Here is a 144179-nt window from a genome sequence, read left to right on the forward strand (position 1 = left end):
GGGAAGGGGGGAAGAGGGGGGAGGTGGTGGGAAGGAGGGGGAGGTGGTGGGAAGGGGGGAGGAGGGGGGTGGTGGGAAGGGGGGAGGTGAGAAGGGGGGGGAGGTGGTGGGAAGGTGGGAAGGGGGGGGAGGTGGTGGAAAGGGGGGGAGGTGGTGGGAAGAGGGGGGAGGTGGTGGGAAGGGGGGGAGGTGGTGGGAAGGGGGGGAGGTGGTGGGAAGGGGGGGAGGTGGTGGGAGATTGTAAGGGAGAGTGAAGGGAAGGTGAAGGTGGGGTGGAGGGGAGGTGAAGGGGGGGGAGGTGAAGGGGGGGGGGGAGGTGAAGGGGGGGGGTGGAGGGGAGGTGAAGGGGGGGGGTGGAGGGGAGGTGAAGGGGGGGGGGGTGGAGGGGAGGTGAAGGGGGGGGTGGAGTGGAGGTGAAGGGGGGGTGGAGGGGAGGTGAAGGGGGGGGGGGTGGAGGGGAGGTTAAGGGGGGGTGGAGGGGAGGTGAAGGGGGGTGGAGGGGAGGTGAAGGGGGGGTGGAGGGGAGGGGATGTGGAAGGGAGGGGAAGTGTAGTGAGGGGTGGGTGAGGGGAGGTGGAGGGGGTGGGTGAGGGGAGGTGGAGGGGATGTGGAAGGGAGGGGAAGTGTAGTGAGGGGTGGGTGAGGGGAGGGGAAGGCCGCTCACTCACCCGTCCGGCAGCTCCCATGTGGATCTGAGGCGGGAGGCAGCGTGTTGTGGCCGCTCCCCCGCTGACTGTAGCGGCGCCGGGGGAGGGGGGGTGGAGGGGAAGTGAGTGAGGGGAGGTGATCACTCCGCTCCCCCGCTGAGTGTAGCGGCGCCGGGGGGGGTGGAGGGGAAGTGAGTGAGGGGAAGTGAGTGAGGGGGGTGATCACTCCGCTCCCCCGCTGAGTGTAGCGGCGCCGGGGGGGGTGGAGGGGAAGTGAGTGAGGGGAGGTGATCACTCCGCTCCCCCGCTGACTGTAGCGGCGTCGGGGGGGGTGGAGGGGAAGTGAGTGAGGGGAGGTGATCACTCCGCTCCCCCGCTGAGTGTAGCGGCAACGGGGGGGTGGAGGGGAAGTGAGTGAGGGGAGGTGATCACTCCGCTCCCCCGCTGAGTGTAGCGGCGCCGGGGGGGGTGGAGGGGAAGTGAGTGAGGGGAGGTGATCACTCCGCTCCCCCGCTGACTGTAGCGGCGCCGGGGGGGGGGGGGTGGAGGGGAAGTGAGTGAGGGGAGGTGATCACTCCGCTCCCCCGCTGACTGTAGCGTGCCGGGGGGGTGGAGGGGAAGTGAGTGGGGGGAGGTGAAGGGGGGTGAGGGGACGTGAAGACCGCTCAGTCACCCGTCCGGCCGCTCCCACGTGGAGGGGGGGGGTGAAAGCGCGGGAAACAGGGAGAGACGGAGGAAGAGGCGGAGCCTCCGGGACCGGTGGGGAAGAGAGCGGGAGATGTGCTGCTAACACTGTGAGCCCCGCTAATGTATGTAACAGTGTGTGTGTGTGTGTGTGTGTGTGTGTGTGTGTGTGTATATATTTTTTTTTGGACCTTTGGCCCGTCACTCCGCCTCAGGCCAATGAGAGGTGTGGGGGGCGGGCCAAGGGGGTGGTGTGAGTGTGTGAGCCCAATGAGAGGTGTGTGGGGGCGGGCGGCCCAAGGGACCAATGAGATTGCCGCTAGGGACACCGGACATCCAGGCAGGCAAACATACAGTGCTTTCACTAATATAGTATAAGATAACAAATTATTTCTGTGCTATTTACAGATTGTTTAGGTTTTAGACCAAATTCAATTTGGTGGATGATTTTGACACTGGTTAAAATATCTTTTGGGGAGTGCAGATATAAATTTGTTTAGTACATAAATATCTGTGTGTATAGCGCATCCCATGTCTGTGTGCCAAAATATTTCACAAAAAAGATTTCTGATGCTTAAGGCATTAAGAACAAAAATGGGTTAGTACATAGACACAAGTGGTGTACAGATGACAAATCAGTGAAACAATGTTTATTATCAAAGATGTAGAGTAGTGATTAGAAGATGGATGGCTTTTGTTCAGTACAATATGGTTAAGGTGTTTAAAGGTTATATTAGGGGTTTGTTATGCATTGGCTTTTTATATTAACAGGTTAATCAGTGGGCTTTTGTCCCCCCTGCAGGCTCCTCTGTGATGGACAGAGGTGAGGTGGTGACTCATGGCCTGGGTATGCCTATCAGTATAGGTCTAGACCCTGAGCCCGCCCCTACTGAGCCCTGATCAGCGGAGTATCCCAAATTTAGTTCAGTCTTGCTCTTGAGAGAAAGGAGGGAGCATGTGCTGTTAGTCTCTCCCATTGCGAGGATGAGCTGGCCCACCCCAGGCGCAGGCCTGGGGAATATCAAGACTCATTACCCCTACTACCGGGGTAGGCACCCTCTAGAAGTTTGGGACTTCAGAGACCTTACAGCACTGTAGGAGGAATTGCAGTGGCTGTCTATCATGATGCATAATAAAGATCCATGTTCACTTTTCACCTGCCTGAGTGTCAGTTCCTGGTCACTGGAATAAGTATGCAGTGGTGGGAGCTGATCTCCGGAATACCCTGGAGCCCACTACTGGAGGCGCTGAGTATCATGAAAAGAGCTGCAATAACAGAACCCAAAAGCCTGTCCTGTTCTCCCTATAACAACGTGGCAGCTCAAGATCTCCTGCTCCATACAGGTATTGCACCACACTAATAGGTAGACTGTAGAATCTCCCAGAGAAGGGGGGGGGGAAACAGGGCTACATTTGGAGGTGCTGCTGAGATGATCAGGACAGGTTTTTAAGGATAGTGCAGCTAACAACCCATGAGAGGAAGGGGCCAGGCCTCTGAGGCTTCACCAGGGACCCTGGGCATCCATTCGAGGTAAGGAAGGAGGGAGCCTCTCCCTGAGGCGACACTAGGGAGGAGGCTAGCCTGGACCCTTACCAGAAAAAGAACTATGTTGGGGCGTACTCTGAGGGCATGTTACCAGGGAGCGTGGATACCCTTCATTAGCAGATACAGAGTCAGTTGCAGCGTATCCAGAGGGCATGTTACCAGGGAGCGTGAACCCTTCACGTTGCTTTAATATGGAGTCTGAAATGGCATCCACCGTGCAGTGGATATGTGTGTGCTGAAGTCCAAGATGGCGCTCCCGCCAAGAAACGCGACTGCATGGGCTGCCGTTCACTATTTGCAAAAGTTTGCAAGATAAGTTGCAAGCTTTTAGCGTCAAATGAAGGATGCCGCCCCTTATACTGATTGGCTCAGACGGAGTCAAGTCATGCAATGTTATTAGCCCCACCTCCGAGATTCACCCAGGAGAGGAGCTGAGTGACCAACAGCCAATCGGAGCTAATGTCCAGGATGGGAGGAGTCGTCAAAGAGAGAGGAGTTGCTGCATTACTGAGAAAAAACACCTCAACTATGGCTGCCTCTAATGACGTGCTCGACCTAGAAGTCTCCAACTACTCCCTTCCAGGTGGTAACCTGATGGTGAGGATTGGAGGCCAAGTTCATCTGCGATGCCTGTGCGCGCACTGTTGCCTGCTTGGTGGCCCTGTTGGCCTGGATTTGCGGTGCCTGCACTGTGAAAACTTCTACCTGTGACCTGCCAGCCCAGTGCCTTCAGAAGTGTGTGTGTGCCTACTTCAAGATCCGTGACCCCAACTGGTACGGTCTCTTTCAGTTTCCCTGCTGCTACAGATGCTGTGGGCCCGTGTGCCCTTATTAATGTGGCCGGAGGCTCAAGTGGTCCGGTGCCTCCTCTTGCTACCTCAGCTGCTGCTGCGGACCACGCTGTGGGCCCGTGTGCCCTACAAAGACTGGTCCTGTATATGAAGAAGGTACCGACGGTCCCAGGTTTGGGATCAGTACCTATCCACGCCAAAGAGGGTGTGGACTGCCCCAGGGGTGTCTGGTGTGAGTCCCCAGGTGACCGCAGAGCAAGATAGCTCTATAAACATGGTCGCCCGGGCGACTGACTCAGCCAGGCATCGCGTCCTGGCGGAGGTGTCCACCCTTGATGAAGAAGAAGATCTCTACCAGGTGGGACCTGCGGAGAAGAGACCATCGTTTACCTGCCCGTTCCTGTCGAGTTCCGGTCCAGATGCGTCTCTCCCAGAGGCTGGGTATATTGGAGCGGATATTGTATTTTGTGTGGGGGGGGGGATATTGTATTTTGTTTTGGGGGGTCTTGTATTTTGTGTGTGGGGGTATTGTTTTTTGTGTGTGTGTGTGGGGTATAGTATTTTGTGTGTGGTGGGGTATTGTATTTTGTCTGTGGGGGTATTGTATTTTGTGTCTGTGTGGAGTATTGTATTTTATATGTGTGTGGGGTATTATATTTTATATGTGTGGGGGGTATGGTATTTTATATGTGTGGGGGGTATGGTATTTTGTGTGGGTGGGGGGTTATTGTGTGTGTTGGGAGGAAGTGTGTGTGTGTGTGTGGGGGGGGGGATTGAGGGAGAGGGGGATAATTAAGTGATAGCAGAGGGGGGAGAGTGTAAGGAGAGAGGGGGTGGAAGAGGTAGGTGAGGGAGTGAGAGGTGGAGAGGGAGTGAAGAAGAGAGGGGGGAAGATTGAGAGACAGATTGGGGCTACCGAAGAGGTGTAAAAGGGGGGGGGGGGGCTTGCAAGGCCGCCGACATGGGGGGCGGGGCAGTCTAAACTCTGACTCAAACAAATCCGTCTGCGGCACTGAATACCCCTATAAACTCAACTCTGCCTTCTGACTTCAATCTGCTTGCCTTAAAACTCGTTGTAGCATGAAAGTGGTGCCATCTTGTGGACAGTATATCCTACCTTCATGTGCATGCTGCTACTGTACATCAGTACAGGCTGTCCTCGGTTATCCGACACAATGCGTTACTCAAAATGGCGTTGGATAGCGAAACGTCTTAAAGTAAACACGGTTTCCCATGGGAACACTGTTTAAATGAAAGGTTCCGTTCCTGAAGGCATTTTTAACACTAAAATACACCAAATATTTTACGCTGGCAATAAGATATGCAGCACACACATAAATTATATAGTGTATATACGGTATTATATATATAATATAACATAATAAATAATATAATATAATAATATAATATATTATATAGTATAATATAGTACAGTATTATATAATATATATATATAATATACAAATGAACAACTTTGTAAAGCGTCGTAGGAGTGTTGGATAAGCCGTTTTGGCGTTGTAAAAATGAATATAGGTATGCATTGCCAGTATAGACCCTGTGAAGTATTTTTGTGTTCTGCATGAAGCATACATATTGTGCAATGTATCACATGTATGTACTTTTTAAGCATATGTTTCAAATTCACTCAACGTTGGTACCAATTGTGGTGTTTTTTTTTCAATCATGTTAGGTACAATGGATTTGGCATTTATCAACATTTGTGAATGAATATGAAAGAAATAAAATGAAAAGCGTCAGTTCCAATAAACTCAATCCAGATAATGCAAATGTGTCTACTTTAACTGCATTGTCTCCTTTGTGCTGTGATCACAAGCTATCTGTCATTGTGTGTTTTTTATTTTTATGTAGAGGTTACATTGATAGAAATGTAATTCTGTAATAACAGTTAACCACAACAGTGTTGTGTGATTTAATGTTATATGTTGTGTTATGTGTGTCCAAACAGGCTGCCCGGCTCTTAAGAATTTTACTTCAGATAGACAGGGGGTCTGAATTCCAGTCCTCAAGCCCCCCCCCCCCCACCCAACTGGTCAGGTGTTCCAGATATCCCAGCAGCAGGGACTGATTGAGCCACCTGTGTTGAATCAGGGATATCCTGAAAACCTGACCTGTTGGAGGGGCTTGAAGACTGGAGTTAAGCCCCCTGAGACTGACTACTTACATGTCTATGCTCAGGGTCCCAAACCTTTTCAGGGTGCAGGCTGGGTGTGGATAGGCAGAAAAAATAAGATGGCGTCAGAAACTTTTACAGAAACAAAGAGCTTTATTCACAATCATACCTACCTGATCAGGACGTACTAGGGACCCTTCAGTGGGCCCAATCCAACTATGCTCCGGAGTTTCTACTCTGGGGACTCCTTGCTGGGCACTTGCCTGCTCCTATTCTGGTCAGAGAACAATCTATGCCCATTACTATCTATAAAGGGCAAGTTCCTTAACTAAGAATAAAAAAGGTGACAGGACATCCTTACTACACAGAACTAAACCTTAAACATATTGACTTACAGTCATGTGAAAAAGAGAGTACACCTTCTTTGAATTCCATGGTTTTACATATCAAGACATAATAACAATCATCTGTTCCTTAGCAGGTCTAAAAATTAGGTTAATACAACCTCAGATGAACAACAACACGTGACATATGATTTATTTAACAAAAATGTTTACGTGTCATGATTTATTTAACAACAATAAAGCCAAAATGGAGAAGCTATGTGTGAAAAACTATATAAATTTACTTTGAAGGATATAAATATTGCTGTTACCCCATATGAACTATTGTCACTGAAGAAGCTATTTTGCGAAATGCGTCTGACGAACTTTGGGCATCACAGGCCACCGTATTGAGAAGTTAGAGCCTCATCCAGCTTGGAGGCAGCACTACGACTGACGCGTAAGCGAGAGGTAGAGGCGGGAGCTGCGGCAGGGAGATTAGCAAACGGGAGGAACCTGGCCTGTGCACGAGCACCAGGAACCCCCCCTACTGCTGATATATCTCTGCAAAACCATCTCACCAGCTGGAGCAGAACCCACACCGATAGCCAGGAGCTCCGGAGGAGGGACTGTGGAGTCTGGACGCACTTCTTCTCATTGCCATAACTTTTTGGCCGTTTGTGAGTTTCCAATCTCTTTTAAGTTTATTTGTTTATAAAACGGTGTTATACTATGTTTCCCTTCTCTTCCCTAATTTAAGGTATCACCAAGAAGTCTCCCCTATCCCTATTGGAGAACTAGTGTTTAATGTAAGTGTGTTTCTTTTGGAAATATACTTATATGGTTCATTGTTCAACTACCCCTGATTGTGGTCCCTCTTTTCTGTTTATTATTGCATGTGTCCTGGAGCCACAAGTGGAACCACGCGCCGGAGGATCCCTTTGCCTTTTGTGACTGTTACCTATAGAGGTTGGTGAATCACCTCTAAGAAACTCTGGCAGCAGGACTCCATTTTGTGTTGGACTGAATTTCACCACCTACCTAATACGGTTGGTGGAACTATTCCCTTTTCTTTTATCCTGCATCACATGATGGGAAAGGAGTAACTCTGTGTGACAGGGGTGAGAGCTAGCTCTTATGCCCAGTAACATTGTATTACTGTATTATACTGTCTGTAATAAAACCATTTTTTATGTTTTCCCCTTTCTGGGCATGCAATCAAGAAGGAATTGCTAGGGCATGAGTTTCAAGGGGGGGTTTGGGGAGGAACCGTTGACAGAATCTGCCTAGGAGGTTGGGGTCCAAAGTTACCGGTTCCCCAATAAATGTACCCGGGAATCGTGCCTGATTCTCGGGCCCATGTAGGCACATTATCCCGGCAATACCTCCTCTTGAAAACGTAAGCGCGACTCACCACTAGGGGACCCTGCTTCAGCACAGCCCAGAAAGGAGAAACAGGCACAGGGATGAATATGTGTTCCTGTAGCTGAGGGAATCCCTAGGTTAAGGGGCGTACCCCAGCTAGTGCCAAGGTGACCCACAACCAGTATAGGGTTTGTGGGTGCACCAACCGTATATAAGGTGGGGGGGGGGTGACTCTGAGAGTCCAAACTGAGTCACAGGGAAAGTGTGTGGGGAATAAGGTAGGTAGAAATAAAGAGACAACATTTTTCCTTTTCTGTTGCCTGTACCCCAAGACTCAGAGTGTATTAAAGTATACTTTAATATAGTTGTAATGTGGTTAAACATTCGGAACCGATGTCCAAACAGGCAGCCCGTGCAAACCCATAGGCGCTGGCATGTCTTCTGGACATCGGAGTGCAAATCGGCCAAAGGATGCCCAGAGGTGTGAATAGCATTTGTTCAGCGGGGAAAGGTGAAGTACTAGGTCCGGAGATTAATTTAATCCCTTAATTAAAGGGATTTCTCGTTGTTTCCATAGAGCTGCGATCGCACTCCTCGTTGCAATTGCAAAGTGAGCAATAAGTTTCAGGTCTGATTTTGAGAGACCTCCAAGGGCTCTGCCCAATAAGAAGAGCCCCGGGTCAAAAGGAATTTTGAGGCCCAAAATCCTCTCAAGCCAATCTCTGATTGAGTACCATAGTGGAACGATTCGAGGGCAAGACCACAGCATATGGAACAGATCCGCCGGTTCCCCACACTGTCGCGGGCACAGTGGGGAGATTCCTTTGGAAAATTTAGATAATTTGAGTGGGGTCAGATACCACCTCATCAGGACTTTATATGCGTTCTCCTTTAATGTTGTACAAATTGAGCTTTTGGCAGCTGATGTTGCAATCTGTGTCCATGAGTCTGCATCTATAGTCTCACCAAGATCTGCTTCCCATTTCAACATGTATCCCAATTTATTTATGACCTTAGGTGCTGAACCGACCACTTCTCTATACATCTGCGATGTGAGTCCTTTAGTTGGTGTCTCTCTAAGACAGAGCTGTTCGAATATTGTCAATGGGGGGTGTGGGCTAGTTTTGTTATAAAATGCTCTGATCTGGAGGTATCTAAAGAATTCGGAGTGCGGGATTTTTGTCTCTAGTCTAATTTGATCAAAAGTTCTAATTTTGCTGTCGCTTCCCTCCAGATCTTTAAGTCTTAAGATATGATTATGTTTCCAAGTTATAAAGTTTGCACCCTCAAGGCCTGGAGCAAAGTGTGGGTTCCCCCAAAGGGGTGTCATCAGTGTATTTTTGGTGGTGAGGCCACATTTGATTTTTACCCCTTCCCAAACTGCTAGTGAATTGGTCATTGAGGATAGCGGCTGAGGTATAGCTTTTAATCTTGCTATTTTTGGGGTCCACATCAGTTTGCTCAACTCCAGTGGGGAGCAGGCCAAGTTCTCAATAGCTACCCATCTTTTCGAATCGGGGTTTGTGTGCCATTGAGAGATTTGACATAATTGGGCCGCTTTGTAGTACGAAACCAAGCAAGGTACTGCCAAGCCACCTTCTGATGGTTGTTTCAATAATGTTAGTTTATTAATTCGAGCTTTTTTACCTCCCCAAATAAATTTGGATAAGGTGGCTTGTAACTTGTTAATTTCTGGCAGATGTAGGGGAACTGGGAGTGTTTGGAATAAATATAGGATACGTGGGAGTAAATTCATCTTTGTGCTGTATATTTTGCCTATCCAGGAAATATTAAATTTTGCCCAGCACCTTAGATCTTCTGTCAGGGTACGAATGAGTTTGGGGTAGTTAGCTTTGTAAAGTTCTCTATATGTTCGGGTAATAAAGACCCCTAGGTATTTGATCGTGTTAATTTGCCAACGAAAGTTAAAGTTAAGTGATATAAGCTTTTCTTCAACTTTCGGGATCGTGATGTTTAAGGCCTCAGATTTCGTTTGGTTGATCTTAAACCCTGATATTTTATTGAATGAGTCCAGCAAGCTGAAGAGGTTGGGGAGAGAGGTGAGGGGTTTAGATACCATCATAAGGACATCGTCCGCGTATAGTGCCAATTTGTGAGTTTGGATGCCAATTGAGATTCCCGTTATATCCGGGTTAGCTCTAACTTGGGCCGCAAGAGGCTCCATGCACAGGGCAAAGAGCAAGGGGGAGAGGGGGCAACCCTGTCTCGTGCCACTTCTAATCTTGAAGGGGTCCGAGGGGAACCCTTGGTGAGTCACTCTGGCTGTTGGGCCGGCGTATAGAGCCATAATGGCAGTGATTAATTGACTGTCGAACCCAAATGCTCCAAGCGTGTCCCTCAAATATGCCCAGTCGATCCTATCAAACGCCTTTTCGGCATCTAGACTTAACACCATAACTTTTACTTTGTTAAAATTAGCTATTTCAATCAGATCAATGATTCGCCGGATGTTATCGGCCGCTTGTCTATCTTTAACAAAGCCGACTTGATATGGGTGTATTAGTCTAGGTAGGATCTGACTTAAACGGTTGGCAATTAATTTGGCGTAGATTTTAATGTCTGTATTGATAAGTGAGATGGGCCTATAACTCTTACAGTCTAGGGGGTCTTTCCCCGGTTTATGGATTATTGATATCGACGCTTGGAGCATGCGTTCGGGGAAGGGGCTTCCTGCTAAAACTGAGTTAAACACCTTGAGCAGGTAGGGGGCTAGTATTTCGTTATATTTTTTATAATATAGGCCTGAGAAGCCATCTGGCCCTGGAGCCTTCGATGGTTTCAGATTATTAATTACTAGGGATACTTCTTCTAGAGTAAACTCTTTGCCCAGGACCTCTCTCTCCTCTGTCGTCAGCTGCGTTAGGTTCGAGTTGCTGAGGAAATTACCTCTTGCTTTATCTGTTTGGGTATTATGCGTAATTTTATCACCATTATAGAGGTTTTCGTAATATTGTTTGAATTCCTCCACGATAACTATAGGGTTACCTGAGATGGTACCTGAATTATTTCTAATGGCCTGGATGTTATAATTCGGAGTTTTGGGTCGTAATTTATTTGCAAGCATGGTATCTGGCTTGTTTGCTTTATCAAAAAACTTCCTCTTTGACCAATTCAGCGAAGCGTCTGCCTGGGCGGTTAACAGCAGATTTAGCTCGATTTGAACATCTTTCAGTTGTTTGAGGGTACTGGGGTCGTGATTTTGTTTATGTTCATCTGAGAGTTGTTTTAGTTTAGACTGTAATAATCTAGTTTTGGCGGTTTTTATTTTTTTCGTTTTGGAGGCTAGTCCAATTAGAACCCCTCTCAGGGTTGCTTTGTGGGCCTCCCATAAGGAAAGCTGAGTGTCGACTGATCCTATGTTGTTTTCAAAATAATGTTTTATTTCGTCAGCTATAAATTGAGAGAATCCCGGGTCTTTCAGGAGAGACTCGTTCACTTTCCAGTTTGCTCCTGGCCTATCTAAGGTTAACTGTGTGCATCTCAGCTCTATAGATGCGTGATCCGACCATGAAATATCATGGATCCCGGTATGGGAGATCTTCGGAACCAGTCTGCTAGAGATAAAGAAGTAGTCAATTCTGCTATATGTTGAATGCGGATAGGAGAAGAAGGTGTAATCCCTGTCGTGGGGGTGATGTTCCCGCCATATGTCTAACAATTGGTTTTTAGCCAAACCCCTACGTAGGGCCTTTGGGATAGCCTTTGGGTAACGCTGTGTTTGGTTTGATCTATCGAGTTTGGGGTTTAGAGCTAGATTAAAGTCTCCTGCCACGATTATGGGGCCTTGGGCAATTGTGTGCAATTTGTTGAAAAACGTCGTAAAGAATTGCGGATCTAGGTTATTGGGGGCATATAGTGTTGCCAATGTAAGTGGTTGATCATTGAGCGTGCCAACTAAGATTAGGTATCTGCCTTCCTTATCCTTGAGGGTTTTCTCTAGGTGGAAAGGGCATTTATTGTGGAAGATGATGGCTACTCCTTGTTTTTTTGTAGTGGAAGAGGAGGTATAAAATTGTCGGTAATGTTTGTCCAGGTATTTTGGTGTGTTCTTAGAGTTGAAGTGTGTTTCCTGGATTAGGATAATGTCCGCCTGCCTTCTTTGATAGTCATTGCATGCTATCTTTCTCTTGTTTGGGCTGTTGAGGCCTTTTACATTGTGAGATAATATAATCAACCCCATGGCAAGGTGTTTTGGAGGGCTAGTGTAAGTGGGAACTGTGGGTTATGCAGAGTGGTGGTGTGTTGTACCTGTACCTCCAGTGTCTTTGAATTGAGGGCGTCGCTGAGACGGTCAATGACTTCGGTCAGATGTCGCGGCAATCCGGTGGGGAGGGGAGGGAGAGGGAAGGAGACAAAAAACATTAACAACATAAACAACAATGGAGAACCACTGAGGGTCAAGGACCCCTGTGGATCTCTTGCCTTTGGGAGGGCAAATTGCCAGCAATTATCTGCACAGCCTGTGCAGTTGCCCCTGGTGTTTGGGGCATACTCCTCCCAGAGGACTTTGTGGCGTGTCCTAGAATAAGATAGGACATGCCATGTCGGCTTCATGACGATAGCCAGGGAAGGGAGAAGACAGGAAAGTCTCGTTTTTGACCCCAGTCCCAAAGTAAGTGTGTCTTTTTGTCTGTATTTTGTGTTCCATTGTTTGTAAGCAAATTTATGCTGAATAAATTACAATTTATTTAATTACCTTGACTTGCTCAATGAATGATCCCGGTAAAAAGGTGTAAATAGCCTGGTCTCCCATGACATGGGTATTGGTAGGAATTGTGTGTGTGGCCAGGGGGGAGTGGGGAATGAGTGTGAGGAGGGGGGATTAAAGGAGCAGGATTGATTGAGAGGGAGGTAATTGAAAGATAGCAGAGGAGGAAAGAGTGAGAGTAGAGAGGGGTGTAAGAGCGGGAAGGAGGATGATAAATAGGGATGAGAGGGGGAGAATGAGTGAGTAAGGAAGAGAGGGGGGAAGAGTGAGAGACCAGAGGGGTGGTGGTGCGGAGTAGAGAAATACAGGTGTGAAAGGGGGGTGGGGGCTCACTAGGATGCCAACACAAGGGGGGGGGAAGGGAGGGCCAGGTCAAAACTCTAATTCTGGACCCCGGGAAATATGATGGTGGCCCTGCACACAGTTAATCCTCTACTGCTCTTAACCCTTATACTACATAGTAGACCTCACAAGGGGGATAATTGTTACATAGTTACACAGTAGATGAGGTTGAAAAAAGACATACTGTACATCCATCAAGTTCAACCTATGCTAAATTTAGACAACAGATACTTTATCCTATATCTATACTTACTTATTGATCCAGAGGAAGGCAAACAAAAAACCCCAGTGTCATATCATCCAATGATATCTCATAAGGGGAAAATAAATTCCTTCCTGACTCCAAGAATTGGCAATCGGATTAATCCCTGGATCAACATCCTTCCCATGTATACAGTACTTATTTGGTATATCCCTGTGTAGACGGACGTTCACAGAGGTACACAATTGGAGGCTTTTATAAGGTGAAATTATAATAGGCTTTATTGTGCCTTTTCCATTTCATCAGGAAATCATCCAAACACAGGGGGAGGGGGGGGGGGGGAACAAAGCTTCTATTCACTTGGGAGTATCTCTAGTGAAAATACCATGCAATTAATTCACAACTCCCTAAGTCAAGCATGTCTCGCAGCCCCAAACATATTTATTTATTTATTTATAAAATATTTTACCAAGAAGTAATACATTGAGAGTTACCTCTCGTTTTCAAGTATGTCCTGGGCACAGAGTAAAACAAATAATACATGGTTACAAGTACAGTACATAAATGAACAGGGTATACATTATATACAAGACATTGCATGCACAGTTAAAGAAAATATATATTATTATATATAATAATAATACAAACATATAGCATGAAATAAGCAGATATAAGCAGTCTCTTAATAATGAAAGTCTTATCTGTTTCTTGCTATAGAGTAAGCTTCTCTGCTCTCCTGGAACCGCACCCGTGCGTGCATAGAAAATATCAGCATCCAGGTTTAGAAGTCTTATTTGGTGTCTTGCAATCAGCTATGCTGGGCAGAGCTCAAGACAGGTCAGCTCCAGAGATGTGTGTTCTCTTGGTCCGTCTCTCCTGGGAGTCTCAAGAACACTCCTCTGTCTCTCCAAAGGTCAGCTCTCAGTCAGAGCTAAGGAGTCACTTCCTGTCTCAACAGACAGGCTTTTGTAAGCAAACTAGATCAGGCAGGTGGTGTTTATTAATTGACTACCAGCAGTTAACCACCACACTGCTAGATTAAAGGCACATTACTTGAACAGGGATTACTCCCCTGTTACATACCTCCCCTGTTTGTGGGAAGCTCGGGCTTGCCATGGCCAAAGCCCATCCTTCCACTCTCATTCTAGATATCTCAGTGACTTGAATGAGAGTGGATGGGGGAAGAGAATTCTCAGTCCTGTTGGGATTGGAGCCCTTTCTCCAGTTTATTCGTGTCTCCTCCTGAAGGTGTTTGAGATCAGCACCCCTCAGTCGCTCGAGGAGGACTTTCTCCAAGTATAATCTTTTTTCTACGTGCGTGGTCATGAGATTTCCCTCGCATCGGGTGCTCGTCTTATTGTAGGCATACTGTATGGCAGCAGTTGCAGAGCGTTTAAAAACCGCCCTTTGAGTTTTCCGCTCTTGAAGCTGTCGCTCTGCCCTTTTCCCACTCAATGGGGTTGCTAGTTCAGCCCCTTTTAGATTAAGTTGCAATTCCACACCTACTTCCAGAGAATGTCCCATCTTTTCAGCTTCATCAGCTAAGGATTCTTCTGGTTTTAATTCAGCACGTGTACCTTCTTTTGTTGCCTGCTGGGTGGCTGAAGGTTTTGCTAGTGCTTGTTTAGATGGTTCAAATTTTGCAGCCTTGTCTTTCAGATGAGCGGTATTCCCAGCTCTCACCCTTGTCTTCATGGGTTTTTGAGGCTGTGGGATACTGACGCTTAGTCAGGGTCAATACTTGTCCTTGTAGGACTGTAATCTCATCCGCGAGAGATCCCTGTTTTTTGAGTGCGTCTTGCAAGTCTCTTCTCAGGGAATTTATCTGCATGCTTTACTTTCTATGAGCTTGCCTCCACATTGTTATTGCATTGTGAAGCACTATGAACTTCTTTGCTTGGGCCACAGTTACTTGTTTCAGTTTCTGGACCTTCTTGTTCTCCCTTTTGTGCCGCGTCACCTGGGTTCTAAGCTTGGCTTTTAGCGTTGCTTTAGTGATGCTCAGGGTAGCCTTCAGTTTCTCATGCTGCTTTGCGGGGACATACTGGGTCATCAGACGTTCCTGCAGCACTTGAATTTCTTTAGCAGCCTGCAGCTTTTCTTCCTGTAGCGTTTGCTGTTTCTCCTCAGCATACTGGAGGTGTGTACACAGACCTTGCAGTTGGTTCTGCAGTCGGTGCTCTGCTTCAAACTTTTCCTTGACTTCTTCTGTCAACTGAAAATTTTCTTCTTTCAGTTTTAAGTTTTCTCTTTTTAATCTTGAATTTTCTCTTTTTTCAGTCTCTGTATTCTTCAGGGCTTCTTTGCAGTCCTCCTTCCATTTACACACATCTGCTTTGAGAATGACACTCTCCTGGCTTGAGACTTCCTTCTCTAGGTTGAAGGTCTGAAGCTCCTTCTGAGAGACTTTGAGATCTGTATCAAGATTACCAATAGTTTCTTTAGCAATATCCAGCTCCTCAGTGAGCCTGTGTAGTTCCTTTCTGGAAACTTCCAGGTCTGTGCGGCAGCTGTTGGTCTCATGATGTGAGGCATCAAGCTCTATACGAAGAGTGAGAACCTCTTGCTGGAAGACTGCCATCTGCTTCAGTGCCTCCTCATACTTCCGCTTTAGCGTAGCCACCATTTTATCCGATTGGCTCTGCTTTTCATCCATGGCGGAAATAGTAGCCTTTGCAGTATCTAGCTCAGTCTTGAGATCCTCCAATCCGGTTTTGGCCGCAGAGTAAATTGCGAGCACAGTCTTCTGTAGATCAGCATTATTTTCTCTCTCCCTTTCCAATTCTTCACAGAGCAGATTACAGTCATGCTTGGCATTTTTCAGGGCATCTTCAGGGTAGGTCAAGGGATCGTCACTCACTGGTTCCGGCTCCACTTCCCTGGGATGGTTGGTTGAGGGTTCCTCACTGTTGGCACCGGACAGACACTTCTTTGGGGCACACGACTTTTGCCTTGGGCCCTCTGGATATTCGGTTACCCGCGGGACAAATTCTCCATTTTCTCTAGGCTGCAGGGCAACTCGGTCCCCCTTTTCCTCCACAGGATCTGCGGACGTGTCTGTTCCTTCCACGGTAAGTGAAGAACTGCTTTTCTTTTTCTTTTTCCGCCTTTTTGATTTGGATGACACCGTCCCTTCAGGGATATTGGGGTCTCCATCTTCCTTTGAAATTTTAGCAGCTTCATTATATACGCCAGGCTTTTCTTGCAGTTGCTTTAGCTGACAGAAATATTGGGTGATTCGCTGCTCCCGCTCTGTCTCCTGTTGATCATATTCGTCATCAAAGGGAGCGGTCTTTTCTGTTCGTGCCGAGTTCAGGCACCCCACCATTCTTGGGGTGTTTTGTGAGTGTGACTCAGTTCGGGTTCCCCATAAGAGATGTCTTCCTCTTTATTGGACTGGAAGGGCCACTCTTCCATGGGGTAGGGTTCATTACAGGAACGCTGCATCTTGTCCTCCATTTTTAGGCTATCAGGTGTAATTTTCTTCCTGACCTCAGGAGGCGCTATTGCAGCTGTTGCCACTGTGTTTACTAGAACCCCCAATTATGGTAGTCCTACAGGTGGGCATATTTTGCTTGTAGAGGTCGTAGCTCTCACAGGCATCCCTGTAGAATTTTCTTTCTTGGATAAGTTTTACAATATCAGCAGTACTGTGCATGCATTTTCTCTCATCAGGTATACAAGATGTGCAGTTGCTAGGTAAAAAAAAGTCTATTTGCTTTACACCACTTACTTGCTAGGTATAAACTCTCATTAGGTATGCTGAATGTGTAGTTGCTAGGAAAAAACTTCTGTTTGCTTTACACCATTTATTTGCTAGGTACAATCTCTCCGCTTCAGCAACAGAATTTGGTTTTCTGCCTGAGTTCAGTAATTTTCAGTCTCATCTTTGGGTATTATGGCATTCACACTTCACACTTTGGGTGTCTGTTTTTGCTCCCAAGATATATATAGGCAGACTTTTTTTACTTGCAGAAAAAAAAACATTCTTTGCAGTGGACTATTTCTTTCATTCCCGGCAGGGTGACTCAACATTCAGCAATTGGTTTTGAAAAACCTTTTACACAGTTCTAAAATCACTTTTTCCCCTATAGGGCAATTTTACACTCAGCATGTGTTTGCTAAAAATTCCCCTGCTTCAGCAAAGTCTTGTATCAATTTTCACACTTTTCTGCATATACTCCATTCACAGCTGGTAGCCCTATGCAGTGTGGCAACCTTTATTTGCAAAATCAGTACCACTCGTGGGTCACCATCTGTATTCACTGCTTCAGCGAAACTTTTGAAAACAACAAACACCTATCCCTTTTTAAGGGCTGACTCACTTCTTGAACCCTGACTATGGCTGAAAGGCAAATCCCCTATTTCAATTACCATATTACACTTTGTGATAGGCAAATTAAGGTTTAGCTACTTCAGCAGTCTCTTCTGAGTTTTTGTAAGTTTCAGTGCAGTGTGGTTTCAGTGGTGTGTATCCCTTTAATTCCGATCTCTGCTGCATGAGGTTTTTTTTTTTTTTTTCTCTCTAAGTTTCTCAGATTGTTTGTAGGCAAAAAGCATAAAAAAAATTTCACATAAAAATCTCCGGTCCCTTTTAACTACAAAGACACCTCTTATCCCACTTCTGACACCATATGTAGACGGACGTTGACAGAGGTACACAATTGGAGGCTTTTATAAGGTGAAATTATAATAGGCTTTATTTTGCCTTTTCCTTTTCATCAGGAAATCATCCAAACACAGGGGGGGGGGGGGGGAACAAAGCTTCTATTCAATAAACAAACAAACAGGGAAGCGCTATATGAGTTAGGATCAGGCCCAGCAGCCACTTTATGTTGAAAACCACATATGAAATGAGCATATAATTGCATGAATAAATACACAAAAATATATAAAATAAATAGCACAAGTCTCTGCCAGAGAGAAATTGTCCAGGTGGTGTGAATACAAGTTAATGCCCCTGTCTGATATGACAGACTCGGGCTAGAGTGGCCTTTGAGAGGTTGAAATCCAGAGTGGTAGCTAGGATGGAAAGCGCTACCAACTGTGCAGGTATTGAAGTGTGTAGAAATGGGAAGGTGCCGTAGGCATCAAATGTGGAAAGCGCTCATCCAGACTTCATACACTTCGCGCTGGTGGCTCCTTTTGTTTCCTCCTTCCCAGCACTCGCTGCAGAAACACCGCTCCACAGCTCTCCTGGGCTCGCACACCAGTGATGGAACTGCTCACAGGGCGCCGGGTTTCCGGGTATGACGTCACGGCCGGACGTGACGCACCAACCCTTCCCGGCCGTTGCCTGGAACTACCGGAGCGCTCCGGTAGTTCCAGGCAACGGTCGGGAAGGGTTGGTGCGTCACGTCCGGCCGTGACGTCATACCCGGAAACCCGGCGCCCTGTGAGCAGTTCCATCACTGGTGTGCGAGCCCAGGAGAGCTGTGGAGCGGTGTTTCTGCAGCGAGTGCTGGGAAGGAGGAAACAAAATGAGCCACCAGCGCGAAGTGTATGAAGTCTGGATGAGCGCTTTCCACATTTGATGCCTACGGCACCTTCCCATTTCTACACACTTCAATACCTGCACAGTTGGTAGCGCTTTCCATCCTAGCTACCACTCTGGATTTCAACCTCTCAAAGGCCACTCTAGCCCGAGTCTGTCATATCAGACAGGGGCATTAACTTGTATTCACACCACCTGGACAATTTCTCTCTGGCAGAGACTTGTGCTATTTATTTTATATATTTTTGTGTATTTATTCATGCAATTATATGCTCATTTCATATGTGGTTTTCAACATAAAGTGGCTGCTGGGCCTGATCCTAACTCATATAGCGCTTCCCTGTTTGTTTGTTTATTGTCCTTATGTAGCAAGGTTTGGGTACCTTGCATTGGAAGCTGCTTATCTGTTTGGGTCAATTTGGTTCCGTTCGCCATTTTTTGTTTTATAGCCACAATCAACCCCTCTCACTCCTAATGGTTCATGTCACACAACCTATCAATGGTTTAAAGTATATATATTTATAGGATTCAATTTTATTCACATCATTAAGGTGTATTTCGTTTCAATTTATTTTATTTTATTCACACCTGGATTTATTTGTCAATCCCTTGTACGGTGAGTGGTTTCACGAATTGATCACCAGGCGCACGAATTTTTCTTTTGTTTGCTTGTTCAAAGCTTCTATTCACTTGGGAGTATCTCTAGTGAAAATACCATGCAATTAATTCACAACTTCCTAAGTCAAGCATGTCTCGCAGCCCCAAACATATAGCATGAAATAAGCAGATATAGTAAGCAGTCTCTTAATAATGAAAGTCTTATCTGTTTCTTGCTGTAGAGTAAGCTTCTCTGCTCTCCTGGAACCGCACCCGTGCGTGCACAGAAAATATCAGCATCCAGGTTTAGAAGTCTTATTTGGTGTCTTGCAATCAACTATGCTGGGCAGAGCTCAAGACCGGTCAGCTCCAGAGATGTGTATTCTCTTGGTCAGTCTCTCCTGGGAGTCTCAAGGACACTCCTCTGTCTCTCCAAAGGTCAGCTCTCAGTCAGAGCTAAGGAGTCACTTCGTGTCTCAAAAGACAGGCTTTTGTAAGAAAACTAGATCAGGCAGGTGGTGTTTATTAATTGACTACCAGCAGTTAACCACCACACTGCTAGATTAAAGGCACATTACTTGAACAGGGATTACTCCCCTGTTACACCCTGTATACCTTTTTTTTAAACAAATCTATTATATCTGCCATCACAGTCTCCATGGGTAATGAATTCCACATTTTAACTGCCCTTACTGTAAAGAACCCTTTCCTTTGTTGCTGGTGAAATCTCCTTTCCTCCAACCTTAAAGGATGCCCCCGAGTCCTTTGTACTGCCTGTGGGATGAATAGTTCTTTTGAAAGCTCTTTGTATTGTTCCCGAATATATTTGTATATAGTTATAATATCCCCTCTTAGACGACTCTTTTCTAATGTAAATAAATCTAATTTAGCTAGCCTCTCCTCATAAGTTAGATTGTCCATCCCATTTATTAATTTGGTGGCTCTTCTCTGCCCTCTCTCTAGTTCCATAATGTATTTTCTAAGGAGTGGTGCCCAAAATTGTACTCCATATTCAAGGTGTCGTGTTACTAATGCTTTGTAAAGGAGCATAATTATGTTTACATCCCTTCCACCCATTGCCCATTTAATGCAAGATAAGATCTTGTTTGCCTTTGCAGCTACTGCATGACTTTGGGCACTATTGCTAAGCCTGCTGGGGATATGTAGTGTGTACTATGGTAGAAGACAAGAGCACACCATAGCGCAGACTGTATATGGATGTAGCCGGGTCCCCCTCTGCTCGGCAACCCCCCCTCATTACCTCCGTGCCAGGAGCAATGGCGAGTGCTGCCGGCGCCAAGCGGCAGACCCGCCGGAGGTTCTGGAGGGTGGGGGCCGAGCAGGGAGAGCTCTGGTGCGCCGGAGACTCTGCGGCGGCCCGACAAGGCAGGGTGCCGCCATATTGTCCCTCGCGCATGCGCAGTGCGGCAGGTAGCGGCGGCGGCCCCTAGAGTGCTCGCGCATGCGCAGTGATCGCGCGAACAGCACGGCAGATGAGCAGAGGGCTCACAGCAGGGACTACATGTCCCATGAGCCCTAGGGGACCCCACGTGACGCCAGGGAGCCAATAGGGCTGTAGCCTCTCCCTGCTGAAGGAATTTAGATATATTTCGCAGGGTTTTGAGGAGCACGTTAGTCGGCGTCAGGAGCAGCTAGGGGAAGGAGGTAGGGTGCAGGAGTCAGTGACTCCCTGTACTAGGCCAGCAGCCCCCCTAGGCCCCAGACAGCCCTGAGCCACTGTGTTGCTTGTTGTGCTATAGGGACAGGCCCTAGATAGGGACACTGCCCCCTTAGCTATTTGGATAGTCAGGGACACAGCGCTGAAGCCGTGCAGCCCTGCGATGTGGGTTCTGGGCTCAGAACGCCACCAAAGACACTGAGACTAAGGTGATATTATCCACGCCGGAATTCACCCAACGCGGTGTGGAGGACGACGTTGGATCAGGCAGAATCCCGGTCGTAGTCTGCGGACCCCGGGGTAGGAGCCCCGGGCAGGTATCAGTCTTCAAGTGCACCAACGATCCTACATTATACTCACACGGTACCAGTGGCTGCGCAGTCACACATATCATCTCACTTAAAGAGTGCGGGACATAATGTGTGGGGTTATTGGACACGGGGTGGGATCACCCGGTGTAGGTGGGAGCGTCCTGCGAGACGCAGTAGTTAGTGTCTCCTCCAGAGAGGGACACCTGTTATATATGAATAAGTATTGCTACACTAAAGTCATTGGTTATTTTACATGCGGTGTGTGGAGTGATATATATATATTTGTCCTGCGAGGAACCACTCCTCTGGCGGGAGCCATCGCAGGTGGAGGCGTTGCACCACGAGATTGTGTTATATGTATGTACCCCAGGCTCCCCGAGCGGAGGCTTAGGCTCCTGAGAGCCACACAGGTATACACAGCAAGTAGTAGCGTCTGTATTCACAGGGACTACCCGTTACATGTAGAAAATGTAATAAAATGTAACCTCACAAATGCGCACCCACATGTTGTGCAATAAAAACAAGCATTTAACTGTTAAACCGGAGCGAGGACGATCTCACCACTCGTATATTTTCACATATGGTGTGTCCCGCTCCCATTCGCTGTCTGTTCCATGTTCTTAAGGAAAAAGAAGACTTTTCCCCATACGTAGGTCGAGTGGGACTTCCTTTGTTGTGATTATTTGGTGTCACTGTTGGTTTATGAGTGCCACTTTTGAGTCTGTTCCAAATTTTCTCACTGGTGGTGTCGTGTTCACATTTCACCACTAGAGGTCATTTGTTCACTACTCTGAGATGTTCCCTATCTCACTGTATCTCTGCCTTTCTATTACAATCACCACCTGTAGCGCCATTCCTGTGTTTGTGTTTGCTGATCACATGGTATATCTACCAATAGAATTGGAAGATGTACAATGTGACTGCCTGACTGTATGTGACGTCACAGACCGTATATAAGGCCTGGCAGTCTCATCTGACAGGAAGAAGAGCTGCATCCAACATATGTAAGAAGACAAGAAAGAAGAAAAGAAGAAAATTAATACTCACCAGAGACTGATCTTCTATTAACGGAGGATACATTGCTTTGGATCAAGCTGAGGATCCATCACCCTTCATCCAGGATGGCATTGGATTAGAAGAAGGCCATTGGGTCTTGATCTAATTTTACATGGGTTTTTTTTGTGCCAGGGGGCAAGGATTATTTTGTTTGTGTTTTGGGGGGTTTCACTGTTCTTGGCAATCGGACATGGATTGTTCTGTGTTTTTTTTATGTTTGAGCATCGGCACTCTATTGCAGGGGTGCGCAAACTTTTTGGGGGGGGCGCGTTTGTTACAGAGGCCCCGCGTTGAAAGCGAGAGGCCTACAGCGGCGGCCGCCTTTATTCTCCTGCGGCCGCCACCGCAATGTGCGGGCAGACGCGGCTGGTTTGTTTTTTTTCTGACGCGTGCCGCGCGTCACTGGTGCGCCGGTCACGTGTGCCAGGGTGCGTGCCAGGGGTTCCGCCGGCATCCCCGCAGGTTGAAGGGGTAAGCGGGGTAAGGGGAAGATGCGCGAAGCAGAGGCGGAGCAGTCAGGGGGTCGCGAGGGGAGGGGAAGATGCGCACGAGGGGAGGGGAAGATGCGCACGAGGGGAGGGGAAGATGCGCACGAGGGGAGGGGAAGATGCGCACGAGGGGAGGGGAAGATGCGGCCAAGTTCGGCGCCAGCCGAAAAAAGCCACGGGCAACCACGGGCCTTGTATTTGGCCTGCAGTGGGTGTTTAAGCCTCGCAGGGGGATTGCAGGAGGAGTTAACCCTTTCATTACCTTAGCGGTTACTACCACTAAGGTAATGAAGAGGTTAACCCCTCCTACTAGCCACCCGGTAGGCATAAACACCCACCGCGGGCCAAATACCACCGTCAACCAACCCCGCTACCCACAATAAACATTAAAACACAATATTAGCCAATACACCCATTGATTGCCAGTGTGGTTACCTATGCACTCAATTGGAGCAAAGATAACCCCAATAGAATGAATGGGCAGCCTACTACTCTCCCACTCTACCCTCAAACAACCCCTTCCCCAACACATACAGGACAATAATGGGCAAAATATCATTTGCCCATTCAAAATAAAACATTGTCCAGCCTGCATAAAGTAAATTAAAGTTCTACTTTCCCCTGCCATGATGAAGGCCATCCTCATCACTGTTCTCCACATTCATGTCCTCCGTGGGCAGCAAGAGTACAATAAAAAAACAAACTAATGGCCACTAACCCCTAAATCATAATATGGCCATGGATTGCCACTATAGCAATGAATGGGCAATCTACAAATAAAAAAACAAGCATCAAATAAAATTTCATTACATTACATTTCATTAAAAATATAAAAAATGGCAATAAATCAATTGATTGGCACCGTGTACACCATGGCCATATAATAAAATGTACACCCCCAATTTGATTGGCTGTAGTACCATGTAACATTTTTTTAACGATGTGACATCATCTTAAAGGGAGGGACGTCACATCCGTAAAAAAATGGCTGCCATCACATGGTGCTACAACCAATCAGATTGGGGGTGTACCATGTGATGCCTCACATGGTATATCTCCCAATCCGATTGGTTGGATTACCATGTGATGGCAGCCATTTTTTTCTGCGGACCTCACTTTAAAGGGAGAGAAGCATAGCCTGCATAGCCTGCATAGCCTGCCTGATTGGCTGGCTTCCATCCCTTTAAGATGATGTCACATCTTTTAAAAAAAAAAAACCCTATCACATGGTACACCAGCCAATCGGATTGTAAATCTTGGCAACCACAGACATCAAACGGGTTAATGTTATTCCTATGATATGCTTGTTTACAGAAGCCTATGATAGAAATATGATCGCGATGTGGGGGTCATTAACACATTATTAACGCAATTTTGTCCGAATATCGCACCTGCTAAATTATGACTGCAATGTTGATGTATCCCAACTTAAAATTGCGGTAATAATGCGGGGTTTTTTTGTGGGTGCGATATTCACTCCACTTTAACAGAGTTTCATGTATCCGACCCATAGACCCTAAAGAGTCCAGTCCCCTAGAGAGGGTGAATTAGGGAAACATATCAGTTTTCTGCAAGCTCTTTGGATTTCTCAGCAGCTCAATAAAATCAAACAAAATAAAGGGTCAACTAATACAGCGCATGTCTCCTCCTGATGTAACGAGTATAGTTTTATTGTGACTTAATAGGCCTCCAGGAAAACAATAACAGCAATTGCAAAAAGCATTAAAGTGCAGCTAAATTCAATACCCCGTACTGAAGTCAGAATCTTCACACGGGAATTTGGATATAAGAAAATGTAAAAAAATACGTTATTATCTGGAACTCTGTTAGGCCGGGGAGATGATAATGTACATGCATAATAAACTATCCTGACGAAGCCGATAACAGTTCCTGCTAGCTGGGCGAAACGCGTTGAGTGGATCTATTTTGATCTTGGAGGCGATCCATAGCCCACCATCCCTGCAGCCGTGACATCACATTCTCCGACGGGCGCAAGGAGGGAAGCTCTGACTCCGGATATCGAGCAGTGGAAGCCAGCTGAACCTAAGGGAGGCTTACAATCAGGTGGCTGTTAACCATTTTGAGGCTAAATGTGACGTCAAAAGCCATATTTAAGGCCGTGAAGCCTCATTTGAGCCCAAGAAGCCGACGAGACAGCATCGGCTGGGATTTAACATGGGGTATTTTGGATTGACAGATGAAGAAAAAAGATAAAGAAGAACAAGAAATGGTTACAGATGAAGATAGAAGAAGGTGATTAAAGAAAGAAAAAAGACGATTGGGGTACCTGATCCGGATCTTCATGGCGGATGGCATCGGATGCTGTTGGAGGCTTTCAAGGTACGTGAGCTTCCCTTTTCCCCGGGAGTCAGAGGGCCACCGCTTCTAATGGTAAGTAATATATAGAATGTTTGTAAATGTCTTTTTTTACAGGTTTGTTCATTGGATGTGATTGTTGATTTTTTGGGGGAGGCACATTGACTGATAATATATTAATCTGTACCACTTTAGGGTACAGATTAATACATTCTTATTACAATATTTGGGGGGCATTTCTGGCTTGGTATTGCTGTTGGTTTTTTTAATGTCAGTTTCTTATGTGGATGTAATTGTTTGTATTTTTCCTGCTTAATGTAATAAAATGTTTGCGATTGGTGTTCGTTTGTAGTTAATGTTGTATTATGTTGGCTAATGTGTTTTATGATTCTTTCAGAGATTGTTTGAATGTATTTCTTTGTCTTTTAATGTTTACATTCATTAATGTTGTTGTAATTAATTTGTTTGATTGGTTAGTGTTACTATTCATTTTGAGTTGGTTTAGGAATTAATTGGTTTCATTGGTTAATGGTTTCATTAATTCATTGTTGATGTTGTTACTGCTTGTATTCATTGGATTAGCTGGCTACTGTTGTTATTGACTTTATTTAGATATGCTAATGCAGTGTTTAATAATGGGCAAATAATCTATTATTAAGAGTGATGCATTTAAAGTGATCATTTTAAGTGACAATATAGTTAGACTATAGTTATATATTTACTTTCTTCATGCAAGACCAATAACCTCTGCAGATATGACATGGATCTAATTGCATTCTCTTCACAGGTATGTTCCTGATGTGCAAGTCCTGTTTAAAAGATTTACTCAGTGGCCTTAAGCAGTGATAAGTTTGGTATGTTCCTGATGTGCAAGTCCTGTTTAAAAGCTTTACTCAGTGGCCTTAAGCAGTGATAAGTTTGGTGTGTTTTATCAAAAGGTGGTTTCCCCCCCCCCCCCCCTCTTAATTCTGTGCTGTTAATTGACCAACTGGAACAAGCTGATTTATTGGGGTGGGGGAAGGGTCATGTGACTGCTTTAGATGTATAAAACACATATTCCCCTTGCATTGGCAAGGAAGCATTGGCATCTTAAGAGTGATCATTTTAAGTGACAATATAGTTAGACTATAGTTTGACTAGAGGTGACTGGGGACTGCATCCTTTCTGCAAACTCTTACTCAAGGCAACAAACGGTGAGCTTATATGACCCCACTTTGATCCCATGCTTGTTAACCTGCATATTTTAACCCCACACCCCTTTACAACTTATTTCACTGCAGCCTCTCCCAAAACTGACTGCACAAAAATACCTCCCACACCAACTCAGCCGACTGAAATCCAGATCTGACTCTAGCATTGCAATGCAGCAAAACATTTGACAAGGAACAGGCACACTGCTGTTTAGTCTGCACACACTCACAACAGCTCCATGCAGCACTGCCTACCTCTGGCATCATGAATCTGCTATGTATTTTAACATTTTTCTTTCTCCTTGTCTCATGTAGATGTTACTCCCTCTATACACTACAAACGCCTCCCCCCTGGCCGACACCCAACATCACCAAACACCCTGGACTACTCAAAAGCCTTTCACTATCTATGGAATGTTGGTGGAGAACTCTAAAAACCAGCACACCAACCACTGCTCACTCTAATGGCAAACACCACAAATTTACAACTTGCAAACAATTGCCCAAATTTCTGCTCATATTATTACTCTCTTTAGCAGGTGATATTGAACCTAACCCAGGTCCTCCCATTTCAAATCTGTCCCATGCCCCTGAGAATTCCAACTTTAAATTCCAAAAAGGGCTATCTGTCACCCATATAAATATTCGGAGCTGCTGCCCAAACTGGACGAACTAAGGGCATGGTGCCTTATGTATAAACCCAAAGCCATCGTTCTTACAGAAACATGGCTAACCCATAAAACCCCTGATGCAAATATCGCCATTCAGGGATACTCCATTTTTAGGAGAGATAGGTCAAAGAGAGGAGGAGGGGTGTTATTTTATATTACAGACACATTACAATTTACATTGTTAAATTGCCCCCCCTAAGCCCACGCTCTTTTGAAATTCTAGTTGGCAAAATCTGCCTCCCCTTTTCTAAGCCCATCTTGCTCGCTGGCATCTACCGCCCCTCTACAATCCCTGGCTGATATCACCCAGTTTCTTGGCTCCATTTCCTCTCTGAACGAGAACAGTGAGCTGCTAGTTCTTGGGGATTTCAACTTCAACTGGCTTGACCCTAAAAACCATCAAATCCAGATACAACTCAAGTCACTTAACCTATCACAACTCATTTCCCAACCCACACGGACAAACCTGAAATCGCATAACCATTCCTTGCTAGACAGGATTCTCTCCTCAAACCCCAGCAGAATCCAATCCTCTGGCATCCTTCCGGACATTTGCAGTGACCATGCAATAGTGTACTGTGTAAGGAAAATTAAAACGCCCCATTCAAGCTCTAACGTTCTCCTCACTAGAACATTTAAAAACTTTAACCCACAACAGTTTCTGGATGACCTTACCAACTGCCCATGGCACAGAATCGATTTAATTCCCGACCCTGATTCTGCGCTCGACTATTTCCAATCCGAGTTCTTAAAACTCTGCGATACCCATGCTCCACTACGCAAAATAAGGGAACGGGGGGCCCATCTTCCATGGGTTACAACTGACCTTATTGCACTCTACCAGCTAAGGGATACCTTGTGGCACTACCAAGGATCTCAATAACTACAGATGCCTGCGGAACATGTGCACAAGGCAAACAAGGCACCCAAAAGCTCAATATTACTCTGACAATCTCCACCAAAATACATCAAACCCAGCTAACTTCTGGAAGGTTATCAACAATATATTCCAGCCTCCTAACCATCAACAACCAAATAATATCACTAAGGGGGATATTACTCTGACAAACCCCACTGACATTGCAAATGCATTCAATGATTACTTTGTGGGGTGTGCCACTAACTTATTAGCGAAACGCAGCCCAAATCACAAACCTGAAACTCATCCTGGGAGTGCCCACATTGCCCCACCCCTTCCCAACACTGCCCATAATTTTCAATTTGGCCCAGTATCTGAAGAGGAGATTACACAAGCGCTCCTCAAACTAAAACTAAGCAGCCAATGCAGACCTGACTTGCTACAATCTAGGTTCCTACGACTTGGTGCCCTAGCCATTGCCAAACCAATTGCTTCCATAGTCAACTCTATCCTGTCTGCAGGCCATATCCCTAAGACCTGGAAAACTGCCAGAGTTGTCCCAATCTTCAAAATTGGGGATAAAAACACTGTCTCAAACTACAGACCAATCTCACTTCTCCCAATTCTATCCAAAGTCATGGAAAAATGTGTCCACTCCCAATTAAGCGATTACTATACCAAGACAAATTTCCCTAGCCAATTCCAATATGGCTTTCGCCCCAAACACTCCACCGTAACTACCCTGCTAAAAGTTTGCAACGAAATCCAGTGTGGAATGGAACGGGGACAACTCACTGGTGCAGTATTCCTAGATTTTGCAAAGGCTTTTGATACAGTTGATCATGCTATCCTGCTTAACAAACTCCAGAGCTCTGGAATAGGGAAGCCTGCTTTAAACTTGTTTCAGTCCTACATATCAGGAAGATCCCAACATGTGTTCATCTCAGGCTCTAACTCCAACCCCCTGGATATCACCTGTGTTGTCCCGCAAGGCTCTGTTCTGGGGCCCCTACTCTTCTCAGTGTTCATTAATGATCTTCCCACAGCTTGTAAGGAAGCCTCAATACACATGTATGCAGATGACACAATCCTATATGCACACAGCCATAGCCTCTCTGACCTTCAACACATACTTCAGTCTGAATTTTTGAGACTCGAAAACTGGATTTCCCAAAACAAACTGTTTTTAAACACTGACAAGACTGTAACAATGGTATTTGGGACCAAGACGAAATTCTTAAAGCTTCCAGCGACTGAGCTCCATATTAGAACCAACACTAACACCACCCTAACCCCTGTCACTAGTTTTAAATATATGGGCTTATGGTTTGACTCCCACTTAACATTCGGAATGCACATTGATACCCTGACAACCAAGACCTATGCCAAACTAGGGGTACTTTACAGGAACAAATCCTCCCTAAGTCTCCTGGTCAGAAAGCGTATCGCACAGCAGATGCTAATGCCAATTATTGACTATGGAGACATAGTATATGGCACGGCACCTCAAACCCACCTTAGAAAACTTGACACCCTCTACAATTCAATTTGTCGTTTTGTTCTCCAATGCAACTACAACACACATAACTGCGAAATGCTCAAAGAACTAGATTGGTCATCACTAGAGTCTAGGCGCAAAGTTCACCTTTCCTGTCTTGCCTTTAAATTCTCTATGGGCAAGCTACCCAGCTACCTGAACAAGCTCCTCACCTCTACCATATGCAGCACCTATCACCTGAGATCTGACTCCAAAAGACTGTTCATGGTCCCAAGGCCCAACAAAGTATCCGGCCGTTCCTCCTTCTCTTACCGTGCACCCCAAAACTGGAGCAACCTACCAGAGACTCTCACATCCACCACTTCTTCTTTCAAATCTAAGGCTGTCTCACATTTTAATCTGGTCTGTAACTGTTACATACGCCTATAACATATATTTTCTTTAACTGTGCATGCAATGTCTTGTATATAATGTATACCCTGTTCATTTATGTAACTGTATTTGTAACCATATGGACAGGGAATAGTTCCGTGGGCGCCTATAAAATTTTACCACTATAAAGGATATACGAAAACCAAGCCTGTTGGTTGTGAAGATTGTTGATCCTCACCGTGGGCTTGAAAACAAAGAGAAAGCACAACACATAGCGTAATACTGTTGAAACATTAAACAAACAACATATAAGACAACATATAACAGCTGAATACTGAAATGGTACTGTATTTTTAGGACAATAAAATCATTTAATAACAATTAATATTTACTATAATGCACAATTTGCATGGACTAATGAACTGTCCTTTAGGGATGTTTTTGACCCATGTGGGGTTGTGGTGACTCTGTGCATGTAAATAATTATTTGATTGAACCGGTTTAAAATATGTGCTGGTGTGTATGTGATTATTAACTATAGTGATTTCTAAATCTAAAAATTCTATTTTATTAGTATTAGTGACAAACGTGAATTTTAAATTATTAGTGTTGTTATTCATATATAACTGAAACTGTGTTAACTGTGCTAAAGTGCCTGACCAGATAAAAATAATATCATCTATGTAGCGCCGCCACAGCACCAAGCTTGCACCATAGGGACAATTGGACCATATTGGACCATATATGTTGTTTCTCCCAATATCCCATAAATATATTAGTTATATTAGACTGAAAAGAAACAGCTCACATCCAGATACATTTAAAATTCAAGCCGAGGATTTAAAACAAAAATTTGTGGAGAGGAAGTACTCCCCACTAGAGTTGGATAGAACTATCTCTGAAGTTGCAGCGATGGACAGAACCAGTCTCTTACAATATAAAAATAAAAATAAAAATATTAACTCATCAGGCAATTTGTCATTTGTCACTCAATATAACCAAATGGCACCCAACATACGCAAAACTTTAAGAAAATACTGGCCAATATTGAAAAAGGATAAAGAACTAGAGGGAATTCTACCTGAATATCCACATATTATATTCACAAAAGCTCCTAATATAGGACAGAGACTGGCACCCAGCTGTCCATCGCTGCAGCCAGTTCAAAGAGACACAACACTCTGTGGGGGATACTTCCTCTGTAACAAATGCACGGCATGCAAATACAGTAACAAAAAAATAAATTTTATATCAAATAAAACACATAAACAGTATAAAATTAAACAACATATTACATATACTTTGTTATATATTTACTTGAATGTCCGTGTGGTCTGCAGTATGTGGGTATGACAACGCGAGCTATAAAAAGACGTTTGTATGAACATATAAACAATATTAAAACTGGTTTAGTCACACACAATGTGTCTAATCATTTTCTTCAGATGCACAATAAAGACCCAAAAGGTTTGAGGTGCGTAGGAATAGAGCGCATTGTACCACACTGGACAGGAGGTAACACATTGAGCCTATTGGGGAGAAGAGAGTCCTATTGGATTTATGAGTTATGTACTCTGTCCCCAATGGGCTTAAATGTAGAATTCGATTTGAAATCCTTTTTGGTGGACATAAGGTGACATGTCATATACATTAGTGTTTAAATTCGCTTATAGCAGTAGGTTCCTCCTACATAAATAAGCACACTATCACTGGTTTAATACATTTTATCTAATCATAATTCGCATATTATATTAAATAATAATTTTTTTTTTTTTTTTTTTTATGTCCTACCTTAAAATTATGCATTTTTTTTTTTTTTTATTCATTTATTTTTTGTTTATATACATAAATATATATATGTTGTTAGTAGTATATGTTCATTGTTTATTGTGTCATGTTTAAATATATATGTTGTTAGTAGTATATGTTCATTGTATATTGTGTTATGTTTAATGTTGTCATTATGTATAACAGCTGTACAAAATAGTAAGTAGCTTTTTTGTTCAAAGACATTCTCACTGTGCAGTGTCTGATTGCAAACACACTAAGAGCAACTTTATTACAAGCACAGCACATGTGCAATTAGCTACAGGTGGAACTATTTACCCAAATGGTGAAGTCAGTATTTAAAGGACATTTTGGACTTTTTTATTCATATACCCCTGAGGAAGAGAGCAGATCGCTCTTGAAACGCGTAGGGTGGAGGTTCAAGCCCCGCACACATTGGTGTAGTACCCCCCGTACATCGGTGAATCAACGTGAGCTGCCAGCTAACCATCTCTTATAGCCGCCGACGAGTTGAACCAGCTGTTGCGGTTTCCCATTATTCAAACGCCCTGCTTGGCGCCCTGCAGGAGTACCTGCTGACAAGTTGCGTCCACGAGCGGATAGAGACGCCAGCTAGCAGTGAGCAGCAGATAGACGAGCTCACGGTGGTCCGTGGCTGACATCGTGCTGAATCAGCTGCAGCTGAGTTCCATCTGCTCAGACGTGCTTCCTGGAGCTGCAGGAGTCCCTGCTGATGAGCTGCACCCACGAGCCGACAGAGACGCCAGCTAAGCAGAGAGCAGCACACAGATGAGAGGGGATACTCTCTAAAATATCCACTGCCTGCAAACCTATTCCATCTGGTGAGTAGGCATTGCTATCATCAACATTGGTGCTACGGAGCAGTTGAACCACCTATTCAGATTTTTAATTGCTTAAATCTATATGTCCATGCAAATTGTGCATTATAGTAAATATTAATTGTTATTAAATGATTTTATTGTCCTAAAAATACCATTTCAGTATTCAGCTGTTATATGTTGTCTTACAGTATATGTTGTTTGTTTAATGTTTCAACAGTATTACGCTATGTGTTGTGCTTTCTCTTTGTTTTCAAGCCCACCGTGAGGATCAACAATCTTCACAACCAACAGGCTTGGTTTTCGTATATCCTTTATAGTGGTAAAATTTTATAGGCGCCCACGGAACTATTCCCTGTCCATACTGTTTTCCTGACCAGGGGGTCAGGCTTTGTGTCCTAGGCAGCCCCTTATGTATAGTTTTAATTAATATATAAGGTAATAGTTACTACACCACACACATTGCGGTTAGCGCTACCTGTTTTGTTGTTTATGTGTATTTGTAACCATGTATTATTTGTCTTAACTCTGTGCCCAGGACATACTTGAAAACAAGAGGTAACTCTCAATGTATTACTTCCTGGTAAAATATTTTATAAATAAATTATCCATATCTGGATAATAGTAATTTTGCACATTATTGTACTGTATGTGTTAGGGGGGGTGTATTTAGTTAGAAATATTGTTTAGTATTTTTGTTGGCACAACATTGGTAGCGCAGGCCAGCGGGTACCCCGGGATGGCCGCGGGGTCAGCCGGGGACACCCGCGCGACACCCGGCCTCCCTCGGGGACCCCTGCGAGGTCAGCCGGGGACACCCGCCGGCCTGTTGTATTGGTTTTGAGAACGATCAGCTCTTCTCTCTGGAGAGTACCCCTGAGGAAGAAGTTCAGAGAGGGTATAGGGTACTACCCGAAATGAGGGAGTGGACGACTAAAATCCCTGTACGAACTTACGTATATGTGCAGAACATCTCCCCATTCCCGATGGAACTTGATGCCGGACAGACTCTGGGTTGCATATATCCGGTCAGCCCCGTGGAAACAACGCCCCAGGTGAATGTGGCGGCAGCGGTTGAGCGGTTAGTCGATCTGGACTTCAACTTCGGCGAGTCGACATTGCCCACTGAGTGGAAAGAGCGACTGACAACTCAGTTGAATAAACGACGGACTGTGTTCTCCATGAGTGAGATGGAAGTGGGGTGCAGTCGCAGCGCTCAACATGCCATTAGACTGAGTGATGCCACTCAGTTCCGTGAACGCTCTCGTCGCATTGCCCCTAGGGATGTGGACGATGTGAGGAAAGTCTTGCAAGAAATGGAGACCGCTGGGATTTTGACGGAGTCTCGGAGCCCTTACGCCTCTCCCATAGTGGTGGTGAGGAAAAAGAACGGATCCGTACGACTGTGTGTCGACTATCGAACCCTGAACAATCATACGATACCGTACCAGTACAACCTTCCTCGCATTGAAGAGATCCTGAATGCTCTGAACGGAAGCCAATGGTTCAGCGTTCTCAATCTAAGATCTGAGTACTATCTTGTACCCATGAATGCAGAGGATCAGGAGAGAACAGCCTTTTTCTGCCCCCTGGGGTTCTACCAATTTACACGTATGCCCCAAGGTATATGTGGGGCCCCCGCTACCTTCCAAAGTCTGATGGAGAAGACTATCAGGGACATGAACCCTCTGGAGTGTCTCGTCTACCTGGACGACATCATTGTCTTCGGAAGGACCCTGGAAGAGCACGAAGAGAGACTGCTTAAAGTGATAGACCGTCTTGGGAAAGAAGGATTGAAATTGTCCCTCGACAAGTGTCGGTTTTGTCACACCTCAGTGACCTACGTGGGACACATCGTGTCTGCTCAAGGAATCGCCACCGACCCAGCCAAAGTAGAAGCGGTCGTGAACTGGCCATGTCCCGAGAATGTCGCGGAATCACGATCCTTCCTGGGGTTCTGTGGGTATTACCGTCGCTTCGTGGAAGGGTACTCTACTCGAGCTAAACCCCTGAACAATCTGTTGAAGATATACCCTGACGATACAGGAAGGAAGGCCACATCGGCCCGTCAACCGTTTGGCGATAAATGGACGCCTGAGTGTGAACAAGCCTTCCTGAAGTTGAAGAAAAGCCTGACCGAAGCGCGGGTGCTTGCGTGTACTGATCCCGAACAACCATACGTTCTGCATGTGGATGCCAGTCTCAATGGACTGGGTGCCGTCCTGCACCAGAAGCACCCCGAGGGCCTTCAGCCTGTAGCCTACATCAGCCGCAGTCTGACACCCAGTGAACAGAAATGCCCCGTCCACAAGTTGGAGTTCCTGGCTCTCAAGTGGGCGATTACCGAGAAGCTCCACCATTACCTTTACGGTGTTACGTTTGAGGTAAGGACGGATAACAATTCCCTCACGTACATCAATACCTCGACCAAAATGGATACAGCAGGACACCAATGGCTGGCAGCTCTGAACAATTACCACTTCTCCCTGAAGTATAAGCCGGGACCCTTGAATGTTGGGGCTGACGCCCTCTCCCAACGGCCAGGGCTAAGTGCCACTCAAGATGATGAGGAATGGGAAGAACTTCCAGGACCAGGGGTGCGAGCTATGTGTAGCACCACCGCCATCATCAACGATCAAGTGTCCTTCTCAGAATTATGGGTTGCGGATTCCTTGGGATGCCAGTTGCAGGCTGTCCCAGCCGCCTACTGCGATCCAAAGGGGATGAACATAACTCATGACAAAGTGCTACGGTGGAAAGATTTGGTAGACTACCAAATACGAGATCCTGTCATTAGTATCATTAGGCAAGCCATTGAAAAGAAGAATCGAGCCCTTCTGAAGCGTGCTCCCAACGACTTGGTTGCCTCACTCATGCAGGAAGTGGACAAATTAGAAATCGATAACTGTTTACTCTATCGGGTGGTGCAATATCACAACCATCCGGACAGACGACAACTAGTCCTCCCTAGGAATTTACAGTACATGGTGTTAAAGTCCCTGCATGATGAGCACGGTCATCTCGGTGTAGAGAAGACATTTGGGTTGGTCCGAGACCGCTTTTTCTGGCCCAAGATGCGAGAGGCCGTAGAACGCCATTGTCACCGTTGCTCGCGGTGCATCTAACGCAAGACTCTGCCTACCCGAGCAGCTCCCATGGGCCATCTGAAAAGTTCTGGTCTAATGGACCTTGTGTGTATGGACTTTCTGTGCATTGAGTCTGATAGCCGAGGAATATGCAACGTGCTGGTCATCACGGACCATTACACTCGGTATGCCCAGGCCTTCCCCACTAAAGACCAGAAAGCTATCACAGTGGTGAAGATATTATGGGAGAAGTACTTCGTTCATTACGGTCTTCCAAATCGCCTCCACTCAGACCAAGGTCGGGATTTTGAGAGCACTCTGATCCGAGAATTGCTCAAAATGCTGAACATTGCCAAATCACGAACGACCCCATACCACCCCGAAGGAGACGCTTTGCCAGAAGGATTTAATTGGACCTTACTGGACATGCTTGGAACTCTAAAGGGAGCTCAGAAGACTGAATGGAGTCGACACGCGGAGGCCCTGGTGCATGCATACAATTGTACCCGATTGTCAACTGGATTCTCCCCATACTTCCTCATGTTCAGACGAGAGGCGAGACTGCCAGTGGATGTACGTCTTAGAGTCTCGACGGATGGGATACACAATGCTACCCATTTCAAATACGTGCAAAGACTTAAAGACGGCTTGCAGCAGGCCTATCAACAGGCTGAGAAGTCTACAGCTAAGCTGAATGCTGATAATAAAAGGCGATACGATCATAAGGTCAAATATCGGGAGCTTCGTCCTGGAGACGCAGTGTTGCTTCGAAATCTGGGAGTCCCAGGAAAACACAAATTGGCCGACCGATGGAGAGACGGCGTATATGAAGTAGAATCGCAGATGCCTGGCCTCACGGTCTATCGCATCAAAGACACTGAAGGCCGGGTAAAGGTATGGCACCGTAACCATCTTCTCCCCATTCCACAAGTGGGAGAGGAGGAAGCGGAAATACTGGCCACACCGCTCAACGGTGAGTCCGACTTATCAGAGATGGGTCAAGAGACTGTAAATAACGAAACCCACTCTGAAACTTCTGAAGACCCTATGGAAGGACCCTCTCAAAGGGACTACTCTACAGAAGGGGCATCTCCCAGAGGAGCTACGGGTAAAGGGCCCCGTAGGCCAACGCCTACTAAGGTGGCACCAACAGGCCAGCCTTTGGATCCACAGAGCCAGTGCTTTGCTCCAAACAGAGACTGTTCAGAGACATTTCTCCCCTCAAGGGAAGAGGCTGAGCCTCAGGACTGTGTTTATTACTCCCCCGAGGGAGTTGCAGAAGAACAGCTCCGAAGGAGCCAAAGAGTCAGGTACCCTCCAAATCGGGTAACCTATGATCAAATTGGGGCACCCCATTATGAGGCTCAGCAGTGGTCTCGGAGCAAAATCCAATCTGTGATTGTGATGCTCACAGAATTGTGCATCATCGTATAAAGTCAATGCGAATGTGCTAGTTATATAATTGAACTGCATTTTTATTATATAAATTCTGTACATGGTTGAGTTGTGTCCCAAGCAAGGTCGTTTGGGTTTTTTACCAGGGGGAGGATGTAGCCAGGTCCCCTCTGTCCCGTGATCCCCCCCTCGTTACCTGAACTGCCGGGGGTCACTCGACAGACCCGCCGGCACTTCTGGAGGGTGGGGGCCAGTGCAGGGAGCGCTTTCGGTGTCTCCGAGTTCCTGGTGGCTCCCGAGTAGGGCACTGCCATCTTTGTTTAGTTCGCGCATGCGCAGTGAGTCCCCGCATGCGGCGGCTAACCAGGGACATTGCGCATGCGCAGTGATAGCGCGCGAGAGGCAGCCAACCAGCAGAGAGCTCTAGAGAGGGACTACATATCCCATGAGCCTAAGGAGCGCCCCACATGACCCCAGGGAGCCAATAGGGCTACAGCATCTCCCTGCAGAGGAGATTAGATACATTTTGCGGGCTCTGAGCACGTTAGTCAGTCGGCGTCAGGAACAGCTAGGGGAAGGAGGTAGGGTGCAGGAGTCAGTGACTCCCTGCACTAGGCCAGCAGCCCCCTAGGCCCCAGATAGCCCTGAGCCACCAGTAGCATTGTGTTGTTTCAGGGACAGGCCCCAGGTTAGGGACCCTGCCCCCTTATTATCCAGAGTCAGTTAGGGACACAGCGGATGCTGCGCGTCCATCCAGAGATCTGGGCTCAGACCTTCGCTGTCGCTGCAGCAGCCATCTGGGTGGGATCACCCCGGACGGTAGTTCCTGTGGTCAGATGTCATCGGATCCTTTGTGAAGCTCCTTGGCAGGCCCGGGCACTGGAGTGCTCGGCAGGTAACCATCACCAAGTGCACCAACTATACTATATTATACTTACACGGGACTAGTGGCTGCGCAGTCACACATACAGTATCTATCTCACTTGAAGGGACAAAGTGTGTGGGGTTACTGGACACGGGGTGGTATCACCCGGTGAAAGGGGGTAGCGTCCTGCGAGACGCAGTAGTAGTGTCTCCTCTAGAGAGGGACACCTGTTGATATATATGAATGAGTACGTTTGCATTAGTAAAGTCATTGGTTGTTTACATGCTGTGTGTGGAATATATATATAAAACCAAAATAAAACTAAATATACAGCTCACTAGAGTGATTGAATGATTGTATTAATTAATGTGCCCATAAACGCCTAGTGTGACGTGGGTGCAAATGATGAGCTGATATCAGTGGACTAACAAAAATTAGAGGGTGGGAGCATATTAGTGCCTCAACTCTCCAACTAGTAGCTCATTTGTCAAAAGCACTCCTGGGCAGTTAAAACTTAGCATTTAATAGATATCTAACTAAAATAAATTCTACACACAGATAAATGATTATAAACACACAATGTAATTAAAAAGGAAGGGTGATGGGGAGGCAGGGTTAAACTCAGGGTGTGTAGCACAGATGAAAATTGCCTCAAATTTATAAAGGCAGAAATAGGCTAATAAACACCTTGAGTCACCTATTAATATAGGCCATAGAATCTCATGATTGCCAACAATGATAAAGCTTCATTAATAGTTGTAGACATACATATGCTGTGCGGCATTTGGCGTAGCATACCGATCAAGCCAACCTGAAATTGTAACATGTAGCACCAAATAAAAAGGAAAGCGATACCGGTGCCTAATATGTCCAATTAGGTAATAGTCCTGGATATCCAGATGAATGAAGTTCAAGTCCCAATGATGTAATCTTATAATCAAGGGATGACCAGATGTGATGTCCTCCGTTAGATAAGGAACATGGAATGACGAAAAGCAGAATTTAGTGCAACACAGCTAACAAAAAATCACAGACATATACTCACAGACCTACACAGACAAGACACACAAACGCAAAGCTGAAAATAAAAAATTGTTTAATACAACTATAAAATAATAAAATGTGGGACGATGCAACACTGATCGAGCCAATCCGGGAGAGTTAAACTGAAAAGCTACTCACAAGACGGCTCTAGGACACAGGCAATGAGCGCCGATTAGATAGAAAAGATTCTATTCGCCTACTCTAAATACCCTTTGTGGAATAATCATCTTGTGGCTGGTTAGTAAAGTAAGAGTACAGGTGCTGTGCTCTAGTATGAATGAGTTATTAATGGACACTTAATTTGTGTCACGTGTGTGAAGGGTTAATCCTTTTTAGGATTCTTTGCAAACTCGGGTGATTCTGCAATATATCCACCACTTGGTAAAATGTACGGAACATCTACGTTAGAGGGCAGCACTCAATTGCAATAGACACATATTAATAGAGACTGCTGTAAAGGGCTATGTACAAGGATGGCACAATACTGTACAAATAAAGATAAAATACATACACACATACATACATACATACACACACATACACACACACACACACATACATACACACACACATACATACATATGTAGCCCCCTGTAAACAGCACAGGCTATACATATCTTTCTCCTACTGTGGTAAGTCCTGTTAAGGGCAGGCGCCAGTAGTAATCATGGGTTTTCCCCCTTCACGCCCTGACCTGAGTGATAGATGCAGGCCCCTGACTCTGCTGCAGGCAAGAGACAGAGGGGAGGTCCTGCTGACATCATGAGGGGTGAGGCTGACTCTATTTAGCAGCCAGCTCCTGTGAGTGACAGTTAGTTCTCATCCGAGTCTAATCTAGGAAGTCTGTCCTGGGAGTTGGAGGAGAGGAGTAGGTCAAGCTCTCTCCTGGGAGCAGGAGAGATACTAAGAGAACTCTGGCCTATGATAGTTGGCGAGCCAGCAGAGCTCTGGTGGGACCAATGCCTCTCACCCTGATGAGGGGGTGATGGGGAGGATCTACCCCCGCCCAGAGGGGACCCTCTGAGGTGGGTACTGGGGTATTGCGGCCCCTCACAGACCATCCTGTGGAGTACCTCTTGGAGGAAAGGAGAGGAGAGGAGAAAGGCTGTAAACCTTGGGATCTCTGTGTGTGCTGCTGTTATTGCTGTTGTTGTTGCAGCTGTATGCTGCAAGGCTGCTGTGTGCGATCTAGAGACAATAAAGAGAGACATTGCTGATCTTACTAAAGACTGTTGTGTGATTCTGGAGCATCCACCTGGGACCGGGGTATATTCTTCTATACGGTTCCTACCCCATACCCTGGGAAGGTATAGAGGATGGAGGCGCTGCACCACCACTAAGAGAATGAGGCAACTACCCCAGAAGCCTGGTCCTGTGTCCCCAACAACATCACGGGAAGCTCAGGCCCTCCTGTTACCGGCAGGTATGCACCACTCAAACACGTGTAGCCAGCCCTCATACACCCTAGATATAGTATCTGTGTCTGGGGGGTGGGGGGGCGGAACATGGGTTACACATACATACATACATACATACATACATACATACTGGTCAAATGAGATACAAGAATAACTTAGCAAGTTTTGTGAATATCTAAAAAATATGCACTTTCTGTCTTATAGTTAACCTTTATTTGTTTGTGTTACAATAAAGGGACAGAACCTATAGAGAAATAGAAAACTGACAGCAGTGTAATACACGGCAATTTTTACATTACCATTTACATGATAAATAAAGAATTAGCTTCTTTTGGAGATGAAGAGAGATTACTGATGCTCTATTGCTGCAGATCTGGACTGTCTGCTAGGAATATTCTGTAGCTGGACGGCAATACAGGCAAGTAAGAAGCACTTCTGGCTTCAGTTTGGCTGACAGATAAAAGAATTTCAGTTCAATCTTATGTGAATATTTCTACAAAGACTGGCAGCTCGTGGGTTTCAGAACAGGATCATTCATAATCTGAAATCAGTCACAATCAGCGGCGGATTCCCAAATCTGCCGCCCTTAGCCACTTGCCTGTGTCGGCCGCCTCCTTTCTGTCACCCTCCTGCTCCTTTGGAATCCCAGCGTCAAATGACGCCAAGGACATCACCGACGTGACGTCGCACGGCGGCACGTTGAGATGGAAACGCGATGTCATTACGTCTTTTGATGTTGCAACATCATTTTGCCATGGTAATGAGACGCCGTGTGACATCGCACTGCGTCATTTGACGCTGGGATTCCAAATGAGCAGGAGGGCGGCATAAAGGAGGTGGCCGACACAGGCACGTGCCTTCCCATTAGGCCCGATAGGCCTGAGAGCGCGGCAAAAGCATACGGGGCGGAATTTTTTTCTGCCCCCAAATTTGGCCGCCCTAGGACCGGGCCCAGTTTGGTAGCCAACTTCAGTCCTCATGAGCTACCAACAAGTCAGGTTTTCAGGATATCCCTGCTTCAGCACAGGTGGCTCAATCAGCTTGGCTGAGCCACTGATTGAGCCACCTGTGCTGGAGCAGAGATATCCTTGAAAACCTGACCTGTTAGTAGCTCTTGAGGAATGGAGTTGGTTAGCACTGATCTACCCCATGTCCTAATTCTCTTATGTCTGGATCACTGCAACCCTTTTGTAACTGGGCGTCCTGCCTCCTAGCCCTCTACCTTACAAGCGATTAAAAATCTACTACTACTAGTAACCTCTCTCTCTGCTTATCTATTTCTTAAATCCCTTTTGTGCATAAAACCTAAAAACGTCACTCCTCTGCCCAACATTATATCTCTGCTCTCATCTCTCGCTATGGACTTCTCACCTATTGCTCCCTTCTCAAGGCTGCAATTTCTCTGTCGCTAGTGTCTCTACCGCTTCCCACACCCCGCATCAAACCTTTATCTTACTTGTCACAGCCTGTGCCTGAAATTCCCTTCCCTTAACTACCAGCCAGGCTGCTTCTCTCCCTATCTCTGGTGCTGGAGCTGTGCGAATGTCTTCTAATGCGCTTCGAGACGTTTCTATCGCAATTCTCTTACATTTCATGCCTTTGCGAAATTTAACAAAACATTACACTTGCTCATAAACGGGTGAGAATGTGTGAAAATGCGCACAAATGGCAGCAGAACGGGTCAGGCGAGGCTATGCCACGGAAACCCAGTTGTGCGAATTTCTTCCAATGTGCTTGGTAAGATTGTGTTGCAAAAAAGAGGCCCATGTGCGGACATTGCGTGCATCTCTGTTTAACGCTCACCTGAAAGTGGGCTTATAATGAAGCATTTCCGTATCTTTACAATGTGGCTAAATGATCTCTTGCAGATTCTCGCACAACCCCACTTACTTCTTCTCCAACGCCAACTCCATCAAATAACAAGCAGCTATCCGAGACACACCAACCTTCTCATTCCCCTGTACCCTATACTTCCACTTACCCTTCAATATAGATTGTAAGTACTGTAACGTTGGATGTTAATATTTGATATTTGATTATTTTAGTCCTCCAACCCTGTTGTACTGGGCTATTGAATATGTTGGCGCGTTATAAATAAATGATAATAATAATAAACTCTGGAGGGGAACGCACAGCCGGGAGCAGAGGGGACGGATCATCGTGAGTAGCTACTCCATTCGTGGGCTGTTGCATCTGCAGCCGCTCGCCATACACTCGGAATGGGTCTGTACACAGCTCTTACCCAATACCTCCACGAGGCTTTTTTCCTGCTCCACTTACCTAATTATTCAGGCTACACAGCCACGGGGTGTTATCCTGGAGTCATCAGACGGTTCCTCTTGGTAACTGTCTTAACCATGCACCAGATACTATGCACTTTATGTACTCCTTCCAAGCCGCAGTGCCTCTTCTGACATGTTACAGCTCGACCCCCTTATAACACTGTGCTTGGGGTCCAAGGAATCACAACGTGGTATAAGCAGATCGCGTTAGAAATAATGTACAATTGTATGCATTGTACAATAAACTATTTAAGATACCAATAATTGTGTTGTAAAGTATTCATAAATACGAAAATTGGGAGCCACGCTTGCATCGTGCTGTAACGATCGTGATTGGATCGTGTTATAACGGGGTTGAGCGGTATTTAGACTGTAAACTCGGTGGGTCTGACACTCCTTTATGCTACTGCTTATTTTAGATTTGATGTGTTAATCTGTATTTGTATTATTTTTCTCTCAATTATATTTCTTCTATGATCTTGGCGTTAACACAGGACATAGAACGGTGTTTCTTGTTTTAGGTAACGTCATATTATTTTCCATTATTAAACAGAGTTTAGTGAATCCCCATCTTAGAGGAAGCCATAGAAAATATACATATTTGACAAGCACACACTTTATATAACAGCAAAAATGCACTTCTTTATAGGAATGGAATGTTGGGAATGGATTTAATTATTATCTTAATGTTCCTTCTTTAAATATAGAGTCTCTAAGCCTGAAATGAAGCAGGAGCTGTTAGAAAAGCAGAATTGCCTTAGTGATACAGTTTGTCATTACAGCCAGCTGGGTAGATTATTGAAGCATATAAATGATGTATGAACAAAGGATTGTAATGCTGCTTGTTTGCACATTGGCTCACGATAGACAAGCAATTGGTGATCAGACTTGTGTCACATGGGGGAGCTGTGTTTAAATTATCCAGCGTGCCATTACTGGACACAATTAACAAACTGCTCAAAAGGTGTCCCCTTTCTTACAACAGTCTGATCATTCATTATCTTTCAATCAAGTTTATAGTCATGATTTTTCTTTTAACCCCTTCAAGTACAAGGATGTTTTTACAACCAATTTTCTAGAGACAGCAATTATGTGACTTGGTACAGCCAGAATCACATCATAAAACATTATCTACAGCGCTGTCCTTCTGGTGAAATTCAGAGAGCTAACCGAATAAAAAGGCCAAACATTTATGGCTGAGGTTCATAGTGTTTTTCTGTTGCTGTGTTAAAATCCTCCATAACAAACTGCAGATACTCAAATGTGGGTCTGTCCTCTAGCTTGTCCCTCCAGCATTTGAGCATGATCTCATAAAGTTCTGCAGAACAGTTCTCAGGGCAAGGCATACGATATCCTTGGTCTAGATTGCGCACAACCTCAGGGTTGGTCATACCTGGAAAAAAGAAATGAGGAAAAGCTGAGCTGGACGTTTCAATCCTGGCAGCCACATCGGCAAGAGCTTTTTACACAAGCTTTGAGGTGAACCCAAGAAGTCTTTATGGCATCATATTTTTAGGGTCTTAGGGTAAGAAATTGGAAATGCTGCTACCATCAAACAATCCTCCCCGTAGTACCAGATAACATCAGAAGAGTGATTATTTGATGTCAAATTTCATGTTGAGGTTAGTAGTTGAAGTGATTAGCACACCTCAAAAAAGACTTTAAGGTAAGTCTAGTACACGGTCTATCACTTATAGGGGTGTGTATGAAAAATTGCAAGCTACAAAACTATGGCAAAAGTAGAGTCAGATTTATCATAGAATTGGGCCATTAGTCTTGAGTGTGCCATAAGTGGTTTTCCGGCACCAGAAGATGTCTTTTATGGAATAGCGCCTTTTAGTATATATGGACCAAGATGCCATATGGTTTTGTGCCATTTACCAAATCTGGGTCTTAGTTTCTGTAATACAGTATGTATGAATGCACTGCACCGTGCACACTCATGGTCCAATAGAATAACTTAATCAGTAAAATCTAATTTCTCAAAATATCAATCATACTGCACCTAAACTGAGCGATAGAACCAGAGCCTGGTAAAATGTAAATGAAGATTACCTGGGTAAGGAATGCGACCGTATGTAACAATTTCAGTTAGAAGGACTCCAAATGACCATACATCTGATTTAATGGTGAAAACTCCAAAATTGATTGCTTCTGGTGCAGTCCATTTGATGGGGAATTTGGAACCTGTAATTCGTAAAATACATACACATAAGTACTTATCTAAACATGTCATGGAATAGTATGCCTTATTATGTACTGTACATGGAAAACAAGTTGAAAAATTATAACTGTGCAAACCTATGCTTGTGGAAAACACTTTGGGCATTATTTACTAAACAGTGCTGTTCTGTCTCCTCTTTCAGTCTACTTCCAAGTTCATCCTGTTGCCCTGGCAACTCCCCCTTTTCTCCTCTCTGGCTTGTGCCACTCCTCCTTCCCTTGTATCTTGGTTCAGTCCTACCCCTTTCCTTCTCTGTCTGGGTATGTTTCCTGCCTTTTCAGAGCTTGCTTCTATGCTGCACTGTTCCCTGTGAGAAGTTTTTGTTATGTACCTATTCCTATTTCCATTACTATCCCTATTTCTATCACATGTTCCCCTCCCCTAGTGTTGTATTACCTCAGTACTTTGTCCCCTTTTATTTCTGTTTCCCCCCACCCCAATAAAACATTTCAGAGAATAGAAGCCTCCCTTTGTATGGAATAGGGATTGAGTTGAGCTGTCTGCCTCTACTCACTAGTCACAGTGTACATTAATCAGAACATGTGCTATTCCATCAGACACCTAGTCCTTCACTTGAATTGGCCTAAGGTGTCTTATGGAAAATCCCTGCTTAGTAAATATGGGCCTTTATGTGCTTTCTTGATGTATACAGAATGACATTGCAAATTGCTCAATACGTGATGCAGATACCAGAAACCATACATAATAGAAATCATAAATGACCTTGGAGGTAAAATTGAAGAATGTATATAATTAAAATAAACAATATCAAAGGAAGATTATAGGTTCAACGTTAGGAATAACCAGCAATACAGGTCTCCACAATCATTCCATTGTTAATTGTAAATGTAGCCAACTGCCCCTGGCTATAACCTTCTACTGGCCTCAACACTATAAGTCCTGATAGGAACAGGCAGTGGTGGGGTTAAACTCCTGTGCAGGGCCTAGCCTGCAGTTGCAGCCTGGATGGGTACTATGTTGCCAGGCCTAAACCGGCAGTTGGGGTGTCATACCTGGGGAGGGTTCTGACTGGGTCACATGTATATTGTGTGATGGCTGACATTACCTGAATCTGGAGATAAACGTAGGATGGGCTGGACAAAGAGACTGTGCAAAAAACTATGCAAAAGCACTCAGCAACTCACCAGGTGGATGAAAAATAAAATAAATTTATTAAACTACATAAAACAAAAATACATAACATAACAGGGGGAAAGAACTCCCACTAGTTTCACGCTTCTACAGCGCTTTCTCAAGGAGTACATGAATCTGCCCTGTTATGGGAAAGGGTTACAAGCCCTTCCCCCGGGTATAAAAGCTGACACTCCACCAAATTGAGGTGAATAATTATGGGACAGTGTGATACCCATTTCCCTACAAGATGGTTAAGGAGATTGGGAGGGGCTCTTGGGGCCTCAAGCCCCCGGGGTCTGCTCCAGGGCTGGAGATGTATCATGCTGTTACGCAATAAAGCTGCCGTTGGACCAACTATGGTGTGTGGTTATTGGAGAGGAGTATTGCCTGTGGGGACCATCCTCTGCGTTCAGCAGGATCCTCATGGGATGGAGGCGCTGCACAGTAAAGAGATAGAGAAATCCTGCACTGTTACTGCTCCCAAACTACAACTGTGGAGCCACTCAGACCTCCGGAACCAGCAGGTGAACTACAGCACCGAGGACAATACCCATGTAGTGGCCGGATCTTCCGTGGCAGGGGGGGAACAGGTGCTACATAAAGATATTGTTCATTGAACATATTCAAGAGTCCTACTGTGGCTGAGGTAAGAGACCTCGGAGCATGTATTTCCAAACTCTCGATATACTTAACATTGAACCATAATGTTAAATAGAAAGACTGTGAAAATGGTCTGAAATGTCAAAACCGTTTGAAATAAAAATCGTTGGTCCTCAACGTTTTAATGAACATCTGTACTTGAGCTCTGTTGTCCTATTTCTTAGGGTACTTACCACTCTGATGATTGATTTAAAGGAGCACTCCTGGGGGCACATTTTGTTTTCAAATAGGATTGAAGCTGGGGGCCTCCAGACCTGAACTGCATTTATTTCAGCTTCCCGAGATACTTACTTCAGAAGTGGGTGACAGTATCTCTGCGTAGTTTAAATATTCCGCGTCACATTGGCCAATAGGAAGCCACAAGGGATGACATTTTGATAACGCAGACTAGTCATGTCTGGGCTGCTGTAACGAGTGCTCACCATGAACTGGACAGAAACTCAGGGCTGAGGTGGGGATGTTAGGATACAGCGACCAACAACCATGCAACCGCGTCCGGATTGTAGATTTCTGATAGTTTGAGGGCATTGGGTATGCCCTTGAGGGGAATAAAATGGGCCTGATTAGAGTATCGGTCGACAATCACCAGGATGGTATTCCTACCTTTGGATATGGGTAGTTCTACGATGAAATCCATGGAAAGATGAGTCCATGGACGATCCCGAATCGGGAGGGGTTGTAGCAACCCTGGAGGTCTGTTACGGGGAGTTTGGTTCTGGGCACAAGTGGTACATGCAGTGACAAATTGGTTTATGTCCTTGCGCATCCCTGGCCACCACAAGTTCCTTTCCAGAAGATCAATAGTTCTCCTTGTACCTGGATGACCGGAGCTTTTAGATGAATGACCCCATTCCAAAACCTTTCGACGATAGGCTGGTGCGGTAAAGAGACATCCCTCTGGAACTTCGAGACCCTCCAAAATATCAGACTGACCTCTCATGATGGTCATAGCATCAAATGTGTTGGCAGAGATGATACGTGATGGGGGAATTATGGTTTCCTGTCGGTCCTCAGCCCTGTCTTCTACAAGAAATTGGTGGGAGAGGGCGTCTGACCATGTTTTTAGAACCTGGTAAATAGCAAATGATGAAATTGAAGCAAGAGAAGAAAGGGGACCATCGAGCTTGTCGCGACCCAAAGTGACGAGCGCCTTCGATGTATAAGAGGTTTTTATGATCTGTCAGTATAGTTACAGGGTTTTCAGTGCCCTCAAGCAAATGCCTCCATTCCTCCAAGGCCATCTTGATGGCCAACAGTTCACGATTGCCCATGTCGTAATTCTGTTCGGCAGGCGAGAAATTTTTCTTTTGGGACAAGATTGCCCCGGCCCCAACATCTGAAGTGTCCACCTCGAGCATGAAGGGTAGTCCTGGATCAGGAAGTACAAGCATGGGGGCCGACACAAAGGCTGTTTTTAGCTTCTCGAATGCTTGAAGAGCTGCAGGAGACCAGAGTGCCAGGTCAGCTCCTTTCAGTGTCAACCCCGTAATGGGTGCTACTACGGATGAAAAGTTTTGTATTAACCTTCAGTAGTAGTTTGCGAAGCCTAAGAACCGTTGTACAGCCTTCAGGGTTGTAGGACGAGGCCAATCCAAAACTGCTTTCACTTTGGCTGAATCCATGGCAAGGACAATGTGGCGGATATGATGTAGCCCAGAAAGGAAGTCGAAGTCTGATTAAAGTGACACCTCCAGTTTCGCGAATAAGTGATTCTCCCGTAGTCATTTGACATGACCATGGTGTTCACGTGCGGTTTTGGAAAAGATTAAAATGAAATCTAGATAGACAATGACGTATTGGTCCAGGAGATCCCTGCAAACCTTGTTGACAAAGTCCTGGAATACATCTGGAGCATTATAAAGGCCAAAAGGCATGACAAGTTATTCGTAATGCCCATCCCGGGTGTTAAACGCTGTTTTCCACTCATCCCCCTGTCGGATTCTTACAAGATTGTAGGCTCCTCGTAAGTCCAGTTTGGTAAAGATGGTGGAACCCTGTAGTCTGTCAAAGAGTTCAGTGATGAGAGGTAAGGGGTAGCGGTTCTTGATTGTGATTTTATTAAGTTCCCGATAATCAATACATGGTCTGAGGGATCCATCCCTTTTCTTCACAAACAAGAACCCCGCACCTGCAGGGGACGAAGACTTCCAGATGAAGCCCCTGAGCAGTTTCTCTTGGATGTAGTCCTTCATGGCCTTGGCCTCTGGAGGTGACAGTGGGTAAGAACATTCTCACTGAGGCACTGAACTGGGTAGAAGGTCGATGGGGAAGTCAAATGATCGGTGGGGTGGAAGCTCCTCGGATTGACCTTAACTGAATACGTCCTGAAATGCAGAGTAGATTTGAGCAAGAAGTTACTTGCTCTGGTCCTGAAACCCCACATAGACCTTTGGACAGCACAGAGCAGTTCTGTATGCAGTATGAACTCCATTGAAAAGGCTGATCTTCTGTCCAGTCGATCCGAGGGTTATGTAGTTGAAGCCACGGGAGGCCCAGGATGACGTAGACGTAGGAGAATAAATGACCTAAAATTGGATCCTTTCAATATGAACCGCTCCTGTCTGCAACTCGAAAGGGATAGTTTGAAGACAAATAAAGGCGGGTTGCAAGGGTCGACCATCTATCACCTCAAGATCTACCAGGTGAGTTTTACGTGCCAAAGGGATTTTGTTTCTTTCCGCGTACCCCTGGTCCATGAAATTTCCCCCTGACCCAGAGTCCAGAAAGGCCAGAGTCGTGGTCTTGAAGGTGTCAACGGTTAGGGTGATAGGTATCAAAAGCCTGGTCGGCATCTTGGGAGGAGAAGTAGCTAATGTTCCCAATGTGATCCTTCCAGCACTCGCTGGGGACTTGGCGTTTCCCGACTTCTGGGGGCAAGCAATTACTTGGTGTACAGCATTACCACAATAAAGGCAGAGACATACAAGAGAGAATTCCACTCACAATGTGCATAGTGATATTTGTATTGGGAGAAGGCGGCATCCGGAAGCTCAAGCGGATATAACGCCCCCCCCCCGATGGCTCTGCTTGTTCCTGTGCGCACATGCGGTGCACCTCTGCTGTCACATGAAGGCGTCAGATGTGGCCTCTGTTGAATAGTGGTGTCTTGTGCCTCTTCCACAAGTTAGTTTCTCCCACACTTCTTCAAGGGTAATAGGGCAATGTTCAAGAGCGCTATTTAAGCTACTTAACACCATCAAGTACCAAGTTCTTTTAAAAATATATATTATTGTTGTTGTAGTACATATAATTGGACACAAGAGGGTGTACATTACATTTAAAATATCACATGGATCTGTGACAATGATCTGTATACTATATTGCAGGGGTGCACAAAGTTTTAACTTGCGCCCCCCCCCCACCCGCCTCCTTACCTTCTGCCTCGTGCCCCCTCTCCTCCTCGGCTCCGGCGTCAAATGACATCACGGGGTCATGTGACGTCACGTTACCATGGTAATGTGACGTAACGTGACCCTGCAGCGTCATTTGACCGTTTGACTGGTCTTTCTCGCATTTTACCTTGAAAATACGTTTCGCGGTGTTAAATCCGCAAACAAATTTGGTCGGTTTTAATCCGTGTGCAATCATCAAAATTCGCGATACAATCCGTTGGTGGATTTTTAATAATCCGCGGATTGGATTCTACAAACCCGCCAACTGATTGCGTTTCATACGATATTTTTGTTCAACCCCTTGAATTGAAGCTGAAAGTCTGCACTTCTATTGCATCTCGGTTGTTTAATTTCAAATCCATTGTGGTGACGTACAGAGCCAAAATTATGAAAATTGTGTCAGTGTACAATTATTTCCGGACCTAACTGTAGATAGAAGATTGGTTCAATCCTACTCCCCCGCCTTTATAGCAGTTACTTTGGTCCTTAGACCCTTCCTGCTTGTCACAGGAACATGTGCTTTAAATCTAACTAGCTAGCTTAGTGAGTACATGCTTCCTCCATTACACCCCTGCAAGGTCATCCTTTTTTACCGTCCCACCATAACAGACCACCTTCACATAAAGAAGCCCTCTCTCACCACACATTACCATCTGCACGTACCCTTTATATTTGTTTTTGACTCCGCCATTAAAGTTGAAGAAAATAAAAGGACTCTGTGTGCTCTCAAAAGGGAATGAGTTAAACCACTGGACTCACTCACATCCCACATGTGATCCTGGTTCCAGAAGAGAGACTATTTAACAATTTATTCTAAATAACTTGCCAGATGTTTTTTTTTAGCACCATCTCACCTTTTCTGTCATATAGTTAGACTAGGGCTTGTTATTGCTCAGTGCATCCCTCGGTGGGTTCTTCCTGGGGTAAAGCCTGCATCATTACCGGAGCCCGTGCTCAGCCACAGGACAGGGGATTGATTGCATGTACTGTACTTTCATAGGAAATATGCAATAAAAGTTGTTGCAGTCATTGTGTAACAGTGGCTGATATCTATTTAATAGACCCACAGAAGATAAGGGAATTACAAATAGTATTGAGACTTCATTGGGGTACGGCATCGCATGCCAGTGGTGTTCAACTAATTCTTTATTTGCTACCCACAGGGCTCAAGCTACAAAGCTGCATTAAATCGTGGCTCATAAACACAACTTTACCATTAAACAGGAATGGATGTTCCCTGAGTTTAACGCATATCCTCATAGCTAATTACATGCAAAAACAATGACTGTTATTGAGCTTATTAGCATATGCTTAAGTATACATTATTGAGGCACAACATTGCGATAGTAACATCATGTTAAGTTTGTCTTGCTCACATCTAGGCGCACCCATTCTCTCCCCTCTCTTCCCCACACTGTCTACACCCACTTTTTTTCTCTCTTTCCCACTCCCTCCCTCACATTTTCCCTTCACGCCCTCTCCCTGTCACTCTCTCTCCCTTCACGCTCTCTACCCCTTTCAATTTCTCTCTCTCGCCCCCTCACCCCTCATTCTCTCCTTTCAATTTCTCTCTCTCTCCCCCTCACCCCTCATTCTCTCCTCCTTTCAATTTCTCTCTCTCTCCCCTCACTTTCTCTCTCCCCCCTTACTTTCTCTCTCCCCCCCTCACACTCTCGCTCCCTGTCACTAATTCCCCCTCTCTCTCCTCTTCTCTCCCTCTCACGCTCTCTCGCTCATTCTCTCTCCGTCACTCTCTCCCTCCCCAGACTTTAGGTGTATGGGGTATATGGAATATTGGGGAAAATAGTAGAGCTCTACTCACAAGTTCATAATGCAATTCTTCATGTATTGTGACAGCCATGAACAGAGGAGAAACAACGTTCCAGGTCCCAATATGGACCTCTGAGGAGACCTGCATTTTGAGGAATTAGTTTGTCTATGTTGTGTTGGCTGCACATGCAGGATTCTCCGCGCCTGAGACTGTTTCCCTGCACTTTGGAACTGTACTATGTTAGGGTAAATGCCTCTTTGAAGGCAACACAATGGTGTTAACAGGGGAAAACATGACCTAACGTTCTGTTATTGACCTTTGCAGATAAACTGTGATGTTTCACATCATGTTAAGTCACTTAACAGATCTTTGTGAATCTGGGCTCAGGAGGATTGTTATTTATTTGACACGTTTTTATCAGACATTCTCTGGATACGATTTTTCACATGATATTAATAGTTCATATTGTTTAGTCTGTGTCTCACACGGGCAGTTGTTGTCCCAGTTACTGTTAAAACACCTGGAACGGTTGAGCTGCGGCAGAATCGCAACATGTTTTGGTTCTGTGCATAATCTGTGAATGTGGAAGTTAATGTTACATGGCTGGTCTCATTATGACCAGACGAATTCCCTAGTTCTGCTTTTGCTCTTATTATTTATGTGGCCTGGGTTCCCCTCTCAGTCCCCTACCTCCGCTGCAGTTTGGGAGAGGGTGGATGCCGAAGGGGGCGGGGGGTTTGCGCCAGGTGAGCGCATCGCCAGAAACTACCGGCGGCTCCTGGCCAGGAAACCGCCATCTTTGACTGCGTGGCACATGCGCGAGATGCCGTGCATGCGCAGTACAGGTGTGCGAACTGCCATAGTATAGGAGAGGCTCCGTGGGGAACTACAAGCCCCATGATGCTTAGGGGCATGGACCACATGATGCTAGGGAGCCAATTGCGCGGCCAGGTTCCCCTGCACCAGGAAGGATACATTTCGCGTGCTGGGCCACGCTAGCCAATCGGTGCTGGGACAAGGTTCGGGGAGGTTGTGTGTGCAGGGGTCTGTGACCCTCTGCACTAGGCCAGATATACCCCTAGTCTCCGACTCACTTGTAAAGATTGTGGCTGCTTTAGGGACAGGCCCTTAGGTAGGGACTCTGCCGCATTAGCCATTTGGTAGTCAGGGGCACAGCTGCCACATTGCGCAGCCCTTCAAGGTGGGTTCTGGGACCAGAGGCCCAAAGGACACAGAGACTATTCTGAAGGTGATATTATTCACGCTGGAATTCACCACATGTGTGGCGCACGATAACGTTGGAACACACAGATCCCCTTTTGTTACTCTGCTATACTCGGGTGCAGGAGCCCTGGGCAGGTGCAGTGCACTAACACTCCACGGGATAGCGCTATCTCCAACACATCTTGGGGTGGGCCTTGACATTGTGACACGGACGTCAGGGAATTGGTGCCTGGCACTCATGGTACTTTGGGACACTCACTGTGATTCAGGTGGGGAATATATATCTAGCGTACTGAGGTTATTGTTGTGTTATGTTCTAATCTGCATGTAGTAAACAGTTTAAACATAACCTGGTGTATGTGGTTACTATATGTGGGTTCTGTGTCAGGGGTCCTTCTACACACTAGAATCCTGATCAAGTGGAGGCGCTGTAAATGTGATTATCGCTCTTGGATACACCCCAGGCTCTCAACGGGCGGAGGTTCAGGCCACCTGTGAGCCTAACAGGTAAAGCACCACACCTGGTAGTACAGAGAGATTCCCACACATGTCCCTATCTGCGATTGGGGGGGGGGGGGGGGAACTGTGTTACATTTATTTGCAAGAACATATATTAAAAGAAAGTGCCCAAAAAACGATTTGTACATTTAAAGAATCAGAGTTGGAACATGCAGTACATATCAATACCTCAGGGTTCAGACTGGGCAAATAGTTTGTCAATACAAATTCCAAACCCTGTTCCAGAAGCACCAATGATACGCTGACCTTGCAATTCATGACATGATGTATCAGGGAAGGTTCCGTCTATTGAGGGATATTGTAATCCCCTGATCTTGTGCTTCTTTGGGGACACCTCAAACCTGTCCCCTTGCTCCTTTCCTCTTTACATTGCATCACTGAGGCAGAGAATAGGTTTATACTATTACAGCAGTAGAAGTCAAAGGGATTTGTGAGTTATCTGAATAAACTAAAGTCTGATGTCTGCAGTCTGCGTGATGACATCCCAAAGGCAGCACTGTTACTGTACGTTCTGATAAAGTAGGAGAGACTATATGATACTAAGTTTGATTTAGATTTTATGTATACATGTGCTTCAATATCCTGGGGCAACATTGCAGATGTGTACTCTGCTTCTCCCTTTTAACTACTGAACGTCCTACCACCCCATGTACTGGACAGTACGTTAATCCTCAATACAACTCTACTGCCAAATTAAGAGGAAAGTGCTTGAGGTTACGTGTCAATGTGAAATCCAAAAATAGAGGTATCGTGTAACAATGTGAAATAGCAGGTTCCTGTTTATAAGGAGGGGAACAAGAAAAACTTTTTGAGGAACTCAAACACTAGGTGGTAGCGGCAATAAATAACACGGTAACCATCAAACACACACTTTTTTTTTTTTTGCAACCCACAAGGACAAGTGGATTGAAGATAGAATGATTGCAAATGTCCTTAGCCAAGAGAAAGGCCTTATAATCACCCTGGGACCTTATCCATTCAACTACGAGAAAGAACTCTGAGTGATAAAGGATGATATTGGTCTGAAACAGATCTCAGTGGATGTATTAAACACTTCTTGCATGTCTGAACCATGTCCTATGGGTATTTTTGGTAGTGATTTCTTTGGGTTATGACATGTAAACTTGTATAGGGCGTACACTTTAATTTGTATTTTCCTAAAAAAATTATTTATGTTTTGATTTTTAAAAACCTATAATAAAAAAAACTGTAATTAATCAGGACCTATTTTGAACCCGCAAAACTGCCTATTCTTAATCTAAAAGAGCAAATGGATATATACAATGGGGAAATATTGCACAGTAGTGATTAAAGGTGTAGTCTCAATCAATTAATTTAACAAATGTCAGTAATATGTTTAATATATTAAAGATATGGTGATTGATGATTCAGTTAAATCATTTTTGACATTTAAACACATGCTTCTCTTTTAATTCACACTGGAAGCTATAATAGTTACATTTAATCCAGAATTAATTTGCATTAATTTATCATTTTCTTTAACATTTACAGGTTGAACTACGAAAAATCCATCTTAAAATGATAACCCAAATCTGTTTTTCTTTATTTTTTTAACCATCAATCATGTAGGTATAATGTAACCTTTTCAACATAAATCTGTTATTAGTTATTATGGTGATCCAGCACCTTTCAGAATGACTTCCTCAGGCCTGAATAAAAAATGTAAAGCAGACAGCACTATACAAATAAACTCTAAGAGAAAATATATTCTAGGAAGGCGGTGCAGTGGAAACAAAGAAGGACTCCAATTTCCACAATAATATAACCAAAATAAACAAATGATTCTTGCACTCAGAAAAAGTTTCAAAACAAGAGTAGTGTAGAAAGCACAATGTGTTTTATTCGTGTAGTAAATGAAACAGAGTAACATAGTCTTGGTTACTCTGCTAAATGCTAAACAGTAACACTAAACACTAAACTACTGTATATATGTTAACAGTAACACAGATACTGTATATCAAAGGATAGTAATACAGTCACACAGGCTAATAGTGTGAGTGCAATAGACAACAGCATATACAGGAGAGCAAACCATGAATATAAAAACCAATACTGCTCAAAAAAGTTAATCAAAGGATACTTATCTGGAGGCAGAGTGGGGAAAAACAGGAGAGCAGGAAAATAAGACAAAAAAGGGGAAACTATGAACATATGGGGATGAGAAAACAAACTATGGCAGAATACAATTCAAAAAGACACAAAAAAAGGGGGAAACAACAAATTTAATAAGCGGGCAACGTTTCAGTTCAGGAACCCCTTCCTCAAGCCCATTCCCACAGGACAAATGCCTGTGGTAATTCCCTATGTACTTCTCAAATGTATTAACGTGCTCTCAATAATGAAAAAAAAACATCCAGTAATGTTCCACCAGTGCGGCACATACAGTGAAGCACAGACAGGTCTCCACGCAGGTTTGCTCAGTGTAGCTGTGGTCAGTGGAATGGAAGATTGCCTGAATGTTTCAAATCATGTCATATCTCAGAGTCCACTGGGGACGATTTAGCGGTGACTGATGACAGTGGAGTCGTAGCACAGACTCATTGCACAGGCACTAAATGGCAGTTTGCACCTCGTAAAAAAATAAGACCTTGATTTAGAGATGGCAAAAATGACGCTGTTCCTAAAGTGTTTTCCGCCTACACCGATGTATGATTGCCGAACATCTGACGCTTTTTATCAGAACGCTGTAGTGTCTACATCGAGGTGGATGGTGTGTGAAGCAAGTCGAGGAAGCTGAGATGTTGATATTGGAAATGCAGCCCAACACCAAGTGATGAAAGTTTTGAAAAAGGAACCATAAAGAGTGTCCAACTTCCAGATGGAGTGGCAGAGTACATCTCTCCGGGAGTACAACCCAACGCTCCTAAAGGAGGAAACACCCCTAAGCATGGATAGACGTCTGAACGTCAGATAAGTGATATAGTATTAATCAAGTGATTGATTCTATATCAAGTCCCAAAGGCCAGAGTAAGAACATTTGCTTTAACGTACGTATTTATTTACAAAATACAAAGTCCTTCACCAGCACACTCCTTGTTTCTATAATCCAGATTCAATCAGCACAAAAAGAGGAAGTAGAATCCCATGGGGGAAAGAATGAGGGGTCCAGGGCTGAAATAAAGCGATGGGGGCTGGATCGCTCAAAAATGGTTACAAATATTTATTGGGCCATCATCATATTTATTATGCCATTGATAACAATAAAAAGAACAAGCATAGAGAACCTCTGATGCGTTTCGCTCATGTGTGCGCTTTGTCAAAGCACAAAAAAGAGACCTACTTTATATGGGACTTTTTACATTTACAGATGTAGCCTCATTTTTCCTGCCATGGGATGCAAAGCATGAGGCTGAGGATTCAGGGAGAGTTGAAGATATTGCTGCCCATGGTGAGCGGTCCGTTCTTCCGACTACATCAGTATGTAGCATAAGACATATTTGTAATCTGCATTGTGCTTAAACAATATCCAATGGTATTCTGTTGTTTTTTTTTTGTTTTTTTCTGAGTGTTATATTTTTATTGTCTGTCGTGTTTTTTTTAATACTCAAAGAAATTTTTTGATGACATTAATAAAATATTTTTGTATTTTTAATAAAATGGAGATAGTTCTTCAATATATAACTGACCCAATAATAATATCATTGGTAGTGTAAGAGTACATATTTTTCTTATTTCTCCTTAGTGGTAAACGCAAAACACTGAGCTTGGGGCTAGTTAACTGAACGACTTGAGAGGCGGCGTTGAGGCGTGCCTATTCCTAATTTATTTTAAAAAAAAGAGATCAACGTGGGCATCCACACATTAAATTTCCCCCGTCTTATATTAACGTCCATTTTAGTGTTTGAATAATGGTTGTTCCTAATTTAAGACTACACTACTAGCATTTGCAACATACATTTTCTAGAGCCACGGCTGTAATTGCCCCTTTATGAATGCCCAGATGTTCCATCTGGCAATGCTTACTGTTCTTGAGAATAGACTGGAGAAGAAAGAATTTATAGAGCTAGAATTATTGTGCTTTGCATGCCTGATGATAAGGTACTCCAGAGGTACCGCCTAAAACCACACATCATTATGGACATTTTCTTAGATTATTAAAGCTGATCCAGTGAAGAAATTGGTGAAATTCGAGCCGCAAATTCTTTGCAGGTGTGCAGACAAATGTGCATTTTACAGACCGAGCCGTGGATATTCGCAGCTGATAGGAGTTCCCACATCCGCAGTGAACCTAGAACCTGAAATGACCTTTAGAACTGCTATCCATAATGATCAATCTACTAGCTGAGAACTTCTTTCTGCTAAGCTCAGTCATTGCAAACTGAAGGGTGATCTCCAAAAATAAGTATTATGGGCACGTGCTGATGCAATAAAGGGAAACAACATGCAGACGTAATTACAACTCAACCCCCTTATAACGCTGTGCTTGGAGTCCAAAGAATCACATTGCGCAATAAGCGGATCGCGTTTGAAATAATGTACAACTGTATGCATTGTACAATAAAGTATTTAAAATACCAATAATTGTGTTGTAAAGTATTCATAAATACAAAAATTGGGAGCCACGCTTGCATCGCGTTATAAGCGGATTCGCGTTATATCGAGGTTGAGCTGCATTATGCAGATGGTATGATTCAGCAAGATGTAAAAATTATATATAGCCAATGGCTCTAATTTAAGACTTCATTGTAATAATTTAAAAACAGTTGTTTGTGTCTCTGTTGAGCCCAACTCTAAATCAAAGAGTTATTTGAGAAATAGTGATGGTGCTCCGCTATCTGCTTTAAGGCAACAGTATTTATGTCCAAACTCGAAATAAGACCATATGTTACATAGTTACATATGTAGTAGATGAGATTGAAAAAAAGATGTGTCCATCAGGTATCCGACAGATACTTATCCTATATTTGTACTTACAGTATAGTTATCCAGAGGAAGGCAAACAAAAAATCCAGGTGAAATATCATCCAATGATTTCTCATAAGGGGAAGGATAAATTCCTTCCGGACTCCAATAATGGAAATCAGATGTCAGATTTTTGTTGTTGTGATGAAACTTTTATGCAGATTATATTTTTACACAACAGCGTTTTTGCATGTACCGATGTGTATCACTACTAATGCCGAAATTAACTAAACTCTGATAAGGACTATCACAGCTTAACCCAGTGTTAACCACTAATATCAGATAACTCTGGAGCTCCAAAAACCCTGCCGGGGCATAGTCAATCACCCCCTAACAATCTTCCTTTTATCATACAATGTACTCTTCTCGCAGTTTCATTAATAGGCCCCAATGTCTGCCCTTGTCCTTTTAATTTCTTTAAAATCTAAGGCCCTTTTAGTTTTAAGCTTTTATTCCACATTCTTACCCCTTAATGATCCCTTGTGTCCTCCCCAAGTGTTTAATTAATTAATTTTGCTACAAATATAGCATCTTCTACCTATCAGCAGCCGACGCAGGACGTGTGCTGGGGAACCGTGGACTAAGAGTCGATTTCACAGCACAGTGCTTGGCAGGGGGGAATGGTCCATCAGGATTGACATGCACCACCTCTGCTTGGTATCTGTTTCATGTAAGCAATACCATTACCATCCCTCACATTTCTCCTGACTACGACCTACCAGTAGATTACTCTGGGATAAACATTTGGTGGTGGTAATGGTCATATCCACTAGATTCCTTGACTCGTTATACAATACAAGTGATTTCAGACTTACCTTCCTGTGCTGTATATTCGTTATCAATGACTCTAGCGAGTCCAAAATCAGCTATTTTACAGCAAAGTATATCGGACACTAATATGTTGGCTGCTCTGAGGTCCCTGTGGATATAATTTTTCTTTTCAATGTACGCCATACCCTCTGCCACCTGCAAGTATAGAGAAACAAAAATTCAACTAAAAATTACTGGGAAAATATATACCCTGTGAAAACTAATATGAAAGTGTGGACCAAGGAGAGGTTGTATTGTATTGTATTGTATGTCTTTATTTATATAGCGCCATAAATATACATAGCGCTTCACAGTAGTAATAAATTTTGTAATTATATAAATAACAAATAATATAAATAACAGGTCATGGGAATAAGTGCTTCAGACATAAGAGTAACATTAAGGAAGAGGAGTCCCTGCTCCGAGGAGCTTACAATCTAATTAGTAGGTAGGAGAACGTATAGAGACAGTAGGAGGGAATTCAAGTAAGTGCGTCTGCAGGGGGCCAAGCTTTATGTATCATGTGTCCAGGATTATCCCCAGTGCTATTCATATGCTTTTTTAAGCAAATGTGTCTTAAGGTGGGTCTTAAAGGTGGATAGAGAGGGTGCTAGTCGGGTATTGAGGGGAAGGGCATTCCAGAGGTGCGGGGCAGTCAGTGAGAAAGGTTTAAAGAGGGAGAGGGCGTTAGATACAAAGGGGGTAGAAAGAAGACATCCTTGAGAAGACCGCAAGAGTCGGGATGGTGCATAGCGAGAAATTAGGGCTGAGATGTAAGGAGGGGCAGAGGAGTGTAAATCTTTAAAGTGAGGAGGAGAATTGAGTGTGAGATGCGGGATTTGATTGGAAGCCAGGAGAGGGATTTCAGGAGGGGAGATGCGGAGACAGATTTAGAAAAGAGTAGGGTAATTCTGGCAGCAGCGTTTATTATAGATTGTAGGGGAGACAGGTGAGAGGCAGGGAGGCCAGACAGCAGGAGGTTGCAGTAATCGAGACGGGAGAGAATGAGAGCCTGAGTCAGAGTTTTAGCAGACGAGTAACAGAGGAAAGGGCATATCTTTGTGATATTGCGGATGAAAAATGACAAGTTTTAGAAACGTTTTGAATGTGAGAGGAGAATGTGAGAGAGGAATCGAGTGTGACCCCTAGGCAGCGTGCTTGGGCTACTGGGTGAATGATCGTATTTCCAACAGTAATGTGGAAGGAGGTAGTAGGGCCAGGTTTGGAAGGAAGTATAAGGAGCTCTGTCTTTGCCATGTTAAGTTTCAGTTGGCGAATGGCCATCCAGGATGATATTCCAGAGAGACATTCAGAAACTTTGGTCTGTATAGCAGGTGTAAGGTCAGGGGTTTAAAGGTAAATGTGTGTGTCGTCAGCATAGAGGTGATTAGGTCACATTAGATGTGATGTGATTAGAGAGAATAGAAGGGGTCCCAGGACAGAGCCTTGGGGTACCCCCACAGAGAGATCGATAGAGGAGGAAGAGGTGTTAGCAAAAGAGACACTGAAAGTACAATGGGAGATATAAGAGGAGATCCAGGATAGAGCTTTGTTCCGAATACCAAGAGTATGGAGAATGTGGAGGAGAAGAGGGTGGTCCACAGTGTCAAATGCTGTAGAGAGGTCGAGTAATATGAGCAGAGTGTAATGACCTCTGTCTTTGGCAGCATGAAGGTCGTCGGTTATTTTAGCGAGGGCTGTTTCAGTAGAGTGAGCAGTGCGGAAGCCAGATTGTAGAGGATCTAGAAGAGAATAGGTGTTGAGAAAATGTAGCAATCGAGAGAATGCAAGACGTTCAAGGAGTTTGGAGGCAAAAGGCAGGAGGGAGACAGGTCGATAGTTAGAAGGACAGGTAGGGTCAAGCTTGCTGTTTTTGAGCAATGGTATCACAGTTGCATGTTTGAAGGAGGATGGAAAAGTACCAGAGTAGAGGGAAGAGTTTAAGATCTGTGTGAGCATAGGGATTATAGAAGGAGCAAGAGGTTTTAGGCGATGGGAAGGAATGGGATCAAGAGGGCAGGTGGTAGATGGAGAAGAGGAGATCAGCAGTGACACATCCTCCTCCGAGATAGCAGAAAAAGAGTCCAGAAAGGCAGGAGGAGAGTTAGGAAGCGGTGTGGGATGAGAGGAGGCAACAGATGGGATGTTCTGACGTATGGATTCCACCTTTTCCTTAAAAAAGTCAGCAAAGTCCTGAGGTGAGATGGAGGAAGAAGAGGAGGCAGCCAAGGGTGGTCTGAGTAGAGAGTCAAAGACAGAAAAGAGTCGATGTGGGTTAGACTTGTGCGTGTTGATTAGTGATGAAAAGTAGGTTTGTTTAGCCTGAAAGAGGGCAGAGTTGAAACAGGACAGCATAGATTTATAGTGAAGGAAGTCTGCAAGCGTATGAGATTTCCTCCAGAGGCGTTCAGAGGAGCGAGTGGAGGAATGCAGCATGCGTGTGTTGGAATTTAGCCAGGGTCTGGGGTTAGAAGGGCGAGGATGGCAGAGAGAAAGCGGGGCATGTAGGTCAAGAGAGGAGGATAAGGCAGAGTTGTAGTTCCTGACCAGGTTGTCAGGGTTTGAAGTAGAACTGAGAGAGGAGAGGGAGGAGCGTAAAGTGGAATCAAAAGCTGGTAGGTTAAAAGAGCGCAGGTTTCTGCAAAAACGAGGGCGAGATGGAGAGGGGAAGAAGCGTGATAGAGAAAATGACATGAGGTGATGGTCAGAGAGAGGAAATGGAGAAATCGGTGAGAGAAAAGTTTTTAGTGAAAACCAGGTCTAGGTAGTGGCCATCTTTGTGGGTGCTAGCTTCATTCCACTGTTGCAGGCCAAAAGAAGAGGTAAGAGAGAGAAAGCGGGAGGCCCAAGGAAGAGAGGGGTCATCAATGTGGCAGTTGAAGTCCCCAAGGAGAAGAACAGGAGAGTTTGAGGAGAGAAAGAAAGAGAGCCAGGATTCAAAGTGAGAGAGAAAGGCAGAGGGGGAATGAGTAGAGGAAGGTGGGCGATAGATGACTGCCACGTGGACTGGGAGAGGCGAGAAGATCTGGACTGTGTGAACCTCAAAGGAGGGAAAAGCAAGAGAGGGGGGAATAGGAAGGGTTCGGTAACGGCAGACAGAGGAGAGCAGGAGCCCCACGCCTCCACCCCTGCCATCAGGCCGCGGAGTGTGGGAGAAGGAAAGGCCACCGTAGGAGAGGGCAGCTTCCAGAGCAGAGTCAGACTGAGTGAGCCAGGTCTCAGTTATAGCAAAGAGAAGCAGGGAGTGAGAGAGAAAGAAGTCATGCACAGAGAGGAACTTGTTAGAGAGGGAGCGAGCATTCCAAAGGGCACAGGAGAAAGGGAGAGAGGAGGGAGGGTGGCATGGGATGGGTATAAGGTTGGAGGGGTTAACACCAGGAGGAGTAGAAGTTGCATGTGGGAGGCGAAGACGAGAGCATGTAGAAATAAGGCAGGGACCAGGATTGGGAGAGATATCCCCAGAAGCAAGGAGGAGAAGCATGGAAAGAAAGAGAATGTGTGAGGATGATTTGTAGGGGTGTGTTATAGTGCAGGGTGTATAGCTGTGTGGTGACAGAGGGCGCAGGTAAGAAAGGAGTTCATGTGAACTAAGAAGTGGGGAAGAAAGGAGACCAACGTTCCGTTGAAGACCAATATCAATATGTAAAGTATTCTGGAAATACATGGTATTTTTTATACCGCTGGTGGTCATTGTACAGACATGTTTAAGGCTGCAAATTGAAGCTCAAGGTACAGAGGACATAAAGTATGTGCATGATATGAACATTGCAGTGCATATTTACTAAGCAGTTACTATTCTATTAAACATCTTCTGACTCTGAAATTCACTTAAATGGGCACCGGAAGCTGTCTTATGGAAAAGCATAGTAAATATGAACTTGTAACTTTAACCCTTTCAGTGCTAGGAGGACCTCCAATACTTTGTGTAGCGCCCCCCCCCCCCACCCCGCCTCTGGGGACTACTAAGTAATGTAAGGGGTTAACAGCCTCAATGAATTAACAGGGTGAGAACACTGGTATTGCCCCTCCCCATCATATGATGTAGAATGTCTTATGACCAGTGATGTCACCATAGGGAGATAGAAGGGTATATATAGCTCCACCAAATGTTCGAGAAACAGGTTCTTCGGAGTTCTGAAGAGGGCATCACTGTGAGTCCTGTAAATATGTTTAAGTGTATAAATATGTATTTTAAGAGTGTCCTGTCATTGTATATTGTTTTCAGTTAAGGAATGTGCCCTATATAATTAGCACCTATAATAATGGCCCAAGATTGCACTCATTCGGGAAGAGTAGTGAGCATGTGCTTAGCAAGAGTTCTCAGAGTAGTAGGTCTGGAGCATAATCAGATCGGCCCCACCGAAAAGTGCTTGGCAAACTCCCAATCCAATATGCATGGACAAAGTATGCAATACACAGTAAGGGGATACTGATCCGAGAAAGCAGAGTCTTATCCCAACAGGGACCCACTTGAGATGGGGCACTTTGAAGCTATGCAGGAGATTGCCAAACTAATCAATACTAAGGGAAACAAGTATAAGTACCTCCCCAGCGTAGGAGTGAGAGCTATCAGGGGAAGAGGCACAGAGTAACATTATGATTTACCACCAGTTAATATGTCTAACGTGAAGTATGTCCTTGTATGGTGAGCCTTATAAACGGATGTGAATAAAGTTCTTTTTGTACTATAAAAGTTCCTGGAGAACATCCTTATTCTATCTGCATATCCACACCCAGCCTGCACCGAAACAGCGCCCTGAACGGTATGAGAGACTGAGCATTGCCATGTGTGTATATATATATTATATATATATATATATATATATATATATCAACTCAATGTAAACTCCTTAGAGCCGGGCACTCCGAGGGTTACACTTTGTTTTTGCAATGTTTTGCCATCCGGTGGTAGTTAAGAGGTTAACTTTTTCAGTGCCAGAGGTCCCTTCTGGCACTTGCTGTCATTCCACCGCCACCATCCAAAGGTTGATGTAAATGGTTTCCATTGGGCCGACTGCTGACTCACTCATGTTAGTTAAAAAGGGTAGATCATGATCAGTAGTTGTGTACATGGGCTTCCAGAAGCTGGGACATGGGTCAGTACAACTCAGTAACATTGCAAAGATACATCCTTTCCTCTGTCCCTCTACTGTTAAAACTCTAACACAGGCCTCACTCTCTGCCGCCTAGACTATTGTAACTTTCTAATGTCTGGCAATCCTGCCTCTCACCGGTCTCCCCTACAATCTATCCTAAACGCTGCTGCTAGGATTACTCTCTCCTAAATCTGCAGAAATCCCTCTCTTAATTTCCTATTAAATCCCGTATTGCTTACAAAATTATTCTCCTCACTTTTTTAAGGCTATACACTCTTCTGCCCCTACTTCCATCCCAGCCCTAGTTTCTCGCTATACATCTGCCTGAGTCTTGCGTTCTGCTCAAGATGTCTTCTGTCTCCCGTCTGAAACCTTTCTCACTCACTGCCTCATGCCTCTGGAATGACCTTTCCTCTCAACATGCGATTGGCACCATCTCTCTCCACCTTTAACACCCATCTTAAAACACACACCTTTAACAAAACATATTGGTAGCTCCATTGGCTGATACTACACATCTCATAGTCACTGACCATGGCCCCTTGCAGACGCACTTACCAGAACGATCTCCTCTCTCTGTAAGTTCTCCCTACTTACCACGTATAACGTAAGCTCTTCAAGGCAGACTCTCCTTTTCCTCATGTTACTTTTATGTCTGAAGCGTTTATTCCCGTTATGTGTTATATTATTATGTCACGTGTATTACTGCCATGAAGCACTATGTACATGGATGGTGCTATATAAATAAAGACATGAATAATACATTCATACATTCAACTCTGAGTCGTTATGATACTCAAATGTCCTATTATTTGTATTTATAGAGCATTTGCTTTGAGAGAGGGCCCAATGTTATCCTCCTTTGCTATTATTATTGAGCTGCTCATTTTTCCATCTGCCGTTTGTGCACCCCCTCCCTCCTTTGTGCTGTGTGCTGGAATGCCTGCTTGGCTCTATTTATACTCTCTGCTAGATGAGCTGCACATACAACCTGAATGATTATAAAAGTACAATTTGTCATTAGAGGACTGAGATGACGCTAATGGATGAAAGAGTTAAGTTGTTCAGAGTTAACAGATATTACAGGAACTGTGAAGAGATCACAGAAGTCACATCCTTTTTTTAGTTCTTGTTCCTCTGCCTGTATCCATCATCCACAATGATGATTTTTACTGGTAAAGTACTTGATGCAAATACAACTCAAGAATGCTTGAGTGCAGACCCAACATGAGTGATATATCGGGTTTACAGGCTTCCCAGAATTCTTTATTTGAAGTACTCTAATTTGTAAGGTCTATGAGACAATGGGACTTAGTCAATAAGGTCTGAAGTGACCACTGGTATCCCACTGACTCATTGACCTAACCCTGATCATTCCAGTTGCGTGAGATACTGCAAATATTTATCCACAAGTCTTCGAATGCCCCTCAACAATGTTGTCTTGGGCCTGGGTCCCGCTGCATCCGGCGGCGCGCGCGTGTCACTCACCAGACCTGAGTTCCTCCCGAGCCGGCCCCACTGCCCCCTCGCTGCAAGGCACGCTGCGTATTGTGACGCGTCAGCCAGCAGGGGATACACGAGTATCGTGATCACAAGCGGCTACGCGTCACGTGGTGCGGCAGGGAGCCAATGAGGGGGCGGAGGAGGGGGCAAGGGGGAGGAGGGAAGCTGTGAAGCTGTCTACAGCTACGGGAGGGAGGTCTGAGTGTGTATGTTATTCTCCCCCCTCCGGTGCCCGTCTTGCAGGCTGCGCGTGCTGGGGGGTTGCGGCCAGCTCCTGCTGCTGAGCTTGTCTTCCCTGGGAGGAGAGGCAGCAGCAGATGCACAGGGGGGGTGGGGGGAGGGGTGGACTGGGGTGGGGTCTCCCGGTATAAAGATTCCACTGCCCGGTCATGATTGGTGTTCCTGAAAGAATTCTTGCCTGCATGCTCCTCAAAGACAGCATATAGCGGTGAAGTGTCGTGCCGGTGTCCGTCGTGGCCCCGCAACCTCATCATTTCCGCGCCCACACAGCCTGTTTTGGCCACGCCCCCTCACGCCTCAGAACGCCGCCTGCAGACCGCAGATTGCGGTACAGCGCTCTGCACGCGCTGCCTGTTTGCAGTGCGGGTGCGCTTTCTTAGGCTTGTAGGCCAGTTCGTCACTTTAAACTTAATGTATGACTAATCTCTTGATTTGTATAGCGCCATCCATGTACATAGTGCTTCACAGCAGTAATAGCCACAGCAAAATAACACAACTCAAAATGGGAGTAAGAACCTCAAACATAAAACAAACATTAGGAAACGGAATCCCTGACCCGAAAATCTTACAATGTAAGTGTTATGTAGGGAGAATTATTTATGTATCTTCATAATCTCACATAAGCCCTGCCCTATGGAAACCTTTTCTATTACTGTAGATACAGTATAGTAACACAATCTTACATCACGTTCCACAAGCACTAACTTGGTGTTATATTTGACTGGTCCTTCTGCTTCTCCCCTCACTTTCACACTGTGGCTAAGTATTGCATATCCAAGATCTGGCATTACTTCTGTTATTTCAAAGCTAATACTCTACACTAGTGGTCCATGCTGGTATTGGCGGTCCATAAAACCTCTGAAATTCATTAAAGACAGCTATCGCCTACAGTCTAAGAACCTGCTCTCAGAGTCAGCTGATCTTTGCTACTTTCCAGACACAGGTCCATTAGTTTTGATAAATATGTATTTTGGAATTCAGTAATACATTAATGATCTAAATATGTATGGGGGTCTTCTCCATGGTTATTAACAGTGAAATCATACTCTAAAAAAAAGAGAGAGAATCCATGCTTTAAGCGATATCCTCATTCTTTCCCGTCTTGACTGCAACCTTTTTTTGACTAGATCTTGTTATCTTCCTTGCTTATAATATATACAAAACTCTGCAGCTATAATTATTGCACTCTCTGAGATCTCTCTCTGCCTCACTCCTCCTCCGATCTCTACGCTGGCTCTCATTAAATCCCATGTTGCCTACAAAATGATCGTCCTCTGCTTCAAGGCACTTCACATCTCTGCCTGTCTTACAGAAAATCGCTAACTATGGGAACCGCCACACACATATACGGCATCAGGGAGTTGTAAGAAAGCCCCGGTCAGTATATGATCATGTGATCTTGTATCACAATATACGGAGTCTAACCTCTCACAATATTAAGGTTAGAGCTTGACAGGAATTAGATATAATAAACTAAGTTATAGAAACAAACTAAGATCATTCATATCATTAAAGCCCAAATGACCTCACGCTGACAATCTTTGAATCCACATGCATTTTCTCTACAGAAGACACCACTCTTTGTCACCTCCTGTCCTTTTCAACTTCCAGACCCATACAGTAAATCGTAATAGATTGGGGTTACTTCTACTGTACTTCTCTGGCTATTCACCTGCTCAATTCCTGCGCTCTTCTTAGGGCTTTTTCCCTCTCTGTCCCACATGTTTCCACTGCTCTATCCTCCCTAAAATCTTTTCCTCATACATCAGGGCTGGCTAGGAAGGTTGCGAGGCTCTGTGGGGGGCAGTGGTGCTAGGCCTCTTACCTTCTCCTTCACTATCTGTTCCTGTCAGTGTCCACTAATCATGGCGCCTTGACGTCAGATGGCATCGCGTTGCCATGATAACGGATATCACGTGGCGTAGCGACGTAACGTGGCATCACGTGACATTGAGACGTCACATGTCCTCTTGTCATGGCAACGAGATGCCATTTGACGTCGAGCGCCATGATGAGGGATCGCGTTACTGACGGGAAGACATCGCGAAGGAGAAGGTAAGAGAATTACAGAGGCCCGCACTCTCCCCCGGCAATAAATTAAATTGTTGTGGGGAAGAGTGTGGGCCTCTGTAACCGCGGGTCTTGGTGCAGTGGCACCGATAGCAACACCACCTCGCCAGCCCTGCTTATACTGTACCACTCTCTAACCCTTGCAGCTCTTTTCCTCTCACTGCCCCCAAGCTCCCTCTCTTTCCATCTTCACGCTCTGCCTGAAATCCCATCTCTCTAGCTCTGTTATATGACAACCCAAACCTGGCTACTGCATATGTAATTACCTTCTTGCCTTACATATTTTTACACCTCCTCCAGTCTCTGTATCATGGCTATTAACACACCACTTAGATTATAGCCTGTCTTTCAGTGTTTACTTTTATATTTGATTACTGTATCCCTATAGTGTTAGTCTCCCCTCTTTTGTTACCCTATATAACAGGTGTGGGCAACTCTAGTGCTCAAGGGCCACCAGCAACTCAGGTTTTCAGGATATCTCTGCTTCAGCACAGGTGGCTCAGTCAGTCAAAGACTGAGCCACTGATTGAGCCACCTGTGCTGAAGCAGGGATATATTTAAAACCCGACCTGTTGGGAGGTCTTGAGGACAGGAGTTGCCCACCCCTGCTATAGTACTGTATCTCTTTGAAGTGCTGCTTGGCACATTATAAAAAAAACTCTATGCAAAACCAACAGTATCGTTTGACAGGGCTGTAATGCTTTTTAACAGTGGTTTGGCTAGAAAAGAAAAAGTTTACAATATCAACAATGTTTTGTTTTTTTCCTACAGTGATATTGTACTTATTGGTGCATTGGACCTTGTTAGAAAAAAAACATTGCGTGTTCTCAATGATTTATAACACAACAACATTAAGTGGAAGAATATGAGATCATGGACCATGTCCCCTCTTTTCAACCGCTGAATATACACATTTCTTCAACTGACCACCTAGCATTATTGTACCTGAATGAAATAGGACCTGGTGAACTCACACAGCTATTCTCTGGTATTGGGAAAAGCCTTATTATGTTAACAACCCGGTTCTTGTATTTCCAAGGTAATGAGAGAGGCCTGTATCAGTTTTATGTTCAAGATGCGGCTTTACACAGAATAAGCACAGGCATTTTCTGCAGCTGTTATCCCGCTGCTCAGCCTCGAACACTGCCTGCTGCAGTGGAAATTAGTACAAGTGACTTTGCTTCCTGTCATGATGCGAATCAGTGATACGTGACCACAAACCAAATTTGTCTAATTTTATCCTCAGTTTACATTCATCATTGCCAGTGACATTACACAAAAAACACTTTCCTACTGTATTAAAACAGACCATGATGGTTTAAATAGCCCCACTTGGGGAGATATGCCCCATATGGATAATATAGACATACGTTACCGTTCCAAGGTCTGGTAAAGCAAGAGACAGCACTCAATTGTAGAAAACGTCACAAAGTGTATTGGTGAAAATAGTGGTACGTCAAGAAACCCAATGTTTCGGTCCTCCAAAATGGGACCTTCCTCAGGGGTATCCTGTCTAAATTTAGCATAGGTTGAACTTGATGGACCTACGTATTTTTTCAACCTCATCTACTATGTAACTATGTACAGGCATACCCCGCATTAATGTACGCAATGGGACCGGAGCATGTATGAAATGCGAAAATGTACTTAAAGTGAAGCACTACCTTTTCCCACTTATCGATGCATGAACTGTACTGCAATCGTTATATACATGCATAACTGATGTAAATAACACATTTGTAACAGGCTCTATAGTCTCCCCGCTTGCGCACAGCTTCGATACAGGTAGGGAGCCAGTATTGCTGTTCAGGACGTGCTGACAGGCGCATGCGTGAGCTGCCGTTTTCCTATTGAGCGAGATGTACTTACTCGCGAGTGTACTTAAAGTGAGTGTCCTTAAACTGGGGTATGCCTGTACTATGTAACTATGTAATTGCACTACAGTAAAGGTTGTGTTATTTTACACTGTGTGGGTGGTTATTATAGTGTCCTGTGAGGGGCTGCTTCCGCTCTGCTGGGATCCCTCACAGGTGGAGGCGCAGCAGCAGAGTAAGTATACACCCCAGTCTCTCCGTGGCAGAGGCTCAGGCTCCTGGAGCAACAGGTATAAGAGCACCAATAGGTAGTTTCCTGTGTTCTAGGGGAAACAGGGCAATATATATATATATATATATATATATATATATACATATATTTATAATATATTTATAATATATATATTATAAATAAAACTCAGCAGCTATAAATATTGCACTCTAATGAATGTAGTGTGAGGATTGAGACATACTGTAGATGCCTGGACAAGAATAATTCTAGGGATTCACAACATTTTGAATATGAAATATTGACTTGAATGTCAGCATCTTTCATCCCTGTGAAGCTTTGCCGCCCCTAATAACTATATTTTAGTAAAGAAACCGCAGACCTGACTGCAGATAAGGGCCACGTACTCCATGTAGTTTGCCAATTTACCTACGTGCTGTACAGTCTCAGACTTCATTTGATGCCTTCGTGTCTCTTCCAAGCAGGTTTGAATTCCTTTAATGTACAGTACAGCATGTTAAATCATGGCCTGTTATATCCCTTATCACCATTATATCAAAATCCTTTGCTTCTCTTGCAACACACATTCAGATGTGGTATTAATGCTCTGCTTTCAATTAGAGTTTTGTTTCTTTAGAAATCTAGTGATTTTTTTTGGAAATGTAGAAGTTGTGTGGGCATAGTTGATATCTACACGTATATGTTAATTATACAAACACAACGGTGACAATGGCATCCTTGTAAATATTATAGAAATGAAATGATTAAGTATTTCATATATTCAGGCAGCTTTTGATAGCTATAAAAATGTCACAGGCTGAAGATTGATGAAAGAGAGGGTTATAGACACACCCAGAAAGTGGATTTATGTTGTTTTCAATTAAACAAGTTTTCGGATAAAGTCAATGGTACGTTTCAGCTGATTGCACCATTGGAGCTTCATAAAGAAGCGCCTTAGAAGGAGCTTACCATGGCGATGCGTCGCCGAAGATAAGGTAGGAGAAGCTACAGAGGCCTCGCGCAGTCCCCCCGGCATTTAATTTAAATGCCTTGGGGGAGAGCGCGGGACCTCTGAAGCTGCCGAGCCCCCCCTGGAAATTCTCCCACCCTCCCTGGGGGGCGCACCCCCCACTTTGCACACCCCTGCCTTACGCTATTCATCTCTATATAGTTGGTATGGCAATCGTTTTAGGAAGTGTGGGATGGGACTCATTTAAATATACTTTGCATAACCATTAACATATCTCCCAGCCAGGTACGCTCCTTTTTCAGCACAATCATTTCAAATATCCCATCTTAATTTATTTGGAGGGACGTTTCAGGGGATATCTATACGATCAAATCCCGCATCTCACACTCCATTCTTCTCCTCACTTTTAAAGCTTTACACTGTTCTGCCCCTCCTTACATCTCAGCCCTAATTTCTCGTTATGCACCATCCAGAATCTTGCGTTCTTCTCAAGGATGTCTTCTTTCTACCCCCTTTGTATCTAAAGCTCTCTCCCGCCTTAAACCTTTTTCACTGACTGCCCCACACCTCTGGAATGCCCTTCCCCTCAGTACCCGACTAGCACCCTCTCTATCCACCTTTAAGACCCACCTTAAGACACACTTGCTTAAAGAAGCATATGAATAGCACTGTGGCTATTCTGGACACATGATACATAAAGCTTGGCCCCCTGCAGACGCACTTACCAGAACTCCCTCCTACTGTCTCTGTACGTTCTCCCTACCTACCAATTAGACTGTAAGCTCCTCGGGGCAGGGACTCCTCTTCCTTAATGTTACTTTTATGTCTGAAGCACTTATTCCCATGATCTGTTTTTTATATTATCTGTTATTTATTTGATTACCACATGTATTACTACTGTGAAGCGCTATGTACATTAATGGCGCTATATAAATAAAGACATACAATACAAAGACATACAAAACAATACAACTGCCGACGCTTAATAAATTAGAATATTCCTCTCTCACTGTAAAAATTCCAGCCAGAAATGGATTCTTCTTTGTCTCTAAAGCAGAAAAAATCCAAAAATGCGGGTTTTTGTGAGTGATCCACGGACCAAAGGAGCCGGCGGATCCAAATTCGCAAAGACGCTCATCTCTACTGAGCATGCTTTAAGAAATATGGTTTTAAACAGGCTCTGTATCTTTAGTACACAGTTCTATGATATTCCCTTTACATTTCGTTGCGCTTAAAGGCAGGCTAAATGCTTTTTAAAACATAGATTTTGAGTATTACATTTTTTTCTTTTATGGCATCACACATTGAAATTCACTTTCTTCTTACTCGCAAGAAGAAAACTTGCTAAGCTGTTAAAACGCGAGTGGGTAACACACAGTCCGGAGACCCGTTCCCAACATTGTGACTATCCTTTGTGACCGTACAAACATGCCTGCAACGTGACTACACTCCATCTTGAGATATGAGCTCCAACACCGTGCCGGCATTAACATTGACCTATTTGGCTGCTACATTGGACACTGGGACTATATGAGGGGCAACAGCTCTGGGTCATCATTTACAGCGTAATACGTATATATTGTATTGAATTGAGAGGGTTTCTCCTAAGAGTAGAGGCCATTGGGTTAAGGTAGCCACTGACCATAAAGCACTAGTTAAAATGTTTATATATATATGTATATATATACACAGTATATATACACAGTATATACAGTATATATACATATAAGAGGGGTTACACTAAGAATAAGAACATTTTTATGTTCCTGGCTTTTCACACACTGTTCATGAACACTAAAGACAACAAACATAAATTGTAGGTCCATCAACAAACCTGCGCTGCCATGTCAACTAGTTTTGTGAAGAGTAGTTTTCCTCCTTCATCTGTCTTCAGAAAATCTAATAAGCTTCCTATAAAAACACAAAAACAACTCTGATTTACTGTACGTAACAGTTCACAGTGGGGATGTCAGACTGATGTTCTAACATGTTTACCGTCAACTTTTCCATCTATGGGAAATCTGCTTGCCCTGATGAGGCTACCAAGTGGATAGAAACGTTGACTATCACTATAAATATAAAATGTTGCCATGGCCGTCCCTCTACTTGTACCGATTTCCTGGACATGAATGTAGTCAGGCAATGGCCCAACCAAGGAGTACGTACTGTAAGACTACCCACAAAAAATGGACAAGGTGAGATGTCGAAGGTAAAATAAAAACACTCCCATATACATTGTAGTCCAGATCTGAGGTTCTCCAATATGTTATTCTACTGTAACTGCTACTGTATGTTAATTATTGTTTGGAAGACCAGCCTATTTTAATAATATATAGTCACCAATGATTAAGTTTGATCATCACTGGTCCAGGTGATGGACCACTGAGATGATGTGTGATGAGTGCACTCCAGTTCCATTTAAGTTTGCCAGTTTGCACTTGTGACTGGTGGAATAGATCCTGGCAGCTCATCTGCAGTGGGCAAATGTTTTTAAAGATGTGGGAAATGGACAGTGAAAGACAGACTTTATGTGCATCAATATATTTTTGGTTGTTGAAAATTTGCTCACTTCAAACAAGCTGCCTTTCTTGGATACTGACATCTACATAACATACAGTATTGACATCTACTGTACCAAGCTAGAATGAGGCTTTAATATGTCCAGTCTCCAGAAAATATTTTAAGACTTTGGTAAAGTAAAGGATTGGTTTGGCCGATTTTAATTCCACTGGAAAAACAGTAGGAATTTTTTTTATCTTTGAAAATCTGAGTATTGAATTTTGCATCGGTTTTGAAAAGGGGGATTTAAACCGTAAAAAATAAGAACATTTGAAAATTGGAGAAAATTTGAAAATGGGAAAAAATGGTAATAATATAAAAAAAATAGAGAATTAGACAAAAAAACTGTGAATCATCTCTAATATCAAAATACTGTACACTGATGAGTAAAAAAACCTGATAATTTCCAGAGAAAAGGAAGACCTGTTCCCTTACCTTTAGACATATACTCTGTCACAATATAGATTGGTTCGTTCGTAACCACTGCAAAAAGTTGCACCAGTTTGTTATGCTGGAGCATTTTCATCAAGTTGGCCTCATCCAGGAATGCTTTTGGAGACATGGTTCCTTCTTTCAACGTCTTAATGGCAACTTTTACTTTATTTTTATAAAATCCTACACGGGCACAAAGAAAGACAGTGAAATTAGTATATTTAAACACAGGGCCTCAAAATGCTAATAAAAATCAATCACGGTAGAAAATGATAGGGCAAAAGTAGTGCATTTCTGGGGCAAAAGCAATGCTCCTTTAGTAGACGTGGTGTGTTTGTTGCCCCAGAATTGCACCAATTTTGCTCTGACACTTGCCTTTTGTCATAGGCATGAACATTGAGATCTACTGAGTAAATAACTTTAAAGGGGGCTATGTATTTAAGTGTCCTGATTGTAAAACAAGTGCAAGGTAGAGCAAAGAAACAACGCCAGATTTATCCTCTTCATGGGGACTCGTTCTTTGGTAAATCTGCTGCACTTTTTAGCTCCACTTATTTTCCAGCTGGGAGACTTTGCTATATGTATCACTCTATAATTCAGTGTACAGAGATGTACCTCCCACTTCCAAACTGTTGCCAAATATAGTGTAAAAAATAGCCACAATTTCAAGCTTCTGATGTTCATGTCGTCAGTAACTCTCAAGTCGGTACAGTCTAATCTTAGTCCTTAAAACGTAAATAATTCAGTACATTCCAAAGAATGCAGTACAAAGTCTGAACTTTTAAGGAAGCTATTAAGATTTCTGAATGCTGATGCAAGCACAATTACTTATTTTGCAAAGGATCCCCCCCCCAGTTAATTTAATTGTACAACACAAATACTCACCCATCCACACTTCTCCAAATTGCCCTGCTCCAAGTTTCTTCACCAACTTGAGAGATTCACGAGGGATTTCCCATTCATCTGCCCCCCATTGGCTCTGAGGCTGTGGCTGGCAGGGCTGTGTGAGTTTACTGCATAAGCCGTCAGCTTTTTCTAACATTGTAAAAAAGATTAAAGTTATCCAAGATGAAAGGAAGGTGATCACAGCCCAATCAATGCTATGTACATGTGTTCAGAACTTGTAGAAATACAAGATGCAGCCACGATTATTAGAACTCTTGCCTGGGAAATTCTGGGGCAGTCTTACAGTAAATGTCTCAACATTTCTGTGAGATTGGTAATGGCCCATCGGATTAACACAGCAGTGTTGCTGTGTTAATCCGATGTGTTCTAATACTGGTGGCTGCATCTATAGAGCTACTGCACAGTGTGAATAACACACATTCCACAAACTGCAATACATTTGTCTTCTCTTTTCTCTTTATGTAGTGCATAAAAAAGTTAATATACTGACACACCATAAGCTTTGAGTAATTATGGTCTTCACTATAAATGTTGTCTATTACATCAATAGCATGTGCACACATGGTTTGGTGTAGCCCAAAATGTTCTTATTGTATAAATTAAAGTGGTCTATACAGTACAAAGGTAGAAAAAGCTTACTGTCTTCAGAGCTGCTGCCACGCGTGGTAACACAGAAGGATTAAAACTATGGTGGTACCATATAGAAGCAGGGGACCCCCCCCCCTCCCACACTTCGATCGTGGCAGACACTGTCCTGGACGCCACAAACATTTGCGGAGCCGGGGGTCAGTAAGTCTTACTACATCTGTATCTGTACAGTAAAGCTAAGACAAAGTGTCTTAGCTTTACACGGTAAGAGGACTGATTTACACGGTAGGAGGATTTTAAATGAATTTTATATCATAGGATTTTGCGTGCAACACAAAACGATTCAATCAATTCTGCTGCTTGACCACTGAAGTAAATACGCCTGCCCTGTATATTATAGTTCCAGCTCCTGCTTTGACAGGAATAAGTAGAAGGCGGAATGCAAATTCCTATATTTTCCACTGAACGCCTTGAAGTGGCAGACACTTTTTCTTTATGCCAAGCCACAAGGAAGTATATGATACCTTGGTTTCAAAAGTAAAAAGCATTTTTGAAAAACAAGCATACAGTACATATGCAGTAAGCCTACTAAGCACTAGGGATTGGACGGAACTGTCCTGGATTTGAGGAATTTCCCGAGCAGTCCCCCTCACAATCCGTTCCGCAGTGTAACATCCATCGGCAGATTGTTCCAGATTCAACCTGTGCAAATTGATCAAAACCCGCCATGGGATACAATCCGCTGGTGCATTTTACCAATCTAATATGCAGATTCCGCAATCCACTGATTGGATTCTTACAACCCGCCATGGGATTGCGGAATCCGCAGAGTGGATTGTCGGTGAAAAAAAAAAATCCAGAAAACGCGAATCGACCTTTTTGAGACTGATTCGTGGAAATCTGCAACCCAAAGGAACCGGCCGATCCAAACGCGGCCAAAAAATATGCCCATCTCTACCAAACACCAAGGACCTTTTGTCGCTTTATAGTTTAACAATGGGGGCAAATCAAGTTGTGAGAAAACGTTGGTTTCCACATATTAAACATGTGGGCTATAGGGATTCTTCCAGCTCCAAAATGTGTGTCCTAGCTAGCATAGCACCAGCTAGTAAACATGTCCAGTGATGTCTTCGCTGAATACGGTGTGCCAGTCTCTTCATATTGCAAAACAAATACCCCTTTTGGATTCCATCAGCCGTGAGTTATCAGTAGGTTTGCACTCATAAATGGCGGTAGGCATTGCTGGTGGACATTGTTTGCCGTCGTGAGAACAAGACTAGTAGAGAACTTCTAGGGGCAATATTTGAGGTTAGTCTGTTAATTGTACTAACTCAAGTCCATGTTAGCCATGGCATTACTTGGCAGTAGCAACTCTGATTTAAAAACCTGCGAGGATATATTTTTGCCCAATGCTATATCATATACAAAGAATGTATTTTTAAAACTGTGTTTTAGTTTGTTACCGTACACACTCTATTTAACGCCTTCACACCTCGAGTGGCCAACAAAAGGTAGTCCTTTATTACGTACCGTATTACAGTACTGTATGTCCTTTGGAAGTGAAAACATTTTATATCAAATATATCAGGAGATAAAACGGATATGATTCTAATGCCAAACACTAGGAGGACAGACAGCCAAACAATACTTATGTGTTTGTTAACGCACTTGGGAATTTATGGAAAACATTTTACAATATCTGAAATAAAGAAAAACGTGTTTGTTACAACAGCAAAGCTATAGTGCACTTACTGGAATAATAGTTGATCGTCGGGAAGCGCAAACATGTGGAAACAGAAAAAATATCCTGATGGTGCAATATTGTTATAATAAAGTGAATACGTTTGTTCTAGAATCGATGTGCAGAATACTCACAAATGTGAGAAGAGATATGTACACATAATGGTATCTTTGGATGATGATCCGCCAGTTGCGGTGTAGATGGGTAGAGACTGGTCTGAAGTTGGATGACGTCATTTCCAGTTTCGCTGACACGCATCCGTGAGACGCACGCCATCCCACAGGGGAAGCAGAGAGACTTCTGATCCTGCTGCCGAGATCCTATTTATGAGATCTAAACGCTTGCTACAATCTTTTACCATGTGAGTGTATTGCATTATACTTACTTTTTATAAAATTCGCATACAGTCTGCGCAATGTGCAGCTCTTTTGTCTAATACTAAGGTTACCAGTGTTTATCCGCACTAAGAATCTACCCATCTACACCGCAACTGGCGGATCATCATCCAAAGATACCATTATGTGTACATATCTCTTCTCACATTTGTGAGTATTCTGCACATCGATTCTAGAACAAACGTATTCACTTTATTATAACAATATTGCACCATCAGGATATTTTTTCTGTTTCCACATGTTTGCACTTCCCGACGATCAACTCTTCATCCATTTCACACGGGATTGAGAGAGCAATCCCACACTGGGTCACAGCAGCATCCATCAAATGTGTTTGTATTTTGTATCACTGCTGATCACTATTGCACTAATTATTTGTTGCACATTGATAATTTGAGCGCCACTATTGATAAGTTTGTTTTTCACTTACTGGAATAATGTTGCACTAGTTCCTGTAGTGAAGAGAATGTGTTTCTAGGCGAAATATAATATCCTCCAGCATCTAAAGTTCTGATTTGATAGTGTTTCGTTAGGTCTCCAAGGGTCGGGTCATTGTCTCTTACTGAAAGTGAAAAGGTGCCTAAAAAAAAAGCACAAAATTACACCTCTTTAGTACAGTGCAACAACTTTAAGTGGCATATTTATTAAAAGCGCAGTTCCACAGGGCACCAAATTGAACTAAAAACATATTTAATAGTTCATACCCAGGTGTGATACTATTTAAGAGCATAAATATATCTAATTATACCGATAAGTTCAGAAGAACAAAAAGGGTAATTGGTTACCACCGTGGTTGACTGTGCACTTGCTTGGCCCAGGCGTGGGTATATAAGCGGTGTAATGCTGCAGGCAAAATCTAAGCCAATAGACATGATCCATGGGCTCATTTTCATGCCACTACCCACAATCCTTGCCTTCAGATTAACCCTTGTATGATGTGGCAATGGGTGAATGAAGGGTTTGGGCAAAATGTGGAATACATGCAGATACACTCATGGATATTCTATCTGTGTGGTACTTTGTAGAGTGGAGGGTTTGTGTCCCTTTGGTACCCACCATTACTTAATTGTGTCTGGAAATGTTTCAATGTGTTAATTTACAGTGGGACCCTGAATAGGGTGTGGTGATGGTCTTTGTTCCACTGCTGTATTAACCACCCCCACTGCAAATAACTACAGTCACAAGAATGACAGTGTCAGGATAAGGCTGCGGCCAGGGTGAGTGAGAACGTGCTGGCGCTCGAGTACGGCGCTCATTTTGCTCTGGGGATTTGTGTCCTGCTAGTTGTGCGTGTAGAGGTCATGATGGGGGGTGTGGCCATGACATCACGGACCTGGTTTGCTCTCATTGGGCGAACCGCTCACGTGACGCACTAGCGAGCAGCAAATCAAATTGATTTGTCTTGCCAAGCAGCTGAGCACCATACGGTCACGGGCAAATAATCGTGGCCCGGAAGGATTAATGCCTGGGAGATCCCATTGAAAAGAATGGACCGCCCCTGCAGTGTCGTTGCGGCAGCCACCTTCCCGGTGCCTCTGCATTTCTGTGTTTTATTAGTGGTACAGGGGTGGTAAGGATGGCTACATCTGTACTTACAGTATACGCACACATGTTATCTCCACTCTGCCCAAGATTTACTCCTCTTCTGTACCCTCATACCTTTTAGCCACTCCTACCTCCAAGGCTACACCTCAGCTCTGGAACTTACTCCCCTTCACTGTCAGATTATTCCCAGTGTTTCATACATGTAAAATTCCCCTAAAAACGATTTTTTTTCAAAGAGACCTATCCAACACCCTCCTGATTTCCTCTTAACAGTAAAATTACTGATAGCTTACATCGTACATCTTAAGAAGACCAGGCCTTGCTCACTAGTGATTCCTTTTTGTACATGTTCTCTTTTGCACCTGCTAGAGTGTAAGCTTATTGCAATAGAGACCTTATGACCAATTGTGTTATTGTGCTTACTGTACATTGATGCCAATCTGTTTGTTATGCCATTGTATGACCAAACTGATGACAGCAATATGTACAGTATAAAGGGTAAAAACTGGGTTATTGATGACTTTTGGGGAAAATATTTTTAAATCAGGTGAAAGGTTTAACATTTTGCTTTCTTTTCATTTAGATTGCGGGTGATAATGCATCACTTTTCTAATAAGTTAAAAAGGTTTATGCATGTTCCCTATAGAACCTAACAGACATGTGATATGATAAGGGAGAGATAAGGAAGATGTCAAGGGCAGTATCTCCACATTGTGTTTTTGTTGTTGTCTTAACTACAAAGTCCCTTCTGCATCTGGAATAAACTCACACAAGCTTTGCATCTGTGCAGAAAATCTTAAGTGAAGTCCGTAGTAGCCAGAAAATGAATAAATAAGTACAGTTTATTAACTTTTTGCAACTTGTACAGACTTTGGGTAATGTTTGCATATACTTTTCCAAAGAAGTTGCTTTGCTTTCTGTACGGAAAATCCTGTATGGATGTTGTGTAAAATTCATACAATGGGATTTTTTTTTTATAATAAATGCTATGATTTACACCAAATCTTTGATTGACCGGCAGATATAAACACTGGCTTATAAATCCTAAACTTGTGGATTAGAGGTACATTAAAAATCACAATTTGACATGTCTCATTGGTATAATTAAGCCCAGATAAAAATGGGTTTTATTTTTGCACATTAGAATGGTCCATAGTAATCATGGCCACGTGTGTAATTACATCCAAGGGAAGGAATATGGCAAACAGTGGGCACAACTGTGATTTTAGATAAAGGCCTTAGTACAGGCGTTCTCAACTCCAGTCCTCAAGACACCCCCAACAGTTCAGGTTTTGAGGATATCCCAGCTTCAGCACAGGTGGCTCAACTAATGGCTCAGTCTTTAGTCCACTGGCCCAGTAGATACTGTTGTCTCTGAATTGGAGGTCCAGTTTTTTGACCGGGGTGTGTGCACCTGATTCAAGTGACTGTGTATTGTAAGCACACATGGAAAATAGATCTGTATGCTTGGATTCTTCTATAGCACATTCTGTCAATGATAAATTTAAATTGCAGTTGAAATGTAGAAAGTGCTAGAGTGACCATTCCCCATCAGCCTGCAATGGACACGGAACACGAAAAAGACATCGCAAAGCAATTACGCGCGAGGTTAACATGTATTGTGTGAACTAAAGCAGACCTGACGCATTAGCCAGTACAGTTTATAGATGCAGCTGGAGATAACTCCTCGGATATGCATCAAAAGAGTTGTGGTTTCCTGTGTCTATTTCTACAAAATATCAGCCTGATATGATCTAATTGTTATTGACTCCAATGTATTTACATGGATATGGAGTAACGTAAAGAACAAATTAGCATGGGTGAATGGGTTATGCTTGAATTTGATGCACTAACACACTTTTTGTATTTTCTTACAAATAGCTTTAATAGAACATTTGAGTTAATCTCCGATTTATATAAATACTTGTCAATAAAACACGTACAGAAGTACATTTTCTTAAAGTAATAATCTGCAAAAGGCATGTCATTTATTACCTGGCCATTCATGCTCGCCTCTGGCCTTTAGCCCATCAAGGCATTGCTGGCGAGGTAATGTCCTGTCTTGAGGATATTATAGTTATTATAGGCAAATGTAGTTGCTATTAAAGGTTAATTAAATTAAAGGGATAAGAAGCTTGGTCTCCATAGCGTAAAACCATTTATAAATTCATAAAACTCCATGAGATACTGTACAATAACAGTCACAATTTTTTCAATTGTAATTGCTTGTAACAGCAATCAATCAGTTACCAAACCGCCTCATCTCGGAGGAAGTCCAATGGGGAATTAGGAATGGTAAATTCCCATAAACACAGTCCCAAACATTCAATGTGGAACTCCATAGCAGATGCGCTCCAAGAAGCAACCAGTTAGATCAAACTGCTCAGACCTCCAGCGTGATGACGTCAAAGCGGAACCCAACACGTTTCATCCCGATCCCGTGACTTCTACCTGCCAACCCTAGTCCTTCAGCGTTATGACGTAAGAACAGAACCCAACACGTTTCATCAAGATCCATCTTCAGGGTAGTAAACAAATTCTATATGCCCCTCCGTTATACCTCTTAGTTGCTAGGTAACGCAAACAAAACCAATAGGGTGTCGCTGGGAAACCCGACAGAGCATATTCAAAAATTACACCAAGCTAAACAATTCAACTAAAGATAATTATAGGCTAAACTGTTAGAAATTCCAAGCATTATTGAAATCCCAGCTCAGAATTTTTGGCAATATGCAGATAGGAAAAAGCAGGCACCGGCAGCCACACAGGATCAGCAAATAAGGATTAATAAAGAGAGCTAGTTCCCAGAATTTTTGGCACCTTGTCAAGTTTTCCTGCCAATCAGCTGTGAGCTCATACACATTGAGTGAGAGCATCTCTCCGATAGGAGGTGATTGGACAGGAGGCACCTGGCGGGTACTGACTCCTCCTCAACCTTGCCTGCAGAGAGCTCTACACTGAGTGTGTGTGTTTATAGGTTGAGGAGGTGGCTGCAGACTATGTGTACAGAGGGGGGATGCAGTGTGTCTGCATTGTGTACAGAGGGGAGGAGCTGCAGAGTATGTGCCTGCAGTGTGCATGTTTACAGTATGTACAGAGGGGAGGGGCTGCAGTGTGTGTCTGCAGTGTGTACAGACAGAGTTGCCACCTCTTCGGCTTTCGGGAACTTACCTCGGGGCTTCAGGTGGCGGAGTTTTGGCGCCTCCGGTATTCTCCTGTATTCTTTTGTATTTCCCCCTCCAACTGCAGTGAACATGGCGTCAAATGGTGCCCTGTTGCCATGGCAACGGGATGCTACGTGACATCATAACACTACGTGGCATCACGTAGCATCATGACGTCATGTAGCAGCACATTACCATGGCAACATGGCATAATTTGGCGCCGAACAGCCATGTTCACTGCAGTTGGAGGGGGAGTTGCAGCAGGATGCCGGGAGATGCTGCATCACGTAAGGGAATTTTTTTTTTACATTTTCTCTGGGTTGGCCTTCAGTAGAAAGTGGCAACCTGTGTACAGAAGGGATGGGCTGCAGAGTGTGTGTCTGCAGTATGTGTCAGTGTGTACAGAGGGGGGCTGCAGAGTGTGTGTGTTCAGAGTGTGTCTGTGTGTACTGTGGGGGGGGGCTGCATAGTGTGTGTGTTCAGAGTGTGTTTGTGTGTACTGTGGGGTGGAGGGGCTGCAGAGTGTGTCTGGAGAGTGTGTGTGTACAGAGGGGTAGGGCCCACAGAGACACACACACACATCCAACAGAGACCCCCACACCCTCCACAGAGACACAGAAACACACTTTACCATTGGGGAGGGAGAGCGAGGGGAGGGGTGACTAGCAAGGCCTCACTCAGGTCCCGCGGGCAGATGCGGCTGTTGGGTCCGCCTTTCGGGGGCGGGGGACATTAGTAGTACTGCATCATGAGGACAGAACATGATTCTTGCAAGGTGCCAATGAACAGATCTGACAGTATTACCCCTCCTACGGGTGGCTTCCAAAAGCCGATGACAGTGAAAGGGAAGCTGGTACTGTATGTTACTTTAGTATCAACTGGTGAAAGGCACTGGCCGGTGATGTTCCAGCCTCGTCATTGAGCGTGACATCCATGTCCTAGTCAGTGTAAGTTCCTCCCTTTGTGTCTATGTCTTTATAGTAAGATGAGTCTTCACTATCAGTGGAATGCTTGGAATACTCACTACCGGGTGTTGATAAATAGGACAGCGGGCGTCATGTTACTCAAGATAATCATCCGTGTCACCTTCAGCCTTGGCCCGACACAATAGATTCTGTTGCTGTTGGACTGCCTCCTTCAGTGCTCCAAAACCACCTTTATTAATTGGATTCCGATCAGTGGAAGTTGGGCCAAGTTCTGAATGTGCATACTTACTGTAAGGGTTGCTGCAAGATTTGCTCTCACCGGAGATGGCAGGGGCAACAACCTGCAGCCATGGATCAGATCAATTTTCATCAGAATCGTAGTGGTTCGAGCGAATTATAACCTCTGGAGATTTCTCTGAGACTTTCGAGTCCCAGGCACTCTGTAATTGTACTTCCCCTTAGGCAGTGGGGCTGGTCTGCATTCCTTCTGCAAATCAGTCCCAGCGCCAAGGGGCACTGACCAGAGTAGCCCCTCCCTGAAGATCCATTGAGGGTTCCTGAATTTTTCCTTCGCTCAAAACCCACTTTTTACCATCGGGCAAAATGTTTTTTCCTGTGATGGGCGAGTCTTTTAGTCGCTGATGAAACAATTCGGATAAACTAACATCAGTCTAATCGGTAGTGGCTGCAAGATTACAAATCTTGTCAATATAAGTGACGAAATTCCCAGAACCTTGTTTCATGTCTAACAAAACATTCTCTCTGCTTCAAGCTTGGGTCCTTCTTTTAAAGGTCCCACCTAATTCATTTTCAAAGTCTCAATAATTGTCAAGAAAGGGACTGTATGTTAATATTAGTGGATGCACTGACATCACCTGTAAGGTTTCCTATAATAAAGGAAATGTAGCATAAGTTAAAGGTTTAAATAGAAATTGTATCTGGAACTGTGTAAAGAAAAATGTGGAACTTTACAGGGTTCCGGTTGAATCATTCAGGTAAGGGTAAATTCAGGTAAACAGTACTGTATGTTTAGCTGATGCCACGGTAGCGATTGAAGCAGGAATAACTGGTTGCAGAAGAGCCTGCAGGTCCACACACTACTGGCATTCTCGGTACGCAGGCCACACCAAACTCCATCCGCAAAACTTGTACTGCATCTGCCAGTTCCTGAAGATAATCTGTCAATTTTTTAAGCTCCATTTTCCTTTGGGATAAAAAAATGGTTTTGCAAGCTCTAAGAACTCTGGGAAATGACAGAGGCTCAGGAAGGAAGATAATGAAAATAGGGTTTAATCAGAGCAGAGACAAGCAATCCGAGATCATTCCCAATATACTGTAGAAGGCAAGGTCATGTACAGGCAGGCAGCAAATACTTAAGGGAGTAGGCAAAAGTAAAGTCCAGGAGAGATCTGAGGTCATACACAGGCGACAGTAAATACTTAGCTGAGAGGCAGAGGAAAAGGAAAGCATGGACTGTTCAGAAAAGGAGTTGCAACGCAAGGAGTGTTGCAGTTCCTGATCTTAAATAGGTTCCAAGGCAGGAAGTGGACGAGTTCTAGGTGACAATGCCTTTGGGAGTTGTAGTTTTCTTAATTTCTGCATCCTGGTGGATATTACTAGTACTGCATTATGTGGACAGAACTAGATTCTTGCCAGGTGCCGATGAACAGGTCTGCCAAATAGCTTGAACTCATGGCTACTGCCCCACACCCTCAGTTGCTCTTACCAACATTTGTGGCCAAGCACGGCCATCTACTTTATTTACTCCCTTATCTGCTGTCTCCCAACATACCACTTAGATTGTAAGCTCTTTTACTGCACTTATTGTATTTTAATTCCTTGTATTATATTGTCACTTTTGTAAATCACTGACACTGTGGACGCTCTATAAAGATACACATATAATTGATGCTTGGAATTTGACCAATCAGCATGCAGCATTTCAATCATGCCCCTCTGTACAGCCAACATTAAGTTAAAGAATCTCATTGAAATGCATGAACGATGTAGAGTCCAAATGAGTAGGCCATTGTGCATTAGGCAAACGCCATTGTAGTATTGATCTGGATCAGTGTTTGTCATATCCAATGTGTAACGGATCGGGGGACACGCGCCTCTCAGTGTGTCCCCTTCACCTTAAGCCCCACTGCGGTTAGCTGCCCTGGTTCCCTGCTCCCTTAGTCTCACACCCCCTCCACGCCGAGCCGTTTTTCCGCGGCGCACGCCGCACATCCAGGCACGCGATCGGGGCGTGCGCACGGTAGCCTTGCAGAAGGTGCGCACACCCGATCGCTTATGATGGATCGGGGGACACGCACCTCTCAGCGTGTCCCCATCACCTCAGACCCCACTGCGGCTAGTTGCCCTGCTCCTCCGCTCCCTCACTCTCTTACCTCTTCCACGCCGAGCCGCTCCTCCGCGGCGCACGCCGCACGCCCAGGCACGCGATCGGGGCGCGCGCACAGCAGCCTTACAGAAGGCGCACGCACCCGATCGTTTTACCAGCCCTCTCGCACCGCTGGCTCCGCCCCCCCATTGGCTGCAGGCGATTGCTGTGGATTACACCCCTGTCTCCTCCCCTGCTCACCTGGACCTATCCCTGCAAGTACCCAGACAAACCTCTACTCCACCCCTTGCTTCTATTGGCCCTCTTTCCTTTATAACCCCACTTTGTCCTCTCATTCCTTGCTCTGCATAGCTTCTCTGTAGCTCCTGTGTGCAGTGTCTATGCCTAGCTCTGTTATCTGTTTTAGCTCTGGTTCCTGTCCCTGCCCCTGTTTGGATTCCTTTGGATTGATCTTGGCTCTGTTTGACTATGTGTACCTCGCTTCCCCTGGACTCTGCTTTGGACCTCACTACGTTGCTTTCTCCTGCCCCTGACTCCTGACTCTTGGACTATTACCCTCCGACTTCTGGCACCCCGGACTCAGCAAGTATAACGTTAACCCTTCTCTCACCAGGCCCGGCAACGCAACTTACCACACTCCGGGCACGCCCTCACTGCTGTGGGTGCGTGTTATACCCTTACCCACCTCAGTACAGGGGACTGGCCAGGTCTATGGGCATACAGGCGTTACACAATGTCTGCATGTTGCTCCTCTTTAACTCAAATATTTCCTTACACCCCTACATGTTTCCTACTCTCGACCCAAGAATGGCTCATCTTGGTACCTTTTACCTCTGCAGCAGCGGTTCTCAACTCAAGTCCTCAAGACCCCCCCCCTCCCACCCCCACAAACAGGTAACGTTTTGAGGATATCCAAGCTTCAGCACAGGTGGCCCAACTTTGACTGAGCCCTCTCCCATCTTAAACCTTTTTCACCCATATCTCCCCATCTAAAATACTCCGTTTCACACAATAATCGTCAAGCACATTCTTTTTCCATTTTTAAAGCATAGCTGAAAGTCCTCTTAAAAGAAGCATCCCTTTAAGTTATTTACACCTACACTACTGACTGCAGGTGCACTTGACCTCCCTGACTGGGCTTTTAATAAATGCACTTTTACTTCTACGGTGTCTGTAAGTCTCCCAAAATACATAATTCACCTCTTATATTGTACGCTCTTTGTAAGCTCTCATTTACTTGCTTCTCTTACCCCATTCTTTGCACTTTATTGGCATCTTGAAAACGAATGCGTACACTGTTGGTGCTCCACAACTCAAACTATATATATGAAATTATATACATGTATACATACATGAAAGGCATTGCATACACAATGACACATACCTTGAGTTGTTTCACTGTCACGAATAAGAAAACTCCCAAGCTTGTTTCCTGGTGCCATCAACTCTCTCTCCGCATCCTTTCGGCCAATCTTTTTAAAATACCAACTGCAGATAAAAAGGGAGATATCTCTTAGGGTACCCAACATGTGTATTTAACGTGCTCACGTGGAATAAAATTGCAGCAAAATTATATCAGATTTGTTGTTAAATCAAGAGACCAAAATGCAATCTTAAGATGTCAATAACATTGCAATGGAGACAACTGACGGAAAGATTGATCATTGTGACGGAAATATTGATCAATGTGAAGGAGATTGATCACTGTGAAGGAAAGATTGATCACTGTGAAGGAAAGATTAATCACTGTGAAGAAGATTGATCACTGTGAGGGAAAGATTGATCATTATGAAGGAAAGATTGATCATTGTGAAGGAATGATTGATCATTGTGAAGGAAAGATTGATCATTGTGAAGGAAAGATTGATCATTGTGAAGGAAAGATTGATCATTGTGAAGGAAAGATTGATCATTGTGAAGGAAAGATGGATCATTGTGAAGGTAAGATGGATCATTGTGAGGGAAAGATTGATCATTGTGAAGGAAAGATTGATCATTGTGAAGGAAAGATTGATCATTGTGAAGGTAAGATTGATCATTGTGAGGGAAAGATTGATCATTGTGAGGGAAAGATTGATCATTGTGAAGAAAAGATTGATCATTGTGAAGGTAAGATTGATCATTGTGAGGGAAAGATTGATCATTGTGAAGGAAAGATTGATCATTGTGAAGGAAAGATTGATCATTGTGAAGGTAAGATGGATCATTGTGAGGGAAAGATTGATCATTGTGAAGGAAAGATTGATCATTGTGAAGGAAAGATTGATCATTGTGAAGGAAAGATTGATCATTGTGAAGGAAAGATTGATCATTGTGAAGGAAAGATTGATCATTGAGAAGGTAAGATTGATCATTGTGAAGGAAAGATTGATCATTGTGAGGGAAAGATTGATCATTGTGAGGGAAAGATTGATCATTGTGAAGGTAAGATTGATCGTTGTGAAGGTAAGATTGATCATTGTGAAGATTCACCATTCTTCCCCATTGCACATTCATAACAGTGTCAATGAAAGGAGAGATACAGACATCGTGAATTTTGGACATTTAATGACTGGAAAAATAGCAGGGAAGACTTTATTTTGAATATTGGAGAAAAACATTAAATTCCGACATTTGTTGCATTGAAAAACTATGCATTTCTTTTCGGACCAATAGCCTTAACTTGCAGATTTGTTAATTTCTAAAGAAGAAATCTTAGGAACAGATTCACACATCGTTAATTTAATCTTTCTTGCCTCTGATTCATCAGGTAGAAGCTGGGGATTGAGATTAGGAAGATGTAAGCCTCCAGAGGAGGAGCTGGGTTGAAATCCAGGAAGGGTATTTCCTCCTGAAACAAGGTTTTGCCTAATTTTCTTCATGGGTTTTGGCACCAAGGGCCCAGCCATGGCTCAATTCAATCCGAACTGCAGCAGTTTTTTTGGGGGGGGAGCATGGGGGGTTGTTTGGGGGGGGGGAGGTTGGAAATGGTGCAGAAAGCATATCAGCAACATATAAAGTCTGCTGAACTTTAAGTATATTTTTATTTTACTTACGTTATGTTTATATGCCTTAACTTTATATTATTTTAAATAACATTTCATGTTTGCCATATGTAGGTTGCACTGCTCCATTAGAGGTAAGTAATCATACAGTTAGGAGTTAACAAGTATTTCCTCAAATATATATTTTTGTTTATTTTATATAACATACAGTACCACTAAATTTTTGCCAAGTGTGATACTTGACAAATTGATGTACTGTACATTAATGGGTCATCATAAAAACGTGTGACCTTTACAACAACTTTAGATCGACAGAACTTGCTAATGTCCATACAGCACTTTATCAAAAAGGTTGTGAGAAATAAATGTGTCTATATCCTGTTTACACCCAGTGTACGTATTTGCAAAACAATTCATGTTGGGCCATTACATATATAGCCTGGCCTTCGGCAGCTATTGCTAATTCTGGGCCTTTCCTCTGTCAGTCCTGTTAGAACAGGCAGTGGAAAGGTTAATTCCTTCAGTTGGCCTGTTTGTGAGTTTCAGCTCTGAAGTATTGTAGCAATATTCAGAGGCGGGCCTAAGCAACCTTTGAGCATGTTAATCCAAAGGGTGGATATGGGTTGGAACACCCCCTGATGTGTGTGTGAGCCAATCGGTATCCAGCTTTGAGTTGTAATGATTCAAAGTTAGAGACACTCCCTGAGGATATTCAAATTGAGACATGTCTCCAAAAATATAGTATGTCAGTTAGTTAGTAGGAGTAGGAGAGAAGAGATTGAAGAGAGGGGACAGAGAATTGGTCTCCCCCTCTTGCCCCACCTGGGTAAGGAGGGGGGGGGGGAGTTAAGCTGCCATGAGCAGAAATGCAGAGAGCAAGATCAGGCCTATGATGTTCTGCTGTATGCTGTGTATGCTGCTCTGAATAAAGAACCACAGAAAGAAGCTGCTGTGTGTGTATCACTGTTCCTGGTGTGAGGAGAATGAAGTGTCAGTGGGGGTCTCTCCTCTGGAGACCCCAGGGGATCCCTACTGGCTGGAGGCACTGCACCACCCAGAGAGAGCAAGGTAACCTGTCCCACACCACCTCCTGTCCCTGTCCTGGTTCTCCCCACAACACCACGGAGCCCTCAGCCCTCCTGTTTACCAGCAGGTCACAGCACTCAGAGTGACCAGAAGGAGTGTACCCCCCAATCTCATGTCGGGTGGGGTACCATAGAAGGGTTACACATGCAAGCTTCGAATATTGGGATCCAACTCTCCAAAGCTCTCATCTAGATAATACAGAAAATACTCAATAGTAAAATACATACTCTATTTAATTACCACCATAAATGAAGTAACATTTATTAAAAACCACAAAAGTCAGCTTTTACTAACAACTTAAATGAAGAAATATAAGACCAGCAATAAAAAATAGACAACATGAAAATTAATAGAAAATAATGACTTTATATAAATTCACCAAGAGTTATTAATACAGTACTCCTTTCAAACCTTTGAAAGGTCTTTACCTCTGAGTAACCAAGTGTTACCTTTGAATTTGTCAAGATCAGCCTTTTAGGGATTATCCCGTGAGGATCCATTTACACGCACACCCACTGACTGCACCTGAGGTGCGAATAAAGTTTGGGACAGTGGGCACCATCCTAGTTTTCGATGGGTGTGTTTTCTGAGTCACTTAATGTTATAAATTGTCGTGTTGTCTATACATTATTGCTTGTCTTATATTTCTTATTTTTTTTTTTTTTAGTAAAAGCGAAGTTTTCGTTCACACTGTTAATTTTGCTCCTCCTAGCACCATTTCAACTGGACATCAGACTGTAGCAAGAGCTCCCCCCCCCCTCCCAATATTATTCACAAAAGTGACCCACAATAAAAGTGTATGATATTACATTACTACTTAGGGGAATATTTACCACTAAGTAGGCATTATGTGAATTGAAGAGTCAGTTCCCCTTTACATGGATACACAATCTCTAGCAAAGGAAAGTAGTATTCATAACATATTGTGCAAGGGGCAGTGATTGAACATGCTCTTCATCACTTTTACTAATACTAATGCTCCTGTAGATTAGAAATAGGAAACTGAGATATAGGCATTAAGGTTGTATAGAAAGGCAATGGCTCAGATCTCTATACAGTAACGTAAAAGCTGTCTAACCTGGATCAAGTTCACTAGAGCAAGTTCAGGATGGGGAACAGCCCAACCACAAAGGATGTGGGACCTGCAAACTTTTTTTAAAACAACCTCAGAGGGAGCAAGTGACGTCCACTATACCGCACAGTTAACCATGCGGCTACCATCCATTAGGTAAACAACTAGTTTAAAAGAACCAGTCCTCTCTTATAACAACATCATATTGATACCTGAATTTGTACTGGGGAACTTTTAAGGCAGGAATTGTCCCGGAAGGAAAAGTGAAACCTATTTAACAAAAGAAAACCTGACCAGGTACAACAACACCTGACTGAGCTACAGTATTTAGTAGACATGTGTGAACTTGCTGACAAAATAATTTTGCTGAAATGAAGATACTGTTGATATATATTTTTAATGGACTGGGGGGGGTTTGTCTGGAGAAGGATTAAAAGTGATGTTCAGTTTCCATTATGTGTAATCTGTTGTTTTCAGTTTCTATTTTGTGTGTAAGAATGTGTGTCTGGTGTAAATGGAAGATTTCGCTCCTAAGTTGATTTACGAATGTGCCTAAAGTAACGCCCATATTCTTGTGATAGTGAGAACCAGGTACCTATTCATAGCTGTTTTGAGGCTGTTCTAACCAGGTTTAATGAGCTGTAAGATGATTGGTTTAAGAATTAAGGATTGGTTAGTATAATCTGCCTAGTAACTGTTTTAGACAAAGGAACCAAGAAGGTACAAAGAGGCAGCCTGGACACTCCCTGGCAGAGAGAGTCTTGTAGACTTTTGAATGAGTATGATCATACTATACTATGTATTGAAATAAACTACTTATTATCAACTGAACCCCGTTTGTCAATTTGGAACATTGACATTGCCCAAATACGGGTTACTATGTTTTGCTCATACGTTCAAAAAAGATTGGAATTTTACCATGTCGAAAGTGAAATCAAACAAAATTATTACATTGTGCATATGAAAGCATTGTGAAAAGCAGGATTCCAAGGAGGTCCAATGTAGTGTTTGTTCCCATATACAAAGTACACGTCAACGAGATACACAAATGTAATTGTTTAACTTGTTTAACAAACAAATTATTAGCCTACAGTAATCATACAGTAAATATCTTAAGCAAGCCATTTTGTACATAACTACAGGAGCATGTGGATAGCTAGGAATACACAGCCAACTCAATAATAATAGTGGAAGAAAAATTAGCCATTTGCATCTGAAATTTACCCTATTGAATCCGCTATATAACCTCAGCAGTAGAGATTTGTGAACCGGTCATTTTTTTGCTTTGCAGAATATCCTGCAAGTTGTTAAAGAGATCTGCAAATGAGCTAAACTTTCTAGTGAAGGCTATTTATCATTCCCCAGGTTTTGAAAAAACACATGCTTCAATATTTCCTGAACATGAATATTGGCAAACACTTGCAATATTTTTTGCCAAAAATGTTCTCTTGTGTCAAAGATTTTTTTTTGGCAAAGGTATGTTTGAGAATTTTATGCAACGAATGTACAGTATGTCCAAAATGTGCCAAATTCTCAGTCTTCCACCAGGGTCTTACCATGTCCAGGTATTATTAATGTAGTATATTCTTGATTTGCCAGAACATCCTTCCCATATCAATTGCTCCCTTAGGATTTATAACACAGATGTCAGTGACATTTGCAACCAATCTAAAACATTTCTGCTGCACAATTTTGCTAATTTTATTGATTATAATGGGGAAATCAAGTATTGTGTCATACACTAATAGAGCGAATGAGAGGATTAGGATGGGGCAATAAGGAATTGAATTAGGGATCGGTGTTAAGAATGGAATATTTTATTCATCTCATCTAACAACATATACGTACACCAGGCTTCCTATCCCTTATCAGTTTCCAAAGTAGTTAAGCTAATGATTTTTCCTGCTTCAAAATCCCTTCATCTTCTGACTCTTCCCAGTGGTAAAGACACACAGTAGGAAAATGTGTGTAAAGAGATGAAAACAGGCTGTCTGACAATACTATATGGGTAAAATAGGGAATTTCATGTTGTGTCCTGTCCCTTAGACTGAACGTGCTGTGTGTTAACATCATTATTCTATCACGGTGAAGAAAAGATATGTTGTACTAATAATTAGCAAAACAGTCTGATATAGTTCTGATGCTGTACACATTTCTTTAGAAAATGATACACAACACTGGTAAACCAGAGATGTGCACCACAATGGCCCAGAATCACAAAGCTCTGTTATATCCGGGCTCATGACATACCGTTACCTAAAACAGGAGCGGACTTTCCGTTCCCTGAGATCACCGCGAAGCCTCAAAGCTGATTATACTGTATGCAAAAACACAGCAGTGTTCTTCTTTCCATTAACATCTCGTTATGTGACCTAATGATGCTTTGTGGATCTGGGCAAATATCAATAAATTAGACGTCTCTATGAACGTGCATGAAAACAATGGGGAGGTCCTTTGCCCAAAGAATTTACAATGAGTAGCCACCCAGACAATATTAGGGAGAGTTTTGGGAAAACCAAAGCGTTTTTGAGCAAAACATAATAATACTGAAATCACGTACAAATACTCTGTTATGGGTTAGAAGTCTGCTTGTTGACAATGTACTTTCCACTTACGTTTGCATTTCCAAACTGTCAAGAGGTGAAACAAAGTTACTAGGAATATATCCTTCTTTCCCAGTGAGAACTGACTTGGCAAACCACCAATCTTCATTGCTACAGAACATAAAGAGATACAAAAAATGATTAGATACTGTATTCATTTTCTATTCAGGTAGTGGTAAAACATCCCACAACTATCTTTAAAGGAGCAATCTCCAATACTGGAAGTGGTTGAGACTTTGCTTTTTTTGTAAAACTCCAGAAATTCCTTGTTATACAGTAATATTAGTAGCTTGTTCAGCATTGATATACGTAGATATCATTAGGTGTATTTATTAACGTATGCTAGCTGCAGAACAGGGATAAAATCAGCAACACAACTACATCAGATTTACCAAAGGAAAAACTCCAATTGCTTTCAATGCGATTCCTTTAATAAATAAAGACTACTAAATAACACCCCATTTTTCCTACGAGAATTTTTTTTGTATTCAATGCATGTACAGTAATATGAGTTCTAAGGAGAAATGTAAAAAATCAGGGCGCTGAATATATTAACGTTATTTTTTTCCTTACGTGTCCCTCATGTGTCTATAAAAATGTTTTGGGGAAGTACAGTGGCGGCCAGCTTTAATCTAAAGCGGCTGCCTCCGTGGTTAAAAACAGCTGCGGGCGGCGGGCGGCTATCTTCGGCCGTTTTCGGCCAATTTTCCCACGCCTCGGGCGCTTTCAATAATAAGCGCCATTAGCGCTCATCTATTGAAGCGGCCGCCGCGCGGGAAACTCCGATTCAAATCGGAGAAAAGCCCCGCGGTTGGCCCGCATTTAACCCGGCAAGCTTTAGAATAAAGCTGGCCGGGACAGTATCATGACTTCAACCTTAAGGATAAACGCTTCAATCACTGATACTGGTAGGTATCTGTATCACATTTTATTGGAGAGGAAAGTGGGAAGAACATTTGGAACGGTTTGATACCAGTATATTTATTTATATATTACACCATCGGTCCCTCTATTTTCCTCTTCTCTCCCAATTTGTTTTTTGTTTATGTTATCTGTGGTGTGTTTTATGTTGTAAGTCTCTATTAGGTCTGTCTTGTATGTACATGAGAACAGAAATCCCTCTATGTAAGCACTCAACGTCTACTCATTTTAAATAATACATATAATTGTTTATTGTTTGAAGAAGAGAAACACAAAAAGTTAAAACGTAACTTTTCCTCCTTGTTTGTGTGTATTGGAGGCACTTGTATATTAAGCACAATTTATATATTATTTAACACACAGAGGCATGCTATAATATTTCACTCCCCAGCCATTTATGTAACAGGCTGAGGGTGCAGTTTCACTCCTTTATCACCAGATAGATCAACGGAGCATGCACATTCACTGCATTAAGCCCACATACGTTCATCAACCTATATTTCTGTAATAACCCCTACAGGGACATCTAGCAGAATATGTAGGACATATACCAAATTAGGTGAAAGTACCGTACAGAGTAGGGTCTCCAGGCGCTTAGTTAGGTTTTAACTTTTTTGTTTCTCTTCTTCAAACAATAAACCATTATATGTATTATTTAAAATGAGTAGAGGTTGAGTGTTTACATAGAGGGATTTCTGTTCTCGTGTATCTTCTGTATGTCACTTCCCCATAGCACCCCTCTAGAACGTGATAATTACAGTTAGGTCCGGAAATAATTGGACACTGACACAATTTTCATAATTTTGGCTCTGTACGCCACCACAATGGATTTGAAATGAAACAACTGAGATGCAATAGAAGTGCAGACTTTCAGCTTTAATTCAAGGGGTTGAACAAAAATATTGTATGAAACGTTTAGGAATTACAACCATTTTCATATACAGTCCCCTTATTTCAGGGGCTCAAATGTAATTGGACAAATTAACACAATTATAAATAAAATGTTCATATTTAATTCTTTGTCGAGAATCATTTGCAGGCAATGACTGCTTGAAGTCTGGAACGCATGGACATCACCAAACGCTGGGTTTCCTCCTTTGCTTTGCCTTTCCTGATGCTTTTTTGCCAGGCCTTTACTGCAGCTGTCTTTAGTTGTTGTTTGTTCGTTGGTCTTTCTGCCTTAAGTTTTTACTTCAGCAAGTGAAATGCATGCTCGATCGGGTTGAGATCAGGTGATTGACTCAGCCATTGCAGAATATTCCACTTCTTTGCCTTAAAAAACTCCTGGGTTGCTTTCGCAGTATGTTTGCTTCATTCTCCATCTGTAAAGTGAAGAGCCGTCCAATCAACTTTGGTGAATTTGCTGAATCTGAGCAGACAATATATCACTATACATTTCAGAAATCATCCAGCTGCTTCTGTCTTCTGTCACATCATCAATAAACACTAGTGACCCAGTGCCATTGTAAGCCATGCATGCCCATGCCATCACACTGCCTCCACCGTGTTTTAAAGATGATGTGGTATGCTTCGTATCATGAGCCGTACCAAGACTTCTCCATACTTTTTTCTTCCCATGATTCTGGTACAGGTTAATCTTAGTTTCATCTGTCTAAAGAATGCTGTTCCAGAACTGGGCTGGCTTTTTTAGATATTGTTTGGCAAAGTCTAATCTGGCCTTTCTATTCTTGAGGCTTATGAATGGTTTGCACCTTACTGTAGGTGAACTCTCTGTATTTGCTCTCATGAAGTCTTCTCTTTATGGTAGACTTGGATAAAGATATGCCTACCTCCTGGAGAGTGTTCTTCACTTGGCTGGATGTTGTGAAGGGGTTTTTCTTTACCATGGAAAGGATCCTACGACCATCCACCACTGTTGTCTTATGTGGACGTCCAGGCCTTTTTGTGTTGCAGAGCTCACCAGTGCGTTCTTTTTTTCTCAGAATGTACCAAACTGTTGATTTGGCCACTCCTAATGTTTCTGCTACAGTATCTCTCTGATGGTTTTTTTTTTTGCAGCCTAAGGATGCCCTGTTTCACTTGCATTGAGAGCTCCTTTGACCGCATGTTGTGGGTTCACAGCAACAGCTTCCAAATGTGAATGCCACACCTGGAATCAACTCCAGGCCTTTTACCTGCTTAATTGATGATGAAATAACGAAGGAATAGCCCACACCTGTCCATGAAACAGCTTTTTAGTCAATTGTCCAATTACTTTTGGTCCCTTGAAAAAGAGGGGGCTACATATTAAAGAGATGTAATTCCTAAACCCTTTCTCCAATTTGGATATGAATACCTTCAAATTAAAGCTGATAGACTACAACTTAAGCCCATATTCATTATTTAACTGTAACTTGAATTTATTTTGTTACACAGCCGAAATAGTCCAAAACTGGAAGATAGGCCCCACTGGAAATCAGGCCCAACTTCTGATACCCTGCAGCCTGGATGGGTTCCTACATCTGCTGGCTAGGTCCCAAACCCCTGCTCAACAGATAATCCCAAGGGAAATAGGTGTGTGAGAGAGAGAGAGAGAGAGAGTTTGTGTGTGTATTTGGGGGTGGGGGGGGGGGGGTCTGAGAGGGGGCAAGAAGGGGGAGTGTGAGAGATATAAGGGAAGAGTGAGAGGAAGAGAGGGGTAGAGTGAATAAGAGAGGAGGGAGTGTGAGAGGGATTAGAGATAGAGGGGTGAGAGTGTGATAGAGAGGGGGCATATGGTGAGAGAGAGGAGAGTGTGAGAGACGGGGGGAGAGACAGATTGAACTGGACAAGCAGGTAATACTAATAATGAAATGACTGTGCATCGAAAGGGTTAATTAACCCCATATACCACTGCCATCAGACAGATCTGCATTATAATATGCGTACGCAGAGGTGGGCTGGTACATTTTATGTATCTATCTGCAAGGCTGAGTTAAATCCTCCTGTAACCATTCCCTAAAAAGGCTCACTGGCAGAAGTGAAACAAAATTGGGGAAAATCACCTTGATACATTGATGCAACGTGATGCAGAGTCCAAATGTGCAATTTCACAGGCAGTGAAGCAATTCATAACACTCAATTGACATCCCCCACTACATTTAAGGCTCTGACTCCAAGTGCCACTAACACAACAGACTTTCAGGGCAATACTGTACATACACTTACTGTTCAGATACCCAAGCAAGTTACTTTAGTGCTAATTCATTTTGCAATCTTAAGGGCCTGTTGAGAACAGTTTTGTAACACGCTTATCCTAAGGACTAATTCATTAAATGTCACTAACATAATTTCAGCAGCAGTTTATTACATGAAATATTGCCAGGAATTTTCATTATTGCCAAGTCCTATTACAATATTTTGTGAGTTTCCTATTTTCTTTCAACAGATAAAACCCTGTAGGACTCTTATGGGTTGTTGCTGTACAGTTCTGAAGTAGGAACTCATATTAAATGGAACACATTTTGCCAAGCACAGAGCACTTACTATGTTATGATCTCGAGTTTTTCTCCTTTGCGTAGTTGTAAATCCTCATTATTGACAGGAAAGTAGTCATACAAAGCAACAACAAACGTCTCGTCTATGAGAAAACAAAACATATTTGTGTATATTTCATTTTCTCAGTGGAATAGATTTTTGCGAACTCTCACGTTCCTACTGTATATTTCCCTTTACTGAACTCTCTCAGCTGCAAAACGTGGGCAAAAAAAGTGCAACCGCTGTATCAAAAAAGGTCCTAGTGATACAATGGAAGATTCATGTGATAAATATGGGGCTATTTGCTTGTCTCCAGCTGGGAGACATTAATACATAAACCCACAAAATGATTCTCTTAAAGCGGCAGAGTATGCGGCATTGCGTTTTTTCTCTTTTTTTGGGGTTAAATTACGGGTTTGAAGCAGGGGGTCCTCGGACTGAACTGTGTTAATTTAAGTTCAGGGGGACCTCCTGCTTCCAGAGATACTTACCTCCGTAGGTGCTGGTATCCCTGTGAAGTTTACGTGTTCCGGTTTTGCTGGCCAGTAGGAAGCCGCAACAGATGACATCATGGCTTCCTGAAGCCGGGATAGCCTGAAAATCTGAGTTGCCGACCCCTGCACTAGCACATCATGATTACGGGTGCTAAATCCGAATATGGCCCTTGTGTATGTGGCCCGTTACAGAGATATCATATAAGACATAATAAAAGGAAGAATAATACAGTTAGAGATAAGAGCGTAATACATGAAGTAAACATCATGAGAACGGAGTCCCTGTCTCAAAGAGCTTGCAATCTAACTGGTGGCATGCCAGTATTTTACCTCTTCTTCCTCGATCTTTTATTGTCCTGTCTGTCTGGGCTTTGCTTTTATTTATAAATACTTTGTTGGTGATTTCTTTAACCACTCACAGGGTCTTTAAAGTTGAAAAAATAGCAATGTATTGAATAAAAAGAGGGAACAAGGAAAGGAGCGCAGAGAAGGCAGGGCGTCAAAGAAATAGTTCACATTTATTTATATACATTGTAACTTAAAAACTTACAGTGAAGTTCAGCCACTTGATCGATCCAAATCCCCTCACACCGCCGACATCGACACCACGAGATCCGCAGAGTCCCCCATGCTCCAACTAACCTGGATCACCACATGTTGTCAAACCGGAAGTGAACCAGGACCTGACAAGCAGGAAGAACCTGTTCCTGTCGAGCTGCGTGCCTAACTACAGCAGCGCTCACAGTTGCTTATCTTTGGGGAGGTTCAAATGCCGAACTTATCCCACAAACACATAAAATATATCATTTAGTTTGTGGGGACTGTATGGTAGCCCTCTACGCGTTTCGCACTATTATGCGCTTCTTCAGGAGTATCCAAGCACACTGGGATGTGTCCCTTTAATAGGGTCTACACAAATGACCCCAGGTGCTTAGATTAAGGTGCATAATTTGGGCAATTGCTCTTCTGTATCAGGTGAATACTAAGATTCGGAAGATTATTTATAAACATTGGGGAGTTCTGAAAATGGACCCTATTTTGCAAACAACGTTACCTGCCAAACCCAAGGTAGTGTTTAGGAAGGCCAAAAATGTGGGAAATATTCTGGCTCCATGCGCTTTAAAAGGGCCCAATATACCTGTTCCCGGCAGTGGGAATTTCCTGGGGAAACCATTTGGAAATTACCGATGTGGGAAATGTATTATGTGCGGATTTATGTCACAAGGTAAAACATTTGTGAATGACCAATCAGGGTGGGAATATAAAATCAACCAATTTATTACATGTTTAACGAAACTGTGAGCGCTGCTGTAGCTAGACACGCAGGTCTAACAACAGGAACAGGTTCTTCCTGCTAGTCAGCTCCTGGTTCACTTCCGGTTTGACAACACGTGGTGATCCAGGTTAGTTGGAGCAGGGGATCTCGTGGTGTCGATGTCGGCGGTGCGAGGGGATTTGGATCGATCAAGTAGCTGAACTTCACTGTAAGTTTTTAAGTTACTATGTGTACAAAGAAAAGTGAACTATTTCTTTGACGTCCTGCCTTCTATGCGCTCCTTTCCTTGTTCTATGTTTGCTGTGACCGGTTGATCGCCGGTGAGTTTTGGAGCAGCGGGAAGAAGAGGACCAGGCAGCTGAGAATACCTGACAAGCGCGGTCTCAATACTTTCTTTATTGAATAAAAAGATCAATGTTTCAGTCGAATTTTGGACCTTTGATCAATGTCCACGAGTGGACCAAACCATTGATTTATTTATTCAATAAATTGCAATTTTTTTTTCCACTTAAAGACGTTATCAGTCCCAGCATTTCAACAATCTATTTCATATACGGATCCCTCCTGGATGTCGCTGGCCGTGCACCCGTGAACGTGTATACAGTCCAACAACATCGTCTGTGCTCCTATCCTAATTACATGGTGATGTATTTAAACCCTTGGCCAGAGGTTCAGCCCTGCTTAGCAACATACATTGATATTGCAGTAATGTGTAAGCGTGCAGTAATGTGTAAGCGCTCCATCATGTTAACCAGATGTAACAAAAACAGCACCAGATTTGTTTTTATTTATTTTAAACATGTTGCTTTTAATGGTATTCATTTTCCTAAATACATTTGATGCTGTTTTTTTTTCTGCTCCAGTTTTGCATACTACATTTAAAATGCATATACTGAAATTAGCATTCAGGTTCCAAGAAACAAATATCGTATGCTTCAGTATATAAATAGGGTTGCCCATGAAATGTGCTTCCTACCTTGTTTTGATTGCTTGGTTTGAAGTCCGGTGTCTTTGGGCCGGGTTTTGGGGATCTGTAGCCAAAACAGGAAATTATATGTCAGTGAGGAGTACTTGTCAGAATTGGTAATTATTTCGCTTATTGATTACAATCTGCACATCTCATTTGAAATTAATCCGTAATAAAAGTGTTTGGCTCGCTGACAGGAGATGTTAGTGTGGTTTTCGGTGACAGCCCTTTGGGTTAGAGAGACTGAGTTACATACTGTAACAGATCGAACAATATAACTTGGAGAATGCTTAATGTGGTGCAGTTAGCTAGATTTCGAGCTGTGGGAACAATAATAGATTAAACAAATGGGGGTTATCAATGTCTCTTTGGCGCAAAATTGGGACAAAACTGGAGTAACAAAATTGCACCATTTAAAAAAAAAAAAAATTCTAATAGGATACAAAAGGATCTATTGCGGGTATTTGTTTGGTGTTTCAAATGGAGCAGGTTTTCACGATATCCCAACTTGAGCATAGGTGGCTCAAGGAAAAGACTGAGCCTCTGATTGAGCCACCTGTGCTGAAGCAAGGACTGATTGAATCACCTGTGCTGAAGCAGGGAGTGATTGAGTCACCTGTGCTGAAGGTGGGATATCCTGATAACCTGACCTGCTGGTGGGGCTTGAGTTAAGCCCCCATGCCATATTGAACACCAAACAGTGCAACTGGAGTGAAATTGCATCAAGTTTCATTATTTTTGTGTTTGAGTGTCTTGGCTTCAGTGAGGTCCCTACTGTATCTCACCGTAGAGAAAAGTGTATTTACACGCACTGCTCAGTTTTTTGGAGCAGAGCTGCACAACAGTTTCTGAATTTTAAATATACACCACTTCAGATATGGAGGATTTCGGGGGGCAAATCAAAGGGAACAATGATTGCTCACAGAGACAGACTGTGATACATCTCATTATAATATGTGCAACATGTAACTCGTCTCCAACTTCTCCGACACTCTCCAAAGTGCAAGCTAGGGCAGCCAGAGCAACATTAGAGCCAAATAATTTGATACATAAGTATAGTATGTGAAGAATAACAAAATGCACGGGGTTTGTGCTGAAATTGCCATGGTTTGTTTTCTTATCCCAGTTTTGCAGCCATGAGACTGATAAATATCGATGGCCTGGTACTTTTCTGTAGTACTTTATTTACAAAGTACGTTGGGTCATTTATCGAAGTCTCACAGCTGTAAAAGTAAAGCAAAAGAAATGCAGAAGACTTACCAGGAGCACGTTTTCCCATTGAAACCAATGAGAATGTTCTCTGGTACAATACAGTCGCTTTAGATTTGCCCTAGATTTGAAGACGCAAGACTTTGATAAATGATCCCCAAGAAGGTATAAAAAATGCACAGATGCGCACCAGGGATTAATGAAAGATAATTTATTAAAAATGTACACAAATACTGAGGGGATCCAACACCACCTCAGAAGAAAGGCTAAGCAGCTAAATAGCTAGGTAACACCAGAGAGAACCTCTAATTGTAACTAAACCCTAAGCTGCACAGCATACAGTTTACAATAAAAATGCATAAGAAATAAAACATGAAAAAAACCATGAAAACAACCTATCTAACGATTTATAATGAAACCGCCGTAGGATAGAACAACTGGCAAGGGGAGACGGACACTCACACTGAGACAGGCAGCAGGGTCGCGGTGACTGCAGAGGATCCGGATCTCGGCACCGCGAAGGTGGAAAAAGCAGCTGCTGTCCCCTGTAGGCTCCGTCACAGCTTGCCAACAAACACGCGCAGGATTACCTGTCGTGACCTCTACGCGTTTCGCACCACGTGCTTCGTCCCCAAGAAGCACCAACACTTTCTTTACAAATATTCATTTTTACTAAATATTTAAAGAAAATTTGATTCATTTAAACCCACCCCCACCGGCCCATTTCTGTTTTAACTATAAATGTGCAATACTGTATATCTTTCTGGGATCAGAGCGAACAAGCTTTTGTGAGCTGGCTTAGGACCTCTTGAAATCCATTTTCTTTGATTGAATATGGCAGATTTTTGCACTGGTTTTGTCCAACTTTTGTAACTGGGAGACTTTATTAAATAAACTCCATTGGCCTTAAAGACGATTAAGTGTAACAACCTACTGTAGTTCCAATACGTTTGTATGATTATGGAGGCAATTTATGAACGTCTGTATGTAAAACTGGGGGAAAAATGGCACGAATAAAGACTCCATTGGGGGGGATGTATCTTAACAAATTTGGAGCAAAACGTACACAAACTGCGTTATTTTCATCTGGCGTCAATGTCGCAAGGTCTTTGCTCCAAGTTTTGCGGCGTTTACATCACCTTGAGTTTTGGGGAGTGACAATAGGAGGAGCTACATGACGCGCTGATTATAATGAGATGTAGCAGACCCTGCGTCTCTCTATTTGAGAAGGAGAAAAACTGGAAGAGCACTACTGTAGGTATCAAAAAGTAGGGTGCGTATCCCATAAAAAGATTATTTCTGGTCATGGAAAAACAAGGGAATGGAGAGCCCTACCAACGTTTCACGCTTCACAGAGCGCTTTCTCAAGGAAGAGAAAGAGAAAGCACTCTGTGAAGCGTGAAACGTTGGTAGGGCTCTCCATTGCCCTGTTTTTCCATGACCAATAAATAATCTTTTTATGGGATACGCATCCTCCTTTCTACTTTTTTGATACCTACAGTAGTGCTCTTCCAGTTTTTCTCCTTCTCTACTAGCCTACCCCTTGGATGGAAGCACACCTGGGAACCCCTCACCTTGGGATCGCATGGACTGTGCAGCACTCAGAGTGAGTCAATCGCTTGCTACATGTTTTCCTGTTCAGGACTTTATTTAGACAATTGGTACACTATAGGGTGTTATTATGCTCAGTCTTCCTGGTGTTATTGTTAACAACAGCGTCACTTATTAGTGAGCTTACCATCCGGGACTGCAACCCTGTACCTGTCTTCTATCAAGTTTATGTTTAGGGGTCCCCCCTACAAGTATCTGGTTATTCATTCATTCATTTATCCTACTGTTGGGGTCTTTAGCATTACGCAGTCACATAGTCTGTCTCTCTATTTGAGTCAAAATAGTTTGCCAGGTCTGAGGTGGCGTAAATGTTTCTTGCCAGCAATTTGCGTCAGATGTCAGAGACACTTTCATACTGTACATTTGACGTGAGCTGAAAATGTAGCAATACATCAAAACAAACTTTTATGCGCACTGTCTATACCGGGGGTCTGAAACTCAGTCCTCAAGGGTAACAACAGGCCAGGTTTTATGGATATCCCTGATTCAGCACAGATGGGTCAATCAGTGGCGCAGTCTCCGTCTTCAACTGAGCCACTGATTGAGCCACCTGTGCTGAAGCAGGGATATCCCTAAATACTGGCCTGTTGGTGGCCCTTGAGGACTGAGTTTGAGACCCCTGGTCTATACATTGATACATCTCCCCCCAATGAGTGTCATGTTCTAACGATAAATTGCGAATGAAGAACTTTGCGCTGCTTGTAGATAACTGGCCGTAAAAAGCCTTCCAACTGTTATATTAACAAGAAAAAAAAATGTGCCCCATATTAACAATGGAGGGCACTTGTGTAGGGGGGTGACCATAACATTTCAATATCACACCTCTTTTGTTGGGTTGGGATGTATTTACATTTGCATGCAATGAACAAGCAATGGGCACAGAATGCAAAATCTGATCTAAAAAATCATGGAAAAACTTCAGAAAAAAATGCCAGCTAAATTTCAAGCTATTAGCTGGGGTTTGGGAATTGGCACCAATTTCTGGTGTTTACGCACTAACCAGTTTAAAAAAAAAGCCTACTTGCTTTCCATGTTAACATACATGTGCCAAATCCTCCAATTCCTGAGATTTCCATTTGTTCTTCCTTATGTGGGTTTTATTTCCAGCGTTCACTGTCTTTTTTAAATATATACTGTATATATGTGTATATGAAACATGCTGTACTTACAGGAGGGGTCTGGAAAGTCTTGTAAAATGTCTTAGGTTGGAGTTCATCTTTTCTTCGGAAGTGCTTTTTGCTGCCCACCAAACCCATCCTTAAGGAAAAACATATAATAACAGTTTAGCGCCTAACGTTAATTAAATAAGATGACCACATATGGTGTATTTGCATGTCTCAAACAGGAGCAATTGAAAAGATTGGCAGAACACTGCAGGATATTTAAATGAAAAGATGAAGATGGGGCTCACATGTAAAAAAATAGATTCTTTATTGGATCATGACAGACCCCAGCATAGTAAAACAAATTACACCTACGCGTTTCGGGCAAAAAGCCCTTTATCCCGTCTTTCTCCATTATCGCTTAGCAAACAGGGCTTCCACTGCAGCCAGGGATTCTGGGTAATGACATGAAAAGGAGCACATTGTGTCACTCTGTACTTCTCATCCATTTTAACATGGAGCTCTAAAAGCTTATATCTGCTGTTTTACACAGCTTTTCAGCACAGCATGGGTTAAAGAAGCGCAGAGCCAGTAACCCTACTCAGAGACAGCTTTTCTGACCTTTTGGGTCTCAGTGTGAGGTTTGTTTCTGGATATGCAACGTGAAGCTGGTATGTCTAATTAGCACATTTTTGCAGTAGCATCGCTTGATTTCATATGGAGATTTTATCTCTCAGATATCTGGTGCAATTCTTTTGCTCTGGTTTTGCAGCTGGGAGACTTTAGTCAATTACTGCATAAAGGAGGCTATCTATGTATACTGGCGCAAACATGTACAAATGTAAAAATTGGGAGGGGAGGAGGGGGTTTGAATATCATAGATGTAGAAAAACTGTATGTTTGGCCAACATAACACTGTAGGTAAAAATACAAAGGGAAACCCCCCAGAAATAGGTAAAGTATAGTACAGTCTTGTATTAAAAAAATCAAAATTATTTCAGGAACAGTGGAGAGTCCATGTTGGACCTTTCATCACACCAATTTTTGACCTTTTTATCATGTCCATTTTGGACCTTTCATCATATCCATGTTGGACCTTTTATCAATTCCATGTTGGACCTTCCATCACATTCATGTTGGACCTTCCATCACATTCATGTTGGACCTTCCATCATGTCCATGTTGGACCTTCCATCACGTCCATGTTGGACCTTCCATCACATCCATGTTGGACGTTTCTTCACGTCCATGTTGGTCCTTTCTTCATGTCCATGTTGGACCTTTCATCACGTCCATGTTGGACCTTTCATCACATCCATGTTGAACCTTTCATCGCATCCATGTTGGACCTTTCTTCACGTCCATGTTTGACCTTTCTTCACGTCCATGTTGGACTTGACAGGTTGTACTCTCCACTGTTCCTCAAATAAATGAGATTTTTGACTGTTGTGACTACAATATACAGTATACATTACCAGATTTATCAAAGACAAATGTATGTATAAAGCATCACTGTAAGTGTTTTTTTTCCGTAAAACAGATGCACAAAATGATATCAATTTAGTGCGTCTCTGTGCCCCAATGTATAATAAAATAGTATACTGTATCTGTGTGGTGTGAGCACCAACTTCTTTTACACATGCGCCAAAAGATAACATCCAAACTCTAACCCAAACCCTGGCATTATATTCTTCTTTGTGTAAAAGAAGTTGACATAATGACATAATATTAATATACTGTATGTCATTTTAAACAACAAGTCAAAATTGTCTGTCAATTTTTCTGGCGTAAAAAGATGGAAGTAAAGGCAAACGGTTTTATTGCATTACTTAAGATCATGAATAATGAACAACATAATGTATGCTGCTAATGATTTCAGGAGAGAAATAGATTTTTTTACGCAATGCAGTCTTTTCAGTTTGTTTAAAAAAAAAACAATTCTTTATGCATAGCAAAATCTTACTGAAAACATGAATGTTTATTGATGAATCTGTTTTATGTATCTGTTTTTTAGCCTGTTTTTCAACTGGGAGACTATGATAAATAGCACCCAAAATAAAATGGAGCGTTCACTAAGCAGCAAACTTGTCAATGCAGAAACATCACTTTGTAGGAAATTGATATTGACACAACAAGGTCTGACGAGAGGGGACATCATAACTATTTACCTTATATGTATGTATGTGTGTATGTATGTATGTATGTATGTATGTATGTATGTATGTATGTATGTATGTATGTATGTATGTGTGTATGTATGTATGTTTGTGTGTCCTTGTTTATATCCATCCATTTACATAGTGCTCTACAGCAGTAATACATGTGACATAATAAGCTCAACCCCCTTATAACGCTGTGCTTGGGGTCCAAAGAATCACATCGCGCTATAAGCGGATCATGTTAGATCATGTTAGAAATAATGTACAATTGTATGCATTGTACAATAATACCAATAATACCAATAATGGTATTCCACAATTGGGAGCCCTGCTTGCATCGTGTTATAAGTGGATTCGCGTTGTAACGGGGTTGAGCTGTATTATAACACAATGGGAATAAGCACTTCAGACATAAAACAATAAGGGCTAGGGCTACTGGAAGGATTGCATACTGGGCAGCTCCGATACCTGCTAATAGAACAAGGAGTCCTTCAGAATCACGATCAAGGAGCTGTGGGAGTTGACAGTGAGAGCTCTATACGGAACGCCGGGAGATCACCGACACCGCAGATCTAATAATAATAATAGATTGTTCTTGTATAGCGCTGCTTTACTCACTGAGCCACTCCCTGAAAGAGGCTCGGAGCGACCTTAATACGTCCCAAGACGTTTTTCTTTCACTTACGTTTGTGAGTGCAATGTTTGATTTTTATATCTTTTTATTCTAGTAAAAGATTTTACACTATGGATTCTCTCTTTCTTTAATCTCTAAGCCAGGCCTGCACAACTCGTAAAGTGAGAAGGACTGAACTGCACGGGTAAAATCATCATCATTATCATCATCATCATCATCATCATCATCATCATCATCATCATCATCATCATCATCATCATCATCATCATCATCATCATCATCATCATCCTCATCCTCATCATCATCATCATCTCTCCTCCAGCACCTCTCATCATCATCATCCTCATATATCTCCTCAGCACCTCTCATCATCATCCCCATATATCTCCCCCAGCACCTCTCATCATCATCCTCATATATCTCCCCCAGCACCTCACATCATCATCCTCATATCTCCACCAGAACACCTCACTATCAACCTTTGCGATGCTCCCTGTCTATCTCTCATACCCCCATCTCTCCCCCTCACCCACACACAAAATACTCCCCCTCCACATCAAACACACAATAACCCCCTGCACACCACACACATCCCACCCCCCCTGCACCTCACATCCCTCTCCCCCTGCACCTCACATCATTCTCCCGCCCCTGCACTTCACATCACTCTCCCCCCTGCACCTCACATCACTCTTCAGCCCCTGCACTTCACATCACTCTCCCCCTGCACCTCAAATCACCCCCTTGCACCTCACATCACTCTCCCCCCTTGCACTTCACATCACTCTCCCCCCTTGCACCTCACATCACTCTTCCCCTTTGCACCTCACATCACTCTCCCCCCTGCACCTTACATCACTCTCCCCCATGCACCTCAAATCACCCCCATGCACCTCAAATCACCCCCTTTGCACCCCAAATCACCCCCCTTGCACCTCACATCACTCTACCCCCTGCACCTCACATCACTCCCCATGCACCTCAAATCACCCCCTTGCACCTTAAATCACCCCCTTGCACCTCAAATCACCCCCTTGCACCTCAAATCACCCCCCTGCACCTCAAATCACCCCATTGCACCTCAAATCAACCCCCCTGCACCTCCAATCAACCCCCCTACACCTCCAATCACTCCCCCTGCACCTCCACCCCCTGCATCTCTAATCACCCCCTGCACCTCCAATGACCCTTCATAATCTCCCCCAGCAACTTTCAGCAGCCCCCCCCAGCACCCTTCATAATCTCCCCCCTGCACCTTACATCACTCTCCCCCATGCACCTCAAATCACCCCCATGCACCTCAAATCACCCCCTTTGCACCCCAAATCACCCCCCTTGCACCTCACATCACTCTACCCCCTGCACCTCACATCACTCCCCATGCACCTCAAATCACCCCCTTGCACCTCAAATCACCCCCTTGCACCTCAAATCACCCCCTTGCACCTCAAATCACCCCCCTGCACCTCAAATCACCCCATTGCACCTCAAATCAACCCCCCTTCATCTCCAATCACTCCCCCTGCACCTCCAATCAACCCCCTGCACCTCCAATCACTCCCCCTGCACCTCCACCCCCTGCATCTCTAATCACCCCCTGCACCTCCAATGACCCTTCATAATCTCCCCCAGCAACTTTCAGCAGTCCCCCCAGCACCCTTGATAATCTCCCCCAGCACCTTTCAACAGCCCCCCCAGCACCCTTCATAATCTCCCCCAGCACCTTTCAGCAGTCCCCCCAGCACCCTTGATAATCTCCCCCAGCACCTTTCAACAGTCCCCCCCAGCACCCTTCATAATCTCCCCCAGCCCCTTTCAGCAGTCCCCCCCAGCACCCTTCATAATCTCCCCCAGAACCTTTCAGCAGTTCCCCCCAGCACCCTTCAGCAGTCCCACTTATCCTCAACTCCCCCCCCCCAGGAGGTTTTAGCTGTGCGGCTACCATTACCAGGGCAAGATGAAGCGCGAGTTAAGAAACACGCTCTAGCAGCCGACCCTGGAAGCTCCGGGTCACACTGCTAGAGCGGGCTTGGGGGGAGAAGGGGGTAGTGCGTCCGCGCGTCAACTGCAGCTTCTGGAGCAGGCTCGGCGGGGGAGGAGAGTGAGAGGAGAGAGATCGCGTCAGTGCGTGAGCGCGTCAGTGCGTGATCGCATGAGCGCGTCACCGCGTCACCCTACCAAGGAAGGGAAGGGGAGGCGGATGGGAGATGGAAGGGAAGGGGAGACGGAGAGGGCTGTCGCGGGCCGTCGCGGGCCGTCGCGAGCCGCACAGGGAGTCCCAGTGGGCCGTATGTTGTGCAGGCATGCTCTAAGCTATTATAGAGGACCTTTTCATATACAAAGGATCATCCATCTGCTTTGGATTCTCTTCTCCAGACTTTTGGAAAGTCTGAATCTTTGGAGCGGCGTCTAATCAAAGGACTGCAAGGTATTTCTTTAGAAAAGGGAAAAGGAAGCGCTAACATGTATTCCTATCAAACATGACAAGATGAAATACTACAAACTCTACGGAATTCTATCAAAAACAGGGAATTTACATACAGATATTGTTTGTCAGATAGTCCAGTCTCTGGTGGGAATCCCAAAAGGAAATATCTTAGTCCCACTGACGGAGTCTGTCAGGGAAGCTAGGAGTGAAACGCGTTGGGTTGTCCTGCATAGGCCACCATATTTTCCATATCCCTCCACTGAGTAGTTTTCTGATTAATCAACATTTTATTATATTTCTCTGGGCCTCCCTTTGTATGGCAAGGAATCGTTATGCCAATCCTTTTATTAAACTATTCATAGTTGGATTTTTGCAGAGCACCACCTGTTTTGCCATTATAAGTGTGCCGTTATGTTCCTGTACTGTATGTACGTTATGGCAGCACCTTCAGTGATCAGACTGTTTGCTGGTACATGTACTTGTTGAAATGTTAAATGTCAACACACCTCAGCAGAAACTGCTAAAAAACTAAGGACTGCTAAAAAGCCAACTACAAAGTAGTACAACCCTTCATAAAATGGCCATCGTACAGATGTGGCTGGTGTGTGACTGCCGTATGACGCATAGTTGCTTGAAATGAAGTTTGACGCATTGTATCATTAAATACCCGATTGATACAATTGAAAAGAAATCAGAATATTTTTTTTTTTAATAAATAGTATTTGTAAATATAAGTAGCTGAAATCTCCTTGCTCAGCGAGTATTGTAAAGTAATTTAATAAAAGGTGCATTAACAGGATAATTGAAAGAAATATTTACAAAAGGGAAAACAGTCTCTGTATATTGCACTCAGTTATGATGTGAGATATATGGAACTATATTTAAAATTAACTTTTAATACACAAGTTAAAATAATATCAAATAATACAACATGGACTTAACAGTGAATGAAGATATACAGTGAAGCACGCACAACATAGAAACGATGTGCCTGAACCAAACAGATGGGTGAAACTAAGTTAGAACTGGGTATTTCAAAACAATCTGAGCCCCACAAAGATGTGGACTAATGGGTTCAATTGTAAGAGCACCGCGGTGTATTTGTATGAAACCCACTAAGTGTGAGGTAGAAATTGCAGATGTAAAAATCAGACGAGTTTCAAAGACTAAGCTGTGTAGCCTGGTGGTAAATATGAACCTGCCAATCATCACTGCTGCCAGTCGCAGCACTCTAGATCTGGAATTATTTATTATTCAAGTCACAATAATGTGAGCGTTGAAGTGGTATTCAGTATTTACATTGTTGTTTGACTTCAAGACAGTGCATGATCATGGTGACAGCATATAGCCGGTCTTTCTGGACATCATTGATGCAGGTGCCTCGACTGTCAGTGGAAATTAGGCTTATTTATAGGCTCTAATAATACCCCACAATAGTGTGAGAATTACATTGGCCAGGCATGACCATTTTAACCAAAGTTTTACAATATTAGGGCAATTTGATAACAAAATCCACAAAGTGAGGACGGTTAAAATCTTTGCCCTTTTAGGTTTAATCGTTCATCCCACAACGCGGTGTAAAATATAGTGTTTCCATAGTTTTTATTTGACTTGCCTAGAGTTTCGTCCCATATGAAACATATTGTGAAGCGGACTTGTCTGTGCTGGAGGAGATGTTTGTCCCATTTAATTAAATACAGCTGAACTCTTCGCCAGCACATGAAAGACACCATCACATCTCCTGTTTGAAGGGGTAGTGGCACCGATGACAAAAGTAAACTAATTACAGTGACAAATTGATGTCATTTAATACCCTTATATTTTAAAGACTATATTAAGCATATATTGAATGTTCTTAACATTTTGAGGTTGTTTAACAAAGTCTCTCCACTGCAAAACTAGAGCAATAAAAGAGTGTCCAAAACTATGAAGAAATGTTGTCCATTGTTCTTTAATTTCAGGTGAAATATTTGTCCACCGGTTTTCCCCAGCAAGGAGATTTCAATAAATACCCCCTTTATTTTATTGCTATATGCCTGCCAACATGTGCCCATCCTGGGGGTCATTTATCAAAGTCTCCTTGCTGGGGAAAACCAATGCAGAACAAATGGGAATGTTGCAATGTTTCAATGTGGATGTTTTTTCTTGGTGCAGATATTGTGCCTTTTGTAGCTTAAAAACGTTGATAAACAGACCCCACTGATGTGTAACTGTGAATAACCTTTCAAATTAACCCCACCCTTCAAGATAGCAGATGTGACAGAAACCAAAACCACAGTGTCAACAACACACTACAAAGAAATATACATGTACAGTACATATTATTTATTAGACTTACAAAACTGGTCAGACTATACTTAATTCTTTTGCTTCCAAACTATCTGTAGATAGTAGCTGTTTATCCAAACTAGCGGTTTAAATCTCTGTCCTGATTACTCCATTGTCTGCCAATGATTCCTTACACATGGCTAGCAGGTGTACAAGAGTAAAATGATACAATTATATGATGAAACTATGTATAGTGTATGATTATCATATACAGCTATTCTCAATATATTCATAGACCCAATCCCCTCCTTGGCCAACAATATATTGCTTTGGCATTCACAGGCGTTCAACCATCTTGGACCATGCTGAGAAAATGCCTGGCTGCTTTACTGAAATATGCCCCAATTGCCCCTTCTTTGTGTGGCCATGCCACCACACATACCGTCCCCTTTTTCACACCTTCACAGAAAGCACCAAGTAGGTGAGAATGGCCACAGCATTGTATTCACAGTCTTATACTGCACTTGAACACATATTTCAATCTGACTTTTTGAGACTTGAAAATTGGATTTCCCAAAACAAACTGTTTTTAAACACCGATAAGACTGTAACAATGGTATTTGGGGAAGTTCTTCCCGCAGCGTTTGCTAATGCAGCACACAAGAGCACACAGTACACAGCACCCAGCAGATTCGTGACAAATGTTTACGAATTTGCCACAAATCTGCTGGGTGCTGTGTACTGTGTGTGCTGTTGTGTGCTGCATTAGCACACGCTGCGGGAAGAACTTCCGCGTATGCGCGCGCGCAACCAGCAATACACGTGGAGTCAGTGTTGGGACCCGTCTAGCGGAGACGGCATGTAGAGTATTCCGGAGCGGCGCATACAAACGGAGGTGATACCGGATAGTGTACCTAGCGTCGGCAGTCACACGTGGGGAGGAGAGCCCCCACAACCCGGTCCCATGGTTGGTCAGCCTGGAGAAAGACGTCCAATACTGTGCCTGAATTTTTCCTGCTTATTGTGAGTAGGGTTCCAATTTTTCTCCACCGAAGCAGTATTCATTAGTTCATACTCCCTGCACATGCTTTATTTTATTGTGTATGCATATTAATGTATTCATTTAATTAAATTAATCTTGTCCAGTTCATAGGTGTTACTGTGTGTTGTCCATAAGTGAGGTTTTTGTTAGTCTAAGTTTGTCTAGTGTTGTAAGTGTGTTTGTCCTATCAACACTTAATTTGGTATACACTATGATTGGTTGATTTCTTTTTCTCTTTCACATATTGTGATGTCACCTGCGAGATACGTCTGAAGGACTACAGGTTTCCAAGATTGGACTCAAATATATATGGACTACAGGTTTCCAAGATTGGACTCAAATATATATGGACTACAGGTTTCCAAGATTGGATTTAACCGGATTATTTGTTTGTATTTGTCTAGGTTGGCCTTATAGGTCATTTTTATTCCAGGCAGCCTTCCTTATAGTTTTAAGGCATTAGGTCATTTACCACGGGTGTGCTACTGGCGGGTGGCAAAGAGGACGTGCCCCCACCAGCTTGGCCTTAAATTGGGCTCTCTTGACCCCTCCCCTAGATCGGGGAGGGCGGTGCGGGGGTGGGCCAGCGGGGAGGAAGGCCAGATCCCCCTCGTCATGAAACCCCCCCGCCCATGGCTGAGGGTGGTTGCTTTTCTTTCTTTTCACGTTCACAATGGTATTTGGGACCAAGGCTATATTTTTAAAGCTTCCAATGATTGAGCTCCAGATCAGATCCAAAGCCAATACAGTATATTTGTACTTAAAGTATTTTGATACAGAGGAAGGCAAACAAAAAAGCCCTGTAACATATCATCTAATAATACAGCTCAACCCCCTTATAACGCTGTGATTGGGGTCCAAAGAATCACATTGCCCTATAAGCGGATTGCATTAGAAATATTGAACAATTGTATGCATTATACAATAAAGTATTTAAGATACCTATAATCGTGTTGTAAAGTATTCATAAATACAAAAATTGGGAGCCATGCTTGCATCGCGTTATAAGCGGATTCGCGTTGTAACGGATCGCGTTATAACGGGGTTGAACTGTATCTCATAAGGGGAAAAATAAATCCCTTCCTGACTCAAAATATTAGCAATCAGATTACTCCCTGGATCATTTCTTGGTACAGCTTCTTCACCAGATCCCCACTACAGTATGTATTTTGTTTTTAAGAAGCATGTTTTGAAATAAAATATGTCACCCACTCCAGACCTCAAGACCCCCCCAACAGATCAGGTCTTGAGGATCAGGTCTTGAGGATCAGGTCTTGAGCATCCCTGTCATAGAGTATTGGGCAGTATTATTGTTCAAGTACAGTATCATTGTAAAGTGTCTTTCATAATGCCCCGTATTTAAGCTGCATTGCGCTCAACTAAGTTCCCATTGGTATACTTTGAAGTCCTTGTTAAAGAGAAATCCTCACAGGCCCTTTTGTAGAAGGATGCATGTCTTATAAAGCCCACTAACCCAAGATCTAGTATTCCTGGCTTTCCTTCTCCGACTGAGGTACTGGTCAGAACATCATGGGGCTTATTTATCAAAGTCTCACGGCTTCAACAGTAGGGTGAAAAGCAACACCAGTTTTATCAAGGTAAAACAATCCCATTAAAACCCATTGGATTTTGTTTGTGGATAAATCCAGCGGAGTACTTTTTATTTCACCAATTTTGGCCCTGTTTTGCACTCTGGTGACTTTTATAAATGACCCCCTAATTTATATTCTGAGACCATTTTTACTCCCCAGCATATCATTTAGTTCGTAAAACTCTGTTGCTGGCCTCTGGCATTTATAGTCTTCTCTAAATTAATCTGTTTCACTTGCAGATGTATAAACAAGATGCTTTGCATATTGTACAATAGGCTTATTTAGTTTAAGCCTAAAGTTACTGGTGAATAATCTGTGCAGGAAATTGGGGTGCTATTTATGTTATTTTTACTGCACTGAGCAGACCACATACACGTCTATTTATGTGAGGAACACGGACAGCATTAAATACAGAACAGAGATGTGTGGAAGTGTCCAAAATACAGTCACAACCTTTTTAACTTTGTTTTCAAATTTCGCTTCATTGCGAAATATTCCACCATGTCTCAACTCACCAAAATAGCCAATTTCCACAAAAAAAAATCACAGTTTTGCTAAAGCTTAATAAGGAGAGAGAGAGAGAGAGAGAGAGAGAGAGAGAGAGAGAGAGAGAGAGAGAGAGAGAGAGAGATAGCTGTTCATGACCTTGAAAAAGTCACTGAATTTCCCTCAGGCACCAACATTAGATTGTAAGCTTTGTGGGGTAGGGGCTCGTTGTGGCTACAGATTTCTGTGTATAGTGTCAGCTCAATATAAGGAACAATTATTGCTATTATTCCTCAAATAGGGATTATTTATCAAAGTCTCCTGCTTTGGAAAGTCTGAGGCAGAAATCAGTCCTGGACTTCTCAAAGAAAAGAAAAATACTTCAATAGGATGTTTGACTTTGATAAAGATGCGGCTGCTTTTCTCCCCCAGTAAGACTGAGAAATATCTCCATAATGACAATGAGAATTAAACTGTATTGGCCAAAACGTGACACATTTGGTTTGAAAGCATGGGAGATTGCTTCATTTTCTAATAACTTCCATTGGGCTGAGAGAAAGAAATGGCTACATTTTCAGCTGGACATCCAAAAGCCCACGCAGAAGACCAGCACGGTACGCAAGGTGAATAAAGATGTATTAAATCAAAAAGATTCTGGTATACTGTGTAACATTGCGGTCACAGTACACAATGTGTACCACTCAATGAACCACTATTTATGTTGTGTTACCGTGCTGGTCGTCTGAAGTCTGTGGACTTTTGGATGTTGTGCTAAATGATTGTTTGATACTTTGGGGCCAACGCACTTAGATCACATTTGTAATATTTTTGTATATCAAAATTATAGTGCTAAAAATGAGCACAAACCTTTATAAAATTGTGCATCGCATGTATCGAAGTCATTACGTGACATCAATAAACAAAAAAGCCCCAAATGCACATCACATACTGTATGACAAATGCAGTTTTCTGTGTTTATTGCGGTGTACTTGGTCACTTTCCCAGTGGCACGTCCCGTTGACACAAACAAATATATTAATATATAATATTGCGGTTTTGAGCTTGCTAAGATTGTGTACAGTATGTTTGATCGTTATGTGACTTCATACATATGACGTGTAGTTCATTGAAATGAAGTGATGTTGAATACCCGGTCAATTCAATTTAAATTAAAACAGAACAATGTGTATTTTTTTTTACGTGGAACTAGTATTAGCCAACATAAATTATTGGTATAATATTTTCTTGTAATTAGTCATACTATGAAAATAAAACATTTTGCCAACCTAAAGACTTCCACGTCAAGACTTCCTGCATCAAATAAATATTAGCAACTGAATTCTGCGCTAACAATATAAACAGACTTTTTAGAATTTACGCCCGATTCAACATGGTGGACAAATTTGACGCAGGTTTAACTATTTTTAGTGGCTCAGAGATACCTTTCTTTTTTCCTTTCATTAACATCTCTGTCATTCCCATGTGTGTGCGCCAATATACTTAACGAAAACATTTTTGACTCATATGACGCACTTTGAGAAAAAAAAAGTTAGTTCTGTACTGTACTGTTCACACAAGCGCAATATAATTGGTCATTTCTGTGCATCATTTTTATGCAAAAAAAAAATCAATTTGCGACGCTTTGTACATGGCCTCCAGCCCGTCTCTCAGACGCTACTATTACAATGATGTGAGGGCATCCAATCCACTACATTTTGCAACTACATTTCAGAGATTTTCCCTGGGACAGGGAAACAGTTTAACCACTATGCTAAGAATATTAAAAAATAAACATTTTAAAGTAAAGAAATACTTATATATTTTATCCATTTTGGGCATTTATGTCTTGGCTTTATTTTATGTGTTGCTATAAAACACTGTAATATTTGCTCTTAAATCATTTCCCATAGAAAACAGGGAGACATTGCTTTAGGTAGTTGAGGATTTATTTTGTCCTGGTGTTAAACTGCAATAAAAATATAACACGTGTGTGATAGACATTGCATCTCGAAGAAAGACCTGTGAGGTTTCGAAAGCTCTGTACAGTATTATTTCATCTATTGAGAACTGTCATACTGGTCCATTAAAAACCTACTGTACAACAAATCTATACAGTTAAATGGGTGCAAATTACAGTACGTTGGCTGTCGAGGCAAACTCCGGTTCAGACTTAGCATTTTAACATCTCTTTGAAATGAGAGCAAACAAGATGGCATAACAAGGTGAATATAATACATAACATGTATTGTTTCTTAGGATATGCTTGCCTGTGGTATACAGAAAATCAACCTATTGAAGTTTTTTCTTGATTAAATCCAGAGCAGTATTTTTTATTTTACCAATTTTGCCCCAGTTATGCACTCGGAAGACTTTTATAAATGACCCCCTAATTTATATTCTGAGAACATTTTCTCTCCCCAGCATATCATTTAGTAAGTACAACTCTGTTGCTGGCCTAACAAGGTGAATTTAATACACGACATGTATTGTTTCTTAGGATATGCATGCCTGTGGTATACAGAAAATCAATGCATTGTAAAGTCTCCCGGTGGCAACACTTGGGTAAAAATACTGCACCAGATTAATCAATACAAAGCATTCCCAGTGAAACCAAATGGATTTTCGTTTTTGATACATTTGGTATTGTTTTTATGTTCCAGATCCTCCTCCATTACTGCAAGTCGGATACTATGATACAGGACCAGCCATAGAGATGTATGAAAGTTATATATCCCATAGGTCTATTTGCTAAAGTGTCCTGGCTCACAAACTGGGGCCAAATGAGAGCAGAAACATTGTATCAGATTTATCGGGGGATGCAGGTTCATAAAATAGCTTGGGATTTTTTGCTTTGAAAATATGGTCATTTTTTAATCTCAGGTTTTGCCCCATTTTAACAGCCGGAAGACTTTGATACAAAAGCAGTTTGCTGAAGTCTCAAGCCTGCAAAACTAGGATGAAAACAGCGCAAAAGAAGCCCAATAATTAAAAAAGAAATACAAGTGAAATCAGTTGGAGTTTTCCCTTTGATAAATATGGTGCAGTTTGAGTTTGCACGGGTCTTGTATCAAGGAGAAAGTGGTGCTAAAAACGTGTCCAGGTGTTTCAAAGAAAAAAATCCTGCTGCTTTCAATGAGATTTTGTCCTTTGATACAAAGAGGCAGTCCTACATATGTATCAATGTCTCCCTGCTTCAAAACCTGTCCCCACGTTTTTCACAGGAGTTGTTCTCTTCAGTAAATATGGTGCTATTTTTACCACCATTTTTCCAGATATGCGAATCTCTTGAAATTGACTTTTTGGGGGAAAATATGCAAACATAGCAGTGTAAAGAGTCATATACCCACAGGTCACAGTACTCCAGTTGTGTGAATCTCTTCCAATGTGCTTAGCAAAAATCACACACTGTACACCTCTAGTGAGGAGAGTTTGATACATAAGCCCATACTGTATGTCCTGCAAAAAAATAAATCCCAATCATAAACAAAATAAATAAAGACAAAACATTTACCTCTCCCGTCAGTTTAACAGCATGTCCTGAAATGTTGGCAGGTTCACAAAATTAAAAAATATATATATGTGGTACGGCAATATTTTTGGTGCTTTTCTGGCAATAGTCCATTAGAGAGACATATTGTGGTCCGTTTTGTATCTGTCCTGTCAGTTAGACTGTGATGATGCTCGTGGTTTCCTGCCAGCCGTTAAAGGATAAATCTGTTTGGTTACGTTTAGTGTCTGTGACGGAGGCCGACAGTCACACACCTAAAATAGTCAGTAGTTCTCAAAGCGCTGAGTTTAACCACCAATCTCTGAGATTACATGCACACACACAAATAATTTCAAGAGGAAACATCTGACCTTTAGGCCATGCAGACAGGCTCAATCCACCTGAGTCTAAACAAGACGGTGAACATATTATTACAAGAACTGGGAACAGCCTTATGGTTTCAGATCTCCAAATGTATTTTTATGCTCTACCCAGTTCTACTTTAACTTGCCTCCTTATAAGTATACTTTAGATTGTGTTGTTCGATGTCATCCAAAAAGTAAGCAAGCATAAATGGATTTTCTTCTGACTTAATATTACAGTGTCTCAAATAATACAGTATTTCTAAAAATATGACATGTAATAGATCCTAGTTACATATTAATCTGATATTGTATATGTGTGTCTTGATTTTGGTGCTGTGCTCATCTTTTGACTTTACCTATACATGTATATAAATTTGAGCCAAGTACAAAGTCACCTTGTTCGTACGCCTTGGTATTATTCTGTATTATAGGCTACAGCAGTAAAATTCCGGGCATTATTGAAAACCCTGCTCTCTGATTGGTTAAAATTCTGGGCATTATCCAATCAGTAATGCCCGGAATTTTAGCAGCTTGCAATGTGTAGTTTTCAATGTGTGTATTTTCAGCAGAACAGCTTTCAGAACAGCTGAGACAGGGCAGGGGATTGGTCAGAATGAAGTAACATCTCTGAGAAAGGGCAGGGGATTGGTCAGGAAGTATCAGCCACAGGTTGACTCCTCCCCCTCCAGAGCTGAGTGAGATTTTCTGAGCAGATTCAGTTGAATTTGGGGAGGGAGAGAAAGAGTATGCAAATTTGTAAGTGGCTGTCTGCAGTTTGTTTGTGGCTGCAGTTTGTGTGTGTGTCAGTGTGTCAGTAGCAGTGTTTATGGGTGTAGCAGCAGCAGCAGCAGTGTGTGTGTGCTGTGCTGTTGTGTTGTATATGTGTGTGTGGTTGTGTGTGTGTGTGGTTGTGTGTGCATGGTTGTGTGGTTGTGTGTGTGGTTGTGTGGTTGTGTGTGTGTGTGGTTGTGTGGTTGTGTGGTTGTGTGTGTGTGTGTGTGTGTGTGTGTGTGTGTGTGTGTGTGTGTGTGTGTGTGTGTGTGTGTGTGTGTGTGTGTGTGTGTGGTTGTGTGTGTGTGGTTGTGTGTGTGTGTGGTTGTGTGTCTGTGGTTGTGGAGGTGCTGTGTGTGTGTGTGGTTGTGGAGGTGCTGTGTGTGTGGTTGTGTGTGTGTGGTTGTGGAGGTGCTGTGTGTGTGGTTGTGGAGGTGCTGTGTGTGTGGAGGTTCTGTGTGTGTGTGTTTGTGTGTGTATAGAGCTCCAGTGTGTGTGTATGTGTGTGTGTGTGTGTGTGTGTGTGTGTGTGTGTGTGTCAGTGTCAGCAGCAGTGTTTATGGGTGTAGCATGTGTGTGTGTAGCAGCAGTTTGTGTATGTGTGTGTGTGTGTGTAGAGGTGTTGTGTATAGAGGTGCAGTGTTGTGTGTGTGTGCGTGTCGTGTGTGTAGAGGTGCTGTGTTGTGTGTAGAGGTGCTGTGTTGTGTAGAGGTGCTGTGTATAGAGGTGCTGTGTTGTGTGTGGTATGTGTAGAGGTGCTGTATTGTGTTGTGTTGTGTTTTGTGTAGAGGTGCTGTGTTGTGTGTAGAGGTGGGGAGGAGAGTCTGCAAAGTTTAGTAAGTGGCTGCATTTTTTATTGTGGCTGCAGTATGTGTGTGTGTGTTGTGTTGTGTTGTGCTGTTGTATGTGTAGCAGCAGTTTGTGTGTGTGTGTAGAGCGGCTGTGTTGTGTGTGCAGAGCTGATGTGTGTGTATAGAGCTGCTGCTGTGTGCGTGTAGAGCTCCAGTATGTTTGTGTGTGTCAGCAGTAGTGTTTATGGGTGTAGCATGTGTGTGTAGCAGAAGAGTTTGTGTGTGTAGAGCTGCTGTGTTGTGTGTGTAGAGATGCTGTGTTGTGTGTGTGTGTGTGTGTAGAGCTGCTGTGTTGTGTGTGTGTATGGCTGTTGTGTGTGTGTGGTGTGTGTAGAGCTGCTGTGTTGTGTGTGTGTGTTTGTGTGTGTGTAGAGCTGCTATGCGTGCGTGCGTGTGTGTGTGTGTGTGTAGAGCTGCTGTGTTGTGTGTGTAGAGCTGCTGTGGTGTGTGTGTGTGTGTTTGTAGAGCTTCTGTGTTGTGTGTGTAGGGGTGCTGTGTTGTGTTGGTGTGCTGTGTGTGTAGAAGCAGTTTGTGTAGATGTGTTGTGTGTTGCGCTGCTGTGTGTGTGTGTGTTGAGCTGCTGTGTGTGTGTGTGTGTGTGTGTGTGTGTGTGTGTGTGTGTGTGTGTGTGTGTGTGTGTGTGTGTGTGTGTGTGTAGAGTTGCTGTTGTGTGTGTGTGTGTTTGTAGAGCTTCTGTGTTGTGTGTGTAGAGGTGCTGTGTTGTGTGTGGTGTGCTGAGTGTGCAGAAGCAGTTTGTGTAGATGTGTTGTGTGTTGCGCTGCTGTGTGTGTTGCGCTGCTGTGTGTGTGTGTGTTGAGCTGCTGTGTGTGTGTGTGTGTGTGTACACACAGAGGGGGCGGCAGTGTGTGGATATAGATATCTGTAGTGTAAGAGTATATAGAGGTGGTTTCATGTATTTACCATTTTATTTTAATAAAAAAATCTATTTAACTATACAAAAGTGTCTATTATTTATTAAATAAACCTACATTAAGCCTATAATAGTAATAATCCCCTCAGAACAGGGCATTACTGGCCAATAATACCCTGGCTGGGTTAAAGTCCCTCGGCTTCGCCTCGGGCCTTCAACTCTTCCAGCCAGGGCATTATTGGCCAGTAATGCCCTGTTCTTTGGGGATTATTACTTAATTAATAACATTTCAGAGAAGCCAAAGTACTACGAGAGAGGCAGCATGTCTTAGTAGGTGACGTGCCCCTCTCTGGGGCATGTGATGTTTGACGCAGTGCAAGGTCATGCATTTCTGGGCTGTCACTTTTAGTAACACATTTCCAGAATGCTTTCAAATAAGGTTAAGTCAGTAATCCACAAAGGCCTCAACATGTTGCTGGAAATCCTGAGTTCTTTGTAATGTCTGCAATATCCAATTTAATTTTGGGTGGATATTTCCCTATTTCGCTATCCGAACTGGAGAATGCATTGATGAAGGGAGTGCGGTTATTTCGTTTAGCTTCAAAGTCTTGGAAACAGGAGCTAAATGACTCAGTTAGTGCTGCAGAATGGTACCTGTCGTAGTCCAAATCTAAGTTATCACTCTCATTTGGCAAACTTTTTTACGTGTGGTTCGTTACGTCTGTCTCATGTCCTGTCTATGTGTTACTGTTTTGATGACAAAATTGTGTATTCCGTAACGTATGCCAATAGGTGGTGATATTATGTACGCTCTGTAATACCAAATAAAAATAAGAGTTGTAAAAAAAAAAAAAAAAATAACCGGGCCATTTAAATCACCATTTTTATGTGCGTTGCTATAACGGTATTCAGAAAGCCTTTGATGAGGTTCCCTTCTCAACCGAGGGTTTCTACTGCTCAGATGTGGGCTCCGAATTAGTATAGTCTGGGTGCGCACCCCGGATCCCAATAATGACACAGAGTCACATATCAGTTTCCTCAGACTAGTAGTCAGGACTGCCGTCGTGAGTCTCTGTATTATTCTCTTTTATAACAACAAAGGCTAGCACTTAGACAATCATTTACAGACATATCCATTATGTGCTAAAACTTATTCAATTAGTACAGGGTTAGTATACAAAAGGTGCGGCTGGGGTGGTGTTATTGTTGGCTGATTCATGTTTCACATAAATGACGTGTCCTCTCCACTCTCCCAGGTTTCGCCTCCTCCGAATTCGGCCGATCCACGGGAAATCGCTAGCTCCCCCAAGACGTGGGCGAGGGTCAGTAGAAACCCGCACAAATGGAATTTCCCAGTCACCCAAAAAATAGAAAACAGTGTTTAATACATAAGAAACACAACAGAGGGGATACAAAATGGAGGTCGAGTGGTTCCTTCAGTAGACATATTATATCCTTCACACCTTCATTACCTGTCATAGTAATATTCACAAAGCAGGCGATTAGCCGGTGATCTGATGAACGACCCTCTGAAAAGGCCTTACCCGGCGAGTTGTATCTGCTGCAGATAGAGCTGCTCTGAGAGAGCCGTCTCCCTGTGCAAATGTCGCCCGAAATGCATGTGTATAAATTTTAATTTTGTTAATAGTTTAGATGAGCAGGGGATCTCCTGAGCTGAACTGCATTGGTTTCAGCCTCGGGGACCCCCTACTTCCCGAGATACAGGTCCTGTTATGGGGTGCCGGTATCTCCTATGCATTTTATTCCCATGGTCATGTGATGTGGAAATTTAAATGCATAGGAGATACTGGCCCCCCATAACGAGTCTGTATCTCGGGAAGTAGGGGGTCCCTGAGTCTATCCGCTATGGTAAAGAAGGTTACTGTAAATGCATTTTTTTTATTGCATAGGGTTCATGCCAGGGGTCTCTGGTGCTAATATTAATGTATATCAGCTCCAGAGATTCCCGGCATCAATCCTATGCAGGAAAAATGTATTTTTTTTCTAAGTCCCATCTCGCCTCTTCTCTGCAGGTTTCCAACACCTTCACACCAACCTTTTCTGGCGTGAGGATTTTGTGATAAAATCACCATTCTAGAGCGGTGATAGGTGTTCATAGCCTAATCACTGCTAATAGAATTGCACGAGTTTATGAACATGCAGAAAAGCGATGATACTGTAAGTGGCTTATCACCGCTGCCTCAGTGATTTATTTTATGACCAATTTTTTTTGAGCGCTTCAGTCTTTTATCACTTACTTATCACCGCTTACGGAATAGCCGTAGGCATTTTAGGCGATAAGTGGTTGATAAGTGGCTTATGAACGCTTACTGCATAGGCCCCTTAGAGTGGAAAAGTGGTCAACATTTTTCTGAGAGAAGCTGCTTGAAAATATTTTCTGTTTCACCTTGAAAGGACTAACCAGGTTGAACTTTGTCGCACAGTACATAAACAATTTCGCTCTTGTAGATGAGTATTAATAACATTAAGATCATTCATGGTGTCTACCAGGAAAGCTAAATCACAGAGGCACGTTTTGTCTTTATTAGATCATAGTCTGTGGGTAACTCACATTTCTGTTCCAAAAACTGAAGCTGAACTGAAACGGAGTCTTTCAACTGGGAAACATGTGCAGCATCTTCCCTTTTGAAAGCCATTGGAAAGAGCAGTAGATTTTCATGTTTATTGGTTTACGCTTCAAACAACTCTCGGAACTGCCTGCGCCTGAGTGCTCACGCTTTAATCTTATTGACGCAGCACGCAAAAGGATCAATGACGTGGCTGAATTTAATCTCCTTAGAACAGAGTGCTTCCTCATAAATAATACAATGATATTTAAATAACTTGCATTTCAAAGGCTTTCCCAGCAAAGAAGTACAGCTGCAGCGGCCGTTATTCGAAGACTTCCCCCGGTGTATACATCAGAATACCCCTGTCTTGGCACGTGATGTTTTCCAACCGTACCGCCATTGACTCGGGTTTCTATTGGGTGCAGACAATTGCATTTTAGCGTCTGCAATACCGTCTAAAAACTCAAGTGGGGAATCGCGAGTGTTTGTCTTTTAAATGTAATAGCAATTCAACCTACACAGTACAGTCGTATGTACGTACAGTTCTGCAAGTCTGTGTGTGTGTGTAATTTTAATTTGAAGATTTATATTTGAAGCAGAGATTAACATTACGAGTTCAAACTGTATAGCCTGAGGCTCCTTAGCCATTCACAGATTAAAAAAAATAGGACACATACTGTATATAGGATAATAAAGGGAAAAGAAGTAATACAAAAATACAACGTTGCGTCTTCTTCTGAATGTAAAATATTTTTACCGCTCATGCGTGTATAGTATGTCTAATTGGAACCTTGTTGAAATGCATATGCGTGTCATCACATTTCTATATGTATTACTTATTAATCAATACTTTTGCTTGGCTTGCTCTTCTTTTCATACTGTTTTTATTTTATGCGCATGCGTGTATGTCTCATTGAAACCTTGTTGAAACGCATATGCGTGGCATCACATTTAGGCACATGCGTGTATGTTTCATTGGAACCTTGTTGAAACGCATATGCGTGTCATCACATTTAGGCGCAAGCGTGTATGTCTCATTGGAATTTAAATTTAAAGTTAAAAAAGTCATTCTTACAATCACATTCTTTGTAATTGTACTGTAATGTATATTGCACTGTACAGTATATTACTGTAATTTTTCTTAGGGGGTGGGGGTGTTTCAATGATTCTCGTGAATTTAAAGAAGAATTTTTTTTATTTTATCTGGATAATCATGGAAGAATGAAAAATGCAAATAATCATGAATAATACAAATTTACAATCTTGTCTTTATCTTCTTCGTATTGGCTGCATTGCATTCTGTAATTCTTTTTCATTTTTAATTTAAGGGCCGGTGGTTACTGTAGCACCTTCCCCCTCCCCACCTCACACACAAAGCCTTACAAACAAACCAACATGAATTGAAATACTTATTCACACCTTCCCCCCCCCCCCCCAGACAGAGCCATTCATGAAAATCTTTTGAGGCTTTGTTGAGCTGTGTTGTCTCCCCCGTTCTCACACACGCATGCGCACGTGCAATAACAGACATTCCTTTTTTTAAAGTTGACTCCAGAGGGTCTACAGAGGTCCGGGGCGTCAAAAGATACCGACATGGTGAAAGTGCTAAATGTCAGGAAATGTATATAAACAGTTTGCCTAGCAGATGTCCGGGGATCCTGGAGGAAGGTAGACATTCTGTCGCCAGGCAAGCGGGCTTGGTCAGGAATGCTAAGCAGGTTAAGTGTTAAGTTAGCGCATGGCCCTTGGCATACCGTGAAGCCCTTTGCCCGGCTGCAGGAACTGCTGGCAACCTTGCCATAGGGTTGGAGTTTGCTTCCCACACCAAGATTGGCTGTGTATTACCCAGATAGGCTTGTTTTTTTTTTTATAATCCTGTGCAGGCTGTCGGGTGTGTGTTCTTCTGTGATCCATCTGATGGTATAGCGTGCGGTACAGAGACTATTCCATCGCAACCACGGATTGTACCCCGCTACAAGAGTTCGTTAGAACTAAGGACTTGTAAACGAATTCTGCAGGAGCAGAATGAAGATATTTCTTTCGGCGGAGATAGGGGGCTGCAAGCGACGCCCCCTAGCCCAAGTCGGTTTTGCGTCTCTTGATTGCGTATCAACCCCGCTCCTGGGAATTGATGCCTAGAGACTGTATTTCGTGGACTTTCGTTCTGGAAACCTTTTATTTAGTTTTACCTCATTCCCGTAAATGTGTTTTCGTGTTATTTTGTTTGTGTGAATAAATTACAATTTATTTTATCTCACGCTTTGTTCAATCAAAGGATCCAGGTAGTTTTTGTTTCAAAAGCACAGGTCTCCTGTGACAGACCTCCCTACATATATATAGGGAGAGGGGAGAAAGATTGATAGGGGATGGGTATGAGTTTAGAGGGGTTTACACCCCGAGGAGGTAAAGTTGATTGTGGCAGTCAATGGTGAGAGCATGTAGAAATAAGGTATGGGCCAGGATTGGGAGAGATACCCCCAGAAGCAAGGAGGAGAAGCATGGAAAGAAAGAGAATGGGTTGAAATGATTGGTAGGGGTGTTTTTTAGTGCAGGGTGTAATGGTGAATAGGATCAGACAGCGCAGATAGGAAAGGAGTTCATATGAACAGAGAATTGGAGAAGGAAGGAGAAATGGAGATATATGAATGGACATGATGATAGTAGAAAGAAAGCTGTAGTTTTAAAAGCATTGAGGTTAGAGCAAATACTGTATAAATAGATGAGGAGACAAAGCAGTGGTACTCGTGCAAGTTAATTGGTGTGTGCTGGGCATTGAAAATGGAGTTAGGATGAGGATAAAATGCATGAAGTGCTGCATCTAATATATGATAGTGCTGTACAGTGAAAAGGGCGGTGTCTTCTTGAGTCTTTGACAGAAAATGTCCTCCTTTCCTGTGAAGTTCAACTCTAGAATCCAGGGTCAGTAGGTGCATCTTCTCAATTCCAGATTGAATCAATGTGCAATGCAACTCATTCCAATTTAGAGTGTTGGCACACGTTTATCACATGCAAGATGTTCATACAGTATGTAATTAAAGCTATATGATGTTATTGGAAAACATTTCCCAACTCAAATACAGAAGAGATGACGATAGTCCACTTAATGGAAATTGCATACATTTTTAAACTGTTCTTCTTGCTTTATTACATCTTGTTTGAAGTACAGTATGTGCTCGTATAGAGAGATGTTCCTAGAAATACATTCTCTACAATGAACAAATGCCCTGAACTAAGCTCGGTTATGACAGTAAAATATGACATAAAATAATCTTAGACCACTTTATAAAATGCTATTGAGAATCAAAGGCTCTCATTCCCTAACATGCGAATATCATCAATCTGGGGGTATACCCCGTAGAAGTGAATAGTGTCGGATCGGATCACACTTTACAGGATTAGGGTCATGGAATGAATGTTGTTTCAAAACTTATGTATGGTGATCCTGCACAGAATGTTCTTAAAGCAGCAGTTTTTTTTTTGTTTCAATCTTTTTTTTTATTTGAAATGTAACGGATTTTCTGGCCTAGCCTGACCCACCCAATCTCACATTGGCCCCTGTGGTCTAACCAGTCCCCATTACAGTGTAGTGTCTGGTGGTGCACCTGTTGGCAACAGGACTCCTGAGTCTCCCGCATGATGTTGTGTGGGGAATGCCAACCCAGACAGGCAGCTGAGGTAGTGTGCATGAGTCCTACCTATATCCAGTGCAGCGCCTCCACCTCATCAGGATCTCTGCGTCACAAGGAGGTGGTTCTGATGAGGAACTCCTTCTTGGTGATGCCTTCCCCTGCTGAGAGATTCCAGACTCACACAGTGAAGTGTCTTTATTCAAGATCATCTTTATTGGCATGGTGGTATGGGCCAACTGCCCCTCACAGCTATCAGCTTAGCCGCTCATTCCTTTGCTGCACTCCATGTGGAAAGTTCCTCCTTCTCCTAATGGAGTTGCTTTCCACCTCTCCCCTTAGGGAGATTCAACAGCTTCTCTGTCTCTCTGCTCAGAGCTGCACAGACTCACAGCTAGCATGAGACTACTGCAACACTGTTGCAGACCTTCACGTGCCTCTCACTGAACAGAGGCAGCAAAACAAAAGGAAAATGAACTAACTTTAGGCAGTGCTGTGTCTTATATCACCTCAGGAACAGGCACATCTCTGATGTCACTAAGGGTGGACACCAAGCATGTTGTCACTTCCTTTGGGACATATGACACCTCACCAGGGTTTGAGGGCAAACCTCCATGATCATTACTGGCAACCCTGCATACTTACCAGGTTTACTGCCAGCATGAGAAAGAGATATGTACACCAATTTTACACATGGCTACATTCACCCCCTGGTGGAACCCAACGACCTGGCTGGGATCTAAAATTGCGGAACCTTCCTTCAGGTAGCACTGCAAAACACAACAATACACATTACAATACATATCTTTTCATCAAAAACATAACAGATACATCCTAACTTTAGATGAGGCGTTTGCCTTCCCAGCCTGGGTTCATGCCTGGCTGACGGGCGGCTGATCTGTTAAATGATAATGATTAGGATTTAATAGGCTGCAATGCTTCGCGTGTCTACCAGATGGCATAAATTCATGAATTGTAATGCAGTATATATATATATACTGTGCAGTATTGCAGCCAGGGGGAATAAAATGCTTCAATCCCTGTCTGGAAAATAACTCAATGCACTCCGGCAGAAAACAGTCACAAACCTCAATACACCCGGGTATACCCGAATTCGTGGGACTAGCCGAGCTCGAATAAAGTGTGTCGCCAGTGTATAACAACTAGGATTACTCCCTGATGGAGTATCCATTACTGGTACTACCATACCCTCTTACGGTGGCCTGCGCACGGCATGGTCCACTGGGTTTAGAGCAGCAACGCTGTAACACTCTGGGTGACATACTGGACACCCACAAACAGCCCATAACTCTGGCATGGATACTAGTGGACTGAGAGGATCATGCCCATACACTTCCTTAAGGCATCTGCAGGAGATGTAAGCTATATTTTCTGAAGTCTCATTATACCAATTCTCATCTGATGTTTCACGATCCCAATTTTCTATGGAACTATCAATATTCCAATTCTCCTCGTATGATCCTTCCTCATCATCAGAACTATATCCTCTATCCTCATCAGTGGAATCCATCTCAAACTCAATTTCTCCCTCCCTTGGATGGTGAAAATAAAGTAATAGCTTTTGGCGATCCCTGGCAACCCTTGCTGACACTGGAGGTACATAGGGGGTTCCCCGGGCAATAGGCACAATATGAGCAACATTACCCAAATCCCCAGAAGACACTCCGGTGGACCCTGTGGACCCTGTGGACCTAGAATTGGACCCAAAGCGCTTAGGCCTACATTTTATATTAGCATTGCAATCAGTATTACTCGAACAAGATAACTCTTTTCTCCTATGCATTTCCCACCCCGCTCCCTCATCGGATGTAAAGCAATCACCCCAGTCCAGGTTCTCCCCAGTCCATTCATCAGCGCTGCCCTGTGACTCCCCAGACCACCCTTTGCTCGATCGGGACCCCGAGGGAGACGTGACAGGGGCAGGGGCTTTAACTATGGCCGGGGGTTGAGCATAGGGAAATACTGCCGGCATACGCGGGGCTACGACCCGCAACTGTTCGCTACCTTGCCCGGTACCATCGGACTGGCACTCCGGTTCACTCGTGTCCTTGTTCCATCCGGTTCCGCTGTGCCCACCGGAAATGATGTCCTGGATCTCGCGGGATTCGCCGCCGCCATCTTGCGTTGGGCTCCCAACCGGAACCTCTTCCTCCAGAACGACATCTGCCGCCGAAAGTGATGGTTCTGCTCTGTGCTCTGCTCGGGCCTGGGCCAGGCCTCTCTCCGCCGTTGCCACCACCGGCGCCTGTGGAGGGTAAGGATGTTTCTCACCCCTCCGTCGGCTCGGGGTGGTTCTTCCTCCGCCATCGACTCCGCCAGTCACCACGGCCATGGGACTCCGCCTCTCAGGTTGTTTCTGTACCGGCGACACGAGACTCCGCTCCGCCACAACACAGGTAAGTGCCGGTTCTTTTCCAGCACCGCTGTAGTGGTCCGCCGGTAGGCGCATCACCACCGTCGTTAGGGTCGCTTGTTCCTCTTTCGAGGAGCCAAACTCCGACTCGGGGAGTGGCACTCCTGAAGGGGACCGACGGTGAGGTTCCGGGTTCTCACCGCGTTTGTAGGCCCCTTTCTCTTCAGGTTCCGTTCTGATCATTAGGAGCGATCCCCATACTCCGGGATCAACAGGTTCTTCCGGACCACGCACGGGGCTTCAGCCGTCAGCATGGCTGTGTCCGCTCCCGCCTCCTCGGTCTGCCCTGGTACGAAGGGCTGAACGGCCCCTATGTAGTGGATGCCACATTGGGGACACCTAGCCGTTGTGCTGGCTTCTCCACCGGGCAACCTGCACTGCATGCACAGGCACCGCAATGTCTCTTTGTCCCCAGCCGTGACTACCAGGAAGCCTCCTGGCAATGAATAGGGATATACCCCAATGTCCATCTCGCTCTTTGTAGTGCTGGTTACGGTAGTTCTGGTTACTTTGCGCAGTGGTCTCTCCAGTTCACGAGCTCCTCGCAACTGAGAGACAGGAAGCTCACATCCAGCTCCTCCCTCAGACAACTCGGGTCTCGCTTGGCAGAGGTAGAGACTCCTCCCCCTGGTGAATATTTGGGGAGGGTCCCACAAGTTAATTGGATGCCCCGGCACAGGGGCTGAACTTTTCACAGTCCTGAGGGGCGCGGCCTCCGATTTTGCACCACTACCCCCTGAGCGTAACTCCTTATTTGGTGCCAATCCCGGCCAATTTCCTGCAGCCACCTTGCTTGCAAAATCCTTGTCCTCTTTTCCGCGGGCAGCACTGATTACAGGAACTACTTTCTGTAATGATACGGCCGGTTCACCAGCTCCTTGCTCCGCTGGATTCATGCCCACGGGGCATAATTGGAAACCACTCCCCCTGGTTGAGATTAGGGGGAGGTCCCATTGATTTATTGGGTGACCCAGCACTGGGGCTGAGCTGGTCATAGTCCAAGAAGGCGCGGCCGTAGCTTTCGCGCCATACACCCCATCAGGGCGGGGTTTTCCTGTTGGCACCACTCCTGGCCAACTCTCTGCAAGTCCCGCATTTGCAGAATTTTCTGCAACTGGCCCACGCGGTCTCCCAGGGAAGCTGGAGCCGCCATTTTGATTTGCATCGCCAATCTCTTTAGCAACTGAGGTAGCGTTTTGTGTGTTGTACACTGACTGGCAAGCAAATTCACCATTCTCCCCACACATTACGACAATGTCCTCCTCACTATCATCCGGAGTAATACTCCGCGGCCCTAGGCAGGACCAGAATGGCGCGGCCACAGCCTTAGCACCACTCCACAGCAGGCTCGTGAAAGTCATTTCCGTAGCATGCTCTTCACCCGCACACACGCCATGTGCGCTCTCTCCATTAGCCTCCGTCCGCCATCTCGGACCTTCCGCACCGCGCGGATCCTCCATTCTTGCGGTCGCCATTCTTTCTCTGTACTTAGGATTATTGTATATGGAGCTCCTCTCTGCGGGGCAGCTACCACACCGGTACAATAAAGATTGCCTTGATGCACCACCTTGTGTACCTAATGTAGGCTGGACTCGTGTTTGCACTACCTCAGGCTAGGCTCACTCTCTCAGTGTCTGCTGTGTCTCCTTCCTCCCAGTCTGTGCTCCCTTCGGTAAGTGGTCTGGAATGGGCTAGAGTACTCTGGGGCTTCCATGCAGTACTTTGGCGTCTACCTACTGTTGGCTAGCCTAGCGCAGACCCTCTCCAGAATTCCTGACCACGTTAACAGGCTATCCCTTTAGGCATCCTACCAACTAGCACTGCCTCAAGGTGACTAGGACAGCTATAGCCTGGCTCCAAACCCCCAACTCCTTTCAGGCCCCTAGGTCGTCCCTGCGAACTGACAAACTCCATCAGCCCCTTGACTACCCCTAGGTCCGTTCCAACGCAGCACAAAGTGGCAGCAGACACTCTCCCTGTTTCCAAGTGACCTAGCAAAAGCCTGTCCTGTTGACAGGTCTATCTCATTAGCACCTCCAATATGTAATGGATTTTCTGGCCTAGCCTGACCCACCCAATCTCACATTGGCCCCTGTGGTCTAACCAGTCCCCATTACAGTGTAGTGTCTGGTGGTGCACCTGTTGGCAACAGGACTCCTGAGTCTCCCGCATGATGTTGTGTGGGGAATGCCAACCCAGACAGGCAGCTGAGGTAGTGTGCATGAGTCCTACCTATATCCAGTGCAGCGCCTCCACCTCATCAGGATCTCTGCGTCACAAGGAGATGGTTCTGATGAGGAACTCCTTCTTGGTGATGCCTTCCCCTGCTGAGTGATTCCAGACTCACACAGTGAAGTGTCTTTATTCAAGGTCATCTTTATTGGCATGGTGGTATGGGCCAGCTGCCCCTCACAGCTATCAGCTTAGCCGCTCATTCCTTTGCTGCACTCCATGTGGAAAGGTCCTCCTTCTCCTAATGGAGTTGCTTTCCACCTCTCCCCTTAGGGAGATTCAACAGCTTCTCTGTCTCTCTGCTCAGAGCTGCACAGACTCACAGCTAGCATGAGACTACTGCAACACTGTTGCAGACCTTCACGTGCCTCTCACTGAACAGAGGCAGCACAACAACAGGAAACTGAACTAACTTTAGGCAGTGCTGTGTCTTATATCACCTCAGGAACAGGCACATCTCTGATGTCACTAAGGGTGGACACCAAGCATGTTGTCACTTCCTTTGGGACATATGACACCTCACCAGGGTTTGAGGGCAAACCTCCATGATCATTACTGGCAACCCTGCATACTTACCAAGTTTACTGCCAGCATGAGAAAGAGATATGTACACCAATTTTACACATGGCTACAGAAATATGTAAGCAACGATACAGGGTTGTTATAAACACATAACTGAGGTTGGTAGAGAACATTTCCAATAAACATTTTATCATAATTGAAGGGGAGGGTATGGAGGGGGGGGGAGACAGACAGACGGGGAGGGATGGGTGGAAGGGGGAGGGCGGGGAGTTGGGGGGGTCCCTGCGACATGGATCTAGGCCGGCCCCGAGGGTCACGACCCCAGCCACGGGTCCCAGTTTTTTTGGAACTGCAGCAGTTTTTTTATGGAGCATTGCTGTGAGTCTCTCCATAGTCATGACTGTGTTGATCCTTTTGACAACTGTGCCTCTAGTTGGGGCTTTTATTTGCTTCCAAGCCGCTGCGGCTCAGCATCTGGCGGCTGTGAGAATCGAAGAGATCAGTCTGCCCTTTGGCGTGGGGATGTTTTCAATTGATTTGCCGAGCACGAAGGTCAGGGGGTTCAAGGGTATCTTTAGTCCTGTGGTCTCATGTATTAACTTTTGAATCATGGACCAATATCTCTGGATCTCTGGACATGACCACCAAATGTGAGCCATGTCTCTCTTTTGACCACATCCCCTCCAGCACAGGTCTGGTGTGCCGGGAAAGATCTGGCAACCAAGTCGGGGTCAGGTACCACTGGAATAGGATTTTGTATATATTTTCTTTAGTGATTGTACAAATAGAGGTTTTAGTAGCCGATTCCCAAACATCCTTCCAGTCGTCTGTGTCAATTGTTAGATTTAAGTCCGCGGACCACTTTTGCATATATTTATGGGTCGGGGGATCCACTGTCAACTCCAATCCCTTGTAGATCTCGGAGATCAACCCCTTCTGGTAGCTGCCCTTGATACAAAGGGATTCGATTTTGGTTAGTGTGGGGAATTTGGCATTTTGTGAAATCGAAGAGAGAAAGTGCCTAATTTGCAGGTATTTAAATAATGGTGATCCTGGGTCTGATATTTATCCCTGAGCTCCTGGAAGGTGAAGGGCTGTCCCTTCTTCAGCAGATCTGCAACCATCCTGATATTTAGGTCTTGAAATTGACCGAATTGTCTTTGCGAATACCTGGGCGGAAATTTGGGTTTCCAAAGATGGGGTAAGTTTAGAGGGGGATGCTAACAGGCCATACTTCCCTTTATTTTTGAGCCATATGTCTCACGTACATCTCATTGATCCTAGGTAAAACTTCCTAGAGCTTTTCTCCTTACCCCCCTGGCTCCAAAGGGACACCGGGAGGGGGAGGGGGCAGCGTAATGGGACTTTATTGAGAGCCAGCATGAGGAAGTCGGGTCATAATTCCAAGATACGGCCTGCCTCAGCTGTGCCGCTTGGTAATACTTGATCACATCAGGGACCCCAAGCCCTCCCTTCATTTTGGGGGATAGCATTACCGATTTCGGGACCCTTGGTCTCCCATTTTTCCAGATGAATTGGAATACGTTGGACTGGATGTTCTTTAAAGCTGGTAGTGGAACAACTATGGGGAGAGTTTGGAAAAGGTAGAGAAGTCTCGGGAGGATGTTCATTTTAATTGAGACTATTCTTCCAAACCAGGAGATTTGGAGTTTGCTCCAAGCTTTTTTAATCTGGTCGAATAGGGGAGGGGGGGGGGGTAATTGTACTGGTATAAAGACCTGTATGAGTGTGAGATTTTAATCCCGAGATATTTAATATTGGTTGTACTCCATTTATATTTATAATTAAATTGTAATAGTTTCCACGTCGGCTCTGGGAGAGTTAGGTTAAGAGCTTCTGACTTATCCATATTGACTTTGTAGTCTGAAACTGATCCGAATTGGTCTAGTAATTTTTGGAGGTTGGGGAGGGAGATATGGGGGCTGGTGAGGGTCAGTATTACATCATCGGCAAACAGAGAGATTTTGTACTCTGTTTCGGCAATCATAACCCCTTTTATACTTGTTTCGTCTCTAATTTTAGCCGGTAGGGGTTCAATTGATAGGGCGAATAATAAGGGGGACAAGGGACATCCCTGTCTGGTTCCGTTTTAAATTTGTATCGGATCTGATAGTCCGCCTGGGAGCTTAATGTGTGCCGTGGGGTTTTGGTAGAGGGCTTTGACTCCTTGGAGAAATAGGCCACTGAAGCAAAATTTCAGCAATGTTTGATCTAGGTAGGACCATTTGATTCTGTCAAACGCTTTTTCAGCGTCGAGACTTAGAATCATGGCCCTAGTTCCAGTGAGATGCACATGGTCAATAAAATCCATAATTTTGCGGGTATTGTCAGAGGTCTGCCTTCCTGACACAAAGCCTACTTGATCAATGTGAATAAGTCGAGGGAGAATTGGATTGAGCCTGTTTGCTAAGATCTTGCTGTAGATCTTGGGATCCGTGTTGAGAAGGGAGATTGGTCTATAATTCCCGCACAACAGTGGATCTCTACCTTCCTTGTGGATGCATGCTAAATTTGCAGAGGAGATTGTAGAGGGAATTGGATCGCCCTCCAAAAAGGAGTTAAACATATCAAGCAGATAGGGGGCCAGAGTTGACATGAATGTTTTATAATAGATATTGGAAAATCCGTCGGGGCCGGGTGTTTTGGCTAATTTGAGGGATTTAATGGCTTCGACTAGCTCTTCCTGGGAAATTTGTTTATTTAGGCCTTCCAGCTCCTCTTCAGAGAGAGAGGGAAGGTTACATTGCGCTATTGTCTCAATATTGACGGGTTCTCGATCTGGGGGATGTAGATTGTATAAATCTGAGTAGAATTTTGCGAATTCTTGGGCTATCTCCTTCTCTATATAAGAAAACTGTCTGTTTTTATTGCAGATTTTGGAGATTTGGGATTTAATCCGGACCCCTCTAAATTTAGTAGCTAGTAATCTGTCTGCTTTGTTGCCCTTGCCAAAAAACTTTTGGTTGGTCAACCTCAGCTCCCTCTCCACCTCTTCGAGTTGGGTTTGCTTTAGATCCTCTCTGGCTTGGGATAATAGCTTTAGGACCTTTTTGGAGGGGTTAGATTTGTGGATATGTTCTAGCTTTATGATTTTATCTGTGAGTTCATTCTGCAGCTTGAGTTTCACTTTTTTCTTATAGGATGCGATAGAGATGAGGTCTCCTCTAATTGAAGCTTTGTGAGCTTCCCATAATGTTGCTGGCGCTGAGACTGAACCCTTGTTTATTTGGATAAAAATGGAGAGCTTTTGTCTGATTATATTCTCTGTTTCGGGGCAATTAAGCAGGGAGTCATTCAATTTCCATTTGTATGAATTGCTTTTGACGAAGGGCATAGAGAGGATGTGTTCGACAGGGGCGTGATCAGACAAGGTAATTGGGCCAATGTTTGAGTGTGAGGATGCTTGGAGGATATTTTTGGTACCTAGAAAATAGTCGATCCTGGAATAGGACTGATGAGGGGCAGAGAAAAAGGTGTAGTCCCTCTGATCTTGGTGCTGGGGCCTCCATATATCTGTTAATGAGAAACTCTCCATGATTTCTCTAAATTTTTTGGCCTTTTTTTGAGATTGGTAAGAGAGGGGCATAGATGGCGTGGTTTATCTATTACTATGACCCCATTATCTTGATTATGTGCAAATAAGTCTTATATTAAATTTAATCTGACTAAAGTGGAATGTCTTCCTATACCTTAAATTTGGATTACTGTGACTAGCCCATTAGTTCGCTGTTTACCATCATTATTGGAAAATTATGCATAAGGTTTCGGACTGAAAATGTGTATGTTTTTGGGCTATGCCACTCGTTCTGCTCTTGGATTGAAAACACAACATGGGCTGGCGGTGAGCCAGTGAAAATAAAATGTAATTTGATTTCCTGAATGCAATATCCAGTATTTATGCCCACAATTTAGACTGTCAGATGGAATCAATATGCAATGCAACTCATTCCAATTTAGAGTGTAAGCACGCGTTTATCACATGCAAGATTATCATATGTAATTAAAGCTATATGATGTTATTGGAAAACATTTCCCAACTCAAATACAGAAGAGATGACGATAGTCCACTTAATGGAAATTGCATACATTTTTAAACTGTGCTTCTCTCTTTATTACATCATGTCTGAAGTATGTGCTCGTAGAGAGAGATGTTCCTTGAAATACATTCTCTACAATGAACAAATGCCCAGAACCAAACTCGGTTATGACAGTAAAATATGACAGAAAATAATGTTAATTTGTATAAATTGTATAAAATGTATGTATAAATTGCTATTGAGAATCAAAGGCTCTCATTCTCTAACATGCGAACATTATCAATCTGGGGGTATCACATGGAATATCCCATTGAAGTGAATAGTGCCGGATTTGATCACACTTTACAGGTGTAGCGGGTGTACCACTGGGGTACTATAACTACTGATGCTGCTGTCACCTGCAATCTCTTCATGGGATACTGGGAGGAAAAGAACATCTGGTCCGGTGGCGTGCTTGGGGCTGGCATTGTCCTATGGCGGCGCTACATTGATGACATCATCCTTATTTGGCAAGGTGAGCAAAAGGACTTAGATGTTTTTCTTGCCAATATGAATATCAATACCTCCAACCTGAACTTTACATCTGTAACTAATAAAACATCCCTAAACTTTTTAGACCTCACCATATATATAGAAGAAGGTCTCTTAAAAACAAAATCGTTCTTCAAAACTGTAGACAGCAACAACTACATTCTCCGTTCAAGTTGCCACCATCACCTATGGATGGACAATGTTCCATACAATCAATATAGGAGAATGCATAGGAACTGCACAGATGAAACTATCTTTGAGGAACAATGTAAAGTTTTGGAATCACGTTTTATTGAGAAAAAGTATAATGGAGCAATGTTGGATACTGCCCTTATCAAAGCAAAAAGTCTTGATAGAAAGGAGCTGATTAGGCCTAAAACTAAACCTTTAATTGAAAATAACAACTTTGCTACTGCTTTTTTAACTACCTTTAACAGGGAATAAAAAAACATTTGTAAAATAATACGCAAGCACTGGCATATTCTGCGAAATGACGAAATCCTAAAGGATAATATCCCAGAGCACCCAAAAATAATCTTTTAGAAAGCACAAAACTTAAAAAATATTATTGCACCAAGTGCCATGAAGAGATCTGATGGCGATAAAAAAGGATGGCTTCAAAAACTTGAGGGCTTTTTTGGGTGCTAAACATGCAAAGCATGCGAATACAAACAGACAGACAGACAAAAAGAACTTCAAGGGTAACAACAGGAAGGAAACCTTTGGGATTAAACAATATATGAATTGCTACACAGAGTATGTGATTTATTTATTAGAATGTCCCTGTGGGCTACAGTACGTGGGAAAAACTAAAAGAGCAATAAAAACACGTATTTTAGAACACTTGAGTAATATTCGTAGAGGGGTTCTAAGCCATAGTGTTTCTAAACATTTTGCAATGTTTCATAACTCTAGTACCAAGGGTCTTAAATTCACGGGCATAGAAAACGTGTTACAACATTGGAGAGGTCGCAGCAGAGATATTGACCTAAGCAAACGTGAAATGTTTTGGATTTACAAATTAAACACCTTAATACCAAATGGTCTGAATGCAGACTTTGAAATAACACCATTTCTAACATAGTGATATTAATTCCAACTCCTGTCATATCACCATTGCTGCGCCCTCTCTAGTGCACAATATACCGCAGTGTTTTTTGTTTTTTGTGCAATGATCCCATTTTGGGATCACATCTTGACATCAAACCACGGTTTATTTATAGGAGAGCCAAAAATATTAAAAACTTGTTAGCACCTAGTGATGTTTTTATAAGTAAGAGCAATACAACATCGCAAAAGAACTGGCTAGGGCCTAAACCAAAAGGCAACTATATCTGTGGTAACTGCACGATTTGTAAATATCAACATCCTGACAAACACACTTTTTATTCAAAAGTAACGAAGGAAGTTTTTAAAATTGATGACTTTATTTTATGTACCTCTACACATATTGTATACCTATTGGAATGTGCGTGTGGGTATCAATATGTAGGCAGAACCAAACGCAGCCTTAAAGTTCGGATTCAGGAACATGTCAGAAATATTAAAAATGGTTTTGAAAAACATAGTGTATCTAGACACTTCCTGATACACCATAATAAAGATCCGTCAAGTCTCACTTTTAAGGGGATTCAGATGATTTCTGTAAATAGAAGAGGAGGGGACAGAGTTAAAACATTGTCTTCGAAAGAGACATATTGGATACATAAGTTAGATACTATGTCCCCTAAGGGGTTAAATGAGGATGTGGATATTTGGGCACTTTATTGAATCTTTAGCTCACCACCCCTCGGTACATAGGGGATGTAATATGTATCTCTGTATCTCTGCTTTCTTTGCTTTATTTCACGTTTTTTTCTAGCTACATGCTTTTTATGCAAGTACTGATGGTGTCTATTTTAAGTCAACTAATATTGTGTTTTTTTTATTCCAGCATGTTTTTAATTATTTATGCTAGGTTTTGTCTATATGTAAGTTTATATTAAATAGGTATTGTTTTGTTCTTTTTTGTCAATAAAGTTGTTGTTTTAAAAAGTAAATTATACATCTTCCCTATCACATTGACCATTACCTATTATATATGATTGGTCTATTCCTAATTGGTTGACCAATAAGGTATCTATGTGAGGTATATAAGACCTCTGGGTAATGGCATAATTTTTCCCTGAAGAAGTAGTTAATTCTACGAAACGCGTTGGATGTAACATTCTATTGCCTTATATCTGCCTATATTGGCCTTTGTCTATACACTGGCCTGTCCTGTTTTTATTCCATCCTGTGTGCTGTTTTGGACACTTATGAGAGACTTTGTAAGACTTTTCAAACTTCCCTATTGAATCCACCACTGCTGTGGAGACAGTGACGTCACTAAACGGCGTCCTGCGACGGAGCGGCATCGTGGCACGCTGAGGGCACCCCAGTGAGCTGCTGTCCTACCTCTGTGCAGAGGATATACCTGCTGAGGTATAGGAGCAGCTCCATATCGGCCAGGAAGCCGGAGCGATTTCACCGAGCCCCAATACCAGCTGCTGAACCTGGCTGTTTGAAGGGAAATCCCCTTGGGAGTGAAAGACTGACGTCCTGCCCCAGAATCAACCGAGCTGCATCAGCAGAGGGAAACAAGCACCTGAATCTACAGCTAACAGCTGCCGAGTGGTAAACAGTGTGATACACACTACATGCCTTTTACCAATCTCTTTCATGTATGCAGATATATTACCCCCTTTTTAATCTGATAATACATTGTTGAATTTACTTCACTATTTGGCGTTGTGCGCTGTTTTCTTTTGTTTCCTTTAACAGGAGGACCTGTGTGTAATTAAGCTTTTTTAATTGAATGATTGTCTACATTATTTAAACCATACACCCACTGGGGGTATTAACTTTCTCCTGAGGAAGCTGTGGTCTACACAGCGAAACGCATTGAGCTAATTCCAAGACTCCTGCAGCGTGCACAGCTGCCTAGAAGGTGAAGGTGTCGAGCCTGTGGTTCCTTTGCTGCCTGCCATATTGTATGTTGAATAAAGTTTATTTTGTTGTCTTAGGTTGCCAAGGGCAACGTGTTTGCATTTGCGATCTATGGAGCTATTTGACTCCTCCCCGCTTTCCTGGTATTGGCCGAAACTCCTAATTGAAGGGCCTATCAGTGATAAGCGTGGGGTATTTAGATGCTACATCGATTTAGAGTCAATATTCCCTGATGAAGAGACTCCTGTGGTTTTGAAACGCGTTGGAATAGAATATTTTGTGAACCCTGGACTTTGCACCACTCTTTTGAGAACCAGCTCGGTGTTTAGAAAGATCGCGACGCGCTGTCGCCGCTGAGTGACGTCACAATCCCGGAAGCGCCGGATCAGAGAGTTGAACAGCGTGTGTCCCGCTGCCGCAGAGATTTCTGAACCTGCGAACATCACTCATCTGCACTACCAGTTAGCTGAACCGTTTGCTCTCTTACCGGAGACCTTCCAGGCTTTATCCTGAGACTGAGCGATCGTGACGGGGAGCGCTACGTGCCTAAACCGATGACATCTCCACTGGCGTCCTGTTTGGTGCTTAACCCTGAAATGCCTGTTTAAATTGTTTTAATGTACGCTTAATACTTACCTCACTTGTTTGGTTGTCAATATAATTTTTAATGCACTATGAGCGTTGAGCGCTGTGTTTTTTGTATTTTTTGTCTGTCTAATTAGGGGGTACCTGAGCCATCCCTGGTGCCACAGCTGCAGACGCTCCATATTATCAATTTGATTAATTTAAAGTCACATTTTTATTTACCTCACATCATCACTTCACTATTGTATTGATTGTAGTTGCGCACTTATTTTTTCACTTCTATTCTTTAGCAGGAGGCCCTGTGTGTAATTAAGTTTTTTTAATTGAATGATTGTCTACATTATTTAAACCATACACCCACTGGGGGTATTAACTTGCTCCTGAGGAAGCTGTGGTCTACACAGCGAAACGCGTTGAGCTAATTCCAAGACTCCTGCAGCGTGCACAGCTGCCTAGAAGGTGAAGGTGCCGAGCCTGCGGTTCCTTTGCTGCCTGCCAGCCCCTGTGTGTTCCGGATCGGAAGCCGTCACCCTTGCGCCGGAAGTGACGTCAGACGCCATTCATCGCGATCCGACGAGGATCACCAGGAGCTACAACAGTCAGAGGCTTTCAACTGATGCTCGTTACACCTCTAAAGTAAACGCTATGTGCACATTTTACATGTACTTATTGTAAGTACATTTCTTACTCCGTTTTTATACCATAAACTTTTTTGTTTGATCTGCACAATGGTCTTTCTCTGTTTTTCCTGTGGCATCCTTACCTGAGTGAGATCTCCTTCACCTCAAGCCGATTGGGACCCTGCCATTGCGACCTGCTATATACAATCTGGTCTTTCCATATGCTGTTTTTCTACCTACTTGTTGTAAGTAGGCAATCTATAGAGCCAAGATATTCCATTGTACATATTATCATAATATACTGCACAATCATTTTTTTGTATTTTATTTTTTGGGGTGTTCCTGCAAGCATTGCTCCCTTCCAACCTCCTGCGTCCATTCTATTTGAGGGAATCTGTACATATTCCCCATAGGAAGGTTGAGCAATCGTTTTAGTTACACCTCTTCTTTCATGTGAATTTATAACTTTATCACTGCACTTTTTTCTAGCGCTGGTCTAAATCATTTGGTTTCGTCAACTGTGAGCCTAACAGGAGGCCTGAACCTCCGCCACTAGGAGCCTGGGTTATACTTACACACGGTGCAGCGCCTCCACTGATGAGGGATCCCAATGTGGTGGGAGTGAGCCCTCACCAGAACAACCATACAGTAAATACACACAATGGGAATAAACAGTATTTACTGAGTATGTACGGTAACTTCAGTGAAACTCTCGTTGCATAACATCAAGACATCATTACATCATATGGATAACATTGCATCACCCTGAATGCATACCATCCCATCAGCCCACATGTCCATCATGGCATTACCTCACATAGTCATTGCATCACCATTTGTCCTTGGTGTACCAATGTGCCAGGGCACTTAACCTCTGAGTGTCCACCAGTAATAAAGTTAATGTGAGTGTGAGGGATAGCGCTTCCCTGTGTTGGGGCCCGTTGGTGCACTTATACTACCTCCCTGGTTATTGTCCTAACCAGGATAATCCTTGGATGATAAACAGCTCTGCAACGTGATCCCACGGCGCTGCGCGCTGTTCCCTGCAGGAATGAGTACACCGTCTAACTCTCCAGAGGAGGGATCCCAGCCGGATGATCCTGTGCAAACAGTCTCTGCTATGGAGTCAGATACTCTTCCAGCTACACGCCGTACTGACAGTCAGGCACTGTCCTGCAGCATCTCTCTATCTATGAGTATAGTGAAGGAGTCCCTGTCTTAAGGCCGTTCCCTATACCATACAGTAATTCATAACAGTGTCTCAGGGCACTAACTGGGCCCTGGGGATATTCCTCTGGCCTAGTCCCTGGAGCACTGCTCCGTGGACACTACATGCACTTTCAGTGTCCAGGTCTTGACTCCTCACTTCCTGTCCCAGCAGGCAATAGTCTTTCTTTCCTTCAGAAGCAATCCAACCATCCCATTGGCTATCTTGTGTCACCAGGCAGCTTTCTCCCTAGGCCTCATAGGAGTTGTAGTCTCTCTGCTGCACAATTACCATTGAGACCACTTGCACATAGGACACTGCGCATGCGCGACTCAGTGTGCCCCTTGCCTGCCTTCCTCGGCAAGGACCCCTAACTTCCACTCGCCTCTTCTGCGCATGCGTGACTCTGCGATCGTGCACGCGCATGCCCAACATGGCGGCGCCCTACGGTGGGCGCCACCGGCGACTCCGTCACCCTGCCGCAACATCCCCACAAGTGAGGGTAAAGAGGGGGAAACAGGAACGCTGGGAGACCGGAGAGTACCTGGCTACACAGGATTAGGGTCATGGAATGAATTTTGTTCCAAAACATGTGTATGGTGATCCTGCACAGAATGTTCTTAGTTTAAACAAACAAAGTTTTACAGCTCAACCCCCTTATAACGCTGTGCTTGGGGTTCACAGAATCACATTCGCTATAAGCGGATCACGTTAGAAATAATGTACAATTGTTTGCATTGTACAATAAAGTATTTAAGATGCCAATAATCGTGTTGTAAAGTATTCATAAATACAAAAATTGGGAGCCACGCTTGCATCGCTTGCATCGCTTTATAAGCGAATTCACGTTGTAACAGATCGTGTTATAACGGGGTTGAGCTGTATCAATGTGAAAAGCTTCAATTAGAGCGGCACCAACATGGGAGGTCCCTTATTCTTATATAAACCATTCCAAGTTCAGTAGGACCCACCACCCCAGGATCTTCAGCAAACTTGTTCAATGTATGCTTCTCGGTTCATAACTTACTACTTTCTCACGAATGATGCCGTCAGCCTGCTATCGATGGAAGATACAGATATAAAGTGTCTGAGAAATGCATTAGTGCACTGTTTGCAGTATACAAAATGACCAGAGCGCCAAAATATAAAGTCAACGTAGAATCCAAAAACACAGAAAATGACATTGCACATGTAACGAATCCTTCTTCATATATAGAAAAATGTAAGACAAGACATATCGGAAAGTCCATGGAGTAGAATCATTCAAAACTCATTATTCCAGGTTCCTCCTTTTCTGTGTTTGGATCCGGTATGGTAAGAGAGCAGCAAAATACTGTATAGAAGAGAAAAGCCCTGGGGGGTACTCATCACAAGAAAACCATGTTTTATTAGACAAAGAGTAAAAACGGAAATCCAGCAACAAGGAAATGGAACTATTGATATCTTCCCATCTCACCTCACCATAAAGCACATAAAGACCTCACCATCCGATGCAGCACATAAACAATCCCGTTACCATTGATGAGTCATCCTACAAGCCGACAGCTGTTTTGCGCAAAATATGTGCTTTGTCAAGCTATAGAGGGCAAGCGTCCACACGTCTGCGGAATTCTTAAACCATCCTCACACTGAGTACTCTGCCCACTATAAAAATACACAAAGCTAAAGTTTAAAACAAGACCATACAAGTAAAAGGACCATAAAAATAAACAATATGATTTGTCTTTACATACACAGCAAAAAAAATGTATTTTTTTTCAGGTTGTCCATTGACTTTCAATGTGTTGATCTATGCCCATTTCAGGCACAGTGACAAGCAATGCATTTTGTGGCCATTTTTTAATTTTATTGTTATGTTTTATAATTTTGGTTATTGTTTTTATTTAATTGTTTTGTATTATT

The 144179-nt window shown here is 43.5% G+C and overlaps 1 protein-coding gene across 1 annotated transcript; it reads right to left on the bottom strand.

The window, feature by feature from the left end:
• Positions 1 to 42345: 42345 nt before the first annotated feature.
• BLK (BLK proto-oncogene, Src family tyrosine kinase) lies at positions 42346 to 118396 on the bottom strand. Its single transcript, XM_075598609.1, has 13 exons — positions 118092 to 118396; positions 104038 to 104125; positions 100058 to 100112; positions 97321 to 97414; positions 92947 to 93045; positions 86574 to 86677; positions 77638 to 77787; positions 74463 to 74612; positions 73581 to 73760; positions 72421 to 72497; positions 58670 to 58820; positions 44063 to 44194; positions 42346 to 43400 (listed from the first exon to the last, which is right to left on the bottom strand). The coding sequence occupies exons 2-13, from the start codon at positions 104122 to 104124 to the stop codon at positions 43198 to 43200; spliced, it is 1482 nt and encodes a 493-aa protein (XP_075454724.1). The 5' UTR covers position 104125; positions 118092 to 118396; the 3' UTR covers positions 42346 to 43197.
• Between the last annotated feature and the right edge of the window lie 25783 nt (positions 118397 to 144179).

Source organism: Ascaphus truei, chromosome 4, assembly GCF_040206685.1.
Source record: "Ascaphus truei isolate aAscTru1 chromosome 4, aAscTru1.hap1, whole genome shotgun sequence".
NCBI classification, from domain to species: domain Eukaryota; kingdom Metazoa; phylum Chordata; class Amphibia; order Anura; family Ascaphidae; genus Ascaphus; species Ascaphus truei.

Coding starts and splice junctions, on each gene's coding strand:
- BLK (XM_075598609.1), bottom strand. CDS start 104,124: ATGGGTTTGGTGGGCAGCAAAAAGCACTTCCGAAGAAAAGATGAACTC. Junction 72,498..73,580: donor GACAGAGTATATGTCTAAAG/GTAAGGGAACAG, acceptor GTGTTTTTATAG/GAAGCTTATTAGATTTTCTG. Junction 58,821..72,420: donor TAGTTGACATGGCAGCGCAG/GTTTGTTGATGG, acceptor CTATACTTGCAG/GTGGCAGAGGGTATGGCGTA.